At 39.6% G+C, this 121,896-nt stretch overlaps 8 protein-coding genes and 1 pseudogene across 15 annotated transcripts in view; all 9 read left to right on the plus strand.

The window, feature by feature from the left end:
• LOC143706314 (uncharacterized) overlaps window positions 1-12,942 on the plus strand; it is a 32,051-nt pseudogene extending 19,109 nt beyond the window's left edge. Inside the window, exon 5 of the transcript XR_013192965.1 lies at window positions 12,086-12,942. The product of XR_013192965.1 is annotated as an uncharacterized LOC143706314 (transcript). The remainder of the gene's footprint in view (window positions 1-12,085) is intronic.
• Window positions 3,895-10,045, plus strand: LOC143706158 (uncharacterized). Of its 2 annotated transcripts, XM_077197820.1 has the most exons (4): window positions 3,895-4,313; window positions 4,781-4,948; window positions 5,622-5,964; window positions 8,432-10,045. In XM_077197820.1, exons 2-4 carry the CDS (start codon window positions 4,790-4,792, stop codon window positions 9,589-9,591), a joined length of 1,662 nt encoding a protein of 553 aa, XP_077053935.1. In that variant the 5' UTR covers window positions 3,895-4,313; window positions 4,781-4,789; the 3' UTR covers window positions 9,592-10,045. The 2 variants fall into 2 exon arrangements, with proteins under 2 accessions (XP_077053935.1, XP_077053927.1); XM_077197812.1 differs by lacking the exon at window positions 3,895-4,313 and having other exon boundaries at window positions 4,722-4,948.
• Window positions 12,943-13,583: 641 nt separating the features above from the next.
• Window positions 13,584-43,943, plus strand: LOC143706756 (uncharacterized). The gene is made up of 9 exons (XM_077199029.1): window positions 13,584-13,630; window positions 13,820-13,987; window positions 14,173-15,064; window positions 24,690-25,845; window positions 27,366-27,487; window positions 27,766-27,803; window positions 28,244-28,411; window positions 28,586-29,255; window positions 41,663-43,943. Exons 2-9 carry the CDS (start codon window positions 13,820-13,822, stop codon window positions 42,859-42,861), a joined length of 4,413 nt encoding a protein of 1,470 aa, XP_077055144.1. The 5' UTR covers window positions 13,584-13,630; the 3' UTR covers window positions 42,862-43,943.
• A 1,582-nt stretch (window positions 43,944-45,525) lies between these two features.
• On the plus strand, window positions 45,526-63,453 carry LOC143706207 (uncharacterized). 2 transcript variants are annotated; one of them, XM_077197879.1, is made up of 2 exons: window positions 45,526-45,724; window positions 61,762-63,453. In XM_077197879.1, exons 1-2 carry the CDS (start codon window positions 45,568-45,570, stop codon window positions 63,210-63,212), a joined length of 1,608 nt encoding a protein of 535 aa, XP_077053994.1. In that variant the 5' UTR covers window positions 45,526-45,567; the 3' UTR covers window positions 63,213-63,453. The 2 variants fall into 2 exon arrangements, with proteins under 2 accessions (XP_077053994.1, XP_077054004.1); XM_077197889.1 differs by lacking the exon at window positions 45,526-45,724 and adding an exon at window positions 48,597-48,796.
• A 1,050-nt stretch (window positions 63,454-64,503) lies between these two features.
• LOC143706326 (uncharacterized) lies at window positions 64,504-76,063 on the plus strand. Of its 2 annotated transcripts, XM_077198137.1 has the most exons (4): window positions 64,521-64,564; window positions 65,778-65,825; window positions 72,465-72,660; window positions 72,970-76,063. In XM_077198137.1, the coding sequence occupies exons 3-4, from the start codon at window positions 72,516-72,518 to the stop codon at window positions 74,340-74,342; spliced, it is 1,518 nt and encodes a 505-aa protein (XP_077054252.1). In that variant the 5' UTR covers window positions 64,521-64,564; window positions 65,778-65,825; window positions 72,465-72,515; the 3' UTR covers window positions 74,343-76,063. The 2 variants fall into 2 exon arrangements, with proteins under 2 accessions (XP_077054261.1, XP_077054252.1); XM_077198146.1 differs by lacking the exon at window positions 65,778-65,825 and having other exon boundaries at window positions 64,504-64,564; window positions 72,455-72,660.
• LOC143706112 (uncharacterized) lies at window positions 75,951-88,450 on the plus strand. Of its 2 annotated transcripts, XM_077197706.1 has the most exons (6): window positions 76,345-76,532; window positions 76,965-77,132; window positions 78,226-78,601; window positions 82,254-85,029; window positions 85,532-85,702; window positions 86,477-88,450. In XM_077197706.1, exons 2-4 carry the CDS (start codon window positions 76,965-76,967, stop codon window positions 83,663-83,665), a joined length of 1,956 nt encoding a protein of 651 aa, XP_077053821.1. In that variant the 5' UTR covers window positions 76,345-76,532; the 3' UTR covers window positions 83,666-85,029; window positions 85,532-85,702; window positions 86,477-88,450. The 2 variants fall into 2 exon arrangements, with proteins under 2 accessions (XP_077053831.1, XP_077053821.1); XM_077197716.1 differs by lacking the exon at window positions 85,532-85,702 and having other exon boundaries at window positions 75,951-76,532.
• An 878-nt stretch (window positions 88,451-89,328) lies between these two features.
• LOC143706170 (uncharacterized) lies at window positions 89,329-96,882 on the plus strand. Its single transcript, XM_077197833.1, has 4 exons — window positions 89,329-89,370; window positions 89,763-89,930; window positions 90,066-90,390; window positions 92,464-96,882. Exons 2-4 carry the CDS (start codon window positions 89,763-89,765, stop codon window positions 93,621-93,623), a joined length of 1,653 nt encoding a protein of 550 aa, XP_077053948.1. The 5' UTR covers window positions 89,329-89,370; the 3' UTR covers window positions 93,624-96,882.
• Window positions 96,883-97,487: 605 nt separating this feature from the next.
• LOC143706134 (uncharacterized) lies at window positions 97,488-104,538 on the plus strand. 2 transcript variants are annotated; one of them, XM_077197771.1, is made up of 5 exons: window positions 97,488-97,570; window positions 98,081-98,248; window positions 98,454-98,820; window positions 101,229-101,330; window positions 101,418-104,538. In XM_077197771.1, exons 1-5 carry the CDS (start codon window positions 97,568-97,570, stop codon window positions 102,470-102,472), a joined length of 1,695 nt encoding a protein of 564 aa, XP_077053886.1. In that variant the 5' UTR covers window positions 97,488-97,567; the 3' UTR covers window positions 102,473-104,538. The 2 variants fall into 2 exon arrangements, with proteins under 2 accessions (XP_077053886.1, XP_077053880.1); XM_077197765.1 differs by having other exon boundaries at window positions 97,494-97,570; window positions 101,229-104,538.
• On the plus strand, window positions 104,499-117,519 carry LOC143706105 (uncharacterized). 2 transcript variants are annotated; one of them, XM_077197693.1, is made up of 5 exons: window positions 104,858-105,193; window positions 105,683-105,850; window positions 106,286-106,916; window positions 116,303-116,404; window positions 116,492-117,519. In XM_077197693.1, exons 2-5 carry the CDS (start codon window positions 105,683-105,685, stop codon window positions 117,460-117,462), a joined length of 1,872 nt encoding a protein of 623 aa, XP_077053808.1. In that variant the 5' UTR covers window positions 104,858-105,193; the 3' UTR covers window positions 117,463-117,519. The 2 variants fall into 2 exon arrangements, with proteins under 2 accessions (XP_077053798.1, XP_077053808.1); XM_077197683.1 differs by having other exon boundaries at window positions 104,499-105,193; window positions 116,303-117,519.
• Window positions 117,520-121,896: the final 4,377 nt, after the last annotated feature.

Consider the following 121,896-nt stretch of genomic DNA (forward strand, 5'->3'; position numbering starts at 1 on the left):
GCACATCACACCCATCCTCCATAAACTTCACTGGCTTCCTGTTAGATTCAGGATTGATTATAAGATCTGTCTCCTGACCTATCAGTGTGTTTACGGTAGCGCACCATTGTACCTCAAAGAACTCATCAATAGGCATAACCCAATCCAACACCTACGTAAAGTGTAAAGTGCAACACAAATAAAACGTTTTATTATTATTATTATTATGGAAACATTATATTATGGTTGTAAAAAACCTAAAACTAGTATGTGTCTAGAACAGGTATGTTTGGTATTTGTCTACCAAACTGTCCTGCAGAGTTTAGCTCCAACCATAATTAATAAATTCCTGCATCTATCAGCGTAATATCATACAGGTATTAATTGCTTTTTAATTGATTATTAAACTGTTTAATAAAGGTTTGTACATAGTTTACATGACAGAGTTTAAGACAAATCTTTTCATCTCACTACAGGAGCTGCCAGTTTCTAATGATTATTAAACAGCTCATGCAAAAGCAGCAGCCCTTCCAGTGCACTCAGTGTCTGAATTCACCCACTCGTTTTCATTCACTCTACTATATTCGTGGACTATAGGGAATAGTGAATGAGGGTATGGGGGTGATATTGAACACAGCAAAGGTCTTCAGACTCACTAGAAGCTTCCAGGCAAGTGAGCTGAACTGTACAGGACGTTGGCCCTCCAGGAGCAGGATTGGACGCCCCTGTTCTCGAACATTATTAACTGTAGAAATGAATCATCTAGATGAAAATCTGTATTTCTTTCTGACAAATTTAAATTCTCTTTAATGTGCGGATCAGTTTCTGATTTTGGATTAAAGTGTGTTTATGGGGCATTTAATCACACTAACAGAATTACCTAATTCTTTAAGCAGTTATTTAAGACTTACTGAAAAACACGATGGCATGAAATGAGTCTTATTTCCTTCAGTCACTTTGTTACACAAAGCTAAATGATCCAGACATGTATATGAAATAATAGACTACAGGTACAGTAACGTGTTCTAAGGTCACACTGTCAGTTTTTGGGATTGACCTATGGCTAAGCCACGCCCCCTCCACTCACTCAGACAACAGTCGGTGACAGGCGCTATGGCAGCTGTCACAGTAGGAGACATTTCACAGGAGGCAATTGATGATTTTTGGAGACAGAAAGATTATATAGATTATATTTTGGTAGAAAGTTGTCTAAAATGTTGTGCTTCAATATGTAGACTATTCTTACGTTTCCAGGACAAGCCTTTTTACCATCTTTACCAAGAGTACCTCTCCGTAAGTTTGGTGCTACAGTATTTACAATACATGAATCGTTCAGCACAACAAATTTGCTAACATTTGTTATCTCGGTTATTTACAGATACGTTAAAGTGTAAATTGCAGGTTACATTTTTCACGAAGATTTTTCACGAAGATGCAATGTGCTTATTAAACATAAAGATAAGAAACGCCCACCATTGTTTTGTATGTTTTTTTATACCAAAATGCTGAATATAATATGAAATGTTGGTACTTTTTACAGTGGTTTTAAGCACTCCCTCTCCCTTCCACTAGGCTGGGCGTGACGTCATAAAAGGGACTCCAAGCTTAGAGTTACCGATAGTCTAACGGCAAGTAGGCTAGCAGTTATATTGGAGGAGACTTAACTCAGCAAGCAAAAATGGTGTTGATGAAAGAAATAACCCAATTGTAAACATACTCGTGTGTGCTGGCTATGAGATTACGTGATTCTGCCTGAAATGAGTGTAAACTATTCGCAAAACAAACGGGTTCAGGCAGCATGCGTCAAAACCAGGATGCTGCGTGAGGCACGTCAGATTAATGGATTATTTGATGATAATTTTTACTTTTCACACCGTTTTAAAAATAAAAACAGACAGTACTCATAACTTCGAATTTTATTATAATTGTATTTCATATAATATACAATAATGTCATTTTTACCTGTTATATCAAATGTGATAATTGCTAGTACATTTAAAATATCAAAATATGCTCCCCATACACATTTTAAATGAAATAACGATGTCATAATATTGTGAGATTTACACCATTATGGAAACAATAGAGAATGAATCGACATTCTCTGTGATCGAATCGTGCTTGGGTAGCATTTTTCGACAAGGCAGCACAAATCGTCTGAACCCCAGTTGCGGCCTAGGTCGAGCTGCTTCCACTAAACTCCAAAACGCGTTCACCTCACGGCAGCACATACTCTCCAATGCTGATTCCATTGGATGGCATAGCCCACACAAACACCTGTCAAACACAGCGATAGGGACATCAATCTCTTTTTTTCTTTCTGATGATGAGCATCGCTAATTAGTTGCGATTTAGCACACGCAATATCGCGTTCTGTCTGCAGATGCCAGCAAAAGCGCCATCGTGCCTGTGCAGTGTGTGCATCTCTACAGCTCTGATTAGGACTACTAACACCATGTAAGTAAATAATGTCTTCAGTTGTTGTCCCTCCTTGCTATTCTACATAACGACAACATTTTGAAAAGACTTTGGCTTGTTCCCTAATGTTATCCGGATTAGCACCAGGTTAACCTAGGCTAGCTCTAGCTACTCACCATGACACCTGGCCAACCCTCCACTCATTTTCCTCACACCAGGCATTGATAACTCTTTGAGGGCCATGATTTCTGGCAATTTCCTCCCCTCTCTCACGCCTGACTGGTTCAAAATTGTCCATAGTCAAGCCACAAACAGTAGGAATCTAGCAGAGTATGGGTTGCTATAGACTGTAAAAAAATAGGTTGCTACTCCCTTTTACGACGTCATCACCCAGTTACGGTAAAAAACATGCTACCTTTGAAGAAACCCCAATAAATGTTATTTTAACGCATTTTAAGACAGACATTTTTAAATATTTACATATTGAGCACTTTAATCTACACATTAATGGGTTGTGGTGGTTAATCTGCAATTTACACTTTAATGAAGTTAAGTGACATGATGTACAACGCAGCTAGAAGCTAACGTTAATGTTTTCTAATGTTAGGCTAACGTTACATTAGAGATGTTAAAGATAACGTTCAAATACGTTGTTGACTTATCTTAGAACAGATGTAGACATCCTTATTTAGTTTATCCACGTTTAGTTGGCGTTGTGGTCTACCGCATAACTTAATCCAGACACTTATCTCGGTTGAGATGTGGCTTGGGAAAGGGTAAAAAATACACACCGTCGCCCAGCCTCTCGGGATACCTAGTCTCGGAGTTGCATGTACTCCATGCACACCGTTTGACCATTTTAAACTTAAAATGTCAAGAAAAAACATATAAAAACGAATGAAAACTGACTAACTGCAATGCATTTCAATGGACGAGGAAGCAGAGAATGTCCGAGTGTATTGGGTTAGCTATGTGCACTGTGATTGGCTCATCTCGTTTTGGGGGCGTGGCTTAGCCATAGGTGAATTGCATTTACTGACAGGTGTGAATCGTGAAATGAATGTCTCCTTCACAAACCAGCTTACAGTAGCGCCTCAAATACTGTGGAATGTGCAACGGCAGTCAAGCCTGTATCTACTTACCAGTAACCAAGTAATATCTCAGCATAAAGCAGTGAATGGAATTAATAATGCAAGTTTATTGTTACCTATCTCCGTTTGTCTCAGGGAGTGTGCGTTTGTGGCTGGCCTGTTTCATTTCTTCTTCCCCGTGTTTTGCTGGAGGTGGTACAAAAACAATATAGAATACAATAAATTTCCAATTTAAAATCACTGTTTTCAATTTGAATCAATATTCAATGTTTTTTTCTGTATTTTTCTATTTTCAATCTGTATTTTGATTAGTTACTACAGTCTTGCACATGACACTAAATTATATGTTGATTTGCTGCTCAAGAAATCTTTCTTATTATCGCAGTTGAAAATGCTTGTGCTGCGTAATGAAGTGTGGACAAGCAGTGTTTTTTTTTTCAGGATTCACAGATCAACAGAAAGTGAAGAACCGCATTTATTTCAAACAGAAAGCGCCAGGAGTATCTTCTTTACAGTGCGCCTTCGGTATCTGCGCGCGCTTTCTCCTGTCTTCCACAGAAAGCCGCGAATTTGCGTAATTCAAATAACGGTCATTTTGATTTACCGCCTGACTGACTAACAATCGTTTCTCGATGTCAATATGTATTAGTATATTAGTCTGTAGGCAACGCTAGTGAAATACAATGGTATTTTTAATAAAAGAAATTGGGTTTGGTGAAGCCTCTAATCTTTACTCCATCGCTAGTACTGTAGGAGGCGCTGTGACGTTATTTAGTCTACCGGTAAAAGCAACGAAGAAAGAAGGACAACGGGATCTCTCAGACGGTAGGTGTTTAATCTGTTTTACGTTATGCGTTTTAGCTGTTTACTTGTTCCTTTTCTGTCTCTAGTTTATAATTAATTTAATGTCTTTTCCTCGCCCGCTCGCCATGAAAAAAACAAAACAAAACAAAACAAAACATGGTTTTACTGCAGTAACCACAACAAAGTTCATCTTGTTTTACTTCAGTAAACAACGTTTTAACCATGATATTTGTAGTAAACAATACTTCGTATGCTAACACAATGCTTAATTTTAAAATCTAGACGCTTAAAGCGCTTACAGTTTAGTGAGAAATGAGCAGAATCCTGACTATCATATTTAATATCTGAATATGCATATTGTAACATTTGATAATATTCATGCTCTGTGGTGGCTCAAACACATTTACATCTGAAATGAAATGTTTCTGAATATTCTCCTGAAATAAGATGTTATTTTCTTTAGTTCTGCTCATGATGTTTGTCTTCAGATATTGACCATGACAGCACAGATGGATGTGATCTGCTGTAAATCAGTAGGAACGGATCTGTCCATGCTGGATATTGAGGATTTCATCACTGAAATCTGTCAGCTGAAGAAAGAGGTGGCGTCACTGAAGGCAAAGCTGAGAGAAAGAGGAGACAAACCCAACAGAGAGGTTTGAGCAGCTCATCATTTCATCCTTCACCTCAATCAAACCACAGTTGTGTTAGCTTCTCACTTCTTATGCACATCTCAAGTTAAAGGGGCATTCGGCAGCTGTAGCTATTTCTTCGCTGATTTTCACTATTGTTGTCACATGTTTTCTCAACGAGCTTCCCCTACAGCTGTGAGGCGTATATCTCACAATAATGTCATAAAAAAAACTCACTTGTGGCACCCTCCTCCCCCTTTCTACCGCTGCTCATGTGCATTTGTTATTATCGGAGCCGGTCAACTTTATCGTGTGGAGCTATGTCGAGGTGGGTAATACATCATACACATTGAGGGTGGCGTGTGTCTTTATGTCAAATTGCTGTAAAGCAGTTTGTGTTTCTCGCTCATTCTCGCTTCTCACGAGACTTCCTATTTCAAACTTACCGGGACGTTAATCCCCATGTTGCAAGGTTGGTTTTCCGCCTAGGAACTTTGGGGGGAGCGGGGAAAGTCACCATTCTCACCAGAACAGGTTATTAAACCATCCAAATGATTTCTAAACGGTTTTATTAAGTTGAAATAGTTGCCGAATGCCCCTTTAAGCCAGCTGCAAAATATAAAAACAAATCACTAATATAACTGCTGAGTATCAACCATTGTTCTTTGTTTATCTATTTTGTCATGATCTGGAGAAGGTTTCAGTGTGTGTGACTGATGGGACAGAAGCTCAGGATTCAGTCTGGAGATCCAGAGACACACAGGACTCAGAGCTCAGCCTCACTTTACTGTGTTATACTGACGCTCAGGATCATGGATCCGCTGATCAAACCTCTGACTGTAACGCTGGAGAACAGCAGATGAAGATGTGCTTCGTCAAACTGGAGGACTGCAGGAACCTGATAGAGAGACGAGGAGAAGAAACCACAGCAGAGGAACAACAACAGAGCCATGAGGAGGAGGAGGAGGAGAATGGAGAGGATGATGATGAAGATCAGAGTAATGATAATGTTGACGGTGATGAAGATTTTGATCCTTCAGGTATGTTTCTACCTTTTTTGACCAGAAAAGTTTAGTGATCCTTTGGTGATTGTCGAACACAATTGAATAAATTCAAGGCTTATGTCTTTTACCATAAGCAAGTCTGTTTTGAACTTTATTTAATGAATGCGTGTGTTCCACTCAAACAGCAACAGATAAAGAAACAAACGATCATCTAAATTAGACTGTACTTTGCTGTTTGATGATCATCCAACATTACAGTGTTAATCCGATGTGTTCCTACGGGATTCGGCAAAAGTTGAATTTATCAGCTGGCCAGATGGTCGCTTAGAAGATGGGGCGCAATGAAAACCCTGTGGTCATTGTTGTTTCTGTGTACACTCCGTGTATTATCCCATTGAGAATCCCACCAGTAAACACTAATACAACAGTTTTTATAGTATGGGGGTATGGCAAAATGACATGATACATTACATAATTTCTCTACAATTTGATTGGTTCTTCATTACTTCAAGATGTGTGGCATACTTGAAAGCATTTTACTATTCCTGCCAAACTTCTATGGTTACAAGTTAGTGTTACTACATATTAGGGATGCTCATTTTGACCGTTTAACCGTTAACCGATAGTAAAAATTTTGACCGATTAATACTATCAGTTAAACGGTTTAAAACGTTTTTTTAAGCTTTTTTTTTTTTTTTTTTTTGCTGCATGGTTTAAAAAACAAAACTATGTAGGTTTTACTATATAGTTAAAACTATGTATTAGCTCACGGGGCGCATTGACACGCGCAACCACACACGTGCCTGCAGACATTTTTTTACCGAGCAAGCAAAATGAAGCGATCGAAAAGAAGCACGGTGTGGGACCATTTCATCTACATGAGAGACAATCCTCCATCTCTGGATATTAATCCTCTTGACTGGTGGAAAGCAAATGAAAGGCGCTTCCCGAAGCTGGCCACTCTAGCGAGACGTTACCTGTGTATTCCCGGGACATCTGTGCCATCGGAGAGGGTGTTTTCTGCCGCGGGTCTAACCGTCAACAGGCTGCGCTCCAGACTAACCCCAAATCACGTTGACATGTTGCTTTTTTTAAATAAAAATTAGACACGGTGTGGATTGAGGTAGGGCTGCTATTTTTATTTAACGAAAACTCTTAGTCTAACGGAAAAAAATGCCGGCTTTTAATCCGTTTCGTTCAAACGGATTCACTGTTTTCTTTTTGTCATGTTAATTTGTTAATTATCTAAGTGTAAAAATATATATATATTAAGTGTAGGCATATTTCATGGTTTTTTTTTGTATTATTTTATTCTGTTTTTCCTCTGTTGTCACAAAATTTGATCTGAATCCAGGTTCTGTGGTTGATCTGTTCTTTATGCTGCTGATTGCACTTTGCACATTAAAATAAACCCTTTGATAAATAAATACAATTGTTTTTATTTTTAACGGGTCACAGATACGCATTTTATTTTTATTTAATGCCAATTCAATATTAACGTTATAATCTTATCAGTTAACGGTTAATAATCGATTTACGAGCGGCGGTTGTCGGTCGGGAAAAATAACCGAAATGAGCATCCCTACTACATATATCCATGTTGAATGTTGCTGATCTGTGGACTAAAAGCCTATAACTAGTTCATTCATGGAACAATATTTCTTCTGGTTTTCATGTCAGCGCTGTTTGATCCGTTAATAATGGAGAAATTTGAATGCTTCTCACTAGATCTCGCAGCGATGTTATTACTTCAGTGGAGAATTCAAATGCTTTCTCTACTGGATCTCTTAGCTCGTCGTAGTAACATGTCGCTTGACCAAGATCGGCTCGTGCTGCACTGACAATCTGACATTGGTCCAAACTGATAAACGGTCCATGAAACAAAATAATGAGCAGTGCAGTTTCGTTCCGCTTTCATTATGTTTGCAATTTGATGTTGGGCAGTGTGACTACTAACAAAATTTTGGTCGCACCGGCAGGAAAATTGGTCCAACGAATTGTTCGGTTTGTAATGCGTACCGAACCGACAGCCTCGTACCGAACAGTTAAATATGAATACGTGTATCATTACACCCCTGGGACAATACAAACCTCTAAAACTGTAAGAGATATTGGGCTGTCAATGAGGTGACGGAACCGAACACGAGAGCAGCGCAACCTGGCTGTTTAGATCTTATTGGTTGTTTGCTTGTCAATGGTAGCACGCGGATTTATCAAAACATCTGATAGGCTCTTTATGATCTACGTGCGATGCGAGCGCATTTTAATGAAAATATCAAGGGCTATATCGAACATGTTTACATCGTAACCGACAATAAATACCGTCGATAAATACCGATACCGTTTTATCGCCCAGCCCTATCAGGACTATGACGCTATTTTCTTCTAGAAACAAACTTTGTTGCATTATTTTCCTGTTATCACTGCTTTGAAACAATCTTTATTGTAAAAAGCACTTTATAAATAAAGGTGATTTGACTTATGCCCATTATGTTCCTTTCAGATGACGACGCTGGTTCATCTTCTGATGGAGAAACTTCCTCTATGTCCAAACAGCGACAGACAGTTGCCGACTGTGGAAAAACATTCAGCAAACAGGAACATTTAGCGAGACGTAAGAGAAAACGCACAAAACAGAAAGACTTCACCTGCAAGATATGCGACATCAGCTTTACAACCTCAGAAGAGAAGAGACGTCATTCAAAAGAGCACAAGAAGAAAGAGTTTCATTGTGATCAGTGTGAGAAGAAATGTAATTCCTCTTCTAGTTTCTACCGTCATAAGATGACTCATAAGGACAGGGAGGAAAAGCTGTACCAGTGCCCTCACTGTGAGAAGAGCTTCACCCAGGGATCGAGTCTGAAGAACCATCTACTCGTGCACAGCAATGAGAGGCCGTACAAGTGCAGTGAATGTGAGAAGAGCTTCACCCAGGGATCGAGTCTGAAGAACCATCTACTCGTGCACAGCAATGAGAGGCCGTACAAGTGCGGTGAATGTGAGAAGAGCTTCAAAAAGAAATCCATTCTGAAGAGCCATCTACTCACACACACCAATGAGAGGCCGTACAAGTGTCCTCACTGCGAGAAGAGCTTCAACCAGGGATCCCATCTGAGGGGCCATCTATACACACACACCAATGAGAGACCGTATCAGTGCCCTCAATGTGAGAAGAGCTTCAAAGATGGATATAAACTGAGGAAACATCTACTCACACACACCAATGAGAGGCCATACAAGTGTCCTCACTGCGAAAAGAGCTTCAATCAGGGATCTCACCTGAAGAGCCATCTACGCATTCACACCAATGAGAGACCGTATCAGTGCCCTCACTGTGAGAAGAGCTTCAAAAATGGATCTAATCTGAAAATGCATCTATCCATCCACACCAACGAGAGGCCGTACCAGTGCAGTGAATGTGAGAAAACCTTTACAAACTCAACTTATCTAAAGTTACACCAAAAAACACACTCTGATGTCAAACCGTATAAGTGTTCACACTGTGAGAAACGTTTCCATCATTCGACTCACCGGAAAACCCATGAGAGGATTCACACCGGAGAGAAACCGTACCTGTGCTCCTTCTGCGGGAAGAGCTTTGCTAGTCCATTTCGTTTTAGAATTCATCTGAGAGTTCATACTGGAGAAAAACCGTATCACTGATCAGTGATTGTGGGAAGAGTTTTTATAAGCCAAGTGACTTAAAACTACACCAGAGAATTCATACAGGAGAAAAAACTTTTAAATGCTCACATTGTGACAAGACTTTTGCTCGATCAAGTGTCATGAAGATCCATGAGCGATGGCATACAGGAGAGAAACCTATGGTAGTAAAATAATGCCATGTGTTTTTGAAACAAAAAGCCTGTTGAATTGTACTACTTGAAAAAAAATATGCATTGCATAACCCTGCTTGTATTTTAATGCATTGTATTTTTAGGGCATTCATTTTTATGGGCTGAAATTTAGCATGGTTGAATATTTAAGCTGTGAATATTTGAATTCAAAACATTTCAAACACATTTTCATTATGAAAGGTGAATATGGATTATTGAAATTTTACTATTTCACTTCCAAAATATTCAAACTGATTAAAAATACAACCTATTATATTCAACAGGTGGTTTTCGGTCCATTTTATTTCGCTGTGCAAATTCGCTTCCACAAATTCAGTGGTTCAAATTCGACAGTAAATTCAAAGTTGACATCCAGGAACTGCAGGAAAAGCAGTAGATTACCGAGCATAATCTCCATCTGCTGTTAGTTCACCTCACCAGCAGGGGGTGCAAGCGCGTGTTGTTGACGAAGACCAGAGCAACAGTTAGAGTCATAGATATCATAATATCTATGGTTAGAGCAAGCCATTCATTCATAAACTCATTTACAACAATGTAAGTGTATCTGTTATTATGTTTTATGTGAAATTCAGTGTCTTCACGATTACTTTCCCTGTGTAGCCTACATGCATCTCTACCGTGAACGAGATTATAATGTTATTCCCCCGATGCGGATGTATAGGCCTACAGATCCAATGTTACATTTGAGTTTGACATAATCTATTGGTTGTTTGTTGCCTCAACCTTATATTGCGGCGATTGTGCTGCATGCAGTAGGCTAGGCTAGGGTTTCCCTCAATACGTCAGGATTCCCCTGCTGGACATATAAAACGCTTAACGTAGCTTAATGGACTAATACAGTGATATAAAAGACCAAACTCGCAGGCAAGCAGAAGGACTCAGAATATGAACTTAACAAACAAAGTTTAAAGCTGAGCATTTCTCAGTGATACTGCCATAAATTGGCTTGACATTCGCACATTTAGGGACCGTCTCTAAAGTTACATACGACATTGGTATACACATTTCTAACTTCAATAGCATTTGAAGAGAACGACTTGCAGTCTTAAAACCAACTGTAAAGTGTTCATGTAGGTGTCAGGCTAAGTTTGCTATGGAAGTTAGAAACGTTTAGGCCTATAGGACTACCAATGTTACTTTAGAGACGGTCCCTAAATGTGCGAATGTCAAGCCAGTTTTACACTTAATTATTTAGCAGACGCTTTTATCCAAAGCGACTTAAGTTACAGTTAAACTAACAATATGAGACAACAATATGAAAGTGCTATGACCCTTCCCAGATTAATCATGTATGTAGGAATATTAACATGTATGTAGGCATACTTCCCCAATAAGGTGCGCGTTTGGTCTTTTATATCACTGTATTAGTCCATTAAGCTACGTTAAGCGTTTTGTCCTGATGGAAGGGGAATCCTTGAGTATGATGAGGTATCGAGGGAAACCGATAATAATCCCGTTCATGGTAGAAAAAATTTATAAGATGTAGCCTAACACAAGGAAAGTAACAATGAAGTTAATGAATGAAACATGAAAACAGCTTTTGTGCCTTTATCATCTTTTCCGCATGTACACTGACCCAGATAATCATCACAAAAAAACTTAATGCATGCTCAATTGTTGTAAATGAGTTTTTATGAATGAATGGCTTGCTCTAACTGTTGCTCTGGTCTTCGTCAACAACATGCGCTTGCACCCCCTGCTGGTGAGGTGAACTAACAGCAGATGGAGATTATGCTCGGTAATCTACTGCTTTTCCTGCAGTTCCTGGATGTCAACGTTGAATTTACTGTCGAATTTGAACCACTGAATTTGTGGAAGCGAATTTGCACAGCGAAATAAAATGGACCGAAAACCACCTGTTGAATATTATATGTTGTATTTTTAATCAGTTTGAATATTTTGGAAGGGAAATATGAAAGGTGAATATGGATTATTGAAATTTTACTAATGAAAATGTGTTTGAAATGTTTTGAATTTAAATATTTGCATCTTAAATATTCAATCATGCTAAATTTCAGCCCATAAAAATGCAAGCCCTAAAAATTCAATGCATTAAAATACAAGCAGGGTTAATGCAATAAATATTTTTTTCAAGTAGTACAATTGAACAGGCTTTTTGTTTCAAAAACATTTGGCATTATTTTACTTCCATAGAAACCTTACCGCTGCTCCATCTGTGGCGAAAGATTCGCCTTTAAAAGGGTTTTTCAGACTCACCAGAAGAAACACTCTGCTCCAGAATCATCATAGCTTCTTCATGTCATCATTTTTAGGTTATTTGAAAAAAAAACACCTTGCAGTGTTTTGGTAACATTATATTATGGTTGTAAAAAACTTAAAACTAGTGTGTGTCTAAAACAGGGGTGCCCAAACTGTCCTGAGGAGTTTAGCTCCAACCATAATTAATAAATTCATGCATCTAAGATGGCGCCCGCTACTCAATCATCCATCCATCCATTTTCCGAACCGCTGGTCCAATGTGGCGACAGCGTAATATCATACAGGTATAAGTTGCTTTTTAATTGATTATTAAACTGTAATAAAGGGTTATACAGAGTTTCCATGACAGAGTTCAAGATAAATCTTTTCATCTCACTACTGGAGCTGCCAGTTTCAAATGATTATTAAACTGATCAAATTATGCAAAAGCAGCAGCCCTTCCAGCGCACTCAGTGTCTGAATTCACCCACTTGTTTTTATTCACTCCTTCAAGTGAACTATATTTGTGGACTAATGTAGGGAATAGTAAATGAGAGTATAGGGGGTGATTTTGAACACAGCAAAGGTCTTCAGACTCACTAGAAACTTCCAGGCAAGTGTGTTGTAGCTGAACTGTACAGGACGTTGGCCCTCCAGGAGCAGGATTGGACGCCCCTGTTCTCGAACATTATTAACTGTGTTGAAATGAATCCTCTAGATGAAAATCTGTATTTCTTTGTAACAAATTTAAATTCTCTGTAATGTGCAGATCAGTTTCTGATGTTGGATTAAAGTGTGTTTATGGGGCGTTTAATCACACTAACAGAATTACCTAATTCTTTTAGCAGTTATTTAAGACTTACTGAAAAACATGATGACATGAAATGAGCCTCATTATTTTGTTACACAAAGCTGAAATGATCCAGACATGGAAATGAATAATACACTACAGGTACAGTAACGTGTTCTAGGGTCAGTTTTTGGCATTGACAACTGCATTTACTTACAGGTGTGAATCGTGAAATAGTTCACAAATCAGCTTACAGTTGATATCTTTCTTATCGCATTTGGAAATGCTTGTGCTGCTTTTAGACGGTGGGCCGAGGGGAGATTTCGTGTGTTCAGACGATCTGTGGGGATGGATAAGCCAGTTTTTTATATATAACCACTGCACTTTTCAAAAAAGCAAATAAAAATTGTTGCCACTCACATACTAATGAAGTGTGGAATCTGACAAACAGTGTTTTTTCAGGATTCACAGATCATCAGAAAGTGAAGTACAGAAAACAGAAAGCGTCAGGAACATATCTTCCTTTACAGTGCGCCTCTGATATCTGCGCCGCAGCCGCTTTCTCCTGTCTTCCACTTAAACCCGCGAATTTGCGTTATTCAAATATTAACGGTCATTTTGACTTACCGCCTGACTGACTAACAATCGTTTGTTGGTGTCAATATTTATTAATATAATTAGTCTCTAGGCAACGTCAGTGAAACACAATGGAATTTTTAATAAGATAAATTATTTTTGGTGAAGCCTCTAATATTTTACTCCATCGCTAGTACTATAGGAGGCGCTGTGACGTTATTTAGTCTAACTTTACCAGTAAAAGTACCGAAGAAAGAAAGACTACTGGATCTCTCAGACGGTGGGTGTTTAATCTGTTTTACATTATGCGTTTTTGCTGTTTACCTGTTCTGTCTCTAGTTTTTAATGAATTTAATATAGCTTTTGCTCGCAATGAAAACACATTTACATTTGAAATGAAATGTTTCTGAATATTCTCCAAAAATAAGATGTTATTTTCTTTAGTTCTGCTCATGATGTTTGTCTTCAGATGTTGACCATGACAGCACAGATGGATGTGATCTGCTGTAAATCAGTAGGAACAGATCTGTCCATGCTGGATATTGAGGATTTCATCACTGAAATCTGTCAGCTGAAGAAAGAGGTGGCGTCACTGAAGGCAAAGCTGAGAGAAAGAGGAGACAAACCCAACAGAGAGGTTTGAGCAGCTCATCATTTCATCCTTCAGCTCAATCAAACCAAAGTTGTGTTAGCTTCTCACTTCTTCTGCACATCTCAAATTAAGCCAGCAGCAAAATATGCAAACAAATCACCAAAATAACCACTAGAGATAACTGCTGAGTAATGAGGCTAATATCAACAAGTTATTCTTTATTTTGTCAGGATCTGGAGAAGTTTTCAGTGTGTCTGACTGATGGGACAGAAGCTCAGGATTCAGCCGGGAGATCCAGAGACTCTAAGGACTCAGAGCTCAACCGCAGTTTCTTCTGTTATACTGACGCTCAGGATCATGTATCCGCTGATCAAACCTCTGACTGTAACGCTGGAGAACAACAGATGAAGATGTGCTCCGTCAAACTGGAGGACTGCAGGAACCTGATAGAGAGACGAGGAGAAGAAACTACAGCAAAGGAACAACAACAGAGCCATGAGGAGGAGGATGATGAAGATGAGATTGAAGATGGTGGGACAGAAGCTCAGGAATCGCTCTGGAGAGTCAGAGACCAGAGATCTAGAGACTCAGAGTGCAGCCTCACTTTACTGTGTCATACTGACGCTCAGGATCATGGATCCGCTGATCAAACCTCTGACTGTAACGCTGGAGAACAGCAGATGAAGATGTGCTCCGTCAAACTGGAGGACTGCAGGAACCTGATAGAGAGACGAGGAGAAGAAACCACAGCAAAGGAACAACAACAGAGCCATGAGGAGAAGGATGATGAAGATGAGATTGAAGATGGTGGGACAGAAGCTCAGGAATCGCTCTGGAGAGTCAGAGACCAGAGATCCAGAGACTCAGAGCTCAGCCTCACTTTACTGTGTTATACTGATGCTCAGGATCATGGATCCGCTGATCAAACCTCTGACTGTAACGCTGGAGAACAGCAGATGAAGACGTGCTCCGTCAAACTGGAGGACTGCAGGAACCTGATAGAGAAACGAGGAGAAGAAACCACAGCAGAGGACCAACAACGTAGCCATGAGGAGGAGGAGGAGGAGGATGAAGATCAGAATATTGATTATGTTGACGATGATGAAGATTTTGATCCTTCAGGTATGTTGCTACCTTTTTTGACTAGAAAAGTTTAGTGTTCCTTTTGTGATTTCCAAACACAGTTGAATAAATGTGGTTTATGTCTTTTACCATAAGCAAGTCTGTTTTGAAATTTATCTATGTGTATTCCACTCAAACCAGCAACAGATAAAGAAACGAACGATCATTTAAATCAGACTGTAATTTGCTGTTTGATGATCATCCAACATTACAGTATCAATCCGACGTGTCAGAGGTGAATATACTCAGGTTATAAAGCGTTTAAGGCTTCTTCTCATGTTAGCGCATCTTATCACTTTGAGAGATTTTATTTTTTTTTAAACTGAGAAAATAAGAATATTTACAAAAATGTTTTTATAATCGATCTCTCAGCCCGCATGGTTTCTGCTGAGCTCGGGATTCCAATCGGCCAAGATAAAACCATGGGCCTAGCCACGTCCATTGAATTCTGGGAATTAACCTGGATACAGTTAATTTCCAAGCCTCACCGCACAAGGAAAAATCGATAGGATATTTCTGGTTGCGTCTACCTTCCCAGACAGTCGAAACTGTTCTAAACTACTGTAGGCATTTTTCTAAAATATTGTATTCGAATTAGGGCTGCAACAACTAATCGATAAAATCGATTATAATCGATTATGAAAATCGTTGTCAACGAATGTCATTATCGATTAGTTGGTCTGCTTACGTCACGGGGAGCGTTTACTGGTACGCACACACACGCAAGGTCTCTCTCCCTCAGGCGCTCTGCCGAGCGCGCGCGCTACACGGTTTGGAGCAGTCTCTTCTGTCTCGCATGCGCGCTCTTGCTTGCGCGCTCTAGATTTCGGGAGTTTGATCTAATTTGCGGGCATCAGGGAGCCGCAATCAATATGCGGGAGACTCCCGGGACTTCCGGGATGTCTGTATTTTGTCTCGAGCATCAGGTTGTGCAATCAGTTCGCTCGCAACGTAAGTGATGGATTAAAATAGCGCTACCGCATAAATAGGTTAAATTAAAACGGTGTTTACAAAGTGAAGCATTAAATACAAAGGCATTTAATAACAGCAGCAGTAAAATATTGTTTTTTAGTCACTGTACTCAGTGGTTTTCAGCGAATGCTTGTGCACTAATGCATAATTTCTCCTGTCCTTTACTCAAGCCTGTTAGCTTGCTGGGTAACGTTACCTCCATTCCGTTCTCTTTTTATAGCATTTGTCTACTAAGTTTTAATTGTTTTTCAAACGCGATCTACTGCGGCTCTACATTCACACAATTGTTTTCAGTCTTTCTGTATTTATTTAATCAATTTATCCTTATATTATATTCTTTTATATATTATATATATAATATATATTATATTCTTTATCCTTATACTCCTTATATATAATTAATTTTAAATAAAAATTAAATTAATTATATATTTTAGATGTTTTTAGTTTGTTTTTAGTTCAGATATTCACATCTGAACAACATGTCTGTGTAAATTTGTTTTAACAAAAACTGTGTTAAAACATAATATGTTGGATATCATTTTTTTTAACAATAATCATGTTTGTCAACTTGCCATCAGCAATTATCATTAAAAACAATGCAAATATTGATATTAGTAAAACTCAATGTGTGGCTTTTGCACTTTTTAAAGTACACTTTTACACATAAATACCCTGATTTACGGTTTTATTTAGTTATAATAAAAAAATAAATCTAATTTAATTTCTATCCGATTAATCGGAAAAATAATCGTCCGATTAATCGATTATCAAAATAATCGTTAGTTGCAGCCCTAATTCGAATATTCGGGCTCATAAAAATAGAATCTTCATTTATTTAAATGACGTTTAACGAGAAAGACATTATTTTTTTAAGTTTAAAGTTTTTGTCACCATTTCTGAACAAGCTTACGGTTAAGCAATATACACAACAAGCTTACGATATATCTTAAGGTTTTCTTTTACATGCTCGAGTAATAAAATGCACTGCGCTGGCAGACGTTGCAGAGACACAAAGATAACGGCGTGCTAAGCGAAGTTTCTAACAGAACTTTTCATTTTCTGTTCTTAAACCGGTCTCTCACAACAAAATTTAAAGGAAGCAAATGTCTTCAAAATGAAATCATTTTGCAATCAGATGATAAATTATATTGTCAGATCACTCGAGGTACAGCGGCGCTTACCTGCAGTCGTGAATGCAGTTATGGACGGCTGTCTTTCCTCAGTCGACTGCTGTTTGGATTTCTTTTGATTTCTCATTGTGGTGATGATATTATGATAACTCAGTTTCATTAATTTATTTGATTAAAAGTAATTCCATTTTGTAATATAATTTAGTAGACAACATTATGAGATCAAATACAATCCACTTGCTAAACACGCTACACAGTGCCACCCAGAGCATTTATTTATAACTGCGAGTTTTAGTGTTTGGGATTTATCATGGATTCACAGCATTTACAGCCAGCAAAGCAACATTAAAATTCTAATAGTTTTTTATTTTTCGAAAATTTAAGTATTCGTGCACACCCCTATTCTAAACACAAACTGCTTTCTTTGCTCGGCCACTTAAACTTCTCATTCGGCATAATCGCAAGGCCGCCCTTTCAAGAGACATTCTAAACTCTATTGAAGTTAGACAACACGTGTCAGGACCCACTCATTTACGTAATCATACTTTAGATCTAATATTGTCACATGGAATCAATGTTGATGCAGTTGAAATTCTGCAGCAGAGCGATGACATCTCAGATCATTATCTAGTCTCATGTATACTTCATTTAGCCAAGGCTGCAAAACTGACTCCCTGTCACAAAATGGTAGAACTATCAGTTTTAACACTAAAGATTGCTTTATAAATAATCTTCCTCCTGATCAGTTTCATCTCTTCAGCATCCCAGATAGCTTAGAAGAACTTGATGTTGCAACAGAAACTATTTAGACTCTCTTTTCCAGCACTTTTCACACAAGAAAATAGTGCAACGCCGTTGTACAACGAGCACACCCGGACCCTTAAGAGAGATGCAAGAAAAATGGAGCGTAACTGGAAGAAAACAAAACTAGAGGTTTTTCACATTTCGTGAAGAGAGAGCACGATTGCGTACAGAAAGGCCTTCAAACTTGCTAGATCTGCTTATTTTTTCAACCCTCTTAGAAGAAAACAAACACAGCCTTAGGTATTTATTTCAAACAGTGGCTAAATTAATGAGAAATAAAGATGTTTACCCAGACGTTTCCAAACAGCACAGCAGTAATGACTTTATGATTTACTTTACTTACAAGATTAATAATGCTAGAGAAAATTATGCAACCATCTACTACAGTATCACATCAGACAGTCCAGTGTAGTCTCCCTGAGGAAAAATTCCATTCATTCATTGCTACAGGAGAGAAAGAATTGTCTAAACTCGTTAAATCATCTAAATCAACTAAATGTATGTTAGACCCTATATCAACTAAGCTACTGAAAGAGATGCCTCCAGAGGTTATAGATCCTCTTCTTAATATCATTAATTTATCATTATCATTAGGATAACAAAAACTTTTAAGCTGGCTATTATTAAACCGCTTGTTAAACCACTTGATCCTACAGAATTAGTCAATTACAGGCCGATTTCGAATCTACCTTTTCTGTCAAATATACTACAAAAGGTAGTATCCTCACAACTATGTTCCTTTTTAGAAAGAAATGGTATCTGCGAGGATTTCCAGTCAGGATTTTGACCGTACCATAGTACTGAGATGGCTCTCATTAGTTACAAATGATTTGCTCTTATCCGATTGTGGTTGTATCTCTTGCATTGGCATGGCTCAAATCATACTTAACTGACCATTATCAGTTTGTAGTAGTAAACAAAGAGATGTCATATCGATCACAAGTTCAGTATGGTGTACCACAAGGCTCAGTACTAGGACCGTTGCTGCTCACTCTGTAATGCTACCCTTGGGAGATCTCATTAGGAAGCATGGCATTAGTTTTCACTGTAATGCTGATGATACTCAGCTGTATATTTTTACGCGCCCTGACGAAACTTACCAATTCACAAAATTAACAGAATGATATAAAAAACTGGATGACTTTTAATTTCCTACTACTTAATTCGGAAAAAAATTAGATTCTAATTATTATATCTACTTACAAAGCACTAAATGGTTTGGCTCCCCAGTACTTGAGCGAGCTCTTAAAGCATTATAGTCCTTCACGTCTATTGCGATCTCAAAATTCTGGCCAGTTGATAATACCTAGAATATCAAAATCGACTGCTGGCGTTAGATCCTTTTCCTATTTAGCACCTAAACTTTGGAACAGTCTTCCTAACATTCAGACACACTCTGTCAGTTTAAATCTAAACTAAAAACACATCTCTTTGCCCTAGCTTACACATAACACATTATCAACAAAATCATGTAAAATGTTAGGCTGCATAAACTTGGTCAGCCGGAACCGGGAACACTTCCCAGAACACCTGATGTACTCGGTACATCATAAGAAGGATGGCATCTACGCTAATATTAGTCTCTCTGTTTATCTCGAGGTTTACCGTTGTCCGCCATATCCAAGCCGTATTCAGATCTGATGAATGACCTGTGCCTAGACACGGCGACAACGAAGCCTTGAAGAGTCGACTCTCCTCTGTGAAGGCCTCCTTCTCTTCCCCTACCTCTGTACAGATAAAATGTGATTCCAGTTTGCATGGATCTGAGGAAACGACTAAAAATTCTGTATAATGCAGGCCAGACAGGTTTGGCAATATCACTTTGTAAAGAAAGAGTAATATTTGTAATATTCAAATGCGCATACCTATAGCAGGGTACCCGCGGGGTCTTGAAAAGTATTAAAAGGTGATAAATCAATTTTGGGAAAATTAAGACCCTTAAAAAGTATTAAAAAGTCATACATTACATTACATTTTGAAAGTATTTTTTCTGAATTAGCTGTCCAACAGTTTGAGTCCCAAAAACATCGTAAAAGTGTGTGAATTTAGTAATTTTTATTAAAAAAACGAAGAACTGAGGCACATGTCAGCATGATTGTTGTTGAGGGTGGAACAAAGTTTTGTTTTGTTTTTTAATAAACTTTGCTTTGAATTACTATCCCAGCCTATTTGATTTTTTTTTATCAGAGTGGTCTATAGTCTTTATCACAATATAAAACTGTTAAGTTAAAAGTATCACCGATGTAAATGGTGACAGCTTGAAGTGGCGGTGAGGTATTAAAAAATATTGAGAAGTTGGAAAAAGTCTTGAAAAGGTATTAAAATTAACTTCAAGATTCCTGCATATACCCTGTATAGACTAAACGTATAATATTCATGTGCACGTCGTCACCTTTTATATAGATTCATGTTTTTGAGGTTTACACGGAGATGATAATGTAAGACTGGAAAAACTCTAAGGACTTTAAGAGAGGGCCACTCTCTGATAAAACAAAGGAAATTAACATTTGAACTCCCCCTCATGCACTATTGAGACGAAGGTCTTACCTCCCTCATCCTAATCTACATTTCTCTCCCCCATTCTTCATCCTGGCAGAGATCTCCCAAACTCACACAAGAATCTAAATGGTTTAATGTGAATGATTTTCATCAAGGTTTATACATGTTTGGTATTATTTGAAATGTCTCTGTGTGACTGGTACAAATGTCTCATTCTCAAAGAAGTAAAACAAAAGGTAATAAGGTTTTTAAGAGTTTAGGAATAACTGGCACACAAAGGAATGTGGTCTCTAGGCACTCCCAAAGGTGTAAATTCATGAATGCTAATGTCCACTATTCTTAGGAGATGGTCAACTTCTACCCCCAGTAATGGTGGGGGAATACAGTAAATTTCCACTAAACTCAAGTTTTACATATCAAATAAGGTCTGGCTATATAAGGAAAATGCAACGAGAGCTCAGGGCTGTTTTTTCTGTATTCAGATTAGCCCGTGTGGTTGAGGGTCTCGCGACTCTCAGCTCCCGTAGCCATACAGTGTCGGGTAAAGGATTTTCCTCTTTGTTCTAGAACATTTGATGGTTTGCATTGATTATCTTTCAATTAATTATGGAATTGTAATAATACATTTACCTGACATAATAAATTGTTATATTTGATTATTCTAACAGACTTAAACTTTATTTTCATTGGAGTTGAAGGGAATAGTCAAAGATTAACGTATATTTAATGATGCACAGATATCATTGAAAAACCTTTTCATTTTATGGACTCAGATGAAACGAGATAATACATAAGATAAAATGTATTGCATTTAACCAAAAATACTTTGCCGCGAGAAAAGACGTAACACGCAAAGACCTTCACCTGTATTATTGGAAACCCTCATTGGACCAATAAACAGGCTTACAATAACGTTTTCAAAATCCTTCAAAATTTGCACCTTGGAAGCTATTTCAAAGTTTGCGTTCTCGAGCCACCAAACACCGTTGTTGTGCAAATGAACAGCCAGAACGCATTAAAAGTTATCTGTTTTCAGTTAAAACAGTGTTGTGTAAGCGGCCCCTAAGTTAATTACTAATGATCTTTGCAACAGAAGTGAATCAATCAAAAACTTACTTTAGCTAGACAATAACTTTTTTCTACAGCTGCTGTAAAGCCAAAACAATCTCAGTCCCATTTATTTCTTATTGTCCCTGTAAAGCTGATTTGAAACTATTTGAATTGCTAAAAGCGCTCTATAAATGAAGGTGACTTGACTTGACTTTCTTCATATATCTCCTCTCCCTCGCGTCTTTGACTCGCGTGCTAGAAGACGAGAGGTCTGGCTGCAGTAGCAGGCCTTCAGCAAGCCTGGACTAAGCCCCTAATTCTGCCGGTGCCAGGCCGCACTATCCCCCTCCGCTCAGCCTCACACCGCAGCTTTTCCTGGTGCCACACCCCACACAACAATGCCTGCCCCTCTCAACAAATGCCTCCTCCCTTGCGTGATGTTAGAGCCCTGCACGGGCTTCTCCCCGGTGGCCGCAAATCTAGGCCCGAGCCCGGCCCTTGCCCGAGACGCTCAGGTCTTACTGTGCGTTCACACCAGACACGAATTGAGCGTCAAATTCGTCCCTGCCGCGTCTAGTTATACGCGTGTACACTTTTAATCCATTCACGGATTTCGCATCCGACAAGAGTGAAGCGAAATTTACGCGCGTCGGATGCGAAATCTGCTGGCGGCCATCTTTTTACAAGATGGCTAATGTTGATCGAGCATTCATCGAGAGAGTCACTGCACTGTATTTGCTCTGGAGAGCAGAACAACGGCGTAGGGATAATCGTCGCCGTATTTGGGTCCACCAGACCCTTCGGAGGTGAACCCAGTTGGCGAGTTTCACCATTTGCTCCAGGAGCTGCGCCTGGATGACGGCCGCTTTCAGCGGTACTTCCGCCTGTCCCACGCCCAGTTTGATGACCTGTTGTCCTGCATCTTAGCGAGGATCACCCTCACTTTCACCCACCTGATCTGTAATTTATTTTTGTTTTGATGATAAATGGAGCCAGCCTAGGCTACTATAAAAGTGATTAAACTGTCCTGTGATTTTTTTTCCCCTCACACGTCCATTTTGTCCAGATACAAACTGTTCTTGCACTAGTATGTTGTATGTTGGTTCTCTTTACATTAGAATAATAATAATGTTTCATATAATCTAGATTAGATATGGAATAAATAGCATACAAAATTGTCTCATATATTAAAAATCAAGTTTTTATGTGATAAAATATTTACTTCACCATGTGACAGCAGCAAGCTGGCTCCTGATTGGTTAACGCGGCGCGAATTGACGCAGAAGTTCAGATTTTTCAACTCGGGCGGCAGACGCGAAATCGCATCAAACGCGTGAATGCACAAAAAACACTAAATAAATCATTTGCGCGTAACGCGCCAGACGCTCTATTCGCGCCATTCACGTGAACTTGACGCGCGAATGAGGCGAATTCGCGTCTACCGCGCCGCGCTCTACGCCTCATTCGCGCCGCATGAATTTTTTACGCGCGTAAGGCGTCTTTGCATTTACTTAACATTGAAATCACTTGCGCTAAACCAGGGGTAGGCAAGTTCGGTCCTAGATAGCCACTGTCCTGTAGAATTTAGTTCTAACCCTAATCAATCACACCTGAACAAGCTAATCAATGTCTTCAGGATTACTAAGGCTAATAGGCAGGTGAGGTTTTTTCAGTGTTGGAGCCAAACTCTGCAGGACAGTGGCTCCATAGGACCGAACTTGCCTACCCCTGCGCTAGACGCTCTATTCGCGTCCGGTGTGAACGCACCATTAGCCCGACCCGTGTCCGACAGCTCATCAAAATTATCAGCCCGAGTCCGAGCTCGTTTTTTTTTTTTTCTCCATTACACAGCGACAGTCTGCCCTATTTGCAGCCATTAAATGGGTCAGTTCTGTTAGTTTATGTTTCTTTTCATTTATTTATTTGATCAATTTAGCCTCTCAAATCAATGCTAATACTTTACTTGGCTACAATAAAATCCATAGATATAAAACACTTAAAATATATCACACAGACAGTTAGTTTAATAAATGTTTATTTATTAAACCATAGTGAGTAAAACAACGTTTTTTGAAATACTACTGAGGCAGGCTCAGGCCGCTCGCAGCGCTCGCGAACGAAATGAGCAATAGCCTACAATCTAAACAAATTTAATTAAAAACAAACTTGCAGGTTATCTTACCTCAAAAATGCACCACAGAACATGGCCATTCTTTTTTTCCAGTATTTTCGAACAGTTAAACGAAAATAAAGTCCAATCAAACAAAAAACATCACTATTTTCCAACAGTTAAACGAAAATAAAGTCAATCAAACGAAAAGTTTTAAAAAAAAGTCTCCTCTCTGTTTTCTCTTAATACTCTCCGTTGCACATGAGGTGAATCGTGGGTTGCGCAGCTCGCGCTGACGAGAAACCTTCTGTGTGCGTGCGTGAGATAGTCATGTCAGTGTAATTATAAGATAGGTTAAAAACAGGTTATGAAATGTCTTTTTATTTTTCTATCATCGACGTCAACTTCTAATATTTTCTTTTAATTAATGTCTAAAAATATAAAAAAGATAACCCAAAAAAGGCCCGAGGCCTGGCCCGCATGTGAACAGTGACGTGAAAATTGGTCGGAAGCCCGGCCCTAGGGGCGTAAATAAGTCGGGGCCCGTCGTACTCGGGCTGAAATGCAGGGCTCTACGTGATGTTATCTCCGCTAATGGAGCAAGCTCAGCCATTTCATCCTGCCGGATTACCCGTCCGATGCCTTAAGTTGTATGCACCCATGGGCCCTCTCGGTCAAATGGATGTATGCACACCCTGTTCACCTGCCGACTGGCCCACCCGTCCGATGCTGTGAGCTGCAGGATCCCATCGGATCTTGTGTAGGCCCTCCCGGTCGAGCATCCAGACTCCCCTGTAAATACCATTTTGCCGACTTCGTTTCACTCTTTTTTGGGGGTTAGTTAGTAAATTCTCAGCTTTCTTCCCAAGTTAATTATTTGGGAGTAGTCTGGATTCCGGCCACATCACTGAACTTGCTAAAGCTGGACTATGACGCTATTTTCTTCTAGAAACAAGCTTTGTTGCATTATTATAAAGCTGCTTTGAAACAATATGTATTGTAAAAAGCGCTTTATAAATAAAGGTGACTTGACTTATGCCCATTATGTTCCTTTCAGATGACGACGCTGGTTCATCTTCTGATGGAGAAACTTCCTCTATGTCCAAAGAGCGACAGACAGTGATCGATTGTGGAAAAACATTCAGCAACCAGGAACGTTTAGCGAGATGTAAGAGAAAACGCAGAGAACAGAAAGACTTCACCTGCAAGATATGTGACATCAGCTTTACAACCTCAGAAGAGAAGAGACGTCATTCAAAAGAGCACAAGAAGAAAGAGTTTCATTGTGATCAGTGTGAGAAGAAATGTAATTCCTCTTCTAGTTTCTACCGTCATAAGACGACTCATAAGGACAGGGAGGAAAAGCTGTACCAGTGCCCTCACTGTGAGAAGAGCTTCACCCAGGGATGGATTCTGAAGAACCATCTACTTGTGCACAGCAATGAGAGGCCGTACAAGTGCAGTGAATGTGAGAAGAGCTTCAAAAAGAAATCCATTCTGAAGAGCCATCTACTCACACACACCAATGAGAGGCCGTACAAGTGTCCTCACTGCGAGAAGAGCTTCAACCAGGGATCCCATCTGAGGAGCCATCTACACACACACACCGATGAGAGACCGTATCAGTGCCCTCAATGTGAGAAGAGCTTCAAAGATGGATATAAACTGAGGAAACATCTACTCATTCACACCAACGAGAGGCCGTACCAGTGCAGTGAATGTGAGAAAACCTTTACAAACTCAACTTCTCTAAAGTTACACCAAAAAACACACTCTAATGTCAAACCGTATAAGTGTTCACACTGTGAGAAACGTTTCCATCATTCGACTCACCGGAAAACCCATGAGAGGATTCACACCGGAGAGAAACCGTACCTGTGCTCCTTCTGCGGGAAGAGTTTTGCTAGTCCATTTTCTTTTAGAATTCATCTGAGAGTTCACACTGGAGAAAGACCGTATCACTGTAGTGATTGTGGGAAGAGTTTTTATAAGCCAAGTGACTTAAAACTACACAAGAGGACTCATACAGGAGAAAAACCTTTTAAATGTTCACATTGTGACAAGACTTTTGCTCGATCAAGTGCCATGAAGGTCCATGAGCGATGGCATACAGGAGAGAAACCTTACCGCTGCTCCATCTGTGGCGAGAGATTCGCTTTTAAATGGGTTTTTCAGACTCACCAGAAGAAACACGCCGCTCAAGAATCATCATAGCTTCATCTAATAAATTTTATGTAAAAAAAAACACCATACAGTCTTATGGGAACTTTATATTATGGTTGTAAAAAACCTAAAACTAGTATGTGTCTAGAAGAACAGGGGTGCACAAACCGTCCTGCAGAGTTTAGAGTGAGTGCAGAGTGCAGAGTGGCTACAGCGTAATATCATACAGGTATAAGTTGCTTTTTAATTTAGGTTTATAAATGGGGTTTTCAGACTCACCAGAAGAAACACGCCGCTTCAGAACCATTATAGTTTCATCATGTTTAGGTTATGTAAAAAAAAACGCCTTGCAGTGTTATGGAAACGTTATATTATTGTTATAAAAAACCTAAAAGTAGTATGTGTCTAGAACAGGGGCGCCCAAACTGTCCTGCAGAGTTTATCTCCAACCATAATGAATAAATTCCTGCATCTATCTGCTTACTATCATACAGGTATTAATTGCTTTTTAAGTGATTATTAAACTGTTTAATAAAGGTTTATACATAGTTTACAAGACAGAGTTCAAGATAAAAAATGTTATCTTACTACTCGAGTTGCCAGTTTCAAATGCTTATTAAACAGCTCAAATTATGCAAAAGCAGCAGCCCTTCCAGTGCACTCAGTGTCTGAATTCACCCACTCGTTTTCATTCACTCCTTCAAGTGGACTATAGGGAATAGTGAATGAGTATAGGGGGTGATTTTGAACACAGCAAAGGTCTTCAGATTCACTAGAAACTTCCAGGCAAGTGTGTTGGAGCTGAACTGTACAGGACGTTGGCCCTCCAGGAGCAGGATTGGACGCCCCTGTTCTTGAACATTATTAACTGTGTAGAAAATGAATCCTTTGGATAAAATTCTCTGTAATGTGCAGATCAGTTTCTGATGTTGGATTAAAGTGTGTTTATGTGGCATTTAATCACACTAAAAGAATGACTTAATTCTTTTATGCAGTTATTTAAGACTTAATAAATTAGGCTTATTTCCCTTAAATAATCCAGATATAAAATAATACACTACAGGTACAGTAACGTGTTCTAAGGTCACACTGTCAGTTTTTGGGATTGACAATTGCATTTACTGACAGGTGTAAATCGTGAAATGTCTTGTTCACAAATCAGATTTCATTAGCGCCTTAATTACTGTCTGTATTAATGTGCAACGGCAGTCAAGCCTGTATTTACTTACCAGTTACCAAGTAATATCTAAGCATACAATAAGCATTGTAATGCAATTACTAATGTAAGTTTATTGTCTTATCTCTCTCCTTTGTCTCAGGGAGAGTGTGTTTGTGGCTGGCCTGCTTCATTTCTTGCCCGTGTTTTGCTGGAGGGGGTGCAGTAAAAACAACATACAATAAATGTTTCCAATTTAAAATCACTGTTTTCTATTTGAATCAATATTCTATTTTTTCTGTATTTTTCTATTTTCAATCTGTATTTTGATTGGATGTTACTACAGCCTTCTATGTCACGACGCAGAAATGATATGCTGATTTACTTCTCAAGAAATCTTTCTTATCATCGCAGTTGGAAGCTGCTGCTTAATGAAGTGTGGAATCTGACAAAAGTGTTTTTTCAGGATTCACAGATCAACAGAAAGCGAAGAACAGCATTTATTCCAAACAAAAAGCGTCAGGAACATGTGGACAGTTCGCCTCTGATATCTACGCGCGCTTTCTACTGTCTTCCAGTGAAAGCCGCGAATTTGCGTAATTCAAATATTAACGGTCATTTTAATATTAATAGTCTGACTGACTAACAATCGTTTTGCGATGTCAATATTTATTAGGATATTAGTCGCTAGGCAATGCTAGTGAAATACAATGGTATTTTTAATAAGAGATATTGGGTTTGGTGAAGCCTCTAATCTTTTACTCCACCGCTCGTACTGTAGGAGGCGCTGTGACGTTACTTAGTCTACAGTAAATGTACCGAAGAAAGAAAGACAACTGGATCTCTCAGACGGTGGGTTTTTAATCTGTTTTACATTATGCGTTTTTGCTGTTTACCTGTTCCTTTTCTGTCTTTATAATGAATTTATTATAGCTTTTCCTCGCCCGCTCGCCATGAAAAAAAACCCATGGTTTTATTACAGTAACCATAACAAAGGTCCTCTTGTTTTACTTCAGTAAACCACGTTTTAACCATGATATTTGTAGTCAACAATAGTTCGTACATTAACACAATGTTTACTTTTAAAATCTAGACCCCTAAAGCGCTTACAATTTAGTGAGAAATTAGCAGAAACCTGACAATATCATGTTTAATATCTGAATGCATATTGTAACATTTGATAATATTCATGAGCTGTGGTAACATTACGTGGCTCAAGCACATTTACATCTGAAATGAAAAGTTTCTGAATATTCTCCAAATATTCTGCTCATGATGTGTTTTGTCTTCAGATGTTGACCATGACAGCACAGATGGATGTGATCTGCTGTAAATCAGTAGGAACGGATCTGTCCATGCTTGATATTGAGGATTTCATCACTGAAATCTGTCAGCTGAAGAAAGAGGTGGCGTCACTGAAGGCAAAGCTGAGAGAAAGAGGAGACAAACCCAACAGAGAGGTTTGAGCAGCTCATCATTTCATCCTTCAGCTCAATCAAACCAAAGTTTTGTTAGCTTAATCTCAAATTAAGCGAGCAGCAAAATATGCCAACAAATCACTAATATAACCGCTAGAAATAACTTCTGAGTAATTAGGCTATTATCAACAGGTTGTTCTTTATCTATTTTGTCAGGATCTGGAGAAGGTTTCAGTGTGTGTGACTGATGGGACAGAAGCTCAGGATTCAGTCTGGAGATCCAGAGACTCAAAGGAATCAGAGCTCAACCGCAGTTTCTTCTGTTATACTGATGCTCAGGATCATGTATCCGCTGATCAAACCTCTGATTGTAACGCTGGAGAACAGCAGATGAAGATGTGCTCCGTCAAACTGGAGGACTGCAGGAACCTGATAGAGAGACGAGGAGAAGAAACCACAGCAGAGGAACAACAACAGAGACATGAGGAGGAGAATGAAGAGGAGGATGATGAAGATCAGAGTAATGATAATGTTGACGATGATGAAGATGAGATTGACGATGGTGGGACAGAAGCTCGGGTTTCGCTCTGGAGAGTCAGAGACCAGAGATCCAGAGACTCAGAGTGCAGCCTCACTTTACTGTGTTATACTGACGCTCAGGATCATGGATCCGCTGATCAAACCTCTGATTGTAACGCTGGAGAACAGCAGATGAAGATGTGCTCCGTCAAACTGGAGGACTGCAGGAACCTGATAGAGAGACGAGGAGAAGAAACCACAGCAGAGGACCAACAACAGAGCCATGAGGAGGAGGAGGAGGATGAAGAGGATGATGATGAAGATCAGAGTAATGATAATGTTGACGACAAAGATTTTGATCCTTCAGGTATGTTTCTACCTTTTTTGACCAGAAAAGTTTAGTGTTCCTTTTGTGATTGTCGAACACAATTGAATAAATTCAAGGCTTATGTCTTTTACCATAAGCAAGTCTGTTTTGAAATTTATCTATGTGTATTCCACTCAAACCAGCAACAGATAAAGAAACGAACGATCATTTAAATCAGACTGTAATTTGCTGTTTGATGATCATCCAACATTACAGTATCAATCCGATGTGTCAGAGGTGAATATACTCAGGTTATAAAGCGTTTAAGGCTTCTTCTCATGTTAGCGCATGTTATCACTTTGAGAGATTTTTTTTAAACTGAGAAAATAAGAATATTTACAAAAATGGTTTTATAATCGATCTCTCAGCCCGAATGGTTTCTGCTGAGCTCGGGGTTCCAATCGCCCAAGATAAAACCATGGGCCTAGCCACGTCCATTGAATTCTGGGCATTAACTTGGATAGTTAATTTCCAAGCCTCACCGCACAAGGAAATATCGATAGGATATCGTAAGGGCTGGGACGGTTACCACAATACTGTGGTCACGTGACTCTAAACGCGGTTCTGAGCTCCTCGCCGTCATCACCGCAAAAAAAACCAAAAACATTGGCCTGCACATGTGTGCACGTTGTGTTTAATAACATGGATTAATTGATTCTAATGACATGGATTATGTCTAATGATATTGTGTCTTACATGGATTCAAGGTTTTCTAAACAAAACTTATCATCAAAAGATGGAGCAAATCCGATCCTTCGCGAGTTGGGGAGCGCAATGTTCCATGACACATAATAACATTCCATTCGTATTAGAGATGCGCGGAGTGGCTGTTATTATTTCATCCGCAATCGGATCACAAAACTCATCATCTGTCCGCGCCAACGTTTTTTGATCAATTTTCGAAACCGCATCCGCAGCGCTGACTGTTTTAAGGCCTATGGGCGATGCAAGGCGCTGCTGCCGCGAGGCTAGAAAGCTCTAGGCTGTAGAAAGGAGACTGATCTAATGCAGCAAAGATATTTAAAGGATAAAGTCCCTAGTATAGCCTATTGGCTATGTTGTATCCCCAGAATATCAGCAGTGAACTCCGTCTCCGATTGGCGCACAGGAATAAAAAAAATAAAAAAAATGTGTGTATTTAAAAAAAAAAAAAATTAGTGTATTTAAAGCGGTTTACCGCTATACCGCGGGAATATCTTGCTTCTCAAACGCGGTTAGAAAAAATCCATACCGCCCCAGCCCTAGATATCGTGTCTGCCTTCCCAGACAGTCGAAACTCTTTCTAGGAATGGGCATTTTTCTAAAATATTGTATTCGAATATTCGGGCTCTTAAAAATTGAATATTCGTTTATTTAAATGACGTTTAACGAGAAAGACTTTTTTTTTAAAGTTTTGTCACCATTTCTGATATACACAACAAGCTTACGATACATCTAAATGTTTTAGTTGAAAACATTAAACAATATGTGTAAACAAAAACTATTAAGAACAAAAGCATTTAAGCAATAGCAGCATGAACGGAAAAAAATGCTAATGGTTGTCGTGTTTATATTGTTTCACGTTCATGTTGAGAAAAACAATAATATCCACATGCTCGAGTGAGAAAATGCGCTGCGCTGACAGACGTTGCAGAGACACAAAGATAATGGTGTGCTAAGCGAAGTTTCTAACAGCACTTTGCATTTTATATATATATATATATATATATATTCTACCAAATTGGTTCACAGTTGGAAGCATCTCATTTTTTATATATATCTTTCCATGTCTAGTAATTGTGCAGTTAATTCTCATACTGTATTTTCAGTTTTGGAATATGTATCCTCTCCCCAAATTTGTCACTAATAAAACTCAATAAAAATTATTTAAAGAAAAGGCTTATATTTACCTTTTAATAGTTTGTTTACATCTACCTTGTAAATATATTTTTTTATTAAAAATGTTACAATTACAACAACAATTCAAGTGCAATCTTTCTTTGTAAAAACTAAAGTATACATTTGATCATACATATTTCAAAGTTAAGGATTCATTACTTTGGATATAGGCTACATTGGAACAAACACATAATAACATATTATTTGATTTCTTTATTTTTGTCAAAACATACTATAGGCTATTTAACATATGAGCAAAAATTGGCAAACAAAAGCTTATTTGAGGTGGCAAATATTTTACAGTAAAAATGTGTAATCTATCCAAAACTAGTCAACGAAATGTTGTCTTTCATATGTCTGTAACATAGGTCTTTCGTTTATATAAGAAATATAAATGTTAATTTGCAGTTTAAAATGTTGCTTATACAAATACATTTTATTTCAACATATTTCAGTCGATTTTTACTCATCTCAGTATAGCAATATAGTTAGCTAAAAGGGATCATTCATTTACACACAGAAACGCGATTCAAATTTAAACTGTCTTTTTGCGAGTTGTGGTAAACAGCCTATCTCTGCCGTTCATTCATTCACACACAGAAATGAGATTCACTAAAGAATGAAAAAAACCTACTACAGTATTCCTCAGTATTATCATACAGTATTATCATACATATTTTAAAGTTAAGGATTCATTAGTTTTTATATAGCTTACATTGGAACAAACACTATAATAACATCTTAGATAGTTGATGAGTTTATTTTTGACAGAAAATAGCCTACTATATATTTAAAATATGAGCAGAAACTGGATGACAAAAGCTTATTTGATATTTTAGAATAAAAACTTTATAATCTATCCAAAACTATGAAATGTTGTCTTTCATATTTCATCTGTAACATAGTAGGCTAAACATAAACAACAGCGCCCATCTGTGCCGTTAATTCATTCACACACAGAAACGTGATTTGAAATTTAAACAGTCTTTTTGCATTTACAGACATTAGAACAAAGCACAAGAATAAAAAACTTAGGCTACTCACAATTCTCGGCTAGATCGGTCGCTCCTCAAAATGAAAATAAACCAGCACATGTTCTGAGGTAAATGTCCCAGGATTACTCCTCACAGTCACAGCCTCGCAAGACGAAAAGGTACATTAATCTGATGATTAAATTTGTTGTGTTATCGCGTTTATGAGGGTCGTTGACACGTTTGCATGTGTCCCTTCAGATCGTTTGCGTCTGAATAACGCGCTTTGTCCGTGGGCGTGTCACATTAGCAGAATAATGAGCTGAGAGAACGATAATGAGATCGGTTGACACCCCTCTCTTTATTTATAGATTACATAAACAGAGAATATTTATTTTAGTTTTTAATTAGATATTTTAAAAGTACAAACTTAAATGATTATAAAGATGTATTGCTCATGCTTGGGTGAATAGTATTCGCTGAGTTTTGTTTAAGTTTAGAGACGTGCTCCAGAAAAAAAGGTTAACGGAGATGGAGAGACAGAAAGCACACCCTGTTTATTTTCTTTATTTTACAAAAGCACAATGTTTTATTTTGATTGTAAGTGGACACATAAAAAAATAGACATTCAGCAGTTTATTTTTTTATATTACTTAAGTGTGTATGACCAAAAATGACAGAGTATTTTAAGTCTATTTTCCTGCTATGTGAAAAAAATCTAGCAAAACGCCGGCGCGTTTGTCGACCCCAGAGGGTTAAACCGGTCTCCCTGGTTGATTTTGTCTCAACAAAATTTATGATATGTCTTGAAATCATTTTGCAATCAACACATGTCAGGACCCACTCTTTGTCGTAATCATACTTAAAAAAGGCCAAAAAAATGGAGCGTAATTGGAAGAAAACAAAAGGAAGTTTTTCAAATTTTTTGGATAGATAGCACAATTGCGTACAGAAAGGCCTTAAAAACTGCTAGATCTGCTTATTTTTTCAACCCTCTAAGAAGAAAACAAACACAGCCTTAGGTATTTATTTGAAACAGTGGCTAAATTAAAGGTATTGTAGGTAGAAATCCACAAAAATACTTTTTGTCAAAATTTGTTTAAACTGTCTTTATATATCAATGCATAATTAAAATGTAAGTACTCTGGAAAAGAAATTATAAAAATCGAGTGTCTGTAGTCCTCTTAGGACTACAATAAACACAGCTCATTATTCCATTAACTCCCACTCCCTCCCTACTCGGCTCCTTCCAAAGCCACGCCCCCAAAACAAATGAACGCGCGATCCCGGCCATTCGCTCAGCTGGAAGAGTCGGACGTGTTTACCAGCTTTACCAGATGTAGTGACATCATGTCAGAATCACAAGTAATAAAATAACTAACTTTATCAGTATGAATATAAACAATTAACATGGCTGTTAGTACTCACTATCCTGCTCGCATAACGATACTTGTAAAGTTTAAAATATTTTACTAGCTCGTAACGGAATCAAACTCAATATAAGGCAAAGCTATAAATAGCTTCATTGATACACGTTTGCCGTTACTATCAGTTACACTGTGATGAAGGTGAATTTGTAAGATTCATAACATAAGATTGTTTACAGATAAACTGAATTACATACACTCAAACACCTTCTCACATCTGCATTGCAGACCCAATAAGATAATATAACACACACACACACAACATATATTGTATAGCACATACAGATACAACATAAAGACATATGTAAACATATGTAGAGCATATAACAACAAACCAAACGTGAAAAAACGGAGTAGGTAGAGTTCACGGTGAAAATAGGAACACAGTTTAGGCAGAGGGTAAAGCTAGGTATAAAAATAGATCCCCTAAACTTTTTAACCTAAAGTTAGATTCGGCGAAATTAAATAAAACAGCTTTCGACTGCAGATAGGCCTATTGCTTATTTATCGTCTCAAGTTCCTCAACCCTGGCTCACTAACAGTAACGTTATACTAGTCGACACCAAAGTTACACTGTCATAGCTAAGCCAGTACCGTTAGTTATGCTACGTAACGTTAGGTAGCTAATATTAGGTAGTTAGGTGTGCTAGTGATACATGCTTCATGAAAAAATAAATGCCATCAAAATGAAAACAGCAAGATTACCTGTCCAGCAGAAATAAAGCCATCATGGAGTCACTTTTCAGCCCCTTGAGATCACTCAGTAGTAGCCGACGCTGGAAAGCCACGCCGACTCTCTTATGATTTCTTTATTTATCCAAAGACTTTTTGTTCATAGCCTTTTCAAAGACTGTCTTCCTTTTTTTAACTCGTTTGACTTCGCTGCCTCTATATGCAGGTAACGTTACTGAGAATTGTGACTGTTCTTTCTCTGCCATAATTGTTTGTTATTACTAGCTTCCGTTCCTTTTCAAACGGGTGCGCGCATTTGGGCTCCTCCTGTATCAGCAGAGGTGGTATCCATGGTAGCGAGGGAGAGTGACAGTCGCCCCAGCCAATCATTTCTTTCGTCCCGAATGGAATAATGAGCTGTGTTTATTACAGTCCTGAGAGAACTACAGACACTCGATTTTTATAATTTATTTTCCAGAGTACTTACATTTTAATTATGCATTGATATATAAAGACAGTTTGAAAAAAATTGGAAAAAAGTATTTTTGGGGATTTCTACCTACAATACCTTTAACAAGAAATAAAGCTTCAACTCCAGATGTTTCCAAACATCACAGCCGTAATGACTTAATGACATCAGACAGTGCATTGCAGTCTCCCTGAGGAAAAATTCCATTCATTCATTCCTATAGGAGAGAAATAATTTTCTAAACTCGTTAAATCATCTAAATCAACAAAATGTATGTTAGACCCTATACAGACTAACCTATTAAAAGAGATGCTTCCAGAGGTCATAGATCCTCATCTTATTATCATTAATTCATCTTTATCATTAGGATACATACCAAAAACTTTTAAGCTGGCTATTATTAAACTGCTTGTTTCTGTGAATCCTACAGAATTAGTCAATTACAGGCCGATCTCGAAAATACCTTTTCTGCCAAAGATACTAGATAAGGCAGTATCTTCACAATTTAGTTTCCTTTTTTAGAAAGAAATAGTATCTGCCAGGATTTAGACCGTACCATAGTACTGAGAAAGCTGTCATTAGAGTCACAAATGATTTGCTCTTATCATCCAATCGTGGTTGTATCTCTCTATTAGTGTTACTCGATCTTAGTGCTGCACTTGATACTATTGACCACAACATTCTTTTGAATAGTCTCGATAATTATGTTTGCATTAGTGGAATTGCATTGTCATGGTTCAAATCATACTTACCTGACCGTTAACAGTTTGTAGCAGTAAATGAAGAGATGTCATATTAATCAAAAGTTCAGTATGGTGTACCACAAGGCTCCGTACTAGGACCGTTGCTGTTCACTCTGTACATTGCCAACCTTAGGAGATATCATTAGTAAGCATGTCATTAGGTGTTCACTTATGCTGATGATACTCTGCTGTTTATTTCTGTGCGCCCTGGCGAAACTTACCAATTCACATCATTAACGGAATGATATAAAAAACTTTTTTTTCCTACTACTTAATTCTGTTAAAACAGAATTCTAATTATTGGACCAAAAACCTCTGCACGTAAAAACCTAGAATACTGTCTAACACTTGATGGCTGCTCTGTCAAGTCTTCGTCGTCAGTTAGGAACCTGGTTGTGCTCTTTTTGCTTATTGATACCAGTCTTTCATTTGAAAGCCATGTTTCTAGGATTGGTAAAAACGCATTCTTCCATCTAAATTACATCATATGCTCTCAATAACAAATGTGGAACAGTTAGTTCATGAACGCTCATGACCTCAAGGCTAGATTATTGTAATGCTCTAATGGGTGGTTGCCCTGCACCCATAATAAACAAACAACAGCTGGTAAAAAACACAACCGCTAGAGTTCTTACCAGAACCAGGAAGGATGACCATATTAGCCCGGTTCTGTCAACACTGCATTGTTCCCTATTAAACATGGTATACTTTTTAAAATATTGCTGATTAGTTACAAAGCACTAAATGGTTTAGCTCCCCAGTACTTGAGCGAGCTCTTATAGTCCTTATAGTCCTTATAGCATTATAGTCCTTTACGTCTATTGCGATCTCAAAATTCTGGCCAGTTGATAATACCTAGAATATCAAAATCGACTGCTTGCAGTAGATCCTTTTCCTTTTTAGCACCAAAACTTTGGAACAGTCCTTCTAACATTGTCTGGGAAGCATCATAATAAATTGTTACCTCATAATAAGTATGGTGTCTCCGCTGAAGTTAGACTCTGTTTATCCCGAGGTTTAGCACAGCCTGCCAGATCCAGGCCGTATACAGATCTGATGAACGACCTGTGCAACGTTTTTGAAGTTTACACAGATATTATAACGTTTTAAAAATTTGCAAATTGGAAGCCATTTCAAATTTTGGGTTCTCGAGCCACCAAACACCAAATGAATGGCCAGAAGGCATTAAAAGTTTTCTGTTTTCGGTTAAAACGGTGTTGTGTAAGCGGCCCGTAAGTTAATAACTAATGATCTTTGCAACAGAATTGAATCAATCAAAAACTTACTTAAGCTGGACAACTTTTTTCTAGATCTGCTGTAAAGAGCCAAAATCTCTGTTCCATTAATTTCCTTTTATCACTGTAAAGCTGCTTTGAAACAAGCTGTATTGCTAAAAGCGCTACAGTTGGTAGTCAACCATAATAATACTTTTGCAAAATTGGGGATGTGTATTTGCTGCCTTTTACTGCTAAGTGGCGCTATAATCACAGACTTTGAAGTGTAAGCTTATTCTCTCTATTACGTAATCTGCTGCGGCTCATTGAGAGCTGTAGCGGATCAATTTAAGTGAAAAATTGTAGATTAACAAATTCATAATCATAATACTGAAATTACAGTACAAATTTAGAACTAAAAATAAATGTATAAGCTTTAATTTGTATCGAATTTAAGCAAAGTAAACGTTATATTCTGTGAGCCCAGTTTTTCTATAATTAAAAAGCAACGCATGTCAATAGGCTATGTGTCTTACACTTTGTGTTCTTTTAATTTGTAGTAGATTTCTTAACTGAAATGAAACTAAATGATCGTAAAATTAAAACACACGATCAGGACTTGCTAACCGATGTTAGTCAGAGACTGGGCAGCATTTGTGTTTTTGCATTCTTTGTGATATTAAGAATGAAATGGCCTAAAGTAGGTTGTTATGATCAGCATAATTTTCTTTCATAAACAATGGAAACATTTAAGTATAATACAACATTTCGATCGAAAAATGCAACATTGATGAGGCTTTGCACGAGCGTTTCATCTGTGATAAGACGCTGTAGCCTGATGGACAGTGGTTTGACCGGTGCTTTGTGGTGTTAGAAGCTTTAAGTTCGCGCCCCGGCTCTATAAACTAACTTGATAATTTTGTCTCTAGTTTAATATTTATCACAAATAAAAACGTTTGACATTTACATTTATTGGTTCGAAACACTGAACAGCTTTGTATTCATAGTCTGTCATTTTAAGGCGAGACACTACAGGGTAGGGTTGCACCAGCCGTTCGTAAGTTCTTTCTTAAATTGGAACATAAATTACACACCAGAGGCTTAGTAACTACTAGCTAGTTTGTAACTAGCTCTGTACTATATTCCGTTGCACCATTCGTTCGTAAGGCAGAAAGTAGCTAGTAGGTCGTAAGCTCTCCGTAAAGTAGTGCGTAGTCGCATATTATGACGTTTAGTCTCGATGAACCAGTAGCAGCCTTTAAATAAGTGAGCAGAAGTTGTGTTGAATTGCCGTGAATTTCAGTTTATCCTTCATTCTAACAACTTTTACCTCATGTTACTAACGGTAAAAATAAGTTTCCATTCAACACGCTACTTGATCATAATAACATAAGTGTTTGTAAATGTAAATAACATTCAGAAACTGTATTTGAAATGAAATAAGCATCAATAAATAAATATTGATACAAGAAACATAAGATATTAGTACGTTTATGGATTATGACTGATATTTGACATGCACAACATGGACCGATGCACACAGCCGCGCTGTTTAGGACGGGTTGGTGTTAAAGAGCCGCTAACAAAGTTATATTTTCACATAATGTTTGCTCTCTTAAAATGTAAGCGAGTGTAAATGTCAGCATTATCATATATGTCTAAAGAATTGAAGTCTGTCAGGTAAAAGAAGAGCTTATTGATGCAGTTTAGTCTGTCTGATTTTTTATTCCAACCGTTACTCCTGATCGGAGTAGGCCGTAAATATTTAGTTGGAACGTAGAGTTACGTTTAAACTAAGTTTAATGGTGCAACGTAAAAATATTTAGTAGTTCGTAAGTTGTAACTTACTTCCCATTTACGTCAAAACTAGGCTAAGTTGTAACTTACATACAGCTGGTGCAACCGGCCCCAGGTGAATAGGGTATTTTTTTAACCAGCAGATATCACCATGAAACTTTGCCAGTTGATTACCTACATTAAGATGAGAAAAAAATGTATTACAAGTTTTCTGTAATTTAATGTTTAAATATGCAAATTAGGCATTATCCAATTAAATATGCGCTAATTTGCATGTATTTTAAAAAACGAAATCTGAGTATTGGATAAAGCCAGGTTCAAAATTATTTTTTGATTGTGTTCACAAATTAGATGGGGAAAAAAGTACAGAGGGATTTATGGATATCTACTTTTGTTATCCTTTAAATCAGAATATACTGCCAATAGCCTTTAAAAAATGATTTTCGCCATGTTTTTTGGAATAAAATGTTTTATAAATCAGGCTAGGAATAATATATTTACAAATCCCTCTGTAAATGTCTTCATAATATAACTAGGTACAAGACTGGAAAGTTTGGTGTATATAGGTGCTACTGAAGTGGAGATTTCGGACTTGGAGTATGAGAGAACAGTCATTTTGAGAAAACAGGCTTTAAAGATTTAGCATCAGCCAATGAGATTGCGCACTTAGAGTAAAATCCCCCCTTTTACTTTCACGATTGGTTGCTGATAAAAAGGAAATGACCACATTTGGATCCGGCAGTATTGTACAGGAGAGAGAGAGCTTTCTAACGGTGTGTGTGATGATGGTGCCGGCAGCGATCGAATATTGAATATTGAATTTGAATATTTGAGAATATTGGTTATAACTTTGATGAACTTATGAGAAATCTACAGACGGAAACAGACAAAGTGTAGTAAAATAAAGACCTAAATGTGTATTTCGGACTTTTTTTCAGTCTGAAAGAAGACATGTTATTTAAGACAAATATCCCAAAATCTCAAAATTGACCAGTGAAAAAAAAACGATGTTTTTGCCTTCCGTGTCTCGCCTTAATTAGTCGGCGTTTATTTCAATAACATTTCACATGTTAACCGAAGTTGGGCGACAGTGTTTGTTTTTACCGTTCTTGACCGTTCTTAGAATTATTAGAATTATTATTAAGGTTAAGCGTTTTGTTTAATTAATAAGCTGGGTGATATGGCAAAAAAAAAAAAAAAAATCACTATAATTATTTTATATCAGTCGATATCGATAATTATCATGATAAATGTCAAGTCTTTATTTCTTTCAAGTTTAAAAAGGCATATTTTTCCTCCTAAGTGAAAATTGTAGAAACCAGAGCGTTAATTGTGGTTTTAAACTACTCTTTATTGTCAGAACATTTCACAAATCACAGGTAGAACATTCAAACATTTGTCATTTTTCCTTAACAAAATAAATATCTTAATAGAAAAATTAATTTCTTAGTTTCTGCATGTGCTAATGGGGGATATTGTTTCAAGTCTTGAAACAGGTTTGTGTTGCCTGACTTTGATGGCACGTATCTTCAGCACAGTTTATAGTGCAGGCTGCAATATTAATATTACATGTTTTGTCTCGAAACGCATATTTGACAGTGAGTTGACAGTAGTATTAGCTTGAGTTAGAATGCAGATTTGCTATGTTAAATTTATGTTCATAACACATTTTTACGACCTCAATTTTATTTGGTAAAATGTAATATTCTGACTTTGAGTTTTATTACTGACTTTGGGGTGCTACTAGGCTACTAACTAAATAGTATTAATTTATAGATAAAAACTAATACAATTATATTACATATAAAATAAAATTTCAAGGTTTAAATAAAGTGTCGGGACAGTTTTATTTATTTAAAACAGGTTTGCATCGAGTTTAGCGTTTATTCCCTGTGTGATGCAAAATGAGGAACACAGAATCTTAGTCTTATTCTTGTGACATTTTAAATTTGTATTGCCAAAGGAATAAACCAGTTGAAACATTTGGATTGAACACGTCAATTGATTAATGTGAAAAAACTTTAAATACATTAGAATATTTATTTATTTATTGAGATTTATCCTGAAAGGAACTTTGTCTTTGCTTGCTGTTTAAGTTAAGCAACACTTCACTCTCCAGCGATTCACAGCTCATTGTCCGAACTGACTTAAAACCAAGAGAAGTCGCAATTTAGACTTAAATCGTTATTCTAGACATTAGCATTATTAAAGTGTTGATTCTGAAGAAATATTATTTTTTTTAGACAGAATTCGATGCTTTTGCCTCTAAAGAGATGATTTAGCTACTTCGTTTTACAAGGCCAGCAAAAAGAAATAGTACAAACTTCAAACTCATGTTCTTTTGTCGCACAACATTTTCAACTCAATATTAAATCCCACAGGGATCCTTACAACCAATGTTTTTAAAAACACTTTCTGTATAAGGAAACCCCATAAAGGTTTTTTCTTTTTTTTAACAGAACTGCTGTTGATATTACGATTGGAATTTTACAGATGTAAATTCAGTCATAGCCTACTGTTGTATAATAGCCTATTTGTTCCTTAGTGTAAAATAGAAATGCATCGTAATTTAATTTTATAAATGTAAGCAAAAAACAATATGGTGTAACAAAGTTTTATAAATGCAGGAAACAAATCTCTCTGCTAATCAAAAAAAAAAAAGTTTTTGTTTGGTATAGTGCAAGGGGGCCGTGATTAAATCCTGATCAGTGATTGCGCTGCGATCTACAATATTAAATAGGCTATTGTCGTCTCTTTTAAACTTATGATTCTATTTTTCTGTTCTAAAAGTTTGTTCTATTCTGTTTAAAGTAACCTTTACATATGTAATTTTTGCTTTCGTTAACTTTAACCAATTCTGTAAAATGTAATGTTTTATTCTTTTTTCTGTTCAGAAAGTTTGTTCTAGGCAATTCTGTTTTGTTTGTTTATTTTTTACATATCAGTCTCATTCTTGTCGAAATAATAAAGTTTTTTTAAAACCTTGTGCTGTGTTTGAAAAAAAACAAAAAACAGATAGCCTACAAACAGAGAGATATATCGGTTCACAGCTCCACTTAGCTTACATTTCAAAATGCGGCAACTGCTTACTAAAGCTGGACTATGTTGCTAATTTCTTCTAGAAACAAACTTTGTTGCATTATTTTCCTGTTATCACTGCTTTGAAACAATCTGTATTGTAAAAAGCGCTTTATAAATAAAGGTGATTTGACTTATGCCCATTATGTTCCTTTCAGATGACGACGCTGGTTCATCTTCTGATGGAGAAACTTCCTCTATGTCCAAACAGCGACAGACAGTTGCCGACTGTGGAAAAACATTCAGCAAACAGGAACATTTAGCGAGACGTAAGAGAAAACGCACAAAACAGAAAGACTTCACCTGCAAGATATGCGACATCAGCTTTTCTACCTCAGAAGAGAAGAGACGTCATTCAAAAGAGCACAAGAAGAAAGAGTTTCATTGTGATCAGTGTGAGAAGAAATGTAATTCCTCTTCTAGTTTCTACCGTCATAAGATGACTCATAAGGACAGGGAGGAAAAGCTGTACCAGTGCCCTCACTGTGAGAAGAGCTTCACCCAGGGATGGATTCTGAAGAACCATCTACGCATTCACACCAATGAGAGGCCGTACAAGTGCAGTGAATGTGAGAAGAGCTTCAGACAGAAGGCCCATATGAAGAGCCATCTACTCACACACACAAATGAGAGGCCGTACAAGTGTCCTCACTGCGAGAAGAGCTTCAACCAGGGATCCCATCTGAGGGGCCATCTACGCACACACACCAATGAGAGACCGTACCAGAAGCGCCATCTACTCTCACACACCAATGAGAGTCTGTACAAGTGCCCTCACTGTAAGAAGAGCATGAAATACGAAACCAGTCTGAAGAAACATCTACTCATGCACAGCAACGAGAGGCCGTACCAGTGCAGTGAATGTGAGAAAACCTTTACAAACACAACTTCTCTAAAGTTACACCAAAAAATACACTCTGAAGTCAAACCGTATAAGTGTTCACACTGTGAGAAACGTTTCCATCATTCGACTCACCGGAAAACCCATGAGAGGATTCACACCGGAGAGAAACCGTACCTGTGCTCCTTCTGCGGGAAGAGCTTTGCTAGTCCATTTTCTTTCAGAATTCACATGAGAGTTCACACTGGAGAAAAACCGTATCGTTGTAGTGATTGTGGGAAGAGTTTTTATAAGCCAAGTGACTTAAAAATACACAAGAGGACTCATACAGGAGAAAAACCTTTTAAATGCTCACATTGTGACAAGACTTTTGCTCGATCAAGTGCCATGAAGGTCCATGAGCGAATGCATACAGGAGAGAAACCTTACCGCTGCTCCATCTGTGGCGAGAGATTCGCTTTTATTTGGGGTTTTCAGACTCACAAGAAGAAACACGCCGCTCAAGAATCATCATAGCTTCATCGTAACATTATTTTTAGGTTGTACAAAAGAAAAACACCTTGCAGTGTTGCGGGAACGTAATTTCATGGTTATAAAAAAAAAAACACAAAACTAGCATGTGTCTAGAACAGGGGCGCCCAAACTGTCCTGCAGAGTTTATCTCCAACCATAATTAAACACACCTGAACCAGCTAATCAAGAGCTGAGTCTGAAATCTGCTTATACCCTTAGAAAGGGCAATATTTGAAGAGAATAGTCCAAAACCATAGTCAATGTTATCAAGGGCATTTATTCAGATCCCACAATGCACTGCAATGACAGTGTACAACTAATGTACGCTCAGTGGCTATAGACTACCCATAATGCACTGTGAGGGTCGCGCTGAATAAATTCCTGCATCTATCCAGAAGATGGTGCCCGCAGCTCAATCATCCATCCATCCATTTTCCAAACCGCTGGTCGTATGTGGCGACAACGTAATATCATACAGGTATAAATTACTTTTTAATTAATTATGAAATTGTTTAAATGAGATTTATACATAGTTTACATGACAGAGTTCAAAATCTAATCCATCTCACTACTGGAGCTGCCAGTTTGCTGAGTTTCAAATGATTTTCCAGTGCACTTAGTGTCTGAATTCACTCCTTTAAGTGATTTATACTGATGTAGGGAATAGTGAATGAGAGTATAGGGGGTGATTTTGAACACAGCAAAGGTCTTCAGACTAGCTAGAAACTTTCAGCCAAGTGTGTTGGAGCTGAACTGTGCAGGACGTTGGTACTTCAGGAGCAGGATTGGACACCCCTGTTCTCGAACATTATTAACTGTGTAGGAATAAATCATCTGGATGAAAATCTGTTTCTTTGTGACAACTTCACTGTAATGTGCAGATCAGTGTCTGATGTTGGATTAAAGTGTGTTTATGGGGCATTTAATCACAATAACAAAATACAGTTTTATTCATAATGCCTCTAATACAGTCTGTATACATGTGCAATGGGAGTCAAGCCTTTATTTACTTACCAGTTAGTAACCATAGCAACAGTGACCAAGTAATATCTCAACATACAATAAAGAAGTGTAATGCAATAAAACTTGGAAGTTTATTGTGTTATCTCAGTTTGTCTCAGGGAGTGTGTGTTTGTGGCTGGCCTGCATAATTTCTTCTGGCCTTTGTTCTGTTGTTCTAAAAACAGCAAAAACAAAAATACAGTAAAATATTTTTTCCATTTTAAAAGCAGTGTTTTCTATTTTAATCAATATTCAAATGTATTTCCTTTTCATTGAGTCAAAGCTGTATTTTGATTGGCTGTTACTACTGTCTTCAGTGCCACATGACCCATAAATCATGTTGATTTGCTGCTCAATAATTCTTTCTTCATCGCAGTTGAAAAAGCTTGTGCTGCTTAATGAAGCGTAGAAAGATACAGTTTTGTCAGGGTTCACAGATTAACGAAGGACAGCATTTATTTCAAACCGAGAGCGTCTGGGAACATGACTTTTCCTTTGAAAAAAGACGCCTCTGATATCTGCGCGCTTTCACAGAAACCCGCGAACTCGCGTAATTCAAAAATTAACGGTCATTTTGATTTACTTACTGACTGACTGACTAACATTCGTTTGTCGATGTGTTTAGAAGTATATTAGTCTCTTGGCAAAGCTACTGAAATACAATTGTATTTTTAATAAGTGAAATTCGGGTTGGTGAAGATTTTACTCTTTTACACCATCGCTCGAAATTTAGGAGTCGCTGTGACGTTATTTAGTCTACGGTAAAACCACTGAAGAAAGAAAGACAACTGGAGTATTCAGACGGTGAGTTTAATCTTGTACATTATGCATGGGTTTTAGCTGATTGTTTGTTATTTTTCTGCCTCTTTTTAATTAATTTAAATATGAAAAATAACCATGGTTTTACTACAGTATCCGTCCTGTTTTTTACTTATGTAACCACGTTACGGTTAAAACCAATATGTTTGTTGTAAGCAATAGTATAGTATACTAACACAATGCTTAATTTTTAATTATATACGCTTGTAGTAATGTTCTAACAGTTTCGTGAGAAATGAGCAGCAATCTCATAATATTGTGTTTAATATCTGATATATTCACGTAATATATTATAACATTTGATATTATTCATGCTCTGTGGTTGCTCAAAACACATTTAACATCTGAAATGAAATGTTTCTGAATATTCTCCGAAAATAATGTTATTTTTATTAGTTCTGCTCATGATGTGTTTGTCTTCAGATGTTGACCATGACAGCACAGATGGATGTGATCTGCTGTAAATCAGCAGGAACTGATCTGTCCATTCTGGATATTGAGGATTTCATCACTGAAATCTGTCAGCTGAAGAAAGAGGAGACAAACCCAACAGAGAGGTTTGAGCAGCTCATCATTTCATCCTTCAGCTCAATCAAACCAAAGTTTTGTTTACAGAAGCAAAATATGCTAACAAATCGACCAATATAACCACTAGAGATAACTGCTGAGTAATGAGGCTAATATCAACAGGTTGTTGTTTATCTATTTTGTCAGGATCTGGAGAAGGTTTCAGTGTGTGTGACTGATGGGACAGAAGCTCAGGATTCAGCCTGGAGATCCAGAGACACACAGGACTCAGAGCTCAGCCTCACTTTACTGTGTTATACTGACACTCAGGATCATGGATCCGCTGATCAAACCTCTGATTGTAACGCTGGAGAACAGCAGATGAAGATGTGCTCCGTCAAACTGGAGGACTGCAGGAACCTGATAGAGAGACGAGGAGAAGAAACCACAGCAGAGGAACAACAACAAAGCCATGAGGAGGAGGATGAAGATCGTAATAATGATAATGTTGACAATGATGAAGATTTTGATCCTTCAGGTATGTTTCTTCCTTTTTCCCATATTCAAGTCTCTTTTGAACTTACCCGAATGAATGTGTGTTCCACTCAAACCAGCAACAGATAAAGAAACAAACAACTCGGAAACAGTTAATTTCCAAGCCTCTCCGCACAAGGAAAATTCGATAGGATATATCTGGTCGCATCTACCTTCCCAGACAGTCAAACTGTTCTAAACGTGACCTGCTTTCTTTACTCGGGCACTTAAACTTCACATTCCGCATAATCCCGCAAGGCCACCCTTACAAGTGACATTCTTAACTCTATTGGAGTTAGACAACATTGTCGTTATCTTACTTTCGGATCTAATATTGTCAAATTGAATCAATGTTGATGCCGTTTAAATTCTACAGCAGAGCGATGACATCTCAGATCATTGTCTAGTCTCATGTATACTTAATTTAGCCAAGTCTGCAAAACTGACTCCCTGTCACAAATATGGTAGAACTATCAGTTTTAACACCGAACAGGAAGATTATTTCTAAAGCAATCTTTAGTTTCAGTTTCCCAGATAGCTTAGGATTGCTCATTTTGCGCTTAAAGAAAATTAAAGAAAATAGTCCAATGCCGTGGTACAACGAGCACACTCAGGCCCTCAAGAGAGCAGCTACAAAAATAGAGCATATCTGGAAGAAAACAAAACTTCTCGCATTTCGTGGAGAAAGAACACGATTGCTTAGAGAAAGGCCTTAAAAACTGCTTGATCTGCTTACATCCTGGGGACGATAGAAAATGTGTTTAGGACGAACAGAAATATTCCCCAGGACGCCTACAGGACGAAAGACATTTTTGTATGTGTGTTCATTTATTACTAGCCTATAAGGCTAACTTACTTAGAAAATGCCAAAATTAACTGACCAAGCGCTGACTACAACGCATCTTCTCATGCTGTCACTATAGTTACTATCACTGGGCGGCTACTAACCCAGAGACTTGTTCCGCGGTACGGGGTGCATCTATCAAATGGCTTAATGACATCGCAAATATGTTAGGTCTGCAATGACAAATGCGGAACAGTTAGTTCATGCGTTCATGACCTCATGGCTAGATTATTGTAATGCTCTAATGGGTGGTTGCCCTGCACGCATAATGAACAAACTACAGCTGGTACAAAACGCAGCAACAAGAGTTCTTACCAGAACCAGGAAGTATGACAACATTATCCCGGTTCTTTCAACACTGCATTGGCTCCCTATTAAACATTGTTATATTTTAAAATACTGCTGATTACTTACAAAGCACTAAATGGTTTGCTCCCCAGTACTTGAGCGAGCTCCTAACGCATTATAGTCCTTTGTGTCTATTGCGATCTCAAAATTCTGGCCAGTTGATAATACCTAGAGTATCAAAATTGACTGCTGGTGGCAGATTCTTTTCCTATTTAGCCCCTAAACTTTGGAACAGTCTTCCTAACATTGTCCGGGAAGCAGGCACACTCTGTCAATTTAAATCTAGACTTAAAACACATCTCTTTGACCTAGCATACACATAACACATTATAGACTTCTATAATTCAAATCATGTAAAATGTTAGGCTGGATAAACTAGGTCAGCCGGAACCGGGAACACTTCCCATAACACCTGATACATCATAAGAAGAATGGCGCCTACGCTAATATTAATCTCTCTGTTTATCCCGAGGTTTACCGTAGTCCACCGTAGGAGTATAAATATAAATCTATTCGTATCGATGCATCGATTATACAGCCGACGATTCGATGCATCGATGCGTCCGCAAGAGTATCGATTAGTGTGTTTGTTTTGCCGCCTGTCTATTTTCAGCATCCGCTCATATGCGTACAAACGATTGTTGTTATGCACTTGGCTAACGTTAGTTAGTCACCGAACTAAACTGCCAGTGTGAATGCACCCTCAGTCACTTAGTCAGCGAATTCCAAGCTAGCAGTTACTATAACGTAAAAAAACAGGCGCTAACGTGTACAAAAGGCTACTTCAACAGCTTACTTGAAAAGTCTGCTTTCACACCAACTCGGAACGGAACGGGCACGGTTCGCATGAAAAATCGCTAATTATGTAAACACTGTCTGTCATGCGGACCCGGGTGCGCACTGGGGTACCAAACCCGAGACTGCCTGGAGGAGATGCGCTGAGTTCGGTTGCACTCGAACCGTGCCGCTGCTCGCATGAATGTGAAAGCATCACGGACTCGGGTGCGCACTTGTTCAGGAAGTAAGTGACCTGCGCATGCTTTATAGCTGATTATGATGTAGTTAGTTAAATAAAACACATGTAAGGGATGATAGTGTTGATAATTTACCTTGGATAAGAGCGAGAGTGAGTCTGCAGTGTATTCGCAAACACATAGCGCGTGGACTCAGGGCAACAAATTAATGGAAATCCACTGTCTCCTGCGTTTGCAATCAGCAAAAAGCCAAATGCGACACACAGTAAACCGTAGTTGTTCACTCAGCTGTGCATAATAGCACCAAATGAAAAATAAAAAAACACAATATATTGACCCGCATTCTGTTTTCTATCATGCGTCGTGCACGTTTGCGATGACGTAAGATGATCGGAAACGCACCAGGATTCGATAGAATTAAGTTTTGAACTGTATGCAGTAACTGTTATATTTGCTGTTCTATTTGCGGTGCATTGAGCACAACATACACATTATGTGAATAGAATACTGTTCCTGTATTCTCAATATAAGGCAAATTTTAAACATTTTTGTTGATTTATTTGAAACTTAATAGATATCATGTAAAAATATCGATTATTGAATCGAATCGTATCGCGGGGAATTCTGAAGTATCGAAAATAATCGAATCGTTAGCTTAAGAAATCGGTATCGTATCGAATCGTCATGTAGGCTCCGATTTACACCCCTAGTCCACCGTATCCAGATCTAATGAAGGACCTGCGCCTGGACACGGCCACATCGCAACCCTGAAATGTCAACTAGACTCAACCCTGTGAAGGCCTCTTTCCCTTCCCTTTACCTCTGTACAGATAAAACATTATCAACATGATTCCAGTTTGCATGAATCTGCGGAAACGACTAAAGATTAAGTTGTATGCAGGCCAGACAGGTTATTTGGCAATGTCACTTTGTAAAAAAAGCGTAATATTTTGTAATATTCAAACGTGCATAACTATAGACTAAACACGTAACATGCATGTGCACGCCGTCACCGTTTTCATAGATTCACGTTTACACAGAGAAGATAACGTTTAAAAAATTTGCACCTTGGAAGCCATTTCATAGTTTCATACCTGCAAACTTGTCGCTTTACGGCGACAATCTCCGTTTTCTTGGTCAATTGGGTCATATACGTGAATCGTGCAGAACCGGGGAGGTTTTTTTTGAGGGGGCTGGGGGGGTTGTAGGCCATTTTTCCTGCCGACCAAAATTTCGTTATTTCAAATGTAGGCGCGTTGCGCGTGGTAAGCACGCTCATAATCCGCCGGAGGCACCACAACTTTTCCCAACATGAAATGGCAAACGTAATGCAAGCGGAACTGCTCATTATTGTGTGGTTGACGGACCGTTTATCAGCTTGGACCAAAGCAGCGCGAGCCGATCTTGATCAAGCGACACTGTTACTACACAGTGCTAATAAGAGATCAAGTAAAGGAAGCATTTGAATTTGCTACAAAAGTAATAACATCGCTGCGACTCCTGCGAGATCTAGTGAGAAACATTCACATTTCTCCGTTATCAACGGATCAAACAGCACTGACGTGGAAACCAGGAAGAAACATTGTGCCATGAATTAACTATCCAGTGTCCACAGATCAGCAACATTCACTATGGATTTACTGTAGTAACACTAACTGCAACCATGGAAGTTTGGCAGGAATAGTAGGCTATAATGCCTTCAAGTAACATTACGTTGGTTTTATTTTGACATTATGAATACAATTGCTGCCCTCAAACTAATCTGAACTAAAATAAACCTTTGTTTATGATTTCCATTACACGAGAGTAGATGTTAAAACTTCATGCTGATTTGTACTCGGCTTTCGCCAAGATAAGCACCAACTAAGACGTAGCTTTACAGTAACCTATGCTTCTCCATCCATTTACGCTTCTTTCCATCTGGTGACGTGAATCTCCTTCTGTCTGGTGTTAATAGCTGCAGTGTATTTGCGCGTCAGCACACACAACGGCTGCAACCACACTGCGGTCCCCCCATAACAACCCTCTGGATTGAGCGGAGTAGGGAACATCTCCTGGGTCTTCAAGTGGGCACCTTCCGTCCTCAGTGTTTTGTCGACTAGCCCACGACACCTCAAGAGGGCTCAACAGTGACTCTGGCGTCCCAGAGTCACCCCCCTCCGTCCCCCACTCAATTCAGCCCAGCTTACTGACCTCTACTTCCCTCTTGCTGCTGAGACCTAACCACAATCTAACAATCTCTCCGCAACCCAACCATACGCGCCAACCCGTTTGACTAAGGCTGTCGAGCCCCACTGGTGCGTTAATATGCAGTTGCAGTGGCAACGGTTCCATATGGCATACCACCTACCGCAAAACACAATATCTGCCCAACCACCCGTCATTCACGCAATATACACAGGAACGTAATGACTGTTAATACTATACAACCTATACAAAACCGACTCTTCAAGTTTTCAAGAATCCTACGAAACCGTAGCATGGCGGCCTGTACACAGTCAGCTAGAATCTTTCCGTCTCAATCACAGCAAGTTGCTGCTCCTTTCTGCTGCTTCAGATAAGTTCTTTACAGTGCGACGCAACTCTTGGCCATTGAATCCGACGTCTCTGAGGAACCGGGTTGTAGAGTGTGCCACTAAACCTCGACAACCCACTTCCACTGGATAAACCTGGACTCTCCATCCTCGCTGTTCTGCTTCAGTGGCCAGATGAGAATACCGCAGTTTCTTCCTCTCATATGCCTCATCTACCGCATCCTCCCATGGCACTGTTAACTCTATCAGTTGAACAATGCGTGCTGATCCAGACCACAAAACAATATCTGGTCGTAGGTTAGTGTTGGCAATCTCAGGTGGAAAAATAAGCCGTTGATCAAGATCAGCCAGCATCTTCCAGTCCCTAGCAGCTTCCAGTTGTCCTGGGCGAGAATTGGTGTTAGCACCTTTTCTTTGTGGTTGCTCGCCTGGGCGGAGGAATATTGCCTTCTGCATGTAATGTTTTGATAGAACAGGCGGCAACTTATTGGTCATATTACGCTTGCCTTCCAATGCTAAAGCCAAATATCGCAATACTTGGTCATGGCGCCAAGTAAACCGACCTTGGCTAAGAGCCACCTTACATCCTGTCAAAATGTGCCTTAATGTGGCAGGTGATGAACACAAAGGACAAGAGGGATCCTCTCCTACCCAGAGGTTTAGGTTCTGCGGTGATGGGAGAACATCATATGTTGACCTAATAAGGAAACTGAAACTCTTCCATTGACCTAAGATCTTGCCAGCCCATTTTGCGTTGTTCCACACTCTCCCATCTCATCAACTCTCCCTGCTTGGCCTGGGAAATGGCCTTTATACATCTCATCCTCTCCTCCTGCTTTCGCACCTCGTTGACTACCAGCTTCCTCCTTTGAGCTGGGCCTGCCTTGTGCCATTTTGGAGGAGCTAAACTGAGCCCAGAACCCCCTCTTCCATGCTGTACCTGTCCCACGATATCCCCAATTTGAAGGTCAGCCTTTGCCTCTACTACAGATTTCTTTGCTGACCACTTTCTACCAGTTTTTACCACAGGGGCTGCCTCCCTTACACATTTGTCGCGTGACTCTGCTAAAGTCATTTCCAGTCTGACCTTGGCACACTTAAACTCCTCGGTTAAAGCAGAGACTGGCAGCTGCAATACTCCTTTACTATAAAGTCCCACTCTGCTGAGGCAGCGTGGGACTCCCAACCATTTCCTGATGTATGAACTTATTAACGCTTCCAGCTTATCCACTGTTGTCAAAGAAACCTCGTACACAGTCAGTGGCCACAGCAACCTTGGCAGTAGACCAAACTGAAAGCAGTTTTAGTTTTAGTTTGCCTGGTAGAGCACAGCTGTTTATGCTCTTCAACCCTTCCACTGTTGTCGTCTAACTTCTCCCACTCGAACTGTGACCTTTAGATCCCCATTGTACCATCTCCCTAGACTCTTCACTGGCTTCTGAGAAACTGTTGGTATTGCCTTACCAGTAAACAAGAATGTTTTATCTACTACCTTGCCATTAATTATTGAGATGCTCCTTGATTTAGAGGGCTTAAATTGCATTCTTGCCCATTCAATATTATCTGTTAACTTCCCCAATAACCGATTAGTGCAGGCTACCATTATAGTCATGGTTCTCATGTCATCCATGTATGCTCTGATTGGGGGTAGTCGCATCCCAGAAGCGCACTTCTCCTACTACCCATTTTGATGCCCTAATGATTACTTCCATTGCCATGGTAAAAGCCAGTGGAGAAATGGTGCATCCTGCCATTATTCCAACCTCTAAGCATTGCCATGTAGTGCTGAATTCTGGAGTTGAGAAACTAAATTGCAAATCTCCAAAATAGGCTTTCACTAACTTTGTTATCGACATCGGTACCCTGAAAAAATCAAATGATGCCCAAAGAAGCTCATGTGGCACTGAACCATATGCATTAGCCAAATCCTGGAATGTCACTTGGAGCTCCTTCCTCTCCTTTTTAGCTGATTGAATTCGTTGCCAGATAACACTGATTTGTTCTAAGCATCCTGAGAATCCCGGAATGCCTTTTTGAACTGAAGTGTCAATGAAGCCATTCTTTAATAGGTAGGTTGATAATCTCTGAGCAATAATGCTGAAGAAAATCTTGCCTTCGACGTTTAATAGTGAAATAGGGCGAAACTGACTGATGCTTGTAGCATCTTTTTCTTTGGGTATAAAGACTCCCCCTGCTCGGCGCCATGCTCTAGGTACAACCTGCTTTTCCCAAGCCACTTTTATCAATTTCCACAGAATTCGTAAAACTCCTGAAGCACTCTTGTACACTCTGTACGGAACTCCATTAGGCCCTGGAGATGATGAAGCCCTTGCCTTTCTCACAACCTGCTCTATCTCTTTCCACTTAGGTGCACAGACTTCCATTTGGTATTCTGGTGTATTGACAGGTGGGATGTCTGATGGAATTGACATAGGCTCATGCCTTTTTGCATCTGTATGTGTTTCCTCCAAATATCTCTCTAGCTCAACCCTAGATGCTTTTAAAGTGCCATTCTTCTCACTGGTGAATAACTTCTTTACGTATTTGAATGGATCTTTATAGAAATTAGCCTTCGCACGCTCCTTTTTGTAGCGTTTCCGTAGGCGCTGAGCTCTGCGTAATGTTGCAAGCTTATCTTTTATGGCCCTTTTGTAAGAGATTGAGTCCCTCCTTCTGACGTTGTTCCGCTCTTTTCCATTGCTTCCTCAGCCTCTCCTTTCTCTAACTAACCCTTCAATTTTCTGCTGCTGTCTAGACATTCCAGGAGTAGTTTGTACTTTTTCCTTCCTTTTTTCCACACCAAACCTCTCACTTCCAAATGCGTAAATGATGTCCCCAAATTTATCCAGCTTCTTTTCAACTGTACTAGTTAATCTTTCCAATGCAAAGCATAGATCTGTGTTTACCGTGTCCCATGCAGTTTTCTCACAAGCTCTTGGCCATCTAACTCCAGGCCTATGCCCGTTGAGGTTCTTTTCTCTCTTATGCTGGTTAGTCTTACCGGGTTCACAAGTATCAATGTGTTCATCACTAACTGTGCAAACCCTCCTCTCCTCTATGACAGGGTGCTGATATCCTGCGAACTGTGGTTTGCTTCCTGTCGCTGGATTTCATTCGACTGACTTGACTGACTTCTTAAGAAGTACTGATCAATGCGAGGCCCTTGTCCCTTCTCCCTCAAGCATTTCATTTTCCCTTGATGAATCTTCAAACCCCTGACCGTTGTCGCCTTGCTCCAGCCACAGACACAAGCTTGGAGTTCAATGTAGGGCTGGTCCGAATACCATTTTTTGAGCTTCGAAGCTTCGGTAGTAATGAACATCGAATATTCGAAGCTTCGGAATCTCTATATGTCTGTCTGTCCGTTTGCATTTTGATTATTTCGAGAACCGTTCATCCAAACAACTTCACAAGGGAGCGCAGTGTCGTATTTGGTGCAATATAGAGAGACAGGCGAGACACGTCACGCGACACGTTCAGAATTAATAAACTTTTAATAAACTACAGAACAGCGCAAGCGGGAAGCGGCGCGCCTCACGCGAGCAGAGCTTATGCTCCGAGAACGGACACTCCACTAGTGATATAAAACACACACACAGGTCTTTTAACTTAAGCAATATTTTTAATAAGGTATAGTCTTATAATATTTTTCTCACTGACAAAGTAGGGTAGATTTAAATAAATAAAAACGAAATTGAAATAAATAAAAACGAAATTGAAATAAATAAAAACGAAATTGAAATAAAATTAAAATAAAAACGAAATTGAAATAAAAAATAAATAAAAACGAAATTGAAATAAATAAAACGAAATTGAAATAAATAAAAAATAAAAACGAAATTGAAATAAATAAAAACGAAATATAAATATAGAAAAACGAAATTTAAATAAAGGAAAAAGGAAATTTAAATAAAGAAAAACGAAAAATAAATGAACGAACTGTAATAGCCTAAATAAAGAACAGGGTAGCAATAACAATAACAATTTCAATAACAACATCACACATTTCAATTAACGAACAGTTTAAAAAAAATAAAAAAAATTCCCTTATAGAATTAAACAAATTGTAAACAGAACAAGGTAACTTAAAATTATTAATGCGAAAACAAATTTTAGGCTGGCTGGCGTAATTAGCGCAGCTCACATTTCAATAAACAGAAAAAGTCGAACTTTCAAATAAATCACAATCAGGTCTATCAGGACAGGTTGTTGCAGTCTACCTACACTCTCTTCATGTTGTGTGCGAGGAAGATGAGTTTGTCCACATTTTCAGGTAAAAGGGAACTTCGGGTCTTATTAACGACGTAGCCAGCTTTTGAGAAAATCCGCTCTGATGGAGTTGAAGTGGCCGGAACGCAAAGCAGGTGTTTGGCTGCAAATGCCAGTTTAGGGTAGCGGTCACTGTTTTGTTTCCACCATGCAAGTGGGCCCGACTGTACTTTAGTGGTGTCTTTCAAATATTGCTCCATCTCTTTCTTTGCGCTGTCTCCGTGTTCTTCTTCCTCTTCGTCATCATCGGACTGCATCAGCATTGAAATCTCCAATCTTTTTTTTTTTGGTGGTGGCACGGCGGCGGCAGTCTCCTCTTCTCCATGGCTTCCTGACAGCTCTTCCATCTCCGGAACGGTCTGTTGCTGGTGCAGATGTTCAGCCAGGCGGAAAACCTTAAAATCCAATAGCATTTTCTTAGTCAGATCTATTCGTTGTTGTGCACAAGATAAAGTAGCCTAGTGTGGCATAATAATCATATTAAATTACAATATATAAATGTAAAATATTAATATCAGTCTAACCTCAATGTAGACCAGGTCCTTCTTCTCGTTCTCAAGAAATTTGAGGTGCTTAAATCGCTGGTCTAGTGCTGAAGAAAGGAGGTAGATGCTGCCGGGTTCCAAACTTAACAGTTGCCATCTGCTGTCGATCTCCGTGACGAGGGTCTTCTTCATTTCTCTGATGGCAGGGCTGTCATCCTCCTCCGGTGACAGGTGGCGTTTATTCAGGTTGAAGAGCATAGGCACTGTTGCAGACAACGATAAGTTTGCCTCCTGTGAAAGTAGTTCTGTGAGTGTGATTAGGGGCCCCAGTACTTCTGCTGTCTCCTGTGCCAGTTTCCATTGGTCTGCTGTCAAGTCAAGGGTGCGATCTCCTTTCTTCGTGATGCTGGGATCTGACAAAACAGCTGTCACTGGCCATCGTTGCTCCACCAGTCGGTTAAGCATTTCACACGTAGAGTTCCAACGAGTAGCGACATCTTGAATTAGTTTGTGATCTACAACGTTCTGCTGCGTTTGTTTCTCTTTCAAAGCAGCTGTAGCCTTTGCACTTTTTTTGAAGTGTCCCACGAGATTCCTGGCAGCCGCAACTGTGCGACGTATTCGGTCCTGTTTTAGAGCTGTATTTATGCACAGCTGTAGCGTGTGTCCTGAGCAGCACACCCCTTGAACGTTGCCCCATTTCTCCGGTTCTTTCTTCAGCATCTCGGTGCACAGCTTCATATTGCTGGCATTGTCGTGAACAACGGCTACTCGCTTATAATTTGGAATGGCGAAGGCGTCCGCCGCGTCTCCAAGCTGTTGCGCAATGTTGATTCCCGTATGGCTCAGCTGAAATGCTTTGGTTTCCAATAGGGATGGTCATTCGATTAAATTTTCTTAGTCGATCGTCGGGAGAATTAACGATCGACTATCGATTAATCATTAATATTTTTTATAATAAAATTAATTATTTAACTTTTATAATTCAAAAATGCAATGAAAACAAAAATACAGCGTGTTTTTCCTCGATGAGACCTTTATTGCAAAATCAACTTGTGGAAGACAGTTAAACTACGTTCAGTCAGGCAAAATGAACATATATGCGCGTGCATATGCGGTGCTCTAAAGCAGCGGAACCTGCAACTGCGAGCCGGCGTTCTTAAACCGAGACCTCATTTGTTCTAAAATAATAATAATGAAAAATCATGTTAAACAATAACTTAACCAAAAAAACATAATAATACTTAGATCTGACAGGTTTTGTCAAAATGTAACTCAAAACTATCCAAGCCAGAAGAAAGAGGATGAGATAGCCTTCCTAACAATTAGGCTAACTTAACAAATTAGGCTACTTAAAGCCTCGTGAAAAATAACTAACGTTAGTAACTCGCATACAAATTCTGCACCAGTCTACTGATTTTTGTTGAGAAATATTAACATGTTGACATGATCTGGGGTCAGACGCGACCGCAACCTGGTGACCGTCAGTCCTGCAGCCGAAAACACCCGCTCTGCGGGGACTGATGTTGCCGGGATGCACAGGTAGCTCCGCGCTAACTTGGCCAGCCCGGGGAATCTTAATTCGTTCACTTTCCACCAGTCTGTAGGTGTGCAATTCAGCGGTGGGGGAGTCTCCCTCAGAAAGTTCTGAAGTTCTGCTTCGATGCTTGCCTCGCATTGAGTAGTAGGCCTACTATAGTGATCCCCAAGGAGTTGTGCCATAGCAGATGACTGGGAGGTCGTGACTTCAGTGTTAGCGCTCCCCTCGTCCGTGTCAGACAACGCAGCCTCGACCGCCCCAGCCTGTGGGATAGCCGCCCTATCGGTCCCCTGACTCCCCACCGCCTCTCCCAGTTCAACCAGTTTCACATTAGCAGCCAGTCTCTGTGCTGGTGTAAGAAAGCCCAGGTGCTTGTGACGAGGGTCCAGCATTGATGAGATCATGGGGGCGAATGACACAAACTCATCATCAGACTCAATCTGTATAGATATATGATGGGAAATCAATAATCAGGAAAAAAATGCTTTTTACAAAACGAAATATTAAATATTATTCTTATGGAGTAACAGTTTTATTCTTTGCGGGGCTTGTTGATTAAATCTAAATAGGTAACGAATAAACGAATAAATGTTGTTATATTTTTGTTGTTTATTTTATGAATAAAAAATATTATAATGAATATTTTATGGAGTAAGAGTAACAGTTTTATTCTTTGCGGGGCTTATTGTTTAAATCTAAATAGGTAACGAATTAACGAATAAATGTGTTATAATAACTTCTTTTTTATGAATAAAATAAATATTAAAATTAATATTTTTATGGAGTAACAGTTTTATTCTTCACAGGGCTTATTGCTTAAATCTAAATAGGTAACGAATTAACGAATAAATGTGTTATAATAACTTCTTTTTTTATGAATAAAATAAATATTAAAATAAATATTTTTATGGAGTAACAGTTTTATTCTTCGCGGGGCTTATTGCTTAAATCTAAATAGGTAAAACAACGCAGATAACAGGAAAGTATCCATGTAATTATGTGTAAACTAAGATAAAAAGATGTAGCTTACATTCATTCGTTGGATGAGAGAGGAACGCACTTTTGTCTTGAACTCGATGAGTCTGGGCCCGTCTCCTTCACTGCGCAGGAGGTGGATATTGATGAGGCCGAAGGTGACGGGATAAGTGTTCGAGATGGAGACGTCTTTCTCTGCAGACATAACCGTGGTGGCACATTTAAGTGCTGACAGTACGGGCTGTGTTTCCTCCATCAGCTGCCAGTACTCGTCCTTCAACTCCAGGATCCTGGCATCTTGAAGCTTGGTCACGGTTCGGTCCGACAGCACAGCAACAACAGCCCACCGCTGCTCCACCAGCCGATCAAACATCTCGCACACGGAGTTCCACCGTGTTTTACACGACTGGGTAAGCCGGTGAGTTGCGAGGCCCATTTGCTCCTGTTTCTTTTGCAGCGCTTTGGTTGCTGCAGTGCTGTGATTAAAGTGGCTAACGAGTTTACTAGCCGCTGATATTACCCGATAAAGATACAGTGCAAATCCGTCATTTATGGCCAACTGGAGGGTGTGTGCAAAGCAGGCAACGGAAATCCAGGGCACTCTGGTGTGACTGTTGGCAGCTACAATATTGGCCGCGTTGTCATGAACGCATGCAATAACTCGGCCTTCAAGTCCCCACTGCTCTACCGCTCCATTCATTTTCTCAGCGAGGTGGTCAGCTGTATGCCGGCCTGGCAGACTTTCTGTGAGCAGGACCGCTGAGATCATTTGCCAGTCATCACTAATGTAGTGGCAGGTTATGGTGATGTAGCTCTCAGTTGTTAAAGCGGTCTAGCAGTCTGTAGTTAGAGCAACTCTCTCAGCTTTGCTCAATTCTTTTAACAGCTGCTGCTTTCGTTCTTCGTAGCGAGTTTCTACCAGTCTGGTGATGGTACGTCGTGATGGAATTTGATATGCTGGTTATAAAAAAATGTATCAGTTCTCGAAAACCATTGCCCTCAACAATACTTAAGGGCAGAATATCCATCTCAATGAACTTGCAGATCCCTTGGGTAATTTTCTCTGCTCGTTGTGCATCACAGCTCCGAGTCCGAGCTAACGCCGACTTGATGCTAGGTTGAGACTGAGAGCAGGATGCCCCGCCACCGACATTAACCAGGGACGGATGCACTTTGTTTAAGTGGTACATCATTTGAGTCGTGGACGTGTTGTTCTTATACACAGCATCGCAATGTTTGCAGTGAACTATTTCGCTTTTTAAATCAAAATGGTCCCACGCCACACTTCGCCGTGACCTCTTCATGATTATTGTTTTGAAATTAAAACGGAAGATCACAGATAACCGAGTAGCCTATATGGTGTCAAATATTGCCCCCGGGTGGTAAAATGTTTAATTGCTGCCACACAGTGAAATTCATTTAATTGCATCAAGACTCGCACTACGAAACGCAACCTGCATCAGATTTATAAAAAAAAAAAAAAATCATTCGATAATCGATAACAAATTAACGGGATCGACGAAATCCTTAACGATCAATTATCGATCGTCGATTAATCATGCCCATCCCTAGTTTCCAAAACGAAGTCAGAGAGTTTCCACTCCTGAGTAATAAAGTGACAGGTGACAGCCATGTACGCCTCCATACTCACCGAGGTCCAAATGTCCGTTGTGAAACTCAAGGCTGTTGAGTTTGCAACGATAGCAGAAATTTGGCCTCGCAGATCGCTGTACTTTAGAGACAGGGCGTTTGAAATACTGGAGCGGTTTGGGACAGTGTAGTCGGGCTCCATCTTCTTAATTAATTTTCTGAAGCCTTCGCCTTGAACTACATTAATGGGTCTCATATCCATAGCGATGAACTCAACTATGGCATCTTTTATTTCTCTCTTTCTTTTCTCCGTTATTGGTTTTCGGAATTTTAGGAGCTGCTGTGAAGTTTTTGGTGTGGTTGAGGATGTTGATGGCTGCGAACGCCATACCTGGGGATGTACCTATAGACAAAGTATTATTAGGCTGGGCTATTCGCAAGTAACGTTATTTTCCAAGAAAATTAAGTGCACGTCTTTACCACGTGTAAAATTACTGATGGCGCTCGGTCTACTTACAGAACTCAGGTGATTTCTCAAGCTTGATGTGCTGTTGTGGTAGGCCAGTTTCAAATCGCATATTTGACACACTGCCTTTGTCTTGTCTTCCTCACTTAATTTAAAGTTCTCCCACACAGATGAAGTCCTCGGCATTTTTGTCTTTTCGCTGAATCGCGACGGTCATGACGTTCAACTCATGGGCGGTTTAACTGGGGCACGTGACGTGACGACGCAGTAAAATCTCAAAGTCTCCTATATTTCGCAGTAGATTAATTTAGATTGATAATAACGGATAAAAAGGATAATACATTTTGTTTCTATTATTCTATTTTCCACAATGTCAAAGCAACGCAGCTTAACCCAAAATACAAGCTCAGGCATGCACTTCTGTCCATACAAACTCCGCTGTTCTGTGCTCTAGCCAGAGAACACTCCCCGTTGCAGTAACACTTTTAGTAGTCCAAGAAGAAGCAAATATATTTATTAAGTAGATATAACGAAGTTATATGTTAAGTATTATATTTCACCAGATTTTAGAGTGTAAAACATATTCAAGCGCGAATGAGAACCGTTTGGAGGGGGATGCCAGGTGTGAAAAAAAAAAGAAAAAAGAGACGAATATTCGAATGTCACATTTTCAAATCGAATACCAACCCACCGAACGAATATTCGAATGTTCGGGTCCAGCCCTAGTTCAATGGCTTTGCTAACTTATGAACCTGAACTAGTCTTTTGTGAAGTACTCTCCATACTCATATCCGTTTCCATTCCAAAGTCGTTAACCATGTTGTCCACCATTGAGTCATCTTCCGCCCCTGCTCTCGCAGACTCTAGGGGTATTTTCCTCTTTAATTTATAACTAACTTACTACAATATTACATTTCATTTTTTCCAAGGAGCTGTTTTGTTTTATATGCTCCTAAGAAGAGTCAATTATAGCTCCAGAATTGCTCAAAGTAAAAAAAATCATACTTTATGATGTTAATTTAAATTAAAAAAAAGAATTAAAAAAATCAAGGAAATGACCAAAAACCTAAAACCTGTTAAACAGTAATTTTTAACAACATAGGGCTATTTAGATAAACAATCTGGCGAGCATGTTGTTTTAGACTAATACACCAACAGCAAATTTTAATAGTTTACAATAACTTTTTTCTAGAGCTTCTCCCTCGCGTCTTTGACTCGCGTGCTAGAAGATGAGAGTCTGGCCGCAGCAGCAGGCCTGCAGCAAGCCTGGGCTAAGCCCCTAATTCTGCCGCTGCCAGGCCGCACTATCCCCCTCCGCTCAGCCACACGCCGCGGCTTTTCCTGGTGCCGCACCCCACACAACAATGCCCACCCCTCTCAACAAATGCCTCCTCCCTAACGTGATGTTGCCTCCGCTAGTGGAGCAAGCTCAGCCATTTCATCCTGCCGGCTTACCCGTCCGATGCTGTGGCTGCAGGATCCTGTCGCATGTTGTGTAGGCCCTCCCGGTCGAGCATCCAGACTTCTCCCTGTAAACACCATTTTGCCAACTTCGTTGCACACTTTTTTGGGGGTTAGTAAATTCCCAGTTGCTGTCCCAAGTTAATGGGAGTACTTTGGGTTCTGGCCACATTCCGAGCTCGGAGACCTCCCCCGGACAGCACGCCAAATACACATGCTCTTTTACTCCATCTAATCATTTGTAAGTGTGAACTAGTGAATGTAAGGTTTTCTCCAGAGTGGCTTTATAAATAAATGCACTAAATTGATTACTTTTTTATAACAAAAATGAACCATCACTGGACTTATGTTCACTTAAACATAAAAGTAAGTGAAAACTTACTTTTAACTTAAATAAAAGTTATGTTTTACTTAAAGCACTAAAAGCCATTTTTCTTCTAGAAATAACTGTTGCATTTCTTGCATTATTATAAAGCTGCTTTGAAACAATCTGTATTGTAAAAAGCACTTTATAAATAAAGGTGACTTGACTTATGCCCATTATGTTCCTTTCAGATGACGACGCTGGTTCATCTTCTGATGGAGAAACTTCCTCTATGTCCAAAATGCGTCAGATAGTGACCGACTGTGGAAAAACATTCAGCAAACAGGAACATTTAGCGAGACGTAAGAGAAAATACACAGAACAGAAAGACTTCACCTGCAAGATATGCATTATCAGCTTTACAACCTCAGAAGAGAAGAGACATCATTCAAAAGAGCATAAGAAGAAAGAGTTTCATTGTGATCAGTGTGGGAAGAAATTTAATTCCTCTTCTAGTTTCTACCGTCATAAGACGACTCATAAGGACAGGGAGGAAAACCTGTACCAGTGCCCTCACTGTGAGAAGAGCTTCACCCAGGGATCGATTCTGAAGAACCATCTACTCGTGCACAGCAATGAGAGGCCGTATAAGTGCAGTGAATGTGAGAAGAGCTTCAAACAGAAGGCCCATATGAAGAGCCATCTACTCACACACACCAATGAGAGGCCGTACAAGTGTCCTCACTGCGAGAAGAGCTTCAACCAGGGATCCCATCTGAGGAGCCATCTATACACACACACCGATGAGAGACCGTATCAGTGCCCTCAATGTGAGAAGAGCTTCAGAGATGGATCTAATCTGAGGAAACATCTATTCATTCACACCAAAAAGAAGCCTTACCAGAAGAACCATCTTTTCACACACGCCAATGAGAGTCCATATCAGTGCCCTCACTGTGAACAGAGCTTCAAAGAGGGATCTAATCTGAGGGAACATCTACTCATTCACACCAATGAGAGGCCGTACAAGTGTTCTCACGACGAGATGAGATTCAAACAGAGATCGGCTCTGAAGAACCATCTACTCTCACACACCAATGAGAGTCTATATCAGTGCCCTCACTGTGAAAAGAGCTTCAAAGAGGGATCTAATCTGAGGGGACATCATCTCATTCACACCAATGAGAGTCTGTACAAGTGCAGTGAGTGTGAGAAAACCTTTACAAACTCAACTTCTCTGAAGAAACACCAAAAACTACACTCTGATGTCAAACCGTATCAGTGTTCACACTGTGAGAAACAATTTCATCATTCAAATCGCTGGAAAACCCATGAGAGGATTCACACCAGAGAGAAACCATACCTGTGCTCCTTCTGCGGGAAGAGCTTTGCTAGTCTTTGTTCTTTCAGAGTTCATCTGAGAGTTCACACTGGAGAAAGACCGTATCACTGTAGTGATTGTGGGAAGAGTTTTTATAAGCCAAGTGACTTAAAAATACACAAGAGGACTCATACAGGAGAAAAACCTTTTAAATGTTCACATTGTGACAAGACTTTCACTCCATCAAGTGCCATGAAGATCCATGAGCGAATGCATACAGGAGAGAAACCTTACCGCTGCTCCATCTGTGGCGAGAGATTCGCTTTTAAATGGGGTTTTCAGACTCACCAGAAGAAACACGCCGCTCCAGAATCATCATAGCTTCATCCTGTCATCTTTTTTAGGTTGTGTAAAAAACACTTCGCGGTGTTTCGGGAATGTTATTTCATGGTTTTAAAAAATAGACCTAAAACAGGAACATCTCTATAACATTGTTTACTGTGTAGAAATTAATCCTCTGGATGAAAATCTGTATTTCTGTGTGACAACTTTAAATTCACTGTAATGTGCAGATCAGTGTCTGATGTTGGATTAAAGTGTGTTTATGAGGTATTTAATCACACTAACAGAATGAAGAGGCCTAATTCTTTTAGCAGTTATTGACTTACTGAAAAACATGATGGCATGAAATGAGCCTCATTACTTTGTTACAGAAAGCTGAAATCATCCAGACATGGATATGAAATAATACACTACAAGTACAGTAACATGTTCTAAGGTCACACTGTCAGTTTGTGGCATTGACAACTACATTTACTGTGTGAATCGTGAAATGTCTTGTTCACAAATCAGCTTACAGTAGCACCTCAAATACTGTTTGTAGAAATTATATTACATTGTGTTATATTCTGAAATATTACAATTTAAAATCACAGTTTTCTATTGAATCTATATTCAAATGTTGTCGAATTTTAAGTTGTTACCCCAGTCTTCAGTGTCACATGACCCTTTTTAAATAATATGCTGATTTGCTGTTCAAGAAATCTACATTATTAACATTTATAAAGAAATCTTTATTAACATTATTAAAACTTTATTGTTATTATTATTATTTAATGCTGCCTTGCTGAAAAAAAAGTATTTCTAAAAAAAAATCTTTCTGACTCCAAATGTATTCATAATAATTTTTTCTGGGAACCAATTAAAAACTTTATCTGTAGCAATTATAGCAACAAAAAAAAATTAAACAATGCGTGTGAAATGCATTCAAATTTTAATTCTGATATTTTGTTTTATGTATCTTCCTTTACAGTGCGCCTCTGATCTGTGCGCGCTTTGTCCTGTCTCCCACAGAAAGCCGCGAACTCGCGAAATTCAAATTAACGGTCATTTTGATTTACCGGCTGACTGACTAACAATCTTTTATTAACCGTCTTTATTTAATAATCACGTTATGATTGTATAAAGTCTCGTGGAAACACCACTGAAGTACAACTGTATTTAATAAGAGAAATTGGGCTTGCGTATCTATCAGCTTATAAGTATGTAGCCAGGGCACTAATCTAGTCGTCCACATTCATGTACACAATGATCCACGACCTAGGAAGCGAGGGAGCTGATCAGTTTGTTGAAGCCTCTACTCTTTTAGTCCATCGCTCGTACTGTAGGAGGCGCTCTGACGTCATTTTTCCGCCAGTAAAACCACTGAAGAAAAAGACCTGAACTCTCAGACGGTGAGTGTTTTTTTAAATTTAGTTTTAAATTTAATTTATCTAATCAGGGACAGTACACATTAATAGTACATAACATTATGTAAAATGCCCCAGATTTAGCCAACACTGGCTAATTATCTTCCGTTGTCCCTTTTGCAGGTTGATGTTAATGACATTCACACACACACACACAAAACTACCATACCAGAATATCTATAAATGTTCACAATTTTGATTCAACATTAACCATATTTTCAGCTTTTTTGAGAAATCACTATGACCTGTTATTTGTTTTAATTCTTTCAACTCACTTGGAAGTCTATTCCATTCATGTGTTCCTCTAAAAGCCAAAGATAGCTGACCAAAAGTAGTTCTTCTTAGTGGTACCTTACAATCACACCTAATACCAGCTTGTGTATACCGTCCTGTTATCTGATCAATATAATCTTTAAAAACAGGGGGAGCAAGGCCATTTAGAATCTCTACTATTTTGTTTACATTATTCTTGTGTTTTAGCTGTTAATGTGCTTGCTGTTGTTTTAATTTACTGTCTCTAATTTTTTAATAAAGCCTTTCCTCACCCTCTCAACGTATGAAAATTAACCCCTCATGAAAATGGAACTTGGTTTTATTATAGTAAAGATATAGTGTTTGGCCGTTTGATTACCATTTGTATGACCACAGTTTTACCATAAATACCATGGTTAATGTATAGTTACCATGGTTATAAAATAATTATAAATGCTATGCTTTTAAAGTTTTCAAGGTTCGAGAGAAATTAGTAGAAATCTGGCAATATCATGTTCAATATCTGAATGTAGCCTAAGTATTAAATAATATTCCTGCTCTGTGCTGGGTCAATATTAGAATTAATTATAACGAGAAGCATTTATAATGGACTGAGATTGATTTAAACTCAAAATTATTGTTTACATACAAAATTAAAAAGAACAGAACTACATAGAACTGACTTAAAGTAGAACATTTCATTTATGCGAATATTCTGAATGATTTATTTCAGATGTAAATGTATTTACATCTGAAATAAATGTAAATGTATTTACATCTGAAATAAATAATTCAGAATATTCTCATAAATGAAATGTTCTACTTTAAGTCAGTTCTATGTAGTTCTGTTCTTTTTAATTCGTATGTAAACAATAATTTTGAGTTTAAATCAATCTCAGTCCATTATAAATGCTTCTCGTTATAATGATGTTGTGTTTGTCTTCAGATGTTGACCATGAAAGTGCAGATGGATGTGATCTGCTGTAAATGAGAGGTTTGAACAGTTGATCATTTCATCCTTCAGCTCAATCAAACCAAAGTTTAGTTAGCTTCTCACTTCTTATGCACATCTCAAATTAAAGTGACATGACCAGCCCCCTCGCACTTTCTCTGGTCCATATATGATGTTTGATCTGCGTTGCGTGCGTTCCGGGCAGAAACCGCTCTCAAACGCACTCCGCATGTTTGTTACATGATTTGAACTACTGAAATGCGATCTCATGCGTAATTAGGGGTGTAACGATATTCACCCCCAAACTGAAAAACTGCGATACAACACTCACGGTATGTATCACAATAATCTCATGGTGTTACGAATGCGCCCACCCCTGCTGCCCTGCCCATCCATGGGCCGTTGTTAAGGTTGACCTCAATTTACCTCATGGCACAAAACGTCTCCGGTTACTTTCGTAACCTTGGTTCCCTGAGAGGCAAGGAACAAGACATTACGAATGTCGTATATGGGAACTCCTCTCCCTCTTCACTTCTTTGGCCAGCAAAGCTGGCCAATTGATGCAAATATGCAAATACTGAACACGTACAGTATAAAAGCAGATGAGCGTCAATATCCATCAGAATCGAATCGAACGCTAAAATAAATAGCGAACACGGCGGCGAGCGTAATGTCTCGTTCCTTGCCTCTCAGGGAACCGAGGTTACGAAAGTAACCGGAGACGTTCCCTATCAAGGCTACGGAACTTCGACATTACGAATGTCATATATGGGAACTGTATAAAATCCCGCCGTGAAGCTAACACTCCACTGCCTTCCCAGAGCAAGCATCCGATAGGCTGAGGTTAGCCAATAGCGAACCAATGAGCTCTGATAGGCCAACACAGACCAATCGCTTGCTTGCAAAACACTGCCCGAATTTGCATATCCCGATCAGTATAAACGGGGAAAGTTTGCAATGTGAAGCACACAGTGCAACAACAGTAGATAAGTTCAACGCACAGCGGTGACAACAATAAACATACAAATCAGCATATAGAACAACTCATGAGCTTAAGCGCAGAGTCGCCCACATAAATTGTCATTTAAACACATATCAGCTCACCGAAAGCACCCGAGACGCCACCGAGGGTATATCCAACTTGTAAAATCTGGCAAACGTGTTCTGAGAAGACCAGCCAGCCGCAAGACATAAATCCTGAATAGACATAGCCTTAGTCCAGGCCCACGAAGATGAAATCGCCCTCGTCGAATGGGCCTTAATGTTAAGGGGACATTCCTGCCCCAGGCAATCATAAGCCAACACAATAGCGTCCACAATCCAGTGAGCAAGCCTCTGTTTTGAGACCCCCCGTCCCTTGTTGCATCCACCAAAGCACACAAACAGCTGGTCCGATTGTCGAAAAGCGGCCGAGCAAGAAATATACTCCCTGTATATTTGAGCTCTGACCGGACACACAGCACTCTTAGCATCAGAAGCCTGAGAAGTTGATGGCTCAGTGAATAAGGCAGGCAGTAAAACAATCTGCGCTTTAAACGGGGTATTGAGCGATTTCGGGACATAACCCGGCCTCGGCCTGAGCGTCACTTTACAGTCTCCCGGCCCAAACCGAATACAATCTTCACTCACAGAGAAGGCCTGTAAATCCCCAACTCGCTTCGCTGATGCTAGCGCGAGAAGCAGAGCCGTTTTGACAGAAAGCTCTTTAATGGCAACCGAAACCAGAGGCTCGAAGGGCGGGCAAGAACAACGCGTCCAAAACCAAAGCCAAATCCCACGGCGGCACAGAAGGCGGCCGTCGGCATAATCTCCTGGCTCCTTTGAGGAACCCGATCACCGACGCATGTCTACCAATAGACTGCCCATCAACAGGGGGATGAAACGCAGCGATAGCGGCCACATACACTTTCAGAGTGGATGGAACGCTCCCCTCGTCCATCCTGTGTTGTAGAAAGCGCAGGATATCCGACACAGAACAACCCTTTGGGTCGATATCGACGTCCTGACACCATTTCGAAAAAACTCCCCACTTCAGGGCATACAGGCGCCTAGTGGACAGGGCTCGTGCTTCCGCGACGGTGCTCACAGCTCGTGAGTGCAGCGCGTCCAGCTCGCTCAGCGGCCTTGTAACGGCCACACATGAAGGCTCCACAGCCCAGGACTGGGATGCCAGATTGATCTTTTCGCCTGAGACAGCAGGTCCTTCCTGAGCGGGATCTCCCATGGCCGCCCCGTCAGTAACTCCACTAAGTCCGCGAACCAAGGCTGATTCAGCCAGTTCGGAGCTACCAGAGTCACCGCCGCTTTTTCCTCCCTGATTTTGCACAACACCATGGGCAGAATTTTCACCGGAGGAAAAGCATAGAGGCGAACTTTCGGCCACCGCGCAGTCAGCGCATCCTCCTCCTGGGCAGAGCGAGACAGCGAGAAGAACGTCTGACAATGCGTGTTCTCGCTCGTCACGAAGAGATCGACCTCCGCTCTGCCCAAACGCCTCCATATTAGCTGCACCGTTCCCGGTTGAAGCCTCCATTCCCCTTGAGGAATGCCCTTCCTCGAGAGCATGTCCGCCCCGCGATTCAGAATGCCGGGGATGTGAGCAGCTCTCACCGAGAGGAAAAACCGGTCCGCCCACAACAGAAGAGATTCTGCCTGTTTGAATAGGGCTCTGGAATGCACGCCGCCCTGGCGATTTATATACGAGACCACAGATGAGTTGTCGGTGAGAATCAACACATGCTAGTGCTCCAGCTGAGACCGGAAGGCTCCGAGGGCTAGGGAGACCGCCTTCAGTTCCAAGCGATTTATGTGCCACTTTGCCTGCTTCTCTGACCACCGACCCGAAGCGGGCTTACCCATGCAGATCAGGATCTGTTTTAAGGTGGTCATCATGAAGGAGCGCTTGTGGAGCGCTCTGTTGACAGGTCTCAGATCCAGAATGGGGCGGAGATCTCCTCCTTTCTTCGGCACTACAAAGTAACGGCTGTAAAATAAGCTCTCCCGCTCGTTCGGGGGAACCGATTCTATTGCTTTCTTCTCTTGCAAGTTGCACACTTCCTGTCTCAGTATATGCGCGTTTTCTGGCAAAGTCAGTGACTGGATAACGCCGCGGAAGAGGGGTGGTCTGCGTTTGAACTGAAGTGTGTACCCGTGCCGAATTATATTTAACACCCACGGCGAAATGCCCGGAATAGCTTCCCATGCTGTCTGAAAGTACTTCAGTGTGGGCTGAACTAAACCTGCGGTCATCGCCGCTGTGTATGGGCTGTGAATGAACACCTCGCGTCCGCGAGGTGCCCTTATAGTTAATGACCGTCACTCTGCGCTGCTCGAGGGCAGGGCGGGTAACACGGTGTGAGGTGCAAGAGGGGAAAAAAGCTCTGTTTGTGAAGAGGCAGTTTGCTTTATTGAACACACACATAAAACAACATTCATCAAACAACAGCATGCGTCGCTCGTAGAACGCCGAGAGACTAAGTGCTGAAGAGCGCGGCGCTTTGGGGCCGGGCCAGCCTGTCGCTCTCTTCCCCTCTTGCCCAGGTGGTCAGGAAGACTTCCTGGGTCCCGCTGGAGACACGGCGGCCTTCCTGCGCGGGCTCCTCTGAGCCGCCCGCTTCTTCCCAGTACCCTACCACTGGTTATTGCGACCTCTGCGAGGATCCGGCTCCTGGCGAGGTGCTGATTGCCGTCTGGGTGCAACTTGAGGTGCACAAAGGAGGCGCCGGGGAAACTCACCGGAGGCCGTACCTCGACTCCACGGTTGGGAGGGCGCACCAGCGGCTTGGAGGCGGCAGTGGGCCCTATCCCCGCTGCTGCGCGAGATTCATCCCGTCTGGCCTTGAGAGCTCGAAGGGACATGTCCGTGCAGTGCTCGCAAGAACCACCGTCCTTGAGAGCCGACTCGGCGTGGGCCAGCCCCATCCACGCGATTCAGAACAGGTGCTTGTCCGGGGGCACGACGGAGCCCGAGCACAAGTTGCAAATGGTCGCCATGATATGCAGAAAACAGTAAACGTATCTTCGGTGCACCTTAGACGACGGCGAAAAATCTTTTAGAGTTATGAAGTATCAGTTTTCTAGCACACGATTTGAGCGTGAAGAGAGAGATTCTGATGGATATTGACGCTCATCTGCTTTTATACTGTACGTGTTCAGTATTTGCATATTTGCGTCAATTGGCCAGCTTCGCTGACGTTAGCTTATAAGATTCCAGCAGAAGTGGAGAAGGAGAGGAGTTCCCATGTACGACATTCGTAATGTCGAAGTTCCGTAGCCTCGATAGGGAACACATTTTTCTTCCTTGACATTTGATTAAATAGTAAATAGGCATGTAACAGTACATGTTTTCTTCCCGCACATTTTCTTGTTTTTTATGTTTACAAGAAAAATACAACGCTGTTGCCCAACCACAATTATCCACCAATAATTGCAATAAGCACCGCATATTGTAACTTTCGATAAGAAACAAAGTGTAATTTTTCAAATGATGTCCATTTTATCACAAAATTCAAACAATAAATGCCGTTTTGACGCTTTTTTTTTTTTAACGTGGAGTCACGGATCACTTAACTAGTTTCTAGTTGCCAACATGTCGAAGAAAACAAGTCAGTCCATCTCCAATAATGCCACTTGTTCCATAGCCTGTAACCAAGAAGACTAACACACACACCGACACACAGCTTCTTCAAGGTTGGATTTGGTCGGGCGCTAACGATAAACATGAGACTCTTCTCTAAACATCTTCTTTCTCTTCTTTCTTTCAATGAGAGGACACTTTAATCTAACACAGGAAAGTAAAGACTTTAAATAAGAAATGGTCACTTAAACTATTGGTTCCAATGACCTTTGTGACCTATAGTCATCATGGTGAGCTAGAAGAACAGATATTTTAACACGTTGAAGACCTTGTCAAACAAAACGAGTCCATATTTAATTTCTAGAAGCCGGCTAAATGAGCAAGCACTGTTATTGCATTCCTGGCATGGGTCCGACCCTCAGTCACTTCTCAGATATCAAATACAGACACTAGAGAATGCATGAAAAGAACATTTCAGGAATCACACTGGTAACTTCTATAAGTTAGTAAAACCTCATAAGCTTTGAGAAGTCATTCAACTCATTTGATATTAAAATATTGATTAATACCTTGACTATAATCACTTATTAGATATACATTGAAGTGGCAGTGGATTCCAGAATCCACCCCCTTCACTATATAGGGGCCTCGGTTTAAGCAGCAGTGCTAGTGAAAGCAATAATAATAATAATAATAAGTTTACTTTATATAGCGCCTTTCAGAAAACACAAGGTCGCTTTACTATGAGTACAAATACACATGACATGGAAACATGACAGTGAAGGGTAACATAAGAGAAAGAGGTACATATAGAAATCAGAACCTAGAGTCAGAGGTCAGGGAAACAAGTGACAAAAAGATGTGTTTGATGTCTTTTTTAGAGTCGTGTAGTGATGAGGTCACGGATATGTTGGGGAATAGAATTCCAGAGCAGACTGATCTCATGAAATGGCGTATGTATGACACGCCAATTCGTATTTCCATTTTTGGCGTGCTATCAACACGCATAACCGCTTTTCAGCGTGTTTATCAACGCCTTTGACTTAACCTTATATTAATGTATTATGTATATATAAATATATGACCTACCCCAACCCCGTCCCTAAGCCTACCCGTCACTGGGGTTAATACCATTTATGAGTGTTCTCCTACCATCCTAGGAAAAGAAATATCGCTCCACAGATGTAGATATAGATTTTGCTTCGTTTCGCTCGGACATTTAACGGCGTACACATACACGCGGAATCACTCGGACATTTAATGGCGTAGACATACACGCAAAAGATTTCGGCGTGGACATACACGCGGATAACTCAAAATGCGTATAGATAACACGCCACTTGACTTGAAAGTGGCGTGTATGTTTACGCAAAGTCATGATGTCATGTTGTCCAGAGAGTTGGGGCAGTGGTACAAAATGCCCTTCCACCAAACGATGACAGTTTGTGCTGTGGGATCGTCAACAGACCGGTATTGGAAGATTAAGTGTGCGGACAGGGGAGTAGGTATGGATGACCTCAGAAATATAGTTGGGGGCAAGACCATGAAGAGCTTTGAATGTAATATCTTTTATTGAATGCGAAAACGAATGGGTAGCCAATGTAGACTGCGTAAAATCTGAGTAATGTGAGAAGATTTCTTTGTGTAAGTGAGGACTCTGGCGGCAGAGTTCTGGATATATTGGATTTTATTTAATGATGAATTGGGTAAGCCATTGCAGTAGTCAAGCCGCAAGGTGATGAAAGCGTGAACTAGAGTCTCATTATCATCAATCATCTCTTCGCAATCATCTCTTCATAATAAACTTAAATGAACATCTTAAGGTGTTGAAAGATACAGTGCAACTTACTGAAAAATATTATATGCTGTGTAACCACTCAATCATTGTTTCAATGGCAGAAAGACATCAGTAACCCAAGCAGCCAATCACACACTGCGGATGCACGTCAGACTCTTTGACTTTGTTTTTCAACCCGGAAGAACAAAATTGCTCAGAAAACACAAAATAACCATTTTCCTCTTTTTGGTAAAATTTACAAGTGCTTTTAGTGTTTTCAGTGATGTGCAGCCTGTACATATCTTTACTGTGTTATAGTGATGCTCAGGATCATGTATCCGCTGATCAAACCTCTGACTGTAACGCTGGAGAACAGCAGATGAAGATGTGCTCCGTCAAACTGGAGGACTGCAGGAACCTGATAGAGAGACGAGGAGAAGAAACCACAGCAGAGGAACAACATGAGGAGGAGGAGGATGAAGATAAGATTGAGGATTTTGATGATGATGATTTTGTTCTGTCAGGTATGTTTCTTCTAGGCTTGCTGTGATTGTCGGTGTTCCCGGTGTTCATTTACATCATTTGCCCACCGCGGCAGCAGCTCATTTCCATTTAAAGGGACACACACAAAATTATATGTTTTTGCTCACCCTCAAAAAGGGACAATTTTAACATGCTATAAAAAATTATCTATGGGGTATTTTGAGCTGAAACTTCACATACACTCTCTGCAAAGGCTGTGATTTAAAGGGGTGGCATAATGCCCCTTTTTACAAGATGTAACATAAATGATGTACCCAGTTTATATTTTATGCCCATTATTTTCCTTTCAGATAACGACGCTGGTTCATCTTTTGATGGAGAAACTGCCTCTACATCCATAGAGCGACAGACAAGAAAGAGCTTCTCCTGTGGAAAAACATTCAGCAAACAGGAACATTTAGCGAGACCTAAGAGAAAACGCAGAGAACAGAAAGACTTCACCTGCAAGATATGCGACATCAGCTTTACAACCTCAGAAGAGAAGAGATGTCATTCAAAAGAGCATAAGAAGAAAGAGTTTCATTGTGATCAGTGTGGGAAGAAATTTAATTCCTCTTCTAGTTTCTACCGTCATAAGATGACTCATAAGGACAGGGAGGAAAAGCTGTACCAGTGCCCTCACTGTGAGAAGAGCTTCACCCAGGGATGGATTCTGAAGAACCATCTACTCGTGCACAGCAATGAGAGGCCGTACAAGTGCAGTGAATGTGAGAAGAGCTTCAAAAAGAAATCCATTCTGAAGAGCCATCTACTCACACACACCAATGAGAGGCCGTACAAGTGTCCTCACTGCGAGAAGAGCTTCAACCAGGGATCCCATCTGAGGGGCCATCTATACACACACACCGATGAGAGACCGTATCAGTGCCCTCAATGTGAGAAGAGCTTCAGAGATGGATCTAATCTGAGGAAACATCTATTCATTCACACCAAAAAGAAGCCTTACCAGAAGAACTATCTTTTCACACACGCCAATGAGAGTCCATATCAGTGCCCTCACTGTGAACAGAGCTTCAAAGAGGGATCTAATCTGAGGGAACATCTACTCATTCACACCAATGACAGCCTGTACAAGTGCCCTCACTGTAAGAAGAGCATGAAATACGAAACCAGTCTGAAGAAACATCTACTCATGCACAGCAACGAGAGGCCGTACCAGTGCAGTGAATGTGAGAAAACCTTTACAAACTCAACTTCTCTAAAGTTACACCAAAAAATACACTCTGAAGTCAAACCGTATAAGTGTTCACACTGTGAGAAACGTTTCCATCATTCCACGCACCGGAAAACCCATGAGAGGATTCACACCGGAGAGAAACCGTACCTGTGCTCCTTCTGCGGGAAGAGCTTTGCGACTCCATTTTCTTTCAGAATTCACATGAGAGTTCACACTGGAGAAAGACCGTATCACTGTAGTGATTGTGGGAAGAGTTTTTATAAGCCAAGTGACTTAAAACTACACAAGAGGACTCATACAGGAGAAAGACCTTTTAAATGCTCACATTGTGACAAGACTTTTGCTCGATCAAGTGACCTGAAGGTCCATGAGCGATGGCATACAGGAGAGAAACCTTACCGCTGCTCCATCTGTGGCGAGAGATTCGCTTTTAAATGGGGTTTTCAGACTCACCAGAAGAAACACGCTGTTTTAGAATCATCATAGTTTCATCATATCATTATGTGTGACCCGTGCTGGCAAAATGAGTTGCAATGAGCACAATTAAAAAAATTGTTTTTGTTATTTTCACATTTTTAATTAAAAAAACCTTAATTATATATGATTTGTTGAAGTTATACAAAAATGCCTGCGCTACACCTGTTTGAAGTCGCCAGAGTCAGCAATGTCAATTTTGAGGAAATTTGAGTTAGTTTTTTGAAGGTTCCAAAACAAAATCACGAAGCAACCATACCTCAAAATCCCTAATAGCACCAAATTTGGCACACACGAAGTCAAAACCAAATATCTATAGGAAAAATATATATTAAACCTTTTTTCCCGATGATACCACAATTGTTTGTATTGTGTAGATGTAGAACGCAGTCCTGTAAAGTTTCGTTCCGACCACATTAGTTCCCAAGCAAAATAGAGGAGAGGTTGATCATTTGAATTTGATAAGAAGGCACGCAACTATTTATAGCCAAGATCTTCGCGCTAGAACACTTGTTTTTCATCGGGAATGCAAATTAGAATAGCACTTAACCATGAACACAAAAGCCACACCTCACAAATGGCTTTTAAGTGGTTTATTTCGTTAGCAAACATGTCACTATAATTGTTAAGTTCTTTCCATCGATCAATTATCTGCAAAAATAACGGTCAACATGCTTCATTGCTTTACAGCCCCTTTAAATAAAGTTTTAAAAAATACCAAGCATTTGATCTACGTCGGAGCTTCAGAGCGTCCGCGCTGTCGCTAATCAGGGCGATTCGCTCTCGCCGGCGGCGGTGTGAACGCATGGTAAATATTAAAACCTACTGTACTGCACGGATCTAATATAATGTTAAACATCAGATGTTTTTCCCAGACAGTAAACCAAACCTTAATTTAAGACATAACAGATAATGTTTGCATGAATACTCCCCAAGATAGATATTTTAAATACTGTAATTCTGTGTATACAGTATGTGTATATCAGGATCACATGCGCTGTCTGAGAGCCCACCCAGTGTTACTGTAACATATTTTATGGTTTTAAAATGTAAACCTTAAAGAAGAATATCTCTCCAAAAAAAATAATTGTGTAGAAATTAATCCTCTGGATGAATATCTGTATTTCTTTGTGACAACTTTAAATTCACTGTAATGTGCAGATCAGTGTCTGATATTGGATTAAAGTGTGTGTTTATGGGGTATTTAATCACACTCATAGATTGACGAGACCTAATTCTTTTAGCAGAAAGCTGAAATGATCCAGACATGCATATGCTATAATACACTACAGGTACAGTAACATAATGGGGCACTGAACATGACAAATCAAGTACAAAATATATAACAGCTATAAACGTGTTTCTTGTCTGAGTTCAAGTACTGGTTTGGTCAGGAGGCAGTGCATGATGAAGATGAACCCTGGAGACTTTAGACTGGTGAAGACATACAACATGACTTGCCTTCTGCTGGAGGGGAAACAGTAATATTGGGAACATTTCTAATTTTAAATCACTGTTTTCTATTTGAAACTATTCAAATGTATTTTTTTTCTCTTCAGTGAGTCAAAGCTGCGTTTTGATTGGCCGTTACTCCCTACTGTTACTCCCTACTTCAATGTCACATGACCCTTCAGAAATCTTTCTAGGATGCTGATCTGCTGCTCAAGAAATCTTTCTTATTATTATCGCGGTTGAAAATGCTTGTGCTGCCTAATAAAGTGTAGACTAGAAAATGACAAAGCGCTTTATTTAGGATTCTACAACAGAAGCGAAGAACAGTATCTGGAGCATGTACCTTCCTTTACAGTGCGCCTCTGATACCTGCGCGCGCTTTCTCCTGTCACAGAAAGCTGCGAACTCGCGTGATTCAAACATTAACGGTAATTTCGATTTAATTGCTGACTGACCGCATAAAGCCGAGAACTCAAGTCATTCAAAAATTAACGGTCACTTCGATTACCGGCTGATTTACAAACATTCGTTCATCAGTCGTCTATAATAATCATGTACTGTTATGATAGAATATTAGTCTCTTGGAAACGCCCCTGCAGTACAATGGTATTTTAAATGAGGGAAAATAGGTTTGGTGAATAGACTCTCTTTTACTTCATCGCTCGTACTGTAGGAGGCGCTGTGACGTCATTTAGTCTTCCGGTATAACCACTGAAGAAACTAAAGAAAGACGACTGGGGCGCTCAGGCGGTAAGTGTTGAGCCTGTTTTACATTGTTTTATGCGTTTTGCCTTTTATGTGCTTCTTGTTGTTTTTGTCCTAGTTTTTAATGAGTTTAACTGAAGCTTTTCCTCGTCCACTTGCCTGAAAAATAACCTTGGTTTTACTAGAGTAACCATAAAAAATGTCCTGTTGTTTCATTAACGTTACAGTAACCATTTTTAAAACCATGGTATTGGTAGTAAACAATACTAACACAATGTTTAATTTTTAGTACTAGATGCGTTTACATTTTTCGCGGTTTCTGAAGAAATTAGAAATCTGAGAATATCTTTAATTGAGTTATACATGTAATAATGTATTATTTGAAAATTGCCTATACTAAGGCAGGCTATTTTGAGTTTAAATCAGTGTCAGTTCATTTCAAATTCTTCTTGTAATAATGATGATGTTTGTCTTCAGATGTTGACCATGACAGCACAGATGGATGTGATCTGCTGTAAATCAGTAGGAACGGATCTGTCCATGCTGGATATTGAGGATTTCATCACTGAAATCTGTCAGCTGAAGAAAGAGGTGGCGTCACTGAAGGCAAAGCTGAGAGAAAGAGGAGACAAACCCAACAGAGAGGTTTGAGCAGCTCATCATTTCATCCTTCAGCTCAATCAAACCAAAGTTGTGTTAGCTTCTCACTTATTATGGCCATCTCAAGTTAAGTTAAAGGATTAGTTCACTTTAAAAAAAAACTTTTGCTTATAATTTACTCGCCCCCATGTCATTCAAGATTTCCATGTGTTTCTTTCTTCAGTCGAAAAGAAATTAAGGTTTTTGATGAAAACATTCCAGGAATTTTCTCCATAAAATGGACTTCAATAGGACACAAACGGTTCAAGGTCCAAATGACAGTTTCGGTGCAGCTTCAAAGGGCTTTAAACGATACCAGACGATGAATAAGTCTTATCTAGTGAAACGATCGGTCATTTAAAAAATAAATAAAAGAGTTTCAGTTTTATAAGTACAAATGCTCGCCTTGCTCTGTTCTGTGATGCGCGTTTGTGACGCCACGTTGAAAAGGTCATGCTTGATGTACCGAGTCAGTGTTTACAAATGTATACTTTTAGCCTTTTTAATATTAAAACACCCAGGATACACACACGGAATGGACATTTTAAACGGTAAACTAACACAAAGACATGTGAATATGTGTATATGGTCCTCCTTCCTCACTGAAGCGTGACCTTTTCAACGTAATTGCGTATAACGTGCTGTCACGAACGCGCATCACAGAACAGAGCAAGGCGAGCATTTGTGCTTATAAAACTTAAACTTTTTTATTTATTTTTGAAATGACCGATCGTTTCGCTGAATAAGACTTATTCATCGTCTGGTATCGTTGAAAGCCCTTTGAAGCTGCACTGAAACTGTCATTTGGACCTTGAACCGTTTGGGTCCTGTTGAAGTCCATTATATGGAGAAAATCCTGAAATGTTTTCATTAAAAATCCTTAATATCTTTTCGACTGAAGAAAGAAAGACATGGACATCTTGGATGACATGGGGGTGAGTAAATTATCAGCAAAAGTTTTTTTAAAAGTGAACTAATCCTTTAACAGCAAAATATGCAAACTCATCACCAATATAACCACTAGAGATAACTGCTGAGTAATGAGGCAAATATCAACAGGTTGTTGTTTATTTGTGTTGATCTATGATGTGTTTGTCAGGATCTGGAGAAGGTTTCAGTGTGTGTGACTGATGGGACAGAAGCTCAGGATTCAGTCTGGAGATCCAGAGACACACAGGACTCAGAGCTCAGCCTCACTTTACTGTGTTATACTGACGCTCAGGATCATGGATCCGCTGATCAAACCTCTGACTGTAACGCTGGAGAACAGCAGATGAAGATGTGCTCCGTCAAACTGGAGGACTGCAGGAACCTGATAGAGAGACGAGGAGAAGAAACCACAGCAAAGGAACAACAACAGAGCCTTAAGGAGGAGGATGAAGATCAGAATGATGATGAGAATTATGAAGATGATGATGAGAATGATGATGATGATGAAGATCAGAATGATGTTGTTGATGACTTTGTTCCTTCAGGTATGTTTCATATACTGAATTAACAGAATTACTATTATTTAATTGTAAAAATATTATGCATGTTCTGACCTAAATTTGTGTGGAACAGCATTTGTTGTGAATTCTGCCAATTTGAGACCCTGAGAACGGCACATTGTGAGCCGCACATGTGTAAAATATCACAGTGACTGTGTTTACATTAACAACTTTTTTTTCAATCGGACTGAATTTATTCCGATTGATGAATCCGAACGTAGTGGTTACATGAACGCTAAACAAGTGAACGGGTTATTCAACCGACATACGTCAAGGGAGCACAAGCGGTTTGGAAAGGAGACAGCGGCACAGCCACGCCTTCTACGCGTTTTTAAACGGGCTGGGCGATAAAACGATAACAGCATGTCTCGTGATAGACATGTTATCAATAAAAATGCGTCTGATAAAACGTTCAATTTTTTATCAGTTACACTGCTCAATTTAAATAGTCCGTAGTGCAATCTGTGCCATGCAGCATGACCACAGACACAAACTCACTGTTAGGATGATGTTTTACGTCGATAATGCGAGTGAAGTTAGTGGAGTTTGAGCCTGTTGTGGGAACTGTCGTCTGACATAACATGCGATTTTCACTGAATTGTAAGCCTAATTGTTTGCCAGTTACATATATATCCTCGGAAAAACTAACGCGCATTGCCATGGCAACTTGCATGATAACTTGACAGCTGAGTGCGATCATATCACTCACGTTGATATTGGGTATGCATCATCACATTTGCACATGTCTATACTATTCGAATTTGTGATTGGTTAACTGACAAATTAAAATATTAAACATAACGATAAAATGTTATATAAACGTTATTAACCAGTTAATGGCCATTTCCATTAAGCGTTTCTGTTTAGAACGATTAAATTTGTTTCCATTTCTGGTAATGGTCCTCTCAAAATGTCGTTTCGTTTCCGTTTTTTGTTTTCCGGTCATTGAACCGGTTCGGAACCCTGATTGCTGCTACATTTTAAACTTGAAAGTACAACATTTACATTTGGCATTTTATATAGCAATATATTTTATGTTGGGCCTGTAATCATTCGTTTTTGCAATTGTTTTATATGTCATTCATATTTAATATTTCTACATTCTCAATCAAACATTTGCGAGTTGTTTTCTGTGAGCCGGGCAGACACAAAGATCAGTGGTCTTTCTCTTATTTCTGAGCTTGAACGAACACGAGAATTATAAAAATAAAGTTAGAATGCCCTTCCTGCATTGAACATTTTTTGGCGGCCGCCAAAGCGTATTTTTGTCCCGCCAAAGCCTTGTTTGACCGTTTAGTGATAGATGACTGACTGCTGCGCTTGCTAAACTGAGAGAAAGAGCGAGCCAGCCAGCCGGCCGCGCATATTAATGAATTGAGTTGACTGAATATCTTTGAGAACACACAATGGTAAAAGGTCGCAAGACCGAAGTGGCACGTGAAGCATTCGGATATATTTTTTTCCTGAACTACCGCTGGTTGTAAATTGTACTAAAAAAATCTTCTCTGAACAGCGTTTCACACATTCAGATAAACCACACTTTCAATAAACAAAAAAAAACAAAAAACCTATCCAGTGATGAAATGTTTTCTGTGTTGAGACAAATCTTGTGCGATGTCCTAACTGCCGGGATAATCACACAACGTGTGCCGTGGTCCGTTAATGACACCTCCAATTCGCGAACTAATGACTCCTTTGAACTGATAAAACAACTAATCAGTCCAACACTGAACTCACGAGACATAACAAATCGGTAACACTTTACTATAAGGTTCCATTTATTAAACTCTAGTTAACTACATTATTTAACTATAATAGTTTCTATGCAGATTTACTCCATTACAAAATCACCCCAGTCATTCAGATGATTCATTCTTTCCAAAGAGAGCTATTCAAGTCATCTGGTGAAATAGTTTTCATATCGCGATATATATCGCAGAAAAATAAAATATCGCCATGTAATTTTTTCCCAATATCGTGCAGCCCTAGTGTAAGGTAACTACATGGGTTAAGTTAAGGTTTAGGGGTAGGTTCAGGGTTAGTACCTAGTCAGTGTCTTTACTACAATAAGTACATAGTATGTTTATGCGAAACAGGACTGTAAAACAAAGTGCTACCTTTTAACGTTAGTTTTAGTTTGACCACAGATTAACTTATAACGCTAGTGTATGGGGCATTGAATAAGTAAAAATAAAAATCGCTACCACTAACAAGGCTCAAAATAGCTCCACACTAACACGGTAGCATAAACGATGGTCCCTACCTGCAAACCGAAGTATTGAGAACTTTGTAAGTGTACAGACATTTAAATAAGAAGATACTTTATAAAGACAGTACGCTTTAGAATACCCTACGTCCCCATGAGAAATAATTACCATCCAAATAGGGCTATTTAGGGGCCAAGCACCGATGGTGAGAGGACCCTATTGGAATTGTTTGCCATTGTAATCCTGTCCGAATCTGCCATGTCTGTGTTTTTCCTCACACAACATTTGAAAATTCTAGAGCAAATTGACCCTTCGCAGGGAGCTTGATTGACAGGTGATCTGACCAATCATACTTCACCATCCGCCATTTTGTCCGACAAAGCAGTCTGGAGAGTTTGTAGATTAACATGGGAGGATTTGAACTTGAAAAACTGAATATACTGATGCCTTTCCGCGGTTAAAACAACATTCCTTCTTATTTTCATTCATGTTTATTTGATGCTATAAATGAACTAGAAGGAAGAGATGATCGGTTCACGAGCAGCTTTAACTGAGGCTCTACAGCGATCTGTCAAGACACATTAAAGAGCCACAAAACGATATTTATTGTTTAAATTTCTTTTTAAAAATTAGCAAATTTGAAAGGTGAGTCTTTGTTTAATATGTCTAATATCAAAAGTAACCGAAAAGTAACCTGGTCTGCCCTGTCTGTCAGCGTATTGTCAGTCTCCTCTCTGATCCGCAATGTATTTTTCACTGCGTGAGAACATGGTGTGTGCGTGAGAGCGGCGTAGCTTGTCGGACATAGCGACAGTAACTAAGGGGGGCGGGTCTTTGCGAAGGGTCAATTACATACTGTTTTTTCGGCAAACTCAACGGTCCTCTGATACATCTAATCCAATCCCACCAGTCTTCAGAATGCTTTCGTTTAATTTCAAGTTTTTCATTTTAAATTTTCATTTAAAGAAACTGCGATGATTACCCATTTTAATATCAGTGTTAAGATATTTTTCTAGATTTATCTGCTTACTTATGTGGGTTTATTATTAAACAGCCACTTCTATAAAGTTTACTTCCATAGGGTTTTTATAATAAATTAAAATAATATTTAACTTAAAGACATATTCATCATACGTGATAAACACAGGCATAACACACAACCTTTTATAAAGCACACATCTAGAAAACACACCCACTTCTGTAATAAACATAGAGATGTTAGTCCCGTCCGAATTGATACATGAAATAACAGTCGTTGAGAGATGAGGATTGTAACTCAAACGTTGTTTAGAAAACTAGCCCTGTCCGAATGAGATTAAAGATTAAAAATCCCCCCTCTCAAATGTTATTCTGGACCCCTACTGATCAAAATTCAGATATAGAATTTACAGAAAAACTTCGATATTTCATGCTCATTATGTTCCTTTCAGATGACACCGCTGGTTCATCTTCTGATGGAGAAACTGCCTCTACTTCCAAACAGCGTCAGACAAGAAAGAGATTCTCCTGTAGAAAAACATTCAGCAAACAGGAAAATTTAGCAGGAAATGACAGAAAACACACAGAACAGAAAGACTTCACCCTCAAGAGATGCGACATCAGCTTTTTGACCTCAAAAGAGAGGAGACATCATTCAAAAGAGCGCAACGTGAAGGAGGAGTTTCGCTGCGAACAGTGCGGGAAAGATTTTTTCACCACTGCTCAGAATATGAGAGCTCATATAAAGACACACAGCGAAAAGACTTTCCACTGCAATGACTGTGACAAGTCTTTCCGCACCACACAACAACTTTCAATGCATAAGCGAAGCCACACTGGTGAAAAGCCATACAAATGCCCTCACTGTGAGAAGAGCTTCAGCCTGAGATCGGGTCTGAGGAGCCATCTACTCACACACACCAATGAGAGGCCGTACAAGTGCAGTGAATGTGAGAAGAGCTTCAACCAGAGGGCCCATCTGAAGAAACATCTACTCATTCACAGCAATGAGAGGCCGTACAAGTGCCCTCAATGTGAAAAGAGCTTCAATCAGGAATGGGGTCTGAAATGCCATCAACTCATACACAGCAATAAAAGGCTGTACAAGTGCCCTCAATGCGAGAAGAGCTTCAACCAGGGATCGTCTCTGAAGAACCATCTCCTCACACACTCCAATGAGAGGCCGTACAAGTGCCCTCAATGTGAGAAGAGCTTCAAAGAGGGATGTAAACTGAAGAAACATCTACTCGTACACACCAATGAGAGTCTGTATAAGTTCTCTCAATGTGAGAAGAGCTTCAACCAGGAATCTAAACCAACGAAACATCTACTCACACAAACCAAGGAGAGGCCGTTTCAGTGCAGTGAATGTGAGAAAACCTTTACAAACACAACTTCTCTAAAGGCACACAAAAAAATACACTCTGACTTCAAACCTTATAAGTGTTCACACTGTGAGAAACGTTTCCATCATTCGACTCACCGGAAAACACATGAGAGGATTCACACCGGAGAGAAACCGTACCTGTGCTCCTACTGCGGGAAGAGTTTTGCTAGTCCATATTCATTTAAAGTTCATCTGAGAGTTCACACTGGAGAAAGACCGTATCACTGTAGTTATTGTGGGAAGGGTTTTTATAAGCTAAGTGACTTAAAAATACACAAGAGGACTCATACAGGAGAAAGACCTTTTAAATGCTCCCATTGTGACAAGAATTTCACTCGATCAAGTGACCTAAAAATCCATGAGCGATGGCATACAGGAGAGACACCTTACTGCTGCTCCATCTGTGGCGAGAGATTTGCTTTTAAATGGGGTTTTCAGACTCACCAGAAGAAACACGCTGCTACAGAATCATCATAGCTTCATCATGTCATTATTTTTAGGTTGTGTAAAAAAAAAAACTTGCAGTGTTACGGGAACGTTATTTTATGTTTGTAAAAAGTAAAACCTAAAACTACAATATCTGTGGAACATTATTTACTGTGTAGATTTCATGACAACTTTAAATTCTCTGTAATGTGCAGATCAGTATTTGGTATTGGATTCAAATGTTTTTATTGATTGTTTTTTTATCACTGTAATTTTATTTTAATTCTAGTTAATTATTTCCTGCTAGGTACAATTCGTTTGACTCTGGTAATCTGTATGTTCTCCTTTGTTTCCAGTTGTATTTGAATTATGCTTATAATTAGAAAACAGGAAAAGTAAAGTCAGGAAAAGTGATTAGTCACTACTGGAGACTGCATAAGTACTGGCCTAAATACCTGGTTCTATTCTGTTGCTTAGTTTTGATTTCAGCCATTTGCAGACTATAGGCTTTGCTGTGCTAAATTTAAGACCCAACTACTCGGGGTGAAGACACAACTACTCGGGGTGAAGACCACCCCCTCAGGTGAAGACCACCCCCTCGGGTGAAGACCAACTCCTTGTGTAAAGACCACCCCCTCGAGTGAAGACCACCCCCTTCGAGTGAAGACCACCCCCTCGAGTGAAGACCAACTCCTCGTGTGAAGACCACCCCCTTCGAGTGAAGACCCCCCCTTCGAGTGAAGACCACCCCCTTCGAGTGAAGACCACCCCCTTCGAGTGAAGACCACCCCCTTCGATTGAAGACCACCCCCTCGAGTGAAGACCACCCCCTCGAGTGAAGACCACCCCCTCGAGTGAAGACCACCCCCTCGAGTGAAGACCACCCCCTCGAGTGAAGACCACCCCCTCGAGTGAAGACCACCCCCTCGTGTGAAGACCACCCCCTCGAGTGAAGACCAACTCCTCGTGTGAAGACCACCCCCTCGAGTGAAGACCACCCCCTCGTGTGAAGACCACCCCCTCGAGTGAAGACCACCCCCTCGAGTGAAGACCACCCCCTCGTGTGAAGACCAACCCCTCGTGTGAAGACCACCCCCTCGAGTGAAGACCACCCCCTCGAGTGAAGACCACCCCCTCGTGTGAAGACCACCCCCTCGAGTGAAGACCACCCCCTCGAGTGAAGACCACCCCCTCGAGTGAAGACCACCCCCTCGTGTGAAGACCACCCCCTCGAGTGAAGACCACCCCCTCGTGTGAAGACCACCCCCTCGAGTGAAGACCACCCCCTCGAGTGAAGACCACCCCCTCGTGTGAAGACCACCCCCTCGTGTGAAGACCACCCCCTCGTGTGAAGACCACCCCCTCGGGTGAAGACCACGATTCTACCTGCATGACTCTACTGAGCAAGAACACTGGTAAGGCACTTAAGTATCTTCCTTTTCTGATTCAACTTTCCTTCCCACTTTATATTGTCATACTCAACATGGGCTTTCAGTACATTCTGTTGTCTCTCAACAATACTCTACCATCACACGCAGAAGGCAGTGCAATACTGCTAAGCTGCATTCTATTTTCTCCTCTTCTAATGCACTTCTCTCTGTTTGTGTGGGTCTCCAGTCAACAAAGCTGACTTCATTCTATCCTTTGCAACACAATCTACTCTTAATAGCTTGGGATTGACTGAGGCCTGGATTCTTCCAGAGGACTCAGCAACTGCCGCGACTCTCTCTAACAACTTCTCTTTCTCTCACACTCCCCACCAATCTGGGAGGGGTGGAGGTACAGGTCTTCTCATTTCTAACAATTGGAAATACTCCACTCACTCATCTTTATGCAATAACAATTGGTTTGAATTTCATGCTATTAAATTTACAACTCTTGTTAAAATCCATATTGTAGTAATTGATCGCCCCCAAGGTCAACTGGGTACCTTTTGTAGAGGAGCTGGATGTGCTGCTGTCCTCATTCCCTGATGGTGGCAACCCACTTGTAGTCTTTGGCGATTTCAACATTCATCTAGTGAAGCGTTACGCTACTGATTTATCTCTATCCTATCCTCATTTGATCTGAAATGGCTCATCACCACATGTACTCACAAATCAGGCAATCAACTTGACCTATTTTACACACGCAACTGCATCCCAGACAACATTTCGGTGAAACCTCTGCACATTTCTTCATTACTTTTAATCTACAACTTGCTACTTGTGCACAACCAACCCCTCTACCAATTACTTTCAGGTGAAACCTGTGCTCACTTTCTCCGTACCATCTTACCTCTGTTCCCTGTCATCTTCTCTTACCTCACCCACACAATTCTCATCTCTGGATGTGTATACCGCAACAGACACTTTTTGTTCCACATTAACTTCTTTTCTAGACCATATCTGTCCTCTCTCCTATAGACCAGCACATGCTACTCCCTCAAACACCTGATTATCTTCAACTCTCATCTGTCCCCCTCCACACACACACACACACACACACACACACACACACACACACACACACACAGGAACTCCACATTCAAGGCCAGAAATCGTCTCTTCTTCTCTCCCCTCGCTGAAGCAGAAGTATCTAAACTTCTCTCCAGTCATCCTACCACCTGTCCTCTAGATCCCATCCCTCACACCTTCTACAAGGCATCTCTCCTACACTTTTACCAGCACTCACACACATCAACACATCTTTCCATGCTGGCGTTTTCCCTACCATATTCAAGCAGGCTCGGGTTACCCCACTGCTTAAAAAAACCCAATTAAATATGTCACTTGTAGATAGATACAGACCTGTCTCTCCTACCTTTCATAGCGAAAACACTTGAACGAATTGTTTTTAAACCAATTATCTTTCCTCTCACAGAATAACCAGCTGGATGTCCAACCACAGTAGCTACATGAATCTCAAGCTGTCTGGCGGACATCTCGGCATGGATGAAAGAACATCACCTGCAGCTCAACCTTGCAAAGACTGAGTTCCTCTTTTTTTCCTGCCAATCCGGCTCTACAGCACGATTTCACCATCCAACTAGGTTCATCAATGATTACCCCATCAAGGCCAGTCAGAAATCTTGGAGTAATCTTTGAGGACCAACTGACCTTAAAAGACCACATTGCTAAGACTGCTCGGTCACGCAGGTTTGCAGTAGAGGCTGACATTTTTTCGGGAATCCCACGGGTCACGGGATTCCCGTGGGATTCCTGCAGGATGGGAGTCATCTTTGCTATCAATCACGGGATTTGGACGGTACAGGATAAATGGTTAACGGGAGCAGACGGGAGCGGGAATCAACCAATAGCAAAGACAACAAAAAAAGAAAAAAGTAAATGCATCATTTTGTAGTTTCCTTTTAATACGCCTACAATGTAACGCAATTAAAAAATAACTACACGACCCAGCCGTCCCAGAAGCCATCAGTGCTTTTTGTCACGGCTTACCGCCGAAATTCAAAGAGCAGTGATGGAGGGAGCTAACAGCCGCGGAGAAGTCGATGTGGCAAAAAATGATTTACAGCGCAAAGTCAGAAGTAATGACATGTCTATTAAGTTCACAGAACTGGTCGGAAAGTCTGAAATATTAATTAAGTTTATGAGAGTAGAATGTGACGGTGATAGCACAATGTACGCTGCTTGTAAGACATGCTTAGTCTTAGTCAAGTACGCAAGTGATTCAGGGACGAGCGGTCTGAAGAAGCACACTTGCAAGGCAAATTCGGGAAAGAATCAGGCAAGCATCGCTTCGTTCATCAAGTGAAAATTGCCGTATATGGGAGCGGTACAGGAGCGGGAGTCAGTTTAAACAGGAGCGGGATGGGATTGGGAGTCAATTTACCAGGAGCGGGATGGGATGGGATTATTTTTTAAACTTTGGTCTGGGAGTGGGACGGGACAAGATTTCTTTCTATGGGAGTGGGACGGGACAGGAGTGAAAATCCACTCCCGTGTCATCCTCTAGTTTGCAGTACACAATATCAGGAACACCTCTCTTCATCTCTCTGCAATGACTATCACTCGCTGCTCGCATCAAGCTCAAGGCATTGACATTTGCCTACAGATCTACTACAGGCTCAGCACCCTCCTACTTCCACTCGCTCTTATTAGTTTACATCCCTACCAGGAACCCATGATTGGTAAATGAGTAAAGACTCGTGGTACCATCACAGAGAGATACGGAATCACTCTCCAGAACATTTTCATTCACTGTTCCTTGATGGTGGAATGATCTCTCTGCCTTTATCCAGAATGCAGAATTTCTGATAACATTCAAAAGACAGCTGAAACTCATCTCTTCCATGAGAATAACCTCATCATTAAAAAATGATGCTTTCACTTTCTTTTAATCCCTCCCTAATCTAGGCTGCCTGAAACTTTGTATTTTGAGCACCACTTGTGTTTATTTGCCTCTTCACGATGAATCGCTTGCTGTATTCCTCATTTGTAAGTCGCTTCGGATAAAAGCGCCTGCAAAATTAATAAATGTAACAGAATGACAAGACCTAATTCTTTTAGCAGTTCCAGCATTTAAAACTTACTGAAAACACGGTGGTATGAAATGAGTTGTTTCTCCATCACTTTGTTACACAAAGCTGAAATGATCCAGACATGGATATGAAATAATACACTACAAGTATAGTAACATGTTCTAAGGTCAAGGTAACCACATTTACTTGCAGGTTTGAATCTTGAAATTCGTTCCCAAATCAACTTACAGTAATGCCTCGAATACTGTCTGAATGAACATGCAACGGGAGTCAAGACTTTACTTAACAGTAACCATAGCGACAGTGACCAATGTAATATCTCGGCATACAATAAAGCAGTGTAATGCAATTAAAAATGCAAGTTTATTGTGTTATCTTTCTGTTTGTCTCAGGGAGTGTGTATTTGTTACTGTCCTGCTTCATTTCTTCTTGTCTGTGTTCTGCTGGATGGGGTACAGTAATAAACAGCAAAAATAGTAATATTGTGAAATATTATAATTTAAAATGACTGTTTTCTGATGAATCTATATTCAGATGTTTTATTTTTCAGTGAGTTGAAGCAGCTTTTGATTGGCCGTTACCCCAGTCTTCAGTGTGGCATGATCCTGCAGAAATGGATCTGATTTGCTGCTCAAGAAAGCTTATTAACAGTTGAAAATGCTTGTGCAGCTTATTGAAGTTTGGAAACGTACACAGTACTTTTTTTCAGGATGCATAGAACAAAAGAGAGCAAAGAACAGCATATATTTAAAATAGAAAGTTTCTGGAACATTATTGTATTTTTTTATGTAAATTTAATGCGACTTTGCTGAGTATTAATGTCTTTTAAAAAAAACATCAAACTGACCCAAATGTATATAATCAATTTCGAATTGTTAACCAAAAAACGTTATCTGTAGCACTTAAATATATTTTAAAAAATTAAACCAGGGTTAGGTGTTATGAAAAGCCTAAAAACGTTTTTAGATTTTTGTAAATATCTTTTTATATAAACCTTCCTTTACTACGCGCCCACAGAAACCCAAAAACTCGCGTAATTTTACCATTTACCGGCTGACTGACTAACATTTGTTTAGCAATCGTCTTTAATAATTCCGTCAATATATTCGACTATTGCTAATGCCACTGAAATAAAATGGTATTTTTTAAATCAGAGAAATTAGGGTTGGTGAAGCCTCTACTCATTTACTCCATCGCTCGTACTGTAGGAGGCGCTGTAACGTAATTTAGTCTACCGGTAAAACCACTGAAGAAAGAAAGACTTGAGCACTCAGACGTGAGTTTAATCTGTTCTACATATTTATGCGTTTTAGCTGTTGGCTTGTTATTTTTCTCTATCTAGTTTTTTATTAACTTAAATTAAGCTTTCCCACGCCCACTTAGCTTATAAAAAATAACAATGGTTTTCCTACAGCAACTATAACAAATGACCTCATGTTTTACTACAGTAATCATGTTTTAACCATGATATTTGTAGTAAACAGTTACTATACCAACAATGGTTAATTTTCAATGCTAGATTCACGATTTTGGGTGAAATGAGTGGAAATGTGAGAATATCATGTTTAATATATTTCTATGTAAGTTATACATGTAATAGTGTAGTTTAAATCAGTGTCAGTTCATTACAAATTCTTCTTGTAATAATGATAATGTGTTTGTCTTCAGATGTTGACCATGACAGCACAGATGGATGTGATCTGCTGTAAATCAGTAGGAACGGATCTGTCCATGCTGGATATTGAGGATTTCATCACTGAAATCTGTCAGCTGAAGAAAGAGGTGGCGTCACTGGAGGCAAAGCTGAGAGAAAGAGGAGACAAACCCAACAGAGAGGTTTGAGCAGCTCATCATTTCATCCTTCAGCTCAATCAAACCAAAGTTTTGTTAGCTTCTCACTTCTTACGCCTCAGTAATGAGGCTAATATCAACAGGTTGTTTATTTGTGTTGATCTATGATGTGTTTGTCAGGATCTGGAGAAGGTTTCAGTGTGTGTGACTGATGGGACAGAAGCTCAGGATTCAGTCTGGAGATCCAGAGACACACAGGACTCAGAGCTCAGCCTCACTTTACTGTGTTATACTGACGCTCAGGATCATGGATCCGCTGATCAAACCTCTGACTGTAACGCTGGAGAACAGCAGATGAAGATGTGCTCCGTCAAACTGGAGGACTGCAGCAACCTGATAGAGAGACGAGGAGAAGAAACCACAGCAGAGGAACAACAACAGAGACATGAGGAGGAGGAAGATCAGAATAATGATGATGTGAATGATGATGGCTTTGTTCCTGCCGGTATGTTTCTTTCTTTTATGACCTAATATGCTAAAGTAACAGAATTACTATTAAATTGTAAAAATTTGTTCTGACCTAAATTCTTGTGGAGCAGCATTTGTAGTGTATTCTGCCAATTCGTTAAGACACTGAGAACGGCATTTTGTGAGCTGCACCTGTGTAAAATATACCAGTGCTAAAATATTAAATCCGACATTGTATTTATTTAAATCACAGCCCTAAAATTTTGATAGCAATAAAGAACCATCAATCGTTAATTTAACCCTTCTGTTGTTTCTTTGGCAGGGTTATACATTTTCTATCAATGCACCAGTTCAGCTCGAATCTGGAGCTATTACTTGCGTTTGATGTTTATGTCTTCTTTAAATGGGGATTCCCTTCCTGGTCCACACAACCCTTGGTGTTTTCCATGTGGGGCTCAAGCTGTGCCCTCTCCAAACCAATCCATCTTTTACAAACTGCCCAACATTGATATCTTGAGCCCTATTTTGACGCACGGCGCAAGTACACTTAGGGCGTGTCTGAATCCACTTTTGCTAGTTTAACGACTAGAAAATGGTCGGCGCTCCCGGCGCATGGTCTAAAAGGGTTGTCCCTATTCTCTTAATGAGTAATGGGAGTTTTTTGGGCATAACGTGCAAAAAAACAATCAGAGTGTAATTTTCCATTCCCTTTAAAAGCCAGTTGCGCTCGCACCCTGGCGGATTCGCTATTTACATAACGAAAGACTGAACATGTCTCTAGCAAGGAAACGGATCTGGTCGTGCGCGAGGTTAAAGCATGCAAGCAGACCATCTAAGGGCAAAGCCAGATTCCAACATATCTGTATGTACACAATATGAATCTTTTCCATTGTAATCCTTTTATTTTTAATATTTGGCTAGTTTGTGTGCTGCTAGGCGTCCCTGTGTGTGTAATAAGCAGAGTCTACGCACATTGTGGACCGATCTGTAGGTGCACATTACTAACGTGCTCTTTGAATAACAAAATAATAATGCGCCATTGACTTTTGACCAAGGTTTTAGTTGGTCAATGGCTTAGAGTTCTCAACGGGCCTGAAAATTACTACCCGACCCGGCCCGTGGCTTTTAAAGCCCGGACCCGATGTTACCCGACACATCAACATGAATTATCTGCCCGAACCCGGCCCGCGGCCCGACGCCGATTTTCTTTTTTTCTTTCTTTTTTTTCTCATACACGTATTATCATGACCAGCAGACGGCAATTCAAATCAACCTTTAATGGTCACGTCTTTAAACAATAGCGTACAAACAACTGAAACAAACTTTAAATATATAAATAGGCTATATAGGCTTCTAAATATGCCTCAAATAAAAATCTTCTGGGTGACCCTGGTTTTTTTTGCTGTCATATTTTATCAGCACCTTGCATTTAGAGAATTGCACATAAACTGTAGAATTTCCATCAGAATCCAGTACCACTCCAAACACTTTCCAGCCCTCTGATTTTCCCACTCCTGTAGTAGCGACGGTGGATCGCTTTCTTTACGGTGAACAGCAGCGATGATTAATAAATGGTTTTTTTTCACTGAGCGGAAACGATTAAGCCCGAGGTCCGACCCGAGTCATTTGCTTATATTTTCGCCCGGAACCCGCGGGTCCAGTCAGGTTTGTCGGGCCGACCCGGCCCGTTGAGAACTCTACAATGGCTCAGTCTATTTCAGTTCCTCGAAATAGCAACACGCCATCAATGCGCCTGAACACACACCTCATTCTCAGACCAGCAGCCCATGGGTGCTCAAATAGGCGCGAATGCATTTGCTATTTAAACAACGTGGCGCAGGACGTGAAAATGATAACTGCGTTAGGCTAAAACTAGCAAAATACACTTGTTGTGCCTGGCGCTGCATTGCACCGGTTGTATGATAAGGCCCAAAGGGTTCTTAGGTGGTCAAACAACCCTTGGTATTTTCCTTGTGGGGCTCAAGCCTCTCCAAACCAATCTATCTTTTGTTACTCAGATCCAATTTTTTAAATTTTATGTTGACTAATCATTCAGCTTTAGAAGTTATAGAAAAAGTTCTATATTTAATGGCCATTTTGCTCCTTTCAGATGACATCGCTGGTTCATCTTCTGATGGAGAAACTGCCTCTGCATCCAAAGAGAGACAGACAAGAAAGAGATTGTCCTGTGGAAAAACATTCAGCAAACAGGGTAATTTATCGGAAAGTGAGAGAAAACACACAGAACTGAAAGACTTCACCTGTAAGGTATGTGACATCAGCTTTACTACCTCAGAAGAGAAGAGACGTCATTCAAAAGAGCACAGCGTGAAGAAGGAGTTTCGCTGCGAACAGTGCGGGAAGGATTTTTTCACCACTCCTTATAATATGAGAGCTCATATAAAGACACACAGTGAAAAGACTTTGCACTGCAGTGAGTGCGACAAGTATTTCCGCACCAACCAACATCTTTCAATGCATAAGAGAATCCACACTGGTGAAAAGCCGTACAAGTGCCCTCAATGTGAGAGGAGCTTCAACCAGAGGCCCCATCTGAAGAAACATCTACTCATTCACAGCAATGAGAGTCCATACAATTGTCCCCTCTGCGAGAAGAGCTTCAACCAGGGATCCCATCTGAACAACCATCTACTCATACACACCAATGAGAGGCCGCATCGGTGCCCCCTCTGCGAGAAGAGCTTCAAATGCGGAACCAGTCTGAAGAAACATTTACTCACACACATCAGTGAAAGGCCGTATCAGTGCAGTAAATGTGAGAAAACCTTTACAAACTCAACTTCTCTGAAGTTACACCAAATAATACATTCTGATAACAGACCATATCAGTGTTCACACTGTGAGAAACGTTTCTATCATTCGACTCACCGGAAAACCCATGAGAGGATTCACACCGGAGAGAAACCGTACCTGTGCTCCTTCTGTGGGAAGAGCTTTGCTAGTCCATTTTATTTCAAAGTTCATCAGAGAGTTCACACTGGAGAAAAACCGTATCACTGTAGTGATTGTGGGAAGGGTTTTACTAATTCGAGTGGCTTACAAATGCACCAGAGAATTCATTCAGGAGAAAAACCTTTTAAATGCTCACAATGTGGCAAGAATTTCACTCGATCAAGTGACCTGAAGATCCATGAGCGATGGCATACAGGAGAGAAACCTTACTGCTGCTCAATCTGTGGCGAGAGATTCTCTTTTAAATGGGTTTTTCTGACTCACAAGAAGAAACACGCCGCTCCAGAATCATCATAGCTTCATCATGTCATTATTTTTAGGTTGTGTTAAAAAACTCACCTTGCAGTGTTACAGGGACGTTATTTCATGGTTGTAAAATACCTACAACTATAATGTGCAAAGGATACCAAACTTAAATCTCTGTGTCTTAGCACCTTATATTAGGCCATATGTAAAAAAAAATGGGTGTTTTGCATTAAAGTGCCCCTATTATGCTATTTTAAAGTTTCCTAATGTAACAAGTGCATGTCCCTCAACAAACCAGTTATTTTACTTGTACTTATTATTTACCGAGTATTTTTCTAATTTATTGCGGTGAACATGTGGAAACTGTATCAATAACAGTGCATACATTAGCTGAGCTCTAGCATGAATGACTGATGAAACATAAACGTTGGTAAAACAAATCTTGCTCCATCCTTAATCTTTCCTCAAAGTAGTGTGAACGACAGATAATCTGCATCAATAGACACAGTTTTAGCTATTATTAGCCCACAACGGATCAGCAGAAGTATTTCAGTAAGACAGTAATAATGTGAGTTAACCAGTTAGCAGGAGACCAACACAATATAAAACTCAAAACTAAGTATTTTGAACACCATCTTTCAAGCGCAAGCGGTTTGCAATTCCTACATTGAACTCCGAGATTTGAGATGCAGTCATCAGTAGAAAAAGGGAACACCGCAAAGGTATAGGATTATACTGCTGTGGTATCATTGTAAAGATGGATTTTAACCATTGATTCTTCACATGCTTGTCCTTCGGCAGTGAAAAAAAGCTAGCTTTACCTTCACATTGTAGAGCACAGCGTCTTTTCGACATGATACTATCCAGTATCCACAGGAATCAGCTGCAGTGTTTGAGGTTCAAGTTTTCCCTGGTGTCTGCATGTGCAATAAGTGGGCGGGCAATATGCTAATGTTTCGTCTTGACGTCACAACAAAACGGCTTATGACTCGTTTGAAAAATTATTCATTTAATTGACTCAGAGTCGACTCTTACTTTTGAAAGACAATAACTTTATATACGGTTCACTTTCAGATTTAAAACTTTGCAGGATGTTTTCATTCACTTCATGACAAGTTAATCAAGTTGTGAAGTCAAGTTTCTATCAATTACATGCCCTGGTTAAAACAAAGTCCTTTCTCTCTTTTAATAATTTTGGAAGAGTTATCCATGCTTTTATCACCACAAAGCTATTGCAACTCAGTCTATTTGGGGAGCAGTCAATTTTATTTAAATCGCCTTCAGATGGGTCAAAATGCGGCTCCCAGAGTTTTAACTGGAGCTCGTAAGCCTGAAGATATCACCCCTATTCTACGGTCTCTACATTGGTTGCCCATTCGCCTCAGAATTGATTTTAGTGCTTTTTAAATCTTTGCATGATTTAGCACCCCAATCCCTCTCTGATCTGTTGATTGACTATCAACCAGGAAGAGCTCTTGGGTCTGCTAATCAGAGGCTCTTAAGCCCAATTTATACTTCTGTGTCGAACTCACGCCGTAGCTACGTCATAGGCTGTGTGTAGCGTGCGTACCCTTCGGCGTACCCTTACGTGCACCTCTCCAAAAATGTAACAGCCCGTCAATTCTACTCGGACGCAAGCGCTGTGATTGGTCTGCTAGAACCCCTCCCTCGGGTTTCACATGCTCCCTCTGCATGTGTAATTGCCGTCAACGCTGACAACGACACAGAAGTATAAATGAAAGCCAACACGTAGTCTATAGCGTAGAGGCTCCGGCGTGGGTCCGACGCAGAAGTATAAATCAGCCTTTAGTGGTCCCTAAAACCAGACTAAAGTCTAGGGGTGACCAGGTATTTTCCGCATCCACACCGAGACTTTGGAACAGTTTACCTGTTCAAAACAGAACTGCTCCCACAATATCTATTTTTAAATCAAAGTTAAAATAATTGTTATTTGATCTGGCTAATAATTCATGAGTTAAATCTGCCTTTTTATGCTTTGTTGTTTACTTGTGTCGATGTATTTTATTTACTGGTTATCCAATTTGTACAGCACATTGGTCAATGGCAGTTGTTTTTTAATTGTGCTTTATAAATAAATTGAAATTGAATGTGTCTAGAACAGGGGTGCCCAAACTGTCCTGCAGAGTTTATCTCCGACCGTAATTAAACACACCTGAACCAGCTAATCAAGAGCTGAGTCTGAAATCTAAAATTGTGCAATATTTGAAGAGACAGCCATTTGTAGTGGTGTCCGAACCCGGAGTGGACTTTATCGAGTGCACTCATTCAATCCCACAATGCACTGCAATGACAGTGTACAACCGATGTACACTCAATGGCTTGAGAATACCCATAATACACTGTGAGGGTCATGCTGAATAAATTGCTGTATCTATCCAGAAGATGGCGCCCGCAGCTCAATCATCCATCCATCCATTTTCCAAACTGCTGGTCCAATGTGCCTACAGCGTAATATCATACAGGTATAAATTACTTTTTAATTAATTATTAAATTGTTTAAATAAGGTTTATACTTAATTTCCATGACAGAGAGCAAAAGCAGCAGCCCTTCCAGTGCACTCAGTGTCCAAATTCACCCACTTGTTTTCATTCACTCCTTCAAGGGAACTATATTAGTGGAATAATATAGGGAATAGTGAATGAGTATAGGGGGTGATTTTGAACACAGCAAAGGTCTTCAGACTCACTAGAAACTTCTAGGAAAGTGTGTTGTAGCTGAGCTCTGCAGGATGTTGCACCTCCAGGAGCAGGATTGGAACATGTTCTCGAACCTGTCCCTGTTCTCGAAAATTATTAACTGTGTAGAAATGAATCCTCTGGATGAAAATCTGTTTCTTTGTGAAAACTTTTAATTGATTGTAATGTGCGAATCAGTGTCTGCTGTTGAATTAATGTGTGTTTATGGGGCATTTAATCATTAACAGAATAACGAGGCCTAATTCTTTTAGCTGTTATTTAATAATACTTACTGAAAAACGTGATGGCATGAAATGAGTCTCATTTCCCTCAGTCACTTGCTGAAATGATCCAGACATGGATATGAAATAATACACTATAAGTACAGTAACATTTTATAATGTCACACTGTCAGTTTTTGGGATTAACAATTGCATTTACTTATAGGTGTTAATCTTGAAATGTCTCGTTCACAAATCAACTTTCTGTATGAACATGCAATGTAAGTCAAGCCTGTATTTTATTACCAGTAACCAAAGTGACAGTGACCTAAGTAATATCTCAGTTTACAATAAATCAGTGTAATGCAATGCAATTAAAAATCCAAGTTTAATGTGTTTCTCTCTGTTTGTTTCGGGGAGTGAGTGAGTTTGTGGCCGACCTGCTTCATTTCTTCTTTCCGTGTTCTGCTGGAGGGGGTGCAATAATAAACAGCAAAAACGATAATACTCTGAAATATTACTGTTAAATCACTGTTTTCTATTTGAATATTCAAATGTATTTTCAGTCAAATCTCCATTTTATTGGCTTTTACTCAAGTCTTCAGTGTCACAGGAACCTTCAGAAATAGATGCTGATTAGCTGTTCAAGAATTTGCTTATCACAGTTGAAAATTCTTGTGCTTCTTAATGAAGTGTGGAATATGACAAACAGTGTTTTTTTCAGGATTTACAGATCAACAGAAAGTGGAAAACAGCATTTATTTCAAACACAAAGCGCGAGTATCTTCCTTTACACTGCGCCTCTTATCTGCGCGCGCTTTCTCCTGTCTTTTACAGAAAGCGCGAACTCGCGTGATTCAAATATTAACGGCCATTTTGATTTACCGGCTTACTGACTAACATTCATTTATCGATGTTTTTATTTAATTGTCTCGTACAAATATGATTGTAGTCGTCGCTTCTAACCAGCTGGACCTCCTCCTTGTCTTCTAACTCGCTCGTACTGTAGGAGGCGCTGTGACATTCTTTAGTCTACCAGACGGCAAAACCACCGAAGAAAGAAAGACGAGCATTCAGATGGTGAGTTTAATCTGTTTTACATTATTTATGTGTTTGCTTGTTTTTTGTCTGTTTCTAGTTTTTAATGAACTTTGTTTAAGCTTTTCCTCGGCCACTTATGAAAAATAACCATGGTTTTGCAACAGTAACCATTATAAATGTCCTCATGATATGAATGAGTGAATATTTTAAACATGATATTTGTATTAAACAGTTACTATACCTACACAATGGTTAATTTTCAATGCTAGATGCTTTTAAAGTTTTCACGGTTTCGGGTGAAATGAGTAGAAATCTGACAATATCATGTTTAATACCTTAATATGAGTTAGCATATACATGCAATAATGTCATATACCATTTGATAATATTCTTGTACAGTGCTGGCTCAATACTGAAACTAAACATAAATGCTCCTTTATCTGAAATTAATAATTCTGAATATTATCCAACATAGGCTATTTTGAGTTTAAATCGGTGTCAGTTCATTTCAAATTCTTCTTGTAATAATGATAATGTGTTTGTCTTCAGATGTTGACCATGACAGCACAGATGGATGTGATCTGCTGTAAATCAGTAGGAACGGATCTGTCCATGCTGGATATTGAGGATTTCATCACTGAAATCTGTCAGCTGAAGAAAGAGGTGGCGTCACTGGAGGCAAAGCTGAGAGAAAGAGGAGACAAACCCAACAGAGAGGTTTGAGCAGCTCATCATTTCTTCCTTCAGCTCAATCAAACCAAAGTTGTGTTAGCTTCTTACTTTTTATGCTTATCTCAAATCAAGACAGCAGCAAAATATGCAAACAAATCACCAATATAACCACTAGAGATAACTGCTGAGTAATGAGGCTATTATCAACAGGTTGTTGTTTATTTGTGTTGATCTATGATTTGTTTGTCAGGATCTGGAGAAGGTTTCAGTGTGTGTGACTGATGGGACAGAAGCTCAGGATTCAGTCTGGAGATCCAGAGACACACAGGACTCAGAGCTCAGCCTCACTTTACTGTGTTATACTGACGCTCAGGATCATGGATCCGCTGATCAAACCTCTGACTGTAACGCTGGAGAACAGCAGATGAAGATGTGCTCCGTCAAACTGGAGGACTGCAGGAACCTGATAGAGAGACGAGGAGAAGAAACCACAGCAGAGGAACAACAACAGAGACATGAGGAGGAGGATGATGATGATGCAGATCAGAATAATGATGATGTTGATGATGATGAAGATCAGAATGATGTTGCTGATGATGATGACTTTGTTCCTGCAGGTATGTTTTTTTCTTTTATGACCAGATATGCTGAAATAACTTAATTAGTATTAAATTGTAGAAAAATTATGTATGTTCTGACTTAAATTCATGTGGAGCAGCATTTGCAGTGAATTGTGCCAATTTAAGACACTGAAAACGGCAATTTGTTAGCTGCACATGTGTGTAAAATATGACATCAGACTTTGTATTTATTTAAATCGCAGCCTGAAAAGTTAACCGCACTAACACATATCACAAATTTTCAAAAAAATTCAATTTATCATTCATTTCGATTGTAAGGGAAACAGGTCAATTTAGCTCAAAGGGAATTAATTTTTTTACATTTATTTATGTATTTATGTCTACATTTATTTATTTCCACATTATTTATTTCTACATTTCTTTATCTGTATGGATATGAGGGGGGGCGTGTTTTACCACAGACAGCAATCGAGTTCAGATTGGCAATGCTGAAGCTTTGAGGCCACAGCGACACCTTGTGCAGGGACCAAACGATAGCAGGTTTGTGGACAAGTTACACAGGGAACGAATGACTTAGAGATCGGCAATATGGCCAAAATCTTATATCACGGTTTTAGTCATTTAATATCACCCTAACTGCGCACTCTGCGCCTCAGCATGTGCTGACCCCGCTCTGTGATTTTACATGGCCTACCACTTCGTTGCTGAGTTGCTGCTGTTCCAAATTAGTTCCACTTTGTTATAATACCACTAACAGTTGACTGTGGAATATTTAGTAGTGAGGAAATTTCACGAATGGACTATCAAGGTACAACGCTTGAATTCACTAAGCTCCTGAGAGCGACCCATTCTTTCACAAATGTTTGAAGAAGCCTCTTTATGCCTAGGTGCTTGATTTGATACAACTGTGGCCATGGAAGTGATCGGAACACCTGAATTCAATGATTTGGAGGGGTGTCCCAATACTTTTGGCAATATAGTGTATATCTAGACTATAACAAAATTATATTTATAACTATTCTGCTAGTCAACTCTAGTTGATTAGTCAACTCATCGCGAGTGCTCGTTTCCGCTGTTATTTGAGCACAGACGTACGCTTCAGTCCTGTTGTGGAGACTCTCTATTCGTTCCAGTGAAATCACAAAATAAAATGCAAACATGCTTTTGCTCTTAACCCTTTCACACGTAAGTTTAAAATATTCTAACTGACCCCCCAGCATGAGTTTTTCAAGGTGACCGTTATTTAGAACTTGTCACTTTAATGTTTCCATGGTGACGCGTCATTGCTTGTTAAATATGTGCAAGTGGATGTGTTTTGTTGTTTAAACACCTTTATAACGATCGCGTTATTTGAGCTGTATGCGCCATGTTAGTTTGTTTCACAGTTCAGAGGATCGGATCTGTTGGATTTACAACACGTCAATTAATCCACTTCTCACGAAATACATGAAATTAAGTGGCCGGTGAACTGGGAGAAGAATAGGGTAAAATTTATAGGTAATTACACAATGTGTATCTGATATGAATAAAACTTGTCGTCTTATAGAGCTCGGGCGTAGACGGCATGGAACGCTGCATTGTGGGTAACGGCGGCCATTTTAGAGTTCACGCATAGTCCGGTTTGGAATAAGGTAATAGCGTAACCGGCCGATCTCCGGATATATAAAGGAGTTTATTGATTTAAAAACGATTGTATTGCTCCAGAATGAACAGAACTGTGTCCATGGCAATGCTCTGTTTTTCATGGCAATGGTGTGTTATACTTAGCAGTGGTCTGTTATCAAGAAATAACAGACCGCATTCAATATTAGTATTCAACCAAGCCATGTAATTATAACAATTAAATTACAGAGCTCCAGCAATAGAATAATATGTAAGCTATTAGTAATAATAAAGCATTTTAACATTTAAGCTACAGAGCCACAGCTTCAGCAACAGAATAGCATTTAAGGTCCAGTACAGAGGAGACTAACTAGAAATTACCACTGCATTTGTGTGTCTATAGGCTGATGCTTTCTAGAAGTGTAAGGTACAAATTATGCCATAGCTTGTCAGTATTACACTAACCTGGTCTATCCACCAAAATCTAGATGAATAAACGAGGTGACATTGCTAATCGAGAATTGGTGCAACAACCCTTGGTGTTTTCCTCGCTGGGCTCAAGCTGTGCCCTCTCCAAACCAATACATCTTTTACCGTCTTGCCCAAAGTTGACATCTTAAGTTGAATCTTACACGGGTTCATTGTTTACAGCGGTGGGGTTTCGTTAGTTAGCTCAGACTGGATGGTGTCCACTTCATTTATTGTCCTAGATTGTCCAGTTTGAACTAATCATCTCTGTCCGATCTGCTCTCAGATCCTACAGAATTTTATTTTGACTGATCAATCAGCCTTAAAAGTTATAGAAAAAGTTACATATTTAATGCCTATCATTTTCCTTTCAGACGACAACGCTGGTTCATCTTCTGATGGAGAAACTGCCTCTTCATCTAAACAGCGACTGACAGTGAACAGATTCTCCTGTGGAAAAACATTCAGAAAACAAGGTAATTTAGCGATACGTGAGAGAAAACACACAGAACAGAAAGACTTCACCTGTAAGATATGTGACATCAGCTTTTCTACCTCAAAAGAGAAGAGACTTCATTCAAAAGAGCACAGCGTGAAGAAGGAGTTTTGCTGTGAACAGTGCGGGAAGGATTTTTTCACCACTCTTTATAGTATGAGAGCTCATATAAAGACACACAGTGAAAAGACTTTCCACTGCAGCGAGTGTGACAAGTATTTCCGCACCAACCAAAATCTTTTAATGCATAAGAGAATCCACACTGGTGAAAAGCCGTACCAGTGCCCTCAATGTGAGAGGAGCTTCAACCAGAGGCCCCATCTGAAGAGCCATCTACGCATTCACAGCAATGAGAGGCCGTACAAGTGCACACTCTGTGAGAAGAGCTTCAACCAGGGATCCAATCTGAAGAAACATCTACTCATTCACAGCAATGAGAGGCCGCATCGGTGCCCCCTCTGCGAGAAGAGCTTCAACCAGGGATCCCATCTGAACAACCATCTACTCATACACACCAATGAGAGCCCATACAATTGTCCCCTCTGCGAGATGAGCTTCACATGCGGAACCAGTCTGAAGAAACATTTACTCACACACACCAGTGAAAGGCCGTATCAGTGCAGTAAATGTGAGAAAACCTTTACAAAATCAACTTCTCTGAAATTACACCAAAAAATACATTCTGATAACAGACCATATCAGTGTTCACACTGTGAGAAACGTTTCTATCATTCGACTCACCGGAAAACCCATGAGAGGATTCACACCGGAGAGAAACCGTACCTGTGCTCCTTCTGTGGGAAGAGCTTTGCTAGTCCATTTTATTTCAAAGTTCATCAGAGAGTTCACACTGGAGAAAAACCGTATCACTGTAGTGATTGTGGGAAGGGTTTTACTAATTCAAGTGGCTTACAAATGCACCAGAGAATTCATACAGGAGAAAAACCTTTTAAATGCTCACAATGTGACAAGACTTTTGCTCGATCAAGTGCCATGAAGGTCCATGAGCGATGGCATACAGGAGAGAAACCTTACCGCTGCTCCATCTGTGGCGAGAGATTCGCTTTTAAATGGGGTTTTCGGACTCACCAGAAGAAACATGCTTCTCCAGAATCATCATAGCTTCATCAATGTAATTTTCTTTAGGTTGTGTAAAAAAAAACATCTTTCAGTGTTACAAGGACATTATTTCATGGTTGTAAAAAACCTAAAACTAGAATGTCCAAAGGATACCAAACTGAAATCTAGGTGTCTTAGCACCTTAAATCTGGGTGTTTTAGTGGACAGTGCATTAAACCTGGATAGACATGTTAACCAAGTTGTGAAGTCAATTACATGACCTTGTAAAAACAAAGTCCTTTCTCTCTTTTAATAATTTTGAAAGAGTTATCCATGCTTTTATCACCACAAAGCTTGACTATTGCAACTCAATCTATTTGGGGATTAGTGCATTTTATTTAAACCGCCGTCAGATGGGTCAAATTGCAGCTGCCAGAGTTTTAACGGGAGCTCGTAAGCCTGAAGATATCACCCCTATTCTACGGTCTCTACATTGGTTGCCCATTCGCCTCAGAATTGATTTTAAAGTGCTTTTTTTGGTTTTTAAATCTTTGCATGGTTTAGCACCCCAATACCTCTCTGATCTGTTGATTGACTATCAACCAGGGAGAGCGCTTGGGTCTGCTAATCAGAGGCTCTAAGTGGTCCCTCAAACCAGACTAAAGTCTAGGGGTGACCAGGTATTTTCCGCATCCACACCGAGACTTTGGAACAGTTTACCTGTTCAAATCAGAACTGCAAAAATTTTATTTGATCTGGCTTATAATTCATGAGTTAAATTGGTCTTTATAAGCTTTGTTGTTTACTTGTGTCTTTATCTGTATTTTATTTACTGGTTATTCATTTTGTACAGCACATTGGTCAATGGCAGTTTGTTTTAATTGTGCTTTATAAATAAATTGAAATTAATATTTAAATTGAATGTGTCTAGAACAGGGGTGCCCAAACTGTCCTGCAGAGTTTAGCTCCAACCATAATTAAACACACCTGAACCAGCTAATCAAGAGCTGAGTCTGAAATCTGCATATACCCTAAAATAGTGAAATATTTGAAGAGACAAACAGTTATAGTGGTGTCTAAAACCATAGTGGACGTTATCGAGCTCATTCAATCCCACAATGCACTGCAATGACAGTGTACAACTGATGTACACTCATCGGTTAGAGAATACCCATAATGCACTGTGATGGTCGCGCTGAATTAATTTCTGCATCTATCCAGAAGATGGCGCCCGCAGCTCAATCATCCATCTATCCATTTTCCAAACCGCTGGTCCAATGTGGCTACAGCGTAATATCATACAGGTATAAATTACTTATTAATTAAATATTAAATTGTTTAAATAAGATTAATACATAGTTCAAGATTTAAAAAATTTATTTTACTACTGGAGCTGCCAGTTTCAAATGATTATTAAGCAGCACAAATTATGCAAAAGCAGCAGCCCTTCCAGCGCACTCAGTGTCCGAATTCACCCACTTGTTTTCATTCACTCTTTCAAGTGGACTATAGGGAATAGTGAATGAGAGTATAGGGGGTGATTTAGAACACAGCAAAGGTCTTCAGACTCACTAGAAACTTCCAGGCAAGTGTGTTGGAGCTGAACTGTGCAGGACGTTGGACCTCCAGGAGCAGGATTGGATGCCCCTGTTCTTGAACATTTTTAACTGTGTAGAAATGAATCCTCTGGATTAAAATCTGTTTCTTTGTGACAACTTTAAATTCACTGTAATGTGCAGATCAGTTTCTGATGTTGGATTGAAGTGTTTATGGGGCATTTAATCACACTAACAGAATGAAGAGGCCTAATTCTTTTAGCAGTTATTTTACTGAATAACAAGAAGTGAGTCATATTTCCCTTCAGTCACTTTGTTACAGAAAGCAGAAATGATCCAGATATGGATATGAAATAATACACTACAAGTACAGTAACATGTTCTAAGGTCACACTGTCAGTTTTTGGCATTTGCAACTTTATTTACTCAGGTGTGAATCTTGAAATGTCTCGTTCACAAATCAACTTAAAGTAGCGCCTCAAATACTGTTTGTATTAACATGCAATGGGAGTCAAGCCTGTATTTTATTACCAGTAACCAGTGTAATGCAATTAAAAATGCATGTTTACTGTGTTATCTCTCTCCGTTTGTCTCAGGGAGTGTGTGAGGTTTCTTCGTTCCTGTGTTCTGCTGTAGAATTACTCCAATTCAAAAATCGCTGTTTTCTATTTGAATATTCAAATGTAATTTCTGTAAAATCTGAATTTTATTGGCTGTAACAGTCTTCAGTGTCACATGAACCTTCCGAAATAAGTCTAGTATGCTGATTTGCTGCTCAAGAATTTGCTTATCACAGTTGAAAATGTTTGTGCTGCTTAATGAAGTGTGGAAACTGACATGCAGTGTTTTTTCAGGATTCATAGATCAACAGAAAATTAAGGAAAGCATTTATTTAAAAGAGAAAGCGTCAGGAACATATTATGTTCCTTGCTGTGCGCCTCTGATATCTGCGCGCGCTTTCTCCTGTCTTCTACAGAAAGCCGCGAACTAGCGTAATTCAAAAATTAACGATCATTTTGCTTTACCGGCTGACTGACTAACATCTGTTTATCGATGTTTTTTAACTCAATTGTCACTTAAAAATATGACACTATTCGTCTCTTCTAACCAGCCGGACCTCCTCCTCCTCTTCCATATCCATCGCTCGTACTGTGGAGGCGCTGTGCCATTCTTTAGTCTAACGTTACCGCAAAACCACTGAAGAAAGAAAGACTGGACCATTTAGACGGTGAGTTAAATCTGTTTTATAATATTTATGTATTTGAGCTGTTTGCTTGTTATTTGTCTGTCTCTAGTTTTTAATTAACTTAAATGACGCTTCTTCTCGCCCACTTAATTAGCTTCTGAAAAATAACCATGGTTTTGCTACAGTAACCAATGTCCACATGTTTTACCGACCATTTGTATTAAACAGTTACTATACCAACACAATGGTTAATTTTAAATGCTAGATACTTTTAAAATTTTCACGTTTTTGGGTGAAATGAGTAGAAATCTGACAATATCATGTTTAATATCTTAATATATTATGAGTTCTGCATAATGTCAAATAATATTTGATTATATTCCTGCTCTGTGCTGGCTTAATACTGAAACTAAACACAAATGCTCCTAAAGACTTTTACATCTGAAATAAATATTTCTGAATATTCTCAGTAATATTCTCAGTTCTCATTATAAATGCGTCTTGTCATAATGATGTTGTGTTTGTCTTCAGATGTTGACCATGAGAGCACAGATGGATGTGATCTGCTGTAAATCAGTAGGAACAGATCTGTCCATGCTGGATATTGAGGATTTCATCACTGAAATCTGTCAGCTGAAGAAAGAGGTGGCGTCACTGGAGGCAAAGCTGAGAGAAAGAGGAGACAAACTCAACAGAGAGGTTTGAGCAGCTCATCATTTCATCCTACAGCTCAATCAAACCAAAGTTTTGTTAGCTTCTCACTTCTTAAGCCCAATTTATACTTCTGCGTCGAACTCATGGTGTAGCTACGTCGTAGGCTTTGTGTAGCGCGCGTACCCTGACGTGCACCTCTCCAAAAATGTAACAACGCGTAAATTCTACGCGGACGCAAGCGCTGTGATTGGTCTGCTAGAACCCCTCCCTCGGGTTTCACATGTTCCCTCTGCATGTGTAATTGCGCATCAATGCGGACAACGACGCAGAAGTATAAATGAAAACCAACGTGTAGTCTATAGCGTAGAGGCTCCGGCGTAGGTCCGATGCAGAAGTATAAATCAGCCTTTACGCCTCAGTAATGAGGCTAATATCAACAGGTTGTTGTTTATTTGTGTTGATCTATGATGTGTTTGTCAGGATCTGGAGAAGGTTTCAGTGTGTGTGATGGATGGGACAGAAGCTCAGGATTCAGTCTGGAGATCCAGAGACACACAGGACTCAGAGCTCAGCCTCACTTTACTGTGTTATAGTGACGCTCAGGATCATGGATCCGCTGATCAAACCTCTGACTGTAACGTTGGAGAACAGCAGATGAAGATGTGCTCCGTCAAACTGGAGGACTGCAGCAACCTGATAGAGAGACGAGAAGAAGAAACTACAGCAGAGGAACAACAACAGAGCCATGAGGAGGATGAGATTGACTATGTTGGGATTAAGGGTGAGGATGATGGGACAGAAGCTCAGGATTCGCTCTGGAGTGTCAGAGATCAGAGACCCAGAGACACACAGGACTCAGAGCTCAGCCTCACTTTACTGTGTTATACTGACGCTCAGGATCATGGATCCGCTGATCAAACCTCTGACTGTAACGCTGGAGAACAGCAGATGAAGATGTGCTCCGTCAAACTGGAGGACTGCAGGAACCTGATAGAGAGACGAGGAGAAGAAACCACAGCAGAGGAACAACAACAGAGCCATGAGGAGGAGGATGATGATGAAGATCAGAATGATGATGTTAATGATGATGATGATGACTTTGTTCTTCCAGGTATGTTTCTTTCTTTTATGACCAGATATGCTGAAGTAACAGAATTAGTATTCAATTGTAGAAATATTATGTATGTTCTGACCTAAATTCATGTGGAGCAGCATTTGTAGCGAATTCTGCCAATTTAAGACACTGAGAACGGCAATTTGTGAGCCGCACCTGTGTGTAAAATAGGGCCGAGAGGGACTGATTATAATATCACCAACAGTAATTCTGGATTGCTTCCACCAAACAAGTAAGTAGGAAATAAGCAAATCAGAACACAGCGCGCCAAAACAGTAGTATGCGCGCAGGCGTGAACCACTAGTGTTTTTTCTTGCTGCGTATATTTTACTGTCTATGGCAGAGGTTCTCAACTCCAGTCCTCGGGACCCACTGCTCTGCACATTTTTTATGTCTCCTTATTTAACACACCTGATTCAGATCACCAGCTCGTTAGGAGAGACTTCTTGATCTGAACTGAGTGTGTCAGATAAGAGAGACATACAAAATGTGCAGAGCAGCGGGTCCCGAGGACAGGAGTTGAGAACCACTGGTCTATGGTGTCTGCCAGTGCAACAAATTTCTTCGGCGTTCGGCGCTGGAGGTAAGGATATTTTTGGTTTATAATGTTATATAATCTAATAGTCATGTAATTTATTAAACATTTCAACTAGGCCTATTTCAATTGTGTAGGTAATATGTTGTGCAGGGTTTTTCCTGCATAGACAATTAGGCGGCCGCCTCCGTCAAATTTTGTGCCGCCTCCGGGTCTCGACAAAACTCGGACAGACAGTCACATGCTCAGAAAAACTTTTTCCACTGTGACTGTTCTGTTAGTCGAAATTCGGGCACAACACAGGCCATTCCATTCTCAAACCAATAGTTTGCCGATAGTGCTGCGCGGGTCTCAATCCGCGGGTCCGGCGCGCCAAGTAATAAAAACATAACATTCCAATTAATCGAGGGTGGATGACAGATAAATCATTAACAAAGACACGGATCTCTCATCACGGTAAAACGCAATAAATGTGCGACACTCTTTCTTTCGTTTTCAGCAACCTAATTCTCTTCAGGGAAAACCAATCAAGGAAAACATATCAGGGCTCGACATTAATGCTTGTCCGGGACACGTGTGGTTTTTTTTTAAAGGACAAGTGAAGAGGATTGTACTTGCCACACCGGACAAATGCCCTGATTTAAAACAATTTTCAATATCAAAAAAATAAAATAAAAAATAACTATGGAATCACCGAAATCGCGAGGATGATTCTGATTTTATTTCATTTAATGTAAGTGGCGATTGATAGCCTATAGTTGATAATATAGGCCTACCTAATGTAAGCCTACTGATGGTAACACAGTTGCGCTGTTAAGGCTCGCGCGGTTATTTACATGACCAGAGTCCTGTTTTCCTGAATAGCTACCATCACGATTTAAACGGAGACACTGATTTCATAAGTCCAATAAACAAATAGTTAAAATTAAGTCACTTACATTTTAGACGCAATGACTGTTTTTGTTCTGTTTCAGCAGCGAAAATAGTTCCAAACAAAGATCACTGCAGAACCATAGGAACTCTCAGCCATGTTTCATTACTTAATGATTCAGCGTTTAGCGGTTGAGTCAAAGATTCAATTACCCATTCATAAACTGCCTCATTCTGAATAAATCAGCCGTTTGAACAAACCATTTGAATGAATGACTCAATGACTCGCTAATTAAGATAGTCGCCTGGCACCACCTACTGGCGGTTTAGTTTCAAAGTATCATTCTTTTCAACATTACTTATTTATTTCATTTTACTCTATGTGCCTAGTAGGGTGGACCGTGGATGGCAGGGGTTTGTGGAAATGTATCTAGATATTTGCCGCGGGGCGAGGGCTTCGATTACCTCTCTCTTTTTTGACCATACTTGTGTTTGCATCCCTGTGTTTAAGTCATTTAATTTCACCCTAACTGTATGTATATTGGGTGACCCTACATACTCTTTATCCTGGCAGAAAAACATCGTCCGGTCAGGATTTCTAAAATGTCTTGACACAGATGGACAGAAGCTGCATGTTCAACAGATCTGATAACAGTTACTGTGACACGGAAGCACGTGAAATTATCCACCATTAATCACCATTAATAGCTGATTAGGCATTTGCCGGTATCAAATTTTCATGCTGCGATTAATTGATTGAGCTTTTATCACGATATTTTAATTGCACAGGAGAAACGGATGGATTGGGGGATGTAAAAAAACAACTTGCATCACAATAGGTGTAATTGTGATTGTCAAAACATTTGGTTACTAAACAGAATTTTATTAAGTTTGGTGACAAATGTTACAATGTTTACATGGTACAATAACTGGTAGGCTACTGTTTGTATTATTGCTTAACCCTCTGGGGTCCAGGGTGTTTTTGGGGTCCTTGAGATGTTTTGACATGCCCTGACATTTGTTCTTTTTTCAGTTGCTTATAAACATATTAATAGCAAAGGTGTAATTACACTCTATTTAGCACAAACAGGGCTACCATAATATGTGAGCAAAATGTATGTACATGTTTGCATTTTTGAGAGAATATTCTTTATGCATGGTTATTGAAAAAACTATAACTTAAAGTGTCTGAAATAAGGCCACAAAACACATACTAAATATGTGTCCACAAGACTTTTGACTAATGGACGTTGTTGCCTAGAGTTTTTGCTTCAAAATGATCTTAAAATCATCCTGCCTATTCATTTACACAAAACAATACATTGATTTAAATTTTATAAGACACCTTTTGTTTGGAAAGGCAATATGCATGGAGGCGTGTTCACACCTGAGAAGACAAAGGCCGGATAATGTGCCACATACATAATGAGCTGCATATTAATTAGCCTTTCACACAGGTGTGTCACTGGATCCCAAAGAATGCAAGGACAAAAGAAATTATCTATATATACATATTTTACAATTAGAAATTGTTACCAATTACAAATAGGTTACAATTACAACAACAATTAAAATTTTAACAATATTTCAAGTGTATTCTTTCTTTGTAAAAAGTATACATTTTATCATACGTGTTAAAAAAGGTAAGGATTCATTAGTTTGAATATTGGAACAAACACTATAATAACATCTTAGTTGATAATTCAATATACCTACTTTATTTTTGACAAAACATCCCATACTATAGTATATTTAACTATGAGCAGAAATTGGTGAACAAAAGTTTAACTATTTAATGTGACAGTAGTCTTTTTTTACAGTCAAAACTTTATAATCTATCCAAAACTAATCACAAAATCTTGTCTAAACATTCATATTTAGTCTATAACATATTGTGCATGATATATTAGCATATACATGTTAATTTGCAGTTTGTTGCTTATACAGACATTCTATGTCAACATATTTCAGTCTATTTTTACTCATCTTAGTAGGCTATAGCAATATAGTTTGGATGTGTTCATGTAAAAATAACGTATACTAATGTAGGTGCGAGAGTGAATGAACGGCACAGACACGCGCTGTATAACTGAAGTAAACAACGCGCGTGCGCCTGTGCCGTTCATTCATCATTTAGCCTACACACAGACACGCAATTCATATTTAAACAGTCTTTTTGCAGTTTACAGACACTATTCAATATCGCGATTAGAACAAAGCACTTAAGAATAAATGACTTACTAAATAATTCTCCTCACAGGTAGCAAGACGAGGTAAAGTACAAGTTTTTATTAAACATGATGTGTACTATAAACCAGCTGGTGGACGTTGGCATGTTTGAATGGCTTGCCTTAGATCATTTGCGTTTGAATACCGCGCGCTCTCCGTGGGCGTGTCACATTAGCAGAATAATGAGCTGAGTGAACGATAATGAGATCGGCTGACACCTCTCTCTTTTTTTATAGATTACATAAACAGAGAATATTTATTTTAGTTTTGAATTAGATATTTTAAAAGTACAAACTTAAATGATTATAAAGATGTATTGCTCATGCTTGTGTGAATAGTATTCGCTGAGTTTTGTTTAAGTTTAGAGACGTGCTCCAGAAAAAAGGTTAACGGAGACAGAGAGACAGAAAGCACACCCTGTTTATTTTCTTTATTTTACAAAAGCACAATGTTTTATTTCTATTGTAAGTGAACACGTAAAAAAGTACATATTCAACAGTTTATTTTTTTATATTTCATAAGTCTGTATGACCAAAAATGACAGAGTATTTTAAGTCTATTTTGCTGCTATGTGAAAAAAATCGAGCAAAAAGCGCCGGCGCGTTTCCTGACCCCAGAGGGTTAACACAATTTTCACAATTTCAGTTCAATTCTTGATTCGATTTCAATCTTGATTCAATATTGACTCATTTGGATAAATATTAGGTAGGCTACAGCAGATAGCCTACATGTTAATTTTTCTCAAGAAAAAATATTTATCACATAATGCTGTAAACATACAGAGAGCCCTATCAGCTGGTATTATTAAGGTTAAAAATAACAAATTAAATATAATACAGTTATTATAATAACAATTATGTAATGACACAAGTAAAAATATAATAAATAAGTAATATAGTGCACATATTTAGCAAACTACTCCTCTCTATAGCTATTTTTTTCTAGTCAACTAACATGCTGGTCATTAAATGGCTTTCCTGTGGTAAATGTAACGTTCTATGACAATATTGTTCTCCTGCAGTTTTATTGACCTCTTTCCGTGGTTGAAAAACACTGATTTGTCGATATTATGTATGAGGCATATATACCTTTCGGTAAGTTGTACTGTATCTTTAAATAAAAAGTAACAGATGATCGGTTTACTTGAAATGATGGCGCTACAGCGATCTGTCACGTCACATTTACAAGCACCAAAACGGTATTTATTGTCTGAATTTCGTAATAAAATGGACTCCTGAGAGCTGAGAATTTGTTTCATACCAAAAGTATCCTGCTCTGTCTAGTCTGTCGGTGTCAGTGTCCTCATTGCTCCGCATTTTCTCTCTGCGTGAGATAGGCTTGGGCGGTATCCCAATTTTGATACCGTCAAACCACCTCCCTATTTTACCGGGGTATACGGTATTACCGTGACTAATTAAAAATGATGACATAAGGCTCAGACATCGTCACCAAACTGTTGGCTTGTGCCTACACCGTTCAGAAACTGAATACCAGATCGGGCAAAAAAAAATAAAAATCAAGGCCAACCCGTGCACGTTGTGTCTGATCCCGGCTGACGGCATTAAATGTAATATGAGCCGGAGCCCTATTTAGACTCGACTATTTTTAATACGTGGGCCGTTATAATATGGTGGCGCCAAATAATTTTTTAACCCAGGTGCTGAGGGGGTGGTAGATATAAATACTATTTATAAATGAGCAAAAACGGGACACTTAATAATATTGAATTATTTTAATTATGACAATTAAAGTATTCATTTTACTAATTAATTTAAATTAAATTAACAAGCAACAAGTGCATTTGTAAATCTGGTGACACGCGTCCATTGATTTTTATTAATACAACTTTTCTGTCAGTGTCTGCTGCAAAGAATAAGTTGACGATCGCCATCACCTAGGGAACGCGCATATATAGAGAGAAATGCAAATCATGGATTACATAATCAGAAGGTATAGGCTAGCCCTTTCTTTTCGTTTTGAATTGTTTCGTTTAAAGAAATTGACGATTGATATCAACGTAGTGAACGCGCCTATAGAGAGAAATGCACATCCTGGATTAATCAGAGAGTATGCTGCCTATATTTCTTTTCCTTTTGAATTGTTTCGTTTAAAGAAATTGACGAATCGCCATCTCCATAGTGAACGATAGAGAGAAATGCACATCATGGATTACATAATCAGAGAGTAGGCTAGCCTATTTCTTTTCGTTTGGAATAGTTTCGTTTAATGAATTTGATGATCGCCATTTCCGTATGAACGCGCATAGAGAGAAATGCACATCATGGATTAAATAATCAGCGAGTGGCCTATTTCTTTTCGTTTTGAATTGTTTCGTTTAATGAAATTTCAAGCTTTATTTAGATATAGGCCTATCTGTCATGTCTGTGAGACATACACTGAGTTTCGGTTAATTTATGATGAGATTTCAATGCAAGTGACCGCGGCACGCCAGCGCACGATCATGTCATGATTATGTTGTCTGCTTTATTTGATTCTTATTTATTAAATCCAGGCAATTGGTTGATAAAAAAAATATTACAATTAAGATACAATTTATACAAAACGAAATTCACTTTAAAGAAAGGCCTTTTACAAAATGAAACTTAATTAAGTGGTCAATGTCTGACTCCCGATGCATCCCATCTTACTCGTGCTCTTCAGTTTTCATTATCAACGTAAAAAAAAAAAACATTATAATATTTTAACAAATATAAACTAATGCGCTTATTTAATGAACTCGGGGCAAAATGCATCCTCGCAGCAGTGAGGGGGTGGTTGTTTCGGAGATGCGACATTAGGTTAGAGGTGTTTCCATCTCTCGCGGTCACCTTTTTTATTGCAACATTTACAAATTGCCTCGTCAGTATTTACCACCTCTCCCTTCTCTCTCTCTCTCTCTCTCTCTCTCTCTCTTTCTCCTCCACACTGTCACTTGATGATAACTACATAAGCATTTTTAGGCATTGAATAAATGATATTTATATAAGTGGCGGTAATGACGGTATTGAAACTGATACAGTTGCTATTTTAAGACCCCGCGGTATACGATATTACCGTAATACCGCCCAACCCTAGCGTGAGAGCAGGTGAAAAGTGTTGATTGTGTGAGTCTTGGCAGCCCTGACTTTTAGAAGGGGGATAAATCGTAAAGGGGCAGCGTTCCTCCTTCCGCCATGCTGCTTCTCCATGTGGGGATTGTTTACATTAGGCTAGATTGCCACTGCGCCGCATGCATAAAGTGCTTATACATGGTTTTCGATCTTCATTTATATAGCGCTTTTAACAATATGGACTGTTTCAAAGCAGCTTTAGAGATAATACGAAATTAAAGTAACAGAGATTGTTTTGGCTTTACAGCAGCTCTAGAATAAAGTTATTGTCCAGCTAAAGTTAGTTTTTGATTGATTCACTTCCGTCGCAACGATCATTAGTTATTAACTTAGGGGCCGCTAACACGACACCGTTCTAACAGAAAATTCTTTAATGCGACCTGGCCGCTCATTTGCATAAAACAGTGTCTGGTGGCTCTGAGAATTTTTATCGCTTTCGCGTAGCCACGTGAATCGGAATTATCCCAACAACATTTTATCAGTACAGAGGTAAAGGGAAGGAGGCCTTCACAACCTATCACGGCACGTCGCTTCAATTCACTGAGCTCCTGAGAGCGACTCATTTTTTCACAAATATTTGTAGTAGTCGTCTGCAAGTGGCCATGGAAGTGATTGGAACACCTTAATTTAATGATTTAGAGGGGTGTCCCAATACTTTTGGCAATATAGTGTATATCTAGACTAAAACAAAATGATATCTATAACAAATCTGCTAGTCACAGGGTTCCCGCGGATTCTTAAAAAGTCTTAAATTAGATTTATAAAATATAAGGCCATAAAAGTCTTATAAAGTCTTATTTTTACTTATGAAAGGTCTTACATTTTAGTGCATTTATGCAATTGTAAATGAAGTGTAAATATATTAATGCTGCTTCTGTGTCACCTCTGCACTGCAAAGATGGATTTTGATTGACTGAATTAATTTGACTGGTAACAGTGGTGCTGTATAATTATTGTATAATTAAATATTATTGTATAAATAAGTATAATTACTGTATAATTTGAATGTTAGTGTTTGACATAAAAGTTGATTCATAACTCTGGTGGCAAATATTGCCCCTTAATTAAAAAATTAATTTCTGTCACTGCTGTGAACTTACCACTGCATAGAATATGAAAAATATGAATATCTTCGTGAGTCAGCTATCAACAACAGGCCTATACCGGCCATTGCACCAGCACAAAAACACAGTAAAATATCATCTTATTATTATCAACAAAACGTTGAAAATATTGAGATATATTTTTGTCAATATTGCACACCCCTAATGTACTGTATTAATTTTGATTTCTTCAGGTTTTAAAAAGCCTTAAATTTGACTTTAAAAAGTGTGCAGGAACCCTGAGTCAACTCTAGTTGATTAGTCAACTCATGCTAAGTACTCGTTGTTGCTGTTATTTGTCGTGCACTTCAGTCCAGTTGTGGAGACTCTCTATTCGTTCCAGTGAAATCACAAAATAAAATGCAAAAATGTCCCTGCTCTTGATATACAATCTCTGATAAACACATTGGTATGAATGGGGAAAAAAACCTATACGAGGGAAGATTCGAACCCAGAACCTCTGACATGCGTAGAGTAAGAGTAAGATGATGAAATCCCAAGTTTCTAGCAATAAAGAACCATCAATCATTAATTTAACCCTCCTTTCCTTCTTTGGTGGGGTTATACATTTTCTATCTATGCACCAGTTCAGCGAGAATGCGGGGGTATTATTTGTGTTTGATGTTTGTCTCCTTTGAATGGGGATTCCCTTCCTGGTCCTTACTGGAGAGGGGATTTCTCAGGTTCATTGATTGGCTGGTGGTCTCATTGTGTCTGGATTGATGTCTTGGGCAACCAATCACATTGGTGTGTTGGTGGATGTTTCGCGCGGACTGTATGGTTAAACTTAACTCACGAGACTTTGACAGAAAAGAAAGGAAATTAAATTAAATTAAAGGAAGAAAAGTAAGTGAGACGAGAGTAGTTAGATGGCTTGAATAAAGCAGTTCGTTCTTAACCCATTTTCATCTCCAAAATCTTGATCTGCGGTCTGTCTGACATTTGCTATTAACTTTAGGTGTCCGTCCAGCCTCTTTGAAAGGTTCTGACCAATTTGATATCGTCTTTGGTTCAGAGGTGGCTATTTCTCCTCCCCTCACATAAATTACATGGTCTCTTAACTTTACCGCTCTTAGCAGAGAGTACATTTTACAGAGATTTCATTCAGGTCATCTTTTAAATTATGAGCAGACAATCATTCTGTTAGGAAACAAAAAACACTTTCAGTCAACTACTCAATAGTTATAACAATTGCATGAATTATATGATCTAAGCATAATAGTCACATATATAGGTTTTAGACATGATATAGAATTATGCAGTTGAACAATCCTTGGTGTTTTCCTCATAGGGCTCAAGCTGTGCCCTCTCCAAACCAGTCCATCTTTTACAAACTGCTCATCGTTGACATCCTAAGTGGAATCTTACAAGGGTTCATTGTTTACAACAGTGGGGTTTGTTAGTTAGCACAGACTGGATGGTGCCCACTTCATTTATTGTCCTAGATTGTTTTATACAATTTTATTTTGACTGATCATTCAGCCATAGAAGTTATAGAAAAAGTTACATATTTAATGCACATTATGTTCCTTTCAGATGACAACGCTGGTTCATCTTCTGATGGAGAAACTGCCTCTTCATCTAAACAGCGACTGACAGTGAACAGATTCTCCTGTGGAAAAACATTCAGAAAACAAGGTAATTTAGCGATACGTGAGAGAAAACACACAAAACAGAAAGACTTCACCTGTAAGATATGTGACATCAGCTTTTCTACCTCAAAAGAGAAGAGACTTCATTCAAAAGAGCACAGCGTGAAGAAGGAGTTTTGCTGTGAACAGTGCGGGAAGGATTTTTTCACCACTCTTTATAATATGAGAGCTCATATAAAGACACACAGTGAAAAGACTTTCCACTGCAGCGAGTGTGACAAGTATTTCCGCACCAACCAAAATCTTTTAATGCATAAGAGAATCCACACTGGTGAAAAGCCGTACCAGTGCCCTCAATGTGAGAAGAGCTTCAACCAGAGGCCCCATCTGAAGAGCCATCTACGCATTCACAGCAATGAGAGGCCATATAATTGTCCCCTCTGCGAGAAGAGCTTCAACCAGGGATCCCATCTGAACAACCATCTACTCATACACACCAATGAGAGCCCATACAATTGTCCCCTCTGCGAGATGAGCTTCACATGCGGAACCAGTCTGAAGAAACATTTACTCACACACATCAGTGAAAGGCCGTATCAGTGCAGTAAATGTGAGAAAACCTTTACAAACTCAACTTCTCTGAAGTTACACCAAATAATACATTCTGATAACAGACCATATCAGTGTTCACACTGTGAGAAACGTTTCTATCATTCGACTCACCGGAAAACCCATGAGAGGATTCACACCGGAGAGAAACCGTACCTGTGCTCCTTCTGCGGGAAGAGCTTTGCTAGTCCATTTCATTTCAAAGTTCATCAGAGAGTTCACACTGGAGAAAAACCGTATCACTGTGGTGATTGTGGGAAGGGTTTTACTAATTCAAGTGGCTTACAAATGCACCAGAGAATTCATACAGGAGAAAAACCTTTTAAATGCTCACAATGTGGCAAGAATTTCACTCGATCAGGTGACCTGAAGGTCCATGAGCGATGGCATACAGGAGAGAAACCTTACTGCTGCTCCATCTGTGGCGAGAGATTCTCTTTTAAATGGGGTTTTCAGACTCACCAGAAGAAACACGCTGCTCCAGAATCATCATAGCTTTAACATGTAATCATTAATAAAAAATAATAAAAAACACCTATTCAAGTCAAGTCACCTTTGTTTATATATATTCACTTATTTAACAAAATGGACCGTTTCCAAGCAGCTTTACAGTGATAATAGGAAATTAAAGTAACAGAGATTGTCTTAGCTTTACAGCAGCTCTAGAATAAAGTTATTGTCCAGCTAAAGTTAGTTTTGATTGATTCACTTCCGTTTCAAAGATCATTTGTTATTAACTTAGGGGCCGCTAACACGACACCGTACTAACAGAAAACCCTTAACACGCTCCGTCCGTTCATTTGCACAACAGCTCGAGAACGCAAACCTTGAAATAGGTTCCAAGGTGCAACTTTTTTTTTTTTATCTCTGCGCAAACTTCAAAAACACAAACCTGTGAAAACGCTGACGGCGTGTACATGCGTATTACGTGTTTAGTCTATAGGTATGCGCTTTTGAATATATATGTGCGCAGGCGTGTAGACTTTCTTCAAATAATTGACCTTAAATTGACCTAAAAAATTACTTGCCCGGCCTAAAAAATTTAAAAAACAGAATTATTTATCGCTTCCACATAGCCATGTGAACCGGAACTATTTTGACTATTTCAGGACTGCGTTTTCATCGTGTCCAGGCGCAGGTCCTTCATCAGATCTGGATATGGCCTGGATTCGGCGGACTGTGGTAAACCTCTGGATAAACAGAGAGACAAATATTAGCATAGACGCCATTCTTCTTATGATTTAACGAATACATCAGGATTTATGGTGAGTGTTCCCGTTTCCGGATGACCTAATCTATGCAGCCTAACATTTTATTATAGAAGTTTATAAAGTGTTATGTGTTTGCTAGGTCAAAGAGATGTGTTTTTAGTCTAGATTTAAACTGACAGACTGTGTCTGCTTCCCGGATAATGTTAGGAAGACTGTTCCAGAGTTTTGGTGCTAAATAGGAAAAGGATCTACCGCCAGCAGTTGATTTTGATATTCTAGGTATTATCAACTGGCCGGAATTTTGAGATCGCAATAGACGTGAAGGAGTATAATCCGTTAAGAGCTCGCTCAAGTACTGGGGAGCTAAATCATTTAAGTTATCAGCAATATTTAAAAAATTATACGATATTTAATAGGGAGTCAATGCAGTGTTAACAGAACCGGGCTGATGTGGTCATACTTCCTAATAAGAACTCTAGCTGCTGTGTTTTGGACATAGACTGTAAAAAAATATGTACGTAGTAGGGGTGTGCAAAGCAGCCGGTATTTGTATCTGTATTTGTATTTGTTGAGGGGGAAAAGTATTTGTATTTGTATTCGAGTAAAATCCAAAATAGGCGTAAAAATCTAGTTTTTTTGCGTTACACTTCTAATTTACGTTATAGTGTAAGTATTCTTTAATTATATAAATCCAGCAATGAACATGTACCAAGGAACGTCATTGAAAAGAAAATAACATAACAGCCATTACCTCATCCATGGTTAAACCAACAACTAATAAAATACCATTGTGAACATTATGAATCCCACTACCCCCCGTCCTTGTTGGAGGACGCTGAACAGACAGAATAAGTAAGGGATAATGTATAGCGAGGCGGTTGATTATGAGCCTGACGCTAAGCGGAGGGATCTTGCATCAGCCTGAAGGGTTTGTATTCGCTATAACAACCACCTCGCTATACATTATCCCGCTTACTACATGGCTACCTACCAAATAAATCAATAATTTGACTCAAAATATTGATTTAAAAAGGAGTTTATTGATTTAAAAACGATTGTATTGCTTCCGCTAAAAAAATAGTCCGTTCCGTCTCTACGTTTAGAATCCATGGCAACGCTCGGTTTTTCGTGGCAACGGTGTGTTATACTTAGCAGCGGTCTGTTATTAAGAAATAACCATGGAAATAACAGACCGCATTCTACATTAGAATTCAACCAAGCCATGTATTAAAAACAAATAATTACGGAGCTAACAGAGCTACGTAAACAGAGCGAACATGAGAGCACCCGGCTGCAGACGTCAAAAATGCAGCGTAATGAAATAATCTCCCGATCAAACTCCACTTCCCGAAAGTTATAAACTGCCTCCGGAACCCAGTTAAGGTACAAAAATCTATTCAACAAAAATAGTAATGCAGTTAAGTGTTTTTTCGCTCAGCCGAGCCCTCTCTGTTGCTGTGTGGAGCAGCCTGTGTCAGTCACCTCTTCCTGAACGTCACTCACTCACTCGCGCACTGCGGTCTCGTGAGGAAACGCAGCTTTTTGATATAAAGTTTTTCTTGTTCCCGAATACAAATATTTTCTAAAGTATTTGTTCGAAATAAGTATTCGTAAAAAACACGTTATTTGTGCCTTTCCGAATACCGTATTCGGGTTCGGCTCCACCCCTAGTACGTAGTGTCCATGACGTCACCCGTAGGTTTCTGAAGAGCGTTTTTGAAGCCTAAAGTGGGCGGCGTCAGCCGTCGCCATCTTGGAAGCGTGTCACAGTGCGCCAGTCCCGGATAAATGAAAATGGGCAAAAAGGCGGGACGTGGGTGGAGTTGAGGAGCCTGGATGCTGAAACTACGCCCGCCTAGCTCGACATGATCGAGTTTGCTCAGGCTAAGGAGCTAATATGCTAATGGCCTCGCGCTAAAGTGACAGCTGACTTTAAGTAGAAGACCTAAAGCCAACAGTTCAAGTTCATGTTTTTGCCCTTTGAAATACTATAATAGTTAAAAGACATAACTAACCGTGAGACTGTGTATTGTGATGCATAATTATTCTCATGCAGTAACTTACAATATTTGCTCTGAGCGTGTGTGTGTGTGACAGTGATTCAGGTGCATACATGTCAGTCAGAGCGGCATCGCACGTCAATTTCGTAGAGAGCTTTATTCAGTCCATTTTAAATTCTGATAGATATTACCTAAGAAGTTCAAGTAATGCAGTAGAAATCCGCGCTCATTTAAGGGACGGAGAGAAAGCACTGACACCTGGAGGATTTAATCTCACGGTACTTTTTATTGAACACTAAAAAGTTAAATAAGCATATTATAGTCTATCTGTTCCGTAAAATCAACGGTACCGCAGAACAAGTGTGACCTCTATATCTTAGCCGTTTTTAAATCTGAACTCCAAAAAGCAACGATATTGTTAGACATCCATGAGTGCATTTTCACAGAGGAAAACAACTGAAGAACAGCGCTGGTCTTTCGATACTCAACAATGACGGAATCCAACGGCGTGGGCGAAGGTATAAGGCGTGTATTAAATCGTATGAAATAATCCCGAAAAAATTTACAAAAACGGCAGAGATGGCAAGTTCAGCAGCTGAGGTGTCATGACGGCTAACAGAGAGCAGACAAACGGCTAGTGACAGCAGCGCCAATCCACCTGTCACTCAAGTGGCCACGCCCTTGATTATGCAGCATTTTAAGGCTTAATAAAATTTAAACGGATGAGTTCTAAAAAAAAAATCACCCCCCTCACTGTTGTCATGAAGGGCAAAATTAGCTGTATAGACCAAAACAACTTAAGACACCAGGCTGTAAACATATTTGTTTCTGCGGTAAAGTTGGGCATTTTAACATGGGGGAGATACAGATTTGACTCGCTTTTGCTGCCAGCCTCAAGCGGCCAGGCGATGAATTCCAGTTTAATTCACTTCCGTGTTGGTTTCAAGAGAGAGACAGGGAGGTTGCCGCTTGGTTTTGGACCAGCTGTAGTTAGTTTATTAAGCGTGCAGGGCAACCCCCCATAAGAGCATTACAATAATCTAGCCTTGATGTCATGAACGCATGAACTAATTGTTCCGCATTTGTCATCGAGAGCATATGACGTAATTTAGACATATTTTTAAGATGGAAGAATGCGGTTTTACAGATACTAGAAACATGACTTTCAAACGAAATATTGGTATCAAAGAGCACACCAAGGTTCCTAACCGACGACGAGGACTTGACAGAGCAGCCATTAAGTGTTAGACTGTATTCTAGGTTATTACGTGAGGAGGTTTTTTGTCCAATAATTAGAATCTCTAGTTATCCAATTTTTAAATCAGCTATGCACAGGGCCGGATTAACCATTAGGGCAACTGGGCGCTTGCACAGGGGCCCACGACATCTAAGGGGCCCTGGGCACCAGGGGCGGAGTGGCAATCGGGAGAGTCTGGAGTTTCCCCGGTGGGCCGGTAGTGTTTTGAAGCCGCGAGGGCCGGTCTGATAAAATGTAGGCTATTCATTGCAAGTTCGCCATGTGCACTTGTGGCCCAAGTGGGAAGAAAACAAATATTTTAGATAAGGGAGCGTATATTTGCACTAAGTGCCTGTCTTTTTAGCAAAAAGACGCCGTTCACGGAATAGCTACAGTGGCGCAGGTCGTAGCGCTTGAAGTGCAAGAGAGCAGCTTTTGATGCGCTCGACCCGAGTTCGAATCCGCCTTTTGCCGAACTCTC

The sequence above is a fragment of the Siphateles boraxobius genome, unplaced genomic scaffold, assembly GCF_051911475.1.
Source record: "Siphateles boraxobius isolate OS27281-9 unplaced genomic scaffold, OSU_SipBor_1 111, whole genome shotgun sequence".
Taxonomy (NCBI): domain Eukaryota; kingdom Metazoa; phylum Chordata; class Actinopteri; order Cypriniformes; family Leuciscidae; genus Siphateles; species Siphateles boraxobius.

Excerpts from the sequence above, each read along its gene's own strand:
- LOC143706134 (XM_077197765.1), top strand. Across the intron at positions 98,249-98,453 it reads GAGACAAACCCAACAGAGAG|GATCTGGAGAAGGTTTCAGT; the intron begins GTTTGAGCAGCT and ends TTTGTTTGTCAG. Across the intron at positions 98,821-101,228 it reads TGATGACTTTGTTCCTGCAG|ACGACAACGCTGGTTCATCT; the intron begins GTATGTTTTTTT and ends TTTTCCTTTCAG.
- LOC143706105 (XM_077197683.1), top strand. The coding sequence starts at position 105,683 with ATGTTGACCATGAGAGCACAGATGGATGTGATCTGCTGTAAATCAGTA. Across the intron at positions 105,851-106,285 it reads GAGACAAACTCAACAGAGAG|GATCTGGAGAAGGTTTCAGT; the intron begins GTTTGAGCAGCT and ends TGTGTTTGTCAG. Across the intron at positions 106,917-116,302 it reads TGATGACTTTGTTCTTCCAG|ATGACAACGCTGGTTCATCT; the intron begins GTATGTTTCTTT and ends TGTTCCTTTCAG.
- LOC143706326 (XM_077198146.1), top strand. The coding sequence starts at position 72,516 with ATGAAGATGTGCTCCGTCAAACTGGAGGACTGCAGGAACCTGATAGAG. Across the intron at positions 72,661-72,969 it reads TGATGATTTTGTTCTGTCAG|ATAACGACGCTGGTTCATCT; the intron begins GTATGTTTCTTC and ends TTTTCCTTTCAG.
- LOC143706158 (XM_077197820.1), top strand. The coding sequence starts at position 4,790 with ATGACAGCACAGATGGATGTGATCTGCTGTAAATCAGTAGGAACGGAT. Across the intron at positions 4,949-5,621 it reads GAGACAAACCCAACAGAGAG|GTTTCAGTGTGTGTGACTGA; the intron begins GTTTGAGCAGCT and ends GATCTGGAGAAG. Across the intron at positions 5,965-8,431 it reads TGAAGATTTTGATCCTTCAG|ATGACGACGCTGGTTCATCT; the intron begins GTATGTTTCTAC and ends TGTTCCTTTCAG.
- LOC143706207 (XM_077197879.1), top strand. The coding sequence starts at position 45,568 with ATGAAGATGTGCTCCGTCAAACTGGAGGACTGCAGGAACCTGATAGAG. Across the intron at positions 45,725-61,761 it reads TGAAGATTTTGATCCTTCAG|ATGACGACGCTGGTTCATCT; the intron begins GTATGTTTCTTC and ends TGTTCCTTTCAG.
- LOC143706170 (XM_077197833.1), top strand. The coding sequence starts at position 89,763 with ATGTTGACCATGACAGCACAGATGGATGTGATCTGCTGTAAATCAGTA. Across the intron at positions 89,931-90,065 it reads GAGACAAACCCAACAGAGAG|GATCTGGAGAAGGTTTCAGT; the intron begins GTTTGAGCAGCT and ends TGTGTTTGTCAG. Across the intron at positions 90,391-92,463 it reads TGATGGCTTTGTTCCTGCCG|ATGACATCGCTGGTTCATCT; the intron begins GTATGTTTCTTT and ends TGCTCCTTTCAG.
- LOC143706756 (XM_077199029.1), top strand. The coding sequence starts at position 13,820 with ATGTTGACCATGACAGCACAGATGGATGTGATCTGCTGTAAATCAGTA. Across the intron at positions 25,846-27,365 it reads GCCGCTCAAGAATCATCATA|TTGGAAGCTGCTGCTTAATG; the intron begins GCTTCATCTAAT and ends TTATCATCGCAG. Across the intron at positions 29,256-41,662 it reads CAAAGATTTTGATCCTTCAG|ATGACGACGCTGGTTCATCT; the intron begins GTATGTTTCTAC and ends TGTTCCTTTCAG.
- LOC143706112 (XM_077197716.1), top strand. The coding sequence starts at position 76,965 with ATGTTGACCATGACAGCACAGATGGATGTGATCTGCTGTAAATCAGTA. Across the intron at positions 77,133-78,225 it reads GAGACAAACCCAACAGAGAG|GATCTGGAGAAGGTTTCAGT; the intron begins GTTTGAGCAGCT and ends TGTGTTTGTCAG. Across the intron at positions 78,602-82,253 it reads TGATGACTTTGTTCCTTCAG|ATGACACCGCTGGTTCATCT; the intron begins GTATGTTTCATA and ends TGTTCCTTTCAG.